General features: G+C 45.3%; 3 protein-coding genes across 3 annotated transcripts in view; 1 reads left to right on the top strand and 2 right to left on the bottom strand.

Annotated features, from left to right (window-relative positions):
- Nucleotides 1-15,135: 15,135 nt before the first annotated feature.
- On the bottom strand, nt 15,136-64,166 carry LOC113422248 (myosin-7). The gene is given in 40 exon segments (XM_087946367.1): nt 15,136-15,303; nt 16,313-16,408; nt 17,063-17,281; nt 17,283-17,339; nt 18,744-18,869; nt 19,758-19,961; nt 20,528-20,836; nt 21,847-21,971; nt 22,050-22,215; nt 23,529-23,712; nt 24,444-24,640; nt 24,741-24,859; nt 25,996-26,122; nt 27,223-27,612; nt 28,364-28,454; nt 28,554-28,699; nt 28,886-29,062; nt 30,301-30,543; nt 30,777-31,032; nt 32,049-32,185; nt 34,254-34,377; nt 35,800-35,917; nt 37,213-37,300; nt 38,545-38,618; nt 40,381-40,690; nt 42,116-42,286; nt 44,199-44,348; nt 45,953-46,071; nt 47,214-47,352; nt 48,636-48,739; nt 52,432-52,530; nt 52,646-52,709; nt 52,821-52,913; nt 55,310-55,424; nt 57,084-57,111; nt 57,990-58,146; nt 58,733-58,876; nt 61,323-61,528; nt 62,501-62,557; nt 63,994-64,166. Coding segments are annotated over 38 exon segments (5,817 nt in total). The 5' UTR covers nt 61,521-61,528; nt 62,501-62,557; nt 63,994-64,166; the 3' UTR covers nt 15,136-15,150.
- Nucleotides 64,167-81,015: 16,849 nt separating this feature from the next.
- On the top strand, nt 81,016-94,891 carry NGDN (neuroguidin). The gene is made up of 11 exons (XM_026683083.2): nt 81,016-81,141; nt 83,486-83,545; nt 83,928-83,999; nt 84,586-84,723; nt 85,636-85,720; nt 85,830-85,882; nt 86,700-86,826; nt 87,798-87,966; nt 88,895-89,051; nt 93,996-94,056; nt 94,759-94,891. The coding sequence occupies exons 1-11, from the start codon at nt 81,097-81,099 to the stop codon at nt 94,776-94,778; spliced, it is 987 nt and encodes a 328-aa protein (XP_026538868.1). The 5' UTR covers nt 81,016-81,096; the 3' UTR covers nt 94,779-94,891.
- A 20,214-nt stretch (nt 94,892-115,105) lies between these two features.
- Nucleotides 115,106-120,707, bottom strand: part of ZFHX2 (zinc finger homeobox 2) — a 38,888-nt gene continuing 33,286 nt past the window's right edge. The window contains 2 exon segments of the mRNA XM_026683062.2: nt 115,106-118,152; nt 118,731-120,707. The exon segment at nt 118,731-120,707 is cut by the window's right edge and continues 498 nt beyond it. Coding sequence (XP_026538847.2) covers nt 117,317-118,152; nt 118,731-120,707 — 2,813 coding nt within the window. The 3' untranslated portion in view covers nt 115,106-117,316.

The raw sequence follows: 120,707 nt of genomic DNA, 5'->3' as shown, positions 1-120,707 counted from the left end.
ATACACAAGAGGTGCGGACTTCAACTCCCAGAATTCCCCAGCCAGCCCCCCTCTTTCTGGAAGTTTGAAATCCACGTCTCTTAGTGTCGGCCTGTTAGAGAATCACTGATTTAGGTGGATTCAAAACTCCCAGGCTTGTTTGAGTATCTATTGAGTTGGTTAATGTGGTTTGAAGTGGGGTCGTTTTGACGGCTGCCACATCCTTAATATTTTGCTGTTTTTGAATCTTATGTACCACTTGAAGTATTTGAAGAAAGGCAGTGAGGTAAACAGTCAAAAAAATCCAATTATTAAACACAATTTAGGAACTTTAAGAAGGGTGGACTTCAACTCCCAGAATTCCCCAGACAGCTGGCTAGGGAATTCTGGGAGTTGAAGTCCAGCCCTCTTAAAGTTCCTAAATTTAAAAAAAAAATCAAATAAGAATGATATTCCTCCCTTCCCTCGTTTGTTAGAGGCTGGACTTTCAGAGAAAGAATAGAGTGGGTGGTAGATAATTATGGTTGTAATTGTCTTTTCATTCTCCTTGTGCCCCCAGAGTAGATCAGATATATTGTTGTCGGTAAACATGATCTTACAACCTGATGCTTGGATTTAGAATTCATTTATTTATTGCCTTGTTTGGAAAAATCTATTTTGAAAAGATCCAGCTCTGTCGGCAGAGGCAGAGATCCAGGGCTGTCCCAACAGGGTGGCGTGTGTCAAAAAAGTCAAAATGACAGCAAGAAGCATGCCATCTTGCAGCACCTTTTTAAAAAACATGCCTCTGAAGACATGCAGAGCAAATATAAATACTACTACTTATTATTAATAGTAACCACTTACTATTAGTAGTAACCACTTACTACTAGTAGTAACCACTTACTACTAGTAGTAACTACTACTACTTACTATACTCGTAGCTTTTCCAGTCAATTTCCTTAAGCAAATTTCTTTCTACTCAGTTACTCAGGAGTAGGAGTGGTTTGACCCTCATAAAAGAGGGTGTGTTGGATTGGGGTCTTAGGCAAGGCATTTATGTTACATTTTTCCACCTGCAAGTTTTTCACACACACATCTCCCCAAACAAGTGAGAAACTTGGGGCTGGCTATAGTCAACCAGATGACATCACCCTAATGTCCATCTTTTACCTTGAGGCTGGCTGTGCTCAACCAATTGCCCTTACCCTCTTCCCATCTCTGACGCTGGGGCTGGCTGTGGTCAACCAATTGCTCTCACTCTGCTCTCCATCTTTGACCTTGGGGATGGCTATGGTCAACCAGTTGGCCTCATTCTCTTTCCCATCTCTAATCTCAGGGCTGGCTGTGGCTTACCTGTTGGCCTCACTCTTCTGCATCTTCAACCTTGAGGTTGGCTGGGATCAACCACCCTCTTCTATCTTTGGCTTCTTCCCCATCTTTGACCTTGAAGCTGGCTATGGTCAATCTGTTGACTTCACTCTCTTCCCCACCTCTGACCTTGGGTCTGGCTGCGGTCAATCAGATGATATCTCCCTCTTTCCATCTTCGACCTTGGAACTGACTAGGATCAACCAGTTGGCCTCACTCTCTTCCCCATCTGCAACATTGAGTCTGGTTGTAGTCAACCAGATGTTACCTCCCCTTCTCTATCTTTGACCTTGGGACTGGCTGTGGTCAACCAACTGACTTCACCCTCTTCCTATCTTTGGGGGTGGCTGGGATCAACCAGTTGACCTCACTCCATTCCCCATCTCTAACATTGGGGTTGGCTGTGGTCAACCAGTTGGTCTCACTTTCATCTTTGATCTTGGGACCAGCTGTGATCAACCAGTTGGGTTCAACCTATTCTCCATCTTTGACCTTTTAGCTAGCTATAGTCAACTAGTTGACTTCACTTTCTTCCCCACCTCTTAACTTAGGTCTGAATGAGATGTCTCAATCAGATGACACCTCCCCTTCCCCATTTTTGACCTTGAGGTCGGCTGTGGTCAACCTGTTGGCTTGGCCTTCTTCCCCATCTCCAGATTTGCCGTTGGCTGCGGTCAACTGGTAGGCCTTACTCCTGACCTTGGGCAGCTCAGCAGGTTGCAAAGAAGTGACACTAAGCAGGTTGTTTGAGGGGAGAGGGTCTCGCGAGGGCAGACTGAGCTGGTAACGGGGAGCTGGAATTAACTCGGCCTTGAAACCCTGCACCTCACCTCCTGTGGTCTTTGGATCTCAGCTGCTCTTGTTGACCACTGAGAGAGGAATGGAGAATGAGACAGGTGTCGGGAGCTGGGATAAACCCAGGGGTGGAATTAACATGGCGGTTGGAAGGGCAGGACCGAAGTTTTGGCAACGTTGAGAGATTAACACCTCCTTTGTTTGTTACACTAAGCCAGTCTTTTCCTGAAACATTCTCCCTTTTGTGGTAGGGACAACTTGGAAAGAAAACACGTGCATCGGTGGAGAAAATGAGATGCTGTGGGTTTTTTAGGAGAAAATTCACACTGCAACAGTGTTTCACATGTTGTGAACCTGTGTCGCCGTGAGTACTGAGGATGCTGCTGTCCTTTGTACAAAAGGATAAGTTTCTAGCCCTCACTGTGGAGGAGATCCATGCAGGTGAGTAGGATTTGCATTCCATGGTTCAAATTTAAATTAGTTCAGTTAGAATTGTTGGGGTTAAAAAAAAAATTTTTTTGCATGTCTTGCATGGTTTTGCCCATCACGTCCTTCGCTAATCTGGTCAGTGGCAACGACCAGATATAAACCTATTGTAAATGCACAAAAAAGTGAATTGCACAGCGTGGTCAACAGGTGCATCCAGCTAATGTGTTAGCCAAGGAAGAAAGAGAAGAGCTGCGTTTGTGGTAATTGTATGTTCTTGTTTGTGGTTACCATCAAAACTAAGGGAAAAGAAATTGCAAATGTTTGCTACCCAGAATATGTTTTAAAAACATTCCCCATACTGGCTGGGGAATTCTGGGAATTCAAATCCACATAACTTAAGGTTGCCAAATACTTGTTGAAGTGACTGGAGCCCAAACTCTGGTCCATGAAAAAAGGAGGAAAAAGCTTGTTATCAGGCAGGGTAACATGGGCAATAGCTTTAGGTCAAGACCCATGATTGATGGCTCCAATGTTCTCCTGCCTCATGCACTCAAATGTGTTGGTAGATTGTGGTTCGTTGCCTGGGCCAATATGTGGCCCTTCTTAACCATCAGAAGCATCTTCTCACACAAGAAGATTACAGATTTAACAGAGTTGGAAGGTACCTTGTAGGTCATCTAGTCCAACCCTCTGCCCAAGCAGGAGACCCTACACCATTTCTGACAGATGGCAGTCCACTCTTTTCTTGAAAGCCTCCAGGGATGAAGCTCCCACAACTTCTGAAGGAAACCTCTGCTCCATCGGTTGATTGCTCTCGCTGTCAGAAAATGTCTCCTTATTTCCAGGCTGAATCTCTCCTTGTTCAGTTTCCATCCATTGTTCCTTGTCTGGCCTTCAGGTGCTTTGGAAAATAGCTTGATCCCTTCCTCCTCTCTGGGGCAGCCCCTCAAGTACTGGAGCACTGCTATCATGTCACCCTTATCCTTCTCTTCACTGGACTAGCAAGGCCCGGTTCCTAGAAGTCGAGATGTTCTTCAAACATGTTCCTAAATTCCTCACGCCAGAACTATCTTCTCAAACAAGAAGGACAGTTTAGATGTGCTCCAAAGATGTTTCTAAAATCCTCACACCAGTACTCTCTTCTCAAACAAGAAAGATGAAGACTAGATATTCTCCCAATAGGGTCCCAAATTCCTCACATGAGAACTATCTTCTCAAACAAGAAGGGGAAAAATTGGATGTTCTCCAAACATGCTCTTCAAACCCCCAACCAATGCCATGGATGATGGAAGTTTTCATGGAAGAGGTTGGTCCCCTAAAAAGAAGTTCAGGACAGGTATTCCATCTCACTTCTCATTTAGGGAATTCTCCTTGAGAAAAAATAAGAGAATATCAGAGGAATATTTGGAGGAAACCTCCTATACCCTTCCAGGCAAGTGGCTGTTCAATCTCTTCTTAAAAGCCTCCTGTGATGGGGCCCCCACAACGTCTGAAGGCAAGTTGTTCCATTGGTTGATTGTCCTCACTGTCAGGAAATTTCTCCTTCATTCCAGGTTGCTTCTCTTCTTGGTTAGTTTCCGTCCATTGCTTCTTGTTCTGCCTTCAGGACATTTGGAGAATAGGTGGACCTCTTCTTCTTTGTGGCAGCCCCTCAGATATTGGAAGATTGCTACCATGTCGCTTCATTAAACTAGACATACCCAATTCCTAAAACAGTTCTTCGTAGGTTTTATCCTCCACTCCCCTTACCATCTTTGTTGCTCTTCTCTACACTCTTTCTAGTGTCTCAACATCTTTTTTATAATACGGTGATCAAAAGTGGTTGTAGTCTTGCTACAGGAAAACAAGAGCATCCCTGAACATAGGCTAAATTTACTTCTACACCTTACAAGAGTATCCACAGAGCTTGGTTGAACAACTCAAGTTGGGAGCCCCTGTTGTAATGACGAGGCAGTCGAGTTGCTTGATCATGATCAACTGAATCATGATGAACTTTATTGGAGTCTAGTCTTGCATCTATACACATTTTTAGTAATCCTCCAACATTGGTTAACTTTGGTTATTGCTTAACTTTCGTTACTGTTTAGCATAGTAATTAATACAATTAATTATCTCTAGTTAAAGTCTAACGCATGTTTACTTCCTCTCTCTAATCCTCCTTTAGATTAGTGACTTTGTTTGCCTGAGTTGTATTTGCTTGTAAACATTCTTTATCTGAGGTTTGCCATCCAAGATAGGAATATTCCTGCAATTACAACTCTACAAGCCCCCAAATAATAATCAACCAATGGAAATAATCAAACAATCAAGCAAATAATCAAGTAATGGAACAGAAGTTGCCTTCTGAAGTTGTGGGAGCTTCATCTCTGGAAGCTTTCAAGAAGAGACTGGACGGCCATCTGTCAGAAATGGTGTAGGGTCTGCTGTTTGGGCAGGGGGGTTAGACTAGATCACCCTTTCCAACTCTGATTCTGTTATTCTTTCTCAAATAAGAGTTGAGAAGAAATAGCTGTCCTTAACTCCTTTTTTGGGGGGGACCAGTCTCTTCCATCACAACTTCCATCATCCACGGCCATTGGTTGAGGGTTTGAAGAGCATGTTTGGAGGACATCTAGACTCTGCCTTTCTTGTTTTAGAAGATACTTCTGAATTTGAAGGTTTTTGGAGCACTTTTGAAGAACATCAGTCTTTGTCTTTCTTGTTTGAGAAGAGAGTTCTGATGTGAGGAGTTTAGGAACGTGTTTGAAAAACATCTAAACTTTCTCCTTCTTGAGAAGATACTTCTCATGTGACAAATTTCAGAGAACATCTAGACTTCCTCCTTCTGTGAGGAATTTAGGAGCACATTTCGAGAATATCTAGACTTCATCTTTCTTGTTTGAGAAGAGAGTTCTGATGTGAGGGATTTAGGAGTGTGTTTCAAGAACATCTAGTCTTCGTCTTTCTTGTTTGTGAGGAGACTTCTGATGTTGTGGGAGCTTTGTCACTGGAAGCTTTCAAGAAGAGATCGGAGGGCCATCTGCCAGATATGGTATAGGGTCTCCTGCTCGAGCAGGGGGTTGGACTAGATGACCTACAAGGTCCCTTCCAACTCTTGTTATTATTCTTATTCTCAATTTATCCAACATGGGGAGGATAGCCGTATCTTTGCCGTGCTGTTAAATTCCTCAGGACAATGTCTGTGGTCCAGAGGATGAGTTTGAAGAACTGGTGAGGATGTGGGGGGGAATGGTGAGGAACCCCCTCAAACTTGGAATGTGAGAATGTGACATTCGGTCGCTCTGGGAAATATCTCAATAGACGCTCAGCTGCTGCTGACAGCTTTCCACTTTTGGCTGCCGTCCTGGAATCTCATCCTTTCTATATCGAGACAAAAGGAATTAAGGAATAGCTGGAGCAGGGTGGGGGTGGCTGTGTGTGTGTGTGTGTGTGTGTGTGTGTGTGTGTGTGTGTTGTCGTGGCAATTAAAGATCTGGCAGCTGGGTGTCTTTTGTTCGGGCTGAAACTGGCCGGGTAGAGATGCTGCGGGGGGGAATTGGCTCAGTTCCTTGAACATAAAGTCCACTTAGTCAGTATAAAGTGGATATTGAAACAACTGTTATCCTGAAAGAGGCGAGACATTCTGGTGGGTTTGGGGAAACGTGTGTGTGGACTCTGTGTGTGTGTGTGTGTGTGTGTGTGTGTGTGTGTGTGTGTAAATGAGCCTGCGCAACGTGACAGAGTAACAGAATCACAGAGTTGGAAGGGACCCTGGAGGTCTTCTAGTCCAACCCACTGCTCAAGCAGGAGACTCTATATCATTGTCCTGCTTGCTGATGTTTCTTCTTCAAGCTTCATCCCCTCTACAAACTTCTCTCTCTCTGTCTCTCTCCTTCTCTTTCTCTCCAGCTTCTGCTCAGCCACCCATCTGTGATTTTTTTTTACCTCAGCATCTACAACTGGTTGATATAGTTTCCAGGTCTGTCTGTCTGCCTGCCTGCCTGCCTGCCTGCCTGCCTGCCTGTCTGTCTGTCTGTCTGTCTGTCTGTCTCCTTCTCTTTCTCTCCAGCTTCTGCTCAGCCACCCATCTGTGATTTTTTTTTTTTAACCTCAGCATCTACAACTGGTTGATATAGTTTCCAGGTCTGTCTGTCTGCCTGCCTGCCTGCCTGTCTGTCTGTCTCTCTCTCTCCTTCTCCTTCTCTCCCTTTCTCCCTCCCTCTCTCCCGTATTCTCCCGTGTTCTCACTGTTAGGAAATTTCTCCTTAATTTTAGGTTGCTTCTCTCCCTGATGAGTTTCCCTTCATTGTTTCTTGTTTTGCTTTCATCTCAGTAGCTGATGTTCCTTCTTCAAATTTCATCCCCTCTACAAACCTTCTTCCCTCCCTCTCTCTCTCTCTCTCTCTCCCTCCCCCCCTTATTCTCCCTTGTCCTCCCTGTCAGGAAATTTCTCCTTAGTTCTAGATGGCTTCTCTCCTTGAGGAGTTTCCATCCTTTGGTTCTTGTCCTGCCTTCAGGTGCTCAGGGGAATAGATATGCAACAGAATCAGACTGGACTTGAATCAGTTTGACTTGAATTCCCTGTTTTTGGGTGGGTGGGGGCGGCTTGTGACCTATTCTGCATCAAATCAGGCAAAGTGTTAGAACCACTTTATAATATCTTGGCATATTTGGGGTATTGCGTCCAGTTTTGGTCGCCATGAAAGAAAAAAAGATATTGAGATTCTGCAAAGAGTGCAGAGAAGAACAACAAAGATGATTAAGGGGGCTGGAGGCTAAAACTTATGAAAAATGGTTGCAGGAATTGGATAAGTCTAGCTTAAGGAAAAGAAAGACTAGGGGTGACACGAGAGCAGTCTTCCAATATCTGAGGGGGTGCCATAAGGAAAAGGGGTTCAACTCTCTCCTCAAGCAGGAATCCCATTCCATTTTAGACAAGCGGTTGTCCAGTCTCTTCTTAAAAACCTCCAGTGATGGAGCATCCAGAGTGCCTGGAAGCAAGTCGTTCCACTGATAAATTGTCCTCACTCTTAGGAAGTTTCTCCTTAATTCCAGGTTGCTTTTCTCTTTGATTAGTTTCCATCTGTTGCTTCTTGTCCTGCCTTCAGGGGCTTCGTAGAATAGCTTGACTCCCACTTCTTTGGGGCAGGCCCTTAGATATTAGAACATTGCTATCCTGTCTCCCCTGGTCCTTCTCTTCTCTTCTCTTCTCTTCTCTTCTCTTCTCTTCTCTTCTCTTCTCTTCTCTTCTCTTCTCTTCTCTTCTCTTCACTAGACTAGCCAGGCCCAGTTCCTGCAACCGTTCATCGTATGTTTTAGTCTCTAGTCCCCTCATCATCCTGGTTCCTCTTCTCTGCACTTTTTCTAGAGTCTCAACATCTTTTTTTTATAGCGGGGTAACTAAAACTGGATGCAGTACTCTAGGTGTGGTCTTACTAAGGCTTTATAAAGTAGTGCGAACACTTCACTTCAGCTTTGCCCATCCATGCTGGGACTTCTGCAAGGAGGTTAAAAAAAGATCAAGACAGGGATGCAATCTTGAAGAGAATATAGAAATGGAATAATAAAATAGAATATAGAAATAAAAATAGAATAGAATAGAATAGAATAGAATAGAATAGAATAGAATAGAATAGAATAGAATAGAATAGAATAGAATAGAAATAGAATAGAATAGTAAAATGGAATAGAATAAAATAGAGTAGAATATAGAAATAGAAATAGAAATAGAAGAGAATAAGAATAATAGGATAGGATAGGTTAGGATAGAATAAAATAGAATATAATAGAATTTAGAATTAGAATAGAATAGAATATAGAAATAGAATAGAATATAGAAATAGAAATGTAGAATATAGAAATAGAAATAGAAATAGAAGAGAATAAGAATAGTAGGATAGGATAGGTTAGGATAGAATAAAATAGAATATAGAATTAGAATTAGAATAGAATATAGAAATATAGAATATAGAAATAGAACAGAATAAAAGAGAACAACTTTATTGTCACTTTGAATGTACATTGATCGGCATACACATTAAAGTAAAATTTCCTTGCCTACAGTTCTCAAAGGGTCACCCACCTGCAATGTACACTACGTGAACATGACAAAATAAATAAACAATTACAAAATTATGTGTATATACCCACATATATGACACCGAGAAACAACACAAACTACTGTAGTTTGGATGTATTCAATACACGTACATGGCGAGAAAAACGAACCTTGCAAGTTTAACTGGGTTATTTTCCTCTCCATCCCTCCACCCCCTTTAAAGTTTCCAAAGATTTGGTGCACCTGCTGGACCCAAAGCCTCTTGTCCCATCGTTAATTCAGTGCTTAGACAGGTGGGCGGATAGAACTGAGCTTCTGAAAGTGCCCTGTTGAGTCTCTGCCTCGTTGGAAACTTTGCTGGCATTGTCTTTTAACGGTTCCCACCTCTAGGTTGCACCCTCCCCACAATATTAAATAGGCAGAAGCTGCCCCATGGAGGGGCAGATTAACAAATGAACAGAGTTGGAAGGGACCTTGTAGGTCATCTAGTCCAACCCCCCGCCCAAGCAGGAGACCCTACACCATTTCTGACAGATGGCAGTCCAATCCCTTCTTGAAAGTCTCAAGTGATGAAGCTCCCACAACTTCTGAAGGAAATTTCTGTTCCATCAGTTGATTGTTCTCGCTATCAGAAAATTTCTCCTTATTTCCAGGGTAAATCTCTCCTTAATCAGTTTCCATCCATTGTTTCTTGTCTGGCCTTTGCGTGCTTTGGAAAATAGCTTGACCCCCCCCTCACTCCTCTCTGTGGCAGCCCTCAAATATTGGAAGACTGCTATCCTGTCTCCCCTGGTCCTTCGCTCCACTAGACTAGCCAGGCCCAGTTCTTGTAACCATTCATTGTATGTTTTATGCTCCGGTCCCCTCATCATCCTGGTTGCTCTTCTATGCACTTCTTTTTAGAGTCTCAACATCTCTTTTTATAAGTGTGGTGACCAAAACTGGATGCAGTACTCTAGGTGTGGTCTTACTAAGGCTTTACAGAATATTGATCTTGATTGTATCCCTCTATTAATGCAGTTTAGGATTGCATTAGCTTTTTTTGCTGCTGCCGCACACTGCTGGCTCATATTTTGCTGGTTGTCCACTAAGACTCCACGATCTGTTAAAATAGAGTAGAGTAGAGTAGAGAGTAGAATAAAATAACAGAGTTGAAAGGGACCTTGGAGATCTTCTAGTCGAACCCCCTGCTTAGGCAGGAAATCTCTCTCACAGATACTGCTATTAAGCCTGGTTTCACCCAGTCTGTATGTGTACTTTTGGTTTTTCTTGCCTAAGTGTAAATCTTGACTTTTCTCTACACTGAGGAGGTTGTGAGAACCAGGCCACAGGAAATGCATGGTATTGTCCGAAGCCCCCCCCTCAACAGCAGGAGAAATATTAAAAAGATGTAAAAAAAAGTTTTTTTTAAAAAGAGACAGACTTGGTTGTAGCATCATCAAAGTGGCCATTTTGAATTTTCTTTTGACAATGCTGCAGCACACGATCACCCTGTACGCTCAAAAACATCTCCTCCACACCACCCTTTCTCTCCCTGCCTCAGTTTCCCATTTGGATCAGCAGTATATAAAACTACCTGAAACATTTTAGCGCGGTTATTTTAGGATTTTCAGGAACAAAACTCCGCATTGGTGACAGGAAAGGCATCCCGCCCTTAAAACACTCTGCTAGCTCAATTCAATTGCCCAGACTCCACCCCGCAGTCATTAAAAGATGATGATTTTAGGTTTTTCAGGAAATTGTCTGTTCTCTCTTGGAAACTCGACTTGAGGGCTTTGAGATCAAGATATCAATGAGAAGATATATAAAACAAAAGAAAACATTACGTTTAATTTCCCATGTGGTGGAAGAGACATAGGAGGAAAAAGGGAGGAAGATGAGGCAAATCACTTTACATTTGCCTTCTCTCGCAGGCTGCGGCTTGACTCACTTACTCGAGCTGAGCATCTCTTGGCTCACTTTCTCCTAATGCAGGACCAGAAATGCCCAGCATTGTAGTAAAATTCAGAAAAGGACTTTTCTGTCATTTTTTTTTTCCAGCCCCAAATATCCCTGGCTGAATTTCTTGGCTTTGTCAGGGGGATTCAGTAGATCTGTTCGGAAAAAAGCCCGTTCAATATATTCTCCCCCACCTTCATTTAATTAATTAAAAAGATCTATCAATAGCCACGCACGACCCTGCCCCTCCTAAAGCCCGTTTTAATAGCGGCGACCTATTAAATCAGCTTAATTTAGAAATCCAGCCTCAGACAGTCTAATCTGGACCCTGGCGTGTGCTTTCATCTTTCCTAATCTCCTTGTGTATCGAGACTTTAATGCTTTGTGATCCCTAATCAGGTTTGGTCTTATCTCATTTGCACATATGCATATTTTAAGCAGCTTTCTGCTTAGCAGGCAACACACCCCTGTCTCCATCTGCAAATGCGGCCTGGCAGCCAATTTTCAGGGCCTTATTCCCCCAACCTGGCACCCAGCTAAAGATGGGCTAAAATGGACACATTTAAAAAGAAAGAAAAAGCAAATTCTGTTTCTCTCAGGGAAGGAATGGCTGCTGGGGAATTCTGGGAGTTGAAGTCCACACCTCATAAAAGTGCCCAGGGTTGAAAAATGTGGGTTTAATGTTGTCAAAAAAGGTTGCATCTTTCTTTCTTTCTTTCTTTCTTTCTTTCTTTCTTTCTTTCTTTCTTTCTTTCTTTCTTTCTTTCTTTCTTTCTTTCTTTCTTTCTTTTTGTCTGTTCAAAATTTGCTAGGAAGAAATTTGGGGTTAAGCCCACTTTAAAGTCGTCAAAAAAGATTGCAAGTTTCTTTTTTCGTGTCTGTTTGGAGTGTGCTAGGAAGAAATCCTGCCATGGTCAGCTTTTATCCAGGCAGTCCTCTCCTTATGACTGCGACCTACGACCAAAGTTTCTGTGGCTAACTCAACATGTTTGTTAAGGGAGCTCTGCACCATTTGACGGCTTTTCCTGCCGCCGTTGTTAAGTGAATCGCCGCGGTTGTTAGCTTAGTAACATGGTTGTGAAGTGAATCTGGTTCTACCCGGGCGTTTTACCCCATTGTGTGACCTTTCTTGCTGCCATTGCTTAGTGAATCTCTGCAGTTCTTAAGTCAGTAATCCGGTCGTTAAGTGAATCTGGCTTCCCTGTTGACTTTGCTTGTCAGAAGGTCGCAAAAGGGGATATCGCCTGACTCCAGGAGATGGTGAATTCTAGTTCCACCTTAGGCCTGAAAGCCAGCAGGAGACGGAGTTCTAGTCCTGTCTTAGTCCTGTCTTAGATATGAAAGCCAGCTGGGTGACTTTGGGCCAATCACCAGGAGACGGTGAGTTCTAGTCCTGTCTTAGATATGAAAGCCAGCTGGGTGACTTTGGGCCAATCACCAGGAGACGGAGAGTTCTAGTCCTGTCTTAGATATGAAAGCCAGCTGGGTGACTTTGGGCCAATCACCAGGAGATGGTGAGTTCTAGTCCTGTCTTAGATATGAAAGCCAGCTGGGTGACTTTGGGACAATCACCAGGAGACGGTGAGTTCTAGTCCTGTCTTAGATATGAAAGCCAGCTGGGTGACTTTGGGCCAATCACCAGGAGATGGTGAGTTCTAGTCCTGTCTTAGATATGAAGGCCAGCTGGGTGACTTTGGGCCAATCACTAGGAGATGGTGAGTTCTAGTCCTGTCTTAGATATGAAAGCCAGCTGGATGACTTTGGGCCAATCACTAGGAGACGGAGAGTTCTAGTCCTGTCTTAGATATGAAAGCCAGCTGGGTGACTTTGGGACAATCACCAGGAGACGGTGAGTTCTAGTCCTGTCTTAGATATGAAAGCCAGCTGGGTGACTTTGGGCCAATCACCAGGAGACGGTGAGTTCTAGTCCTGTCTTAGATATGAAAGCCAGCTGGGTGACTTTGGGCCAATCACTAGGAGATGGTGAGTTCTAGTCCTGTCTTAGATATGAAAGCCAGCTGGGTGACTTTGGGACAATCACTAGGAGACGGTGAGTTCTAGTCCTGTCTTAGATATGAAAGCCAGCTGGGTGACTTTGGGACAATCACTAGGAGACGGAGAGTTCTAGTCCTGTCTTAGATATGAAAGCCAGCTGGGTGACTTTGGGCCAATCACCAGGAGACGGAGAGTTCTAGTCCTGTCTTAGATATGAAAGCCAGCTGGATGACTTTGGGACAATCACCAGGAGACGGAGAGTTCTAGTCCTGTCTTAGATATGAAAGCCAGCTGGGTGACTTTGGGCCAATCACCAGGAGACGGTGAGTTCTAGTCCTGTCTTAGATATGAAAGCCAGCTGGGTGACTTTGGGCCAATCACCAGGAGACGGAGAGTTCTAGTCCTGTCTTAGATATGAAAGCCAGCTGGGTGACTTTGGGACAATCACTAGGAGACGGTGAGTTCTAGTCCTGTCTTAGATATGAAAGCCAGCTGGGTGACTTTGGGCCAATCACCAGGAGACGGTGAGTTCTAGTCCTGTCTTAGATATGAAAGCCAGCTGGGTGACTTTGGGACAATCACTAGGAGATGGTGAGTTCTAGTCCTGTCTTAGATATGAAAGCCAGCTGGGTGACTTTGGGCCAATCACCAGGAGACGGAGAGTTCTAGTCCTGTCTTAGATATGAAAGCCAGCTGGGTGACTTTGGGCCAATCACCAGGAGACGGAGAGTTCTAGTCCTGTCTTAGATATGAAGGCCAGCTGGGTGACTTTGGGCCAATCACCAGGAGACGGTGAGTTCTAGTCCTGTCTTAGATATGAAAGCCAGCTGGGTGACTTTGGGCCAATCACTAGGAGATGGTGAGTTCTAGTCCTGTCTTAGATATGAAGGCCAGCTGGGTGACTTTGGGACAATCACCAGGAGACGGTGAGTTCTAGTCCTGTCTTAGATATGAAAGCCAGCTGGGTGACTTTGGGCCAATCACCAGGAGACGGAGAGTTCTAGTCCTGTCTTAGATATGAAAGCCAGCTGGGTGACTTTGGGCCAATCACCAGGAGACGGAGAGTTCTAGTCCTGTCTTAGATATGAAAGCCAGCTGGATGACTTTGGGCCAATCACTAAGAGATCGTGAGTTCTAGTCTTGTCTTAGATATGAAAGCCAGCTGGGTGACTTTGGGACAATCACTAGGAGATGGTGAGTTCTAGTCCTGTCTTAGATATGAAAGCCAGCTGGGTGACTTTGGGCCAATCACTAGGAGACGGAGAGTTCTAGTCCTGTCTTAGATATGAAAGCCAGCTGGGTGACTTTGGGACAATCACCAGGAGACGGTGAGTTCTAGTCCTGTCTTAGATATGAAAGCCAGCTGGGTGACTTTGGGCCAATCACCAGGAGACGGTGAGTTCTAGTCCTGTCTTAGATATGAACGCCAGCTGGGTGACTTTGGGCCAATCACCAGGAGACGGTGAGTTCTAGTCCTGTCTTAGATATGAAAGCCAGCTGGGTGACTTTGGGCCAATCACTAGGAGATGGTGAGTTCTAGTCCTGTCTTAGATATGAAGGCCAGCTGGGTGACTTTGGGCCAATCACCAGGAGACGGAGAGTTCTAGTCCTGTCTTAGATATGAAGGCCAGCTGGGTGACTTTGGGCCAATCACCAGGAGACGGAGAGTTCTAGTCCTGTCTTAGATATGAAAGCCAGCTGGGTGACTTTGGGACAATCACTAGGAGATGGTGAGTTCTAGTCCTGTCTTAGATATGAAGGCCAGCTGGGTGACTTTGGGACAATCACTAGGAGACGGTGAGTTCTAGTCCTGTCTTAGATATGAAAGCCAGCTGGGTGACTTTGGGCCAATCACCAGGAGACGGTGAGTTCTAGTCCTTTCTTAGATGAAAGCTAATGCAGGTGATTCTCCTCTTGGGGCCAATCACCAGGAGATGGTGAGTTCTAGTCCCACGCCTCAGATACAAAATTAAATAAATAAACAAAACCATCTGTTTCATTCGTTTTATTTCTACTACCTTGGAGAAGGGGGCAATGCTGTCCTGTCTTAGATATGAAGGCAGAAGTAGGATTAAGGAAGGTGTAGAGTCAGGTGTAGGAGTAGAAGTAAAAGCAGGGTTAAGGTTAGGGGTAGGGTTAAAGTTAGAGGTAGGGGTAGGATTAAGGTAAGGGTAGGGGTAGAATTAGGGTAGGAGTACAAGTTGGGTTAAGTTTAGGGGTAGGGTAGGAGTAGAGTTAAGGTTAGAGGTAGTAGGGTTAAGGAAGGGGTAGGGACAGAGTTAGGGGTAGGAGTAGGAGTAGAGTTAAGGTTAGAGGTAGTAGGGTTAAGGAAGGGGTAGGGACAGAGTCAGGGGTAGGAGTAGGAGTAGAGTTAAGGTTAGAGGTAGTAGGGTTAAGGAAGAGGTAGGGACAGAGTTAGGGGTAGGAGTAGGAGTAAAAATAGAGTTAAGGTTAGGGGTAGGAGTAGGGGTAAGGTAGGGGTAAAGTTAGGGGTAGGAGTAAGAGTAGGATTAGGGGTAGGGTTAAAGGTAGGGATGGGGATAGGTTTAGGATTAGAGTTAGGAGTAGAGTTAAGCTAGGCTTAGGAATAGAAGTAGCGATAGAATTTGGGCTAGGGTTAGTCTTAATTAAGGGTAGGTCCTCACCTTCACCCCAATGTCACGACTTTTGGCCCTCAGCTTGTTGACCTGGGACTCTGCGATGTCCGCCCTCTCCTCGGCTTCATCCAACTCATGCTGGATCTTCCGGAATTTGCCCAAGTTGCTGTTGGCTTGCTCCTCCTGAGGAGAACCGAGAAGGGATGCGTTGAAAATTACGGAGAACTGTCGCCTCCGAGGAGCTCCCACTACTACGGGCTTCTCCAGACAAATCGGGATCCAATTCCCATTCAAAACGTTTGGCAGGTAGTCCTTAACCGTTTGCTTAAAAGCCATTTGAAGTCACAAAGGTGCCGGGGGAAAGCGATTTACAACCGGTAAATTCTCGCACTTACGACCAGTCCTCACACTTATGACCACCACATGATTTATTTATTTTTAATTCGGGTCCTTGGCTATTGACATACAGCATATTTACAGCTGTCTATATAAGCGCTTCCAATATGATTTTGGGTTACAACATTCCTCGAGGTACAAGCGTTTGTTTAACGACCGACGTTACAGCTGGGCTGAAAAAAAGTGACTTTTCTCGCATTTACAACTCTGCATGTTGTGGACGTGATTCTCGCACCCACAATATCTGAAAAAGCTTGCCTCCAAAAGTTGTGGGGGCTTCATCACTTGGAGGTTTTTAAGGAGAAATTGGACAGTCCCTTGTCCGAAATGTTAGAGGGTCTCCTGCTTGAGCAGGGGGCTGGACTAGAAGACCTCCAAGGTCCCTTCCAGCTCTGTTCTGATTCGTATTGCCTCGGTGTCCCCGTATCACATGATCACAATTTGGGTATTTGGCAAATAGGCAGGTATTTACAAATGTGACCATCATTTAATCAACAGGGAAAGCCAGACTCACTTAATGACCATGTGGTTTGCTTAAAAGGTAAAAAAACCCGGCGTGACTCACTTAATGACGTCGCAAAGAGATCGTAAGTCGAGGACAATGGACTAATGTTGAGGAGCTGAGAGAGAAGGTTTGGGTGAGGGTCCTGATAGGTCACCACGATTGAGGTAACCATTGATATTCAGAGATGGGAAAGGATGGTGAACTTCTCCATCCTGAGATGGGCTAAATAAACTAGGGTGAGTGATAAACCAGGATAGTCTGAAGAAGGACAGAAAGATGGATGCTACTTACCGCCTCCTCGGCTTGCCTCTTGTAAGCCTTCACCTTCAACTGGAGCTTGTCAACCAGGTCTTGCAGACGGATCAGATTCTTGCGATCCTCCTCAGTCTAGGAACCGGAAGAGAACAAGATGGAGAGATGATGGTTTGTTTGACTGCAGCAAAAAGTTGGTTTATATCACCGAATTTAAGCAAGATCACCTCTTAGGTCGCATCACGAGCTCTTAATTATTTGGGAAGCATTTGTGAAATTGAAATAAAATGGCATTTTTAAAAAAGGAAATCCTTCTCTAAACCATGGTTACATTCTAGCCTAGATGAGGTTCCGAATCGACAGCATTGTTTCTCACCGTTAGGTACTTTAAGGTGGGTGGACTTCAACTGATTGGCTGGGGAATTCTGGGAGTTGAAGTCCACCCATTGTAAAGTACCCAAGGTTGAGGAAACACTATTCTAGAGTATTCTGGAATTCTGGGAGTTGAAGTCCCCCCGTCTTAAAGTACCCAAAGTTGAGGAAACTCAATTCTAGAGTATTTTTTTTGCCTCATGGAATTTGTTTCGGATGTACAAAAGGGTTATGTTTTATAAGATTTTGGGAGGAAATGGGGTTCAATCCATCCAACCAACCCCAAATTCCTCATCCCACCCATTTTAGAAGAGTGCCTCAAAAGCTTTGTTGAAGTCACCACAATCGATCCATCCAGCCACACAAAACCTTCAGAATCAGGGTTGTCCTGGTCACGGTTAACCTGCATCTCCCCACCTGGTAGGTGAGCTCCTTGATGCGTCTCTCACACTTTCGCATCCCTTTGACGTTCTCCGCGCTGCGTTTCTGCTCCCCTTCCAGCTCGTTCTCCAGCTCTCGCACTCGGGCCTCCAGTTTCTGAAGCTGCTTCTTGCCGCCCTTGAGGGCCAGCTGCTCCGCCTCGTCCAGACGCATCTGGAGGTCCTTGATGGTCTGCTCCATGTTCTTCTTCTTCATCCTCCAGGTGGGCGCTGGTGTCCTGCTCCTTCTTCAGCTCCTCCGCCATCATGGCCGCCTGCCCCGTTCAAGAGGACGAGAGAAAAAAGATGTCCGCCAGGCTTCACTCTTTGCATTAATTGGGAAATCAGTCCTAAATACACATTCTAATTATTCATGTCAACATTACAGGTCCTCTTTTGATGCTCGTGGTGGACCAAAGCAAAGGACGACCTGGAGATGTGTCTCGTTTCAGTCTTATTACTCATTGGGGTTAAGTGAATCAAACTCCTCAGCCATCATGGACACCTGCCCCATTCAAGAGGACAACAGAGAAACATGTCCACCAGATAGAAGGAGGAGACTTTGGGTTGGGAAGACCGCTCATATCTTTTACTCCTTCCAAGAATTTATCCTAGCCTCCTTATTCACGTGAAGATTACGATTGGGGTCCTCCTTTTAACCCAGGATGCCTCTGTCCTCCAGTGGGATGGTGGACCCAAGCAAGGGAGAACCTGTTCATCTTCATTTAATGACCCCATAATCCCTTGCGGGGTGGAATCTGGGCAACTGAATGGAGCTGAGTGTTTACTGGCCGGATGCCCTTCCTGTCACCAATGCGGAGTTTTGTTCAGCAGATATATTCTCATTGTGCCCAGAGAGAGAGAAATCTGCCTCTACCTAGGATCGAACTCACAGCCTCCTGATTGTGAGACGAGAGTTCTACCTCTAGGCCACCGCACCACTCCAATGGAGAACCTGTTGATGTGTCTCAATTCATGGACTTTGGATCTTCTTATTAAAAACAGGAGAACGTGCAGGTATTTTGGCCCTACAGGGTTGTTACAGAGAAGAGGGGAGACCCTCCCTCATAAAACACTCCATGGTCAGCCTTGCTTTCTTTTTCACACATAACTTTTGTCCTGTTCCTTCCTCACAGAATCTTCTAAACCAGCTTTATGGTGTAAGGAAGAGAGGTGGGCTGGAGGGTATGTGTGGAGGAGGGGCAGCAGAGCCCCTTTCCTCAGGTGTAGAAGTGAATTCCATCTTTTTAGCTTTTGTTTTTCCACAAAGAAAGCAAAGATTTTATCTGAAGTTCATCTGTAACTCATAAACTATTCTTGGACATTAAAGGAATGGCTGGCCTTGGGAGTTGATCTCAAGACAGGACCGGCAATCCTTTCTGAATTAACAATAGCTATCAAAGAAAGCATGACATTAATTTAGTAATAATAAATCCCTGTGCACAATGAAGACATCTGTTCCAAATCAACCACTCCTGTTTCTGTTATCTGATACCAGGTTGGGTTTGCAAGCATTGAAGTGACCAGAAGATGGCAGTAAAGAGAGACAGAAATCTCCCTTTTGCTGCCATCTGCTGGTCACTTGGATAGTTTCAGCCCAGAAACAATGCTTTCTAAATAGCCCCTTGTTGGAATTAGTGCTTGCTTGGAAAGATAGATGTGCTGAAAATTTCACTTACATCTGTGATGGCTTTCTTAGCCTTCTCTTCAGCATTTCTGCATTCCTGAATGGCATCTTCCACCTCTGTTTGCAGCTGGGAAAGGTCAGACTCCATCTTCTTTTTCTGGTTGATAAGGCTGGTATTCTGCGGAGAGGAGGAAGGGAGAACGAAGGAAAGAGAGAAGAAGAGAAAGAAAGGAGGAAGAAGAAGGAAGGAAACAAGGAAGAAAGGAAGGAGGGGAGGGGAGGAGAGGAGGAGGAAGGAAGTAAAGAGAGAAAGAAAGGAGGGGGGAGGGAGGAGAGAAGGAAAGAAACAAAAGAAAGAAGGAGAGGTAGAGGTAGAAGTAGGAGAGTAGGGCAGAGGAGAGAAAAGAGAGAAAAAGAAAGGAAGAGAAGAAAAGAGAGAGGGGAGGGGAGGGAGAGAGAAAAAGAAAGGAAGAAGTTAAAAGGGAGGAGAAAGAGAGAAAGAAAGGGAGAAAAAGGGAGAGGAGAAGAGAAGAGAGAAAAAGAAAGGAAGAAGTTAAGAGAAGAAAAGGGAGAGGAGAGGAGAGGAGCAGAGAAAGAAGATAAAAAGAAAGGAAGAAGTTAAAAGGGAGGAGGAAGGGAGAAAAAGAAAGGGAGAAAAGGGGAGAGGAGAAGAGAAGAGAGAAAAAGAAAGGAAGAAGTTAAGAGAAGAAAAGGGAGAGGAGAGGAGAAGAGAGGAGCAGAGAAGAGAAGATAAAAAGAAAGGAAGAAGTTAAAAGGGAAAGGAGAAGAGAAAGAAAAAGAAAGGGAGAAGTTAAAAGGGAGAGAGGAGGAAAAGAAAAGAGAGAAAAAGGAAGGGAGAAGTTAAGAAGAAAGGAGAGGAGAAGAGAAGAGAGAAAAAGAAAGGAAGTTAAGAGAAGAAAAGGGAGAGAAGAGAAGAATTCAACAGATTTTTTTAAAAATTTCTGGAATATAAGATAGTGGAAATAATTTCATGAAAGCAGGACTCTCTTGGCTGCTCACAGCCCCTGAGGCTGAGTTTGTTTCTTGGCTTTGAGTTCCCCCTCACCTGGGTGTGAAGGAGCTGGACTCTTTCACTGATATCAATGAGTTCCTGTTCCGCCAGTTTGCGGGCCCGCTCCGTCTGCTCCACCATGGCCCGCAACTCCTCTAGCTCAGCCTGGAGCAGGTTGTTCCTTCGCTCTACGATGGCAATGTTTTCCTTCAGGTCCTCATTGGCCCGGACTGCGTCGTCCAGCTGTATGTGAGTGTCCTAGAAAAAGGAGGACAGGTGAAAGGAAAAGCTGAAATGGAGTCATGCTGGAGATGGACGAATGGATGGAAGGAAGGAAGGAAGGAAAAAAAAGAAGGGAGAGAGATGGGAGGAGGGGAGTGTAGAGTTGTAATTGCAGGAAGGTCGCTACCTTGATGGCAAACCTCAGATAAGGACAAAAGCAAATACAACCCAGACAAACAAAATCACTAATGCAAAGAAGGATTAGAGAGAGGAAGTAAACGTGTTAGACTTTAACTAGAGATAATTAAACTGTGTTAATTACTATGCTAGACAGTAACAAAGGCTGATCAACAACCAAAGTTAACCAATGTTAGAGGATTACTAGAAATGTGTATAAATACAAGACTAGACTCCAATAAAGTCATCATGATTCATTTGATCATGGTCAAACACCTCGACTGCCTCATCATTGCAACAGGGGAGGGTGGAAGGGAGGGAGGAAAGTAGAGAGGAAGGAAGGAAGGAAGGAAGGAAGGAAGGAAGGAAGGAAGGAAGGAAGGAAGGAAGGAAGGTGCTCCTCCAGACCAACGTCCAGGCTGTACCTTCAGGTAGCCTTGCAAAGATTTCACTTGCTTCTGGGCTTCGGCTGCTATGCGGTTGGCATGGCTGAGCTGGATCTCCATCTCGTTGAGGTCGCCCTCCATCTTCTTCTTGACCCTCAGGGCCTCGTTGCGGCTGCGGGTCTCGGCATCCAGAGAAGCTTGGAGCGAGTCCACCGTCCTCAGGTGATTCCGCTTGGCCTGCTCCATCTCCTCGTCCTTCTCGGCCAGCTTGCGCTCGATTTCGGCCTTGATCTGGTTGAACTCCAGTTGAGCTCGGAGGATCTTGCCTTCCTCGTGTTCCAGAGAGGCCTTAAAGTTTGAGGAAAGGTTGGACAGGAGAGAGAGAGAAGACAGCAGAGAGAATCCTTAGATCCTGGGTAGCCAACATGGTGACCATGATAGCAACAGGAACTCAGGATAGCAATGTGTTGCCTCCAGAAAGCTCCATCTCTTCTGGATCATCGTGGCTGCCATTTTGTGAGAAGGCAATTCTATCACAGTGGTCATTTTGTCTGCAAGTTCTCAAAGTTTCCAGTGCTCCCAAATATTGCCACCCCTATTTCCAATGAAGAAACTAAAATTCAAGTAGTCCTCCACTTACAACATTTCATTTAGTGACCATTCCAAATTACAACAGCAATGGAAAAAATGAAGCGTGACCGTTTTTCACACTGTTGCAGCGTCCCCATCTTCACGCGATCAAAATTCAGACACTCGGCAACTAATTTGTATTTATGACGATTGCAATATCCCAGGGTCACGTGATTGATCTCCCTTTAGCGACCTTCCACAAACCAAAGTCAATGGGGAAGCCAGATTTACTTAGTAATTTGTGGCTAACTTAACAACTTGTAGCGATTCACTTAACAACTGTGGCAAGAAAGATTGTAAAATGGGGTGAAACTCACTTAACAACGGGCTCACTTAGCAACATAAATTTTGGGCTCAATTTTGGCCATAACTTGAGGACTGCCTGTATCCTATGAATGGAACTCAGTCCCCACACAGATGGAGCTATCTATGGTATGGTAATTTTTTTAATAACATAAACACCATTGTTTAATCCTGGTTAAGTTTCCAGTCCTTGACTATCGATCAATCAGGATAGAGCTGGAAGGGACCTTGGAGGTCTCTTCCTATTTTTGAAGGCAAGAAGAAATGGCATCTAGAAAGCACCATGTTATTTTGGCCGCCATTTTGAGTTCTTTACCCACATTCTGAAGGTCCTCCTGAAGCCTGGGAGGAACTCAACAGAAAACAAAATGGTGGAGAACCTGAGTTGAGGGCTCTGGTTTTTCACAGCCAAGAGGACTTCTCACCTCAGCTTCTTCAAGGGCGGACTGCAGCTCCATCTTCTCAGCCTCCAGGCTCTTCCGTGCCTTCTCAAGTTCATGGATGGTTTTGCCGGTGCTTCCGAGCTGCTCGGTGAGATCTGAAATCTCCTCTGTATGAAAAGAGAAGAAAATGTTGGAAGCAGAACCTAGAAATAAGGGGGCTCTGAACGTGAAGGACGCCAACCCACCTTGCAAGTTCTTGTTCTCCCTCTTGATGGTCTCCAGATGTTCCAGAGATTCCTCATAGGCGTTCTTCAGCTTGAAGAGTTCCGTGCTGAGAGACCTGGCTTCTTTCTGAGATGACTCCAGCTCGGTTTGGGATTCCTCATACTTCTGCTTCCACTCCGACAAGATCTGGGGTGGAGAGAAGAGGAGGAGGAGGAAGAAAGGAAGGAAGAAGTAGAATCAGAAGAATGAAAAGGAGGAGGAGGAAGAAGAGGAAGAGGAGAAGGAGGAGGAAGGAGGAGCAGGAGAAGGAGGAGGAGGACAAGAAGAATAAAAAGAATGAGGAGGAGGAGAAAGGAGGAGGAAGGAAGAAAGAAGTAGAATCAGAAGAATGAAAAGGAAAAGGAGGAGGAAGAGGAGAAGGAGGGGGAGGAAGAGGAGGAGGAGGAGGAGGAGGACAAGAAGAATAAAAAGAATGAGGAGGAGGAGAAAGAAGAGGAGGAGGGAGGAAGGAAGGAAGGAAGAAGTAGAATCAGAAGAATGAAAAGAAGGAGGAGGATGAAATGGAGGAGGAGGAGGAGGAAGGAGAAGGATCAGAAGAATAAAAAGAATGAGGAGGAGGAGAAAGAGGAGGAGGGGAGGAGGGAGGAAGGAAGGAAGGAAGAAGTAGAATCAGAAGAATGAAAAGAAGGAGGAAGAGGAAGGAGGAGTAGGAGGAGGAAGAGGAGGACAAGAAGAAGTAAGTTAAGTCAATCGTTATGATACCTGGAAGAGTTGCTAGCCATGGTCCTAGATTTGTAGGTTCTAAACACCTTGGAGACACATGTGGTCACTTGGATGCAGTTAGAATGTGAAAAATTCCAGAGTGGACCATCCAAAGTCATGTGACAGTGGGGTTTGTGGAGTGATCATTGGAACATCAGATCTGGGTGGTAAGTCCTTTTTCTGGGGTTGGTTGTAACTTTGAATAGTTGTTAAATGGCCATTCATAAGTTGAGGACCATCTGTATACAGGTAGTCCTTGATTTGCAACAGTTCATTTAGTGACCATTTGAAGTAACAAGAGCTCTGAAAAAAGTGACTGATGAATGTTTTTCATGTTGTGGCATCCCTATAGTCACGTGATCAAAATTCAGATGCTTGGCAAGTGGTACATATTTATGACAGTCGCAGCGTCCCAGGGATCACATGACCCCCTTTTGCGACCTTCTGACAAGCAAACTCAAAAAGGAAACCAGATTCACTTAACAACCGTCTCACTCATGTAACAGCTGCAGTGATTCACTTAATGACTGGGGCAAGAAAGGTGGTAAAACGGGGCAAAAACTCACATCGCAAATGATATCTCACTTAGCAACAGACATTTGGGGCTCAATTGTGGTCGTACGTCGAGGACAACCTGTGGTCCCGTAACCTCCCCGAAGAGTTGGAGGATTGCCCACATCATAACATTCCCCCACCCAGAATGCTCTGCTCTTTTTCTCCCATGCTCCCCAACATACTTTGTCAAAGTTCCTTTGCTTCTTGTCCAGGGCAGCTGCGGCCGCGTTTGAGCGCTCCACATCCACCATCAGATCTTCAATCTCGTTCTGCAGGCGGTGTTTCGTCTTCTCCAGCGACGAACACTTGGCGTTCACCGCCTCCACGGCTTCCTCCGCCTCCTGCAGCCGCTGAGCCAGCTTCTTCCTGATTAGGTGAGAAGACGTCCCAATGAGTTGGCCCCACCCTCAAAGCTATGAAGACGTCATCCGGGATGGGACACCCACGCTAAATTGGGAGGTAAGTTCAGGGGTAGGATTCAGCTCGTTCGGGCTGGTTCGGACGAACCGGGTGTTAAATTTACATCTGGTTTGCTGAACTGGTAGTTGAACCGACTGGCTGGCCCCACCCACCCCGCCTCACCTCTCCCAGGAATCTCCATGCGGCCCGTTTTGGATAAAGGTAAGTGCAAGGTCTGCGTGGAGGCTCTGGGAGGGCGAAAAACAGCCGAACTGGAAGTTCTGGAAGTCCAGAAACGGGCTTGTTCCGGCGCCCATTTTCATCCTCCCAGAGGCCCGAGGGAAGCCTCCAGACTGAGGAAGGCGAAAAACAGCCCTCCTGGAAGTTCTGGTAGGCCACACCCACTATGGCCACGCCCACCCAGTAACTGGGGCGAGAACTGGTTGTTGGGATTTTTGAATCCCGCCCTTGGGATTCAAATTCCACCATTTTAGCATTTAGGGGTCAACTCAAAACTAACCAGCTTCTGAGGGAAAGTGAAAGTGAGGAAGGAAAGATGGGGTGGAAGGAAGCCATCTTGGATGTAGAGGGACAAAATGAGTTGGAGAGGGACGAGGAGGAAAATCAGGATGAGGAGAAGACCACTCAGGTGAGGGTTCTTCTCAGGGGACATGGATGAAGGTGATGAAGGCACTCACTTGGCCTCCTCCAGCTCCTCCGTTCTCTGGATAGCGTCGGTTTCATACTTGGTTCTCCACTGGGCCACCTCAGAGTTGGCCTTGGAGAGTGAACGCTGGAGCTCAGCTTTGGCCTCTGTTTCTTCCTCATACTGTTCCCTCAGAAGGTCACAGTCGTGGCGGGCGGACTGCAGCGCGTGGGCCAAAGCATTTTTGGCCTAGAGGTGGAGAAAAATGGAGATGCAACGTCAGTGTCCTGTTCTTGGCCTAGCTAGCTCCATCTCCCTCGTGACCCCTCAGCCTCCATGTGTCCCATGCCTTCGCTTCTTCTTCAAGTTGCCTCTTCAGATCTTCTAGCTGTTGGGTATATGTCAACTTCCCTCGAGTCAGCTGGCTGATCAAAGCTTCCTTCTCATCCAACTGGCGGGACAATTCACCTGGAATAAAAAAAACAAGAATGATCGAAGGTCTCACCAGAAGATTTGATCAGTGGTGGAAATTGGTTACAGGTAGGTAGTCCTCATGTTAGGCCCATAAGGGAGCCTGCCTATCATTGGTCACTGATCTATAAAAAGATGTTGAGACTCTGGAAAGAGTGCAAAGAAGAGCAACCAGGATGATGAGGGGACTGGAGACTAAAACATATGAAGAACGGTTGCAGGAACTGGGCCTGGCTAGTCTAGAGAAGAGAAGGACCAGGGGAGATAGGATAGCCGTCTTCCAATATTTGAGGGGCTGCCCCAGAGAGAAGGAAGGGGTCAAGCTATTTTCCAAAGCACCTGAAGGCCAGACAAGGAATAATGGATGGACACTGATCCAGGAGAGATTCAACCTGGAAATAAGGAGACATTTTCTGACAGTGAGAACAATCAACCCATGGAATAGAAGTTGCCTTTAAAAGTGGTGGGAGCTTCATCCTTGGAGGCTTTCAAGAAGAGACTGGGCTGCCATCTGTCAGAAATTCTGTAGGGTCTCCTGTTTGGGCAGGGGGTTGGATTAGATGACCTAACAAGGTCCCTTACAACTCTGATAATCTGTAATCTATAATCTATCATGGTGGAAACTCGTAATGATCATAAGACAGGTTGGTCTCATCGCTGACTTGATTTTATTTTATTTTTTGCAGTGGTTGTTAAGAGAAACACTGGTCGTTAAGTGAATCCGTGGCATTAAGCGAACGTCATGGTCATTAAGTGAACCAATGGCTTGGTATGAGACGGTTTTGCCAAAATCTGAAAGCAAATGCCAAGTTTGGGTGGAAATTGTTATAAAACATGGCCACAGGATTGTGGGGTGGTGAAAATGACCGCCAATGGATCATGGTTGTTGAGTGACCACCGTGGCGAGAGTGACCATTAGAACTTCAAACCCAGGTTGGTGGTGTCTTTCAAAACTTTGAATGGTTGCCGAACAACTGTACTAGCTGTATTCAGGTAAGTTATTCCTCAGGTTTAGTATCTTCAAAAAAGATCGTGAAAATGTGTTGGTCAAAGTAGATAATTTTGGAAAAAGAAGACCAAGAGAACAATTGGAGTTCTTAAGGAGAAGGGTGTAGAGTTCTCCCATTACTTACCATTCTCGGTTTGGAGCTTGGCTCGCTGCGTGGTGAGGTCATGGACCATACGCTGAGACTCTTCAGACTTGGCCCGGTGCTCGTTCATTTGGTCTTCAAAAGTCCGACACATCTTCTCCAGGTTGCCCTAGATTTCCAGAAGGAGAAGACATGGTGAAAAAAACTAGAGAAATAGCAATAGTCCTTAGACTTATACAACACTTCACAGCGCTTTACAGTCCTCTCTAAGCGGTTTACAGAGTCAGCCTCTTGCTCCCAATAACCTGGGTCCTCATTTTACCAACCTCGGAAGGATGGAAGGCTGAGTCAACCTGGAGCCTGGTGAGATTCGATCTGCCAAATTGCAGGCAGCGGCAGTCAACAGTAGCCTACAGTACTCCACTCTAACCACTGCGCCACCGCAGAAACAGATTTAAATAAGGGATGAATGGAAGGAAGGAAGGAAGGAAGGAAGGAAGGAAGGAAGGAAGGAAGGAAGGAAGGAAGGAAGGAAGGAAGGAAGGAAGGAAGGAGGGATGGGTAGATGATAGGTAGATTGATTGGATGGATGGGTGGATGGATGGATGGATGGAAAGATGGATGAGTGGGTTGATGGATGGATGGATGGATGGAAGGAAGGAAGGAAGGATGGGTGGGTGGGTGGGTGGATGGAAGGAAGGAAGGAAGGAAGGAAGGAAGGAAGAAAGGATGGGTGGATGGATGGATAGAAAGATATACGAGAGGATGGATGAATGGTTGGTTGGTTGGTTGGATGGATGGATGGATGGATGGATGGATGGATGGATGGATGGAAGGAAGGAAAGAAGGAAGGATGGATGGATGGACGGATGGATGGAAAAACAAGTCTTTTTGTCTTGACATATCCTATCATCCTTGCAATCATGTTGTGCTGGTTGAGGATGATGGAAGTTACCACCATGACATATCAAAAATAAATGAAGTACAATGGAATCACAAATTCAAGGAAAAAGAAAACAGAAGGAAGGCTGAATAAAGTTCAAATGGCTAAGAACCAAAAAATTGAGAAGAAGATCCCATTCAGATGTAGGAACAATTCATGTTCTCCTCATCTTTTGGGCCCTTCCCCCTTTCCAAATTAATTGTTACTGTGACTCCTGATCCATCCTCAGAGCCCAACCTTGTCCACAAATCTGGATTTCCCCCACCCACACACTTCTAAGGGGCGGCTCCAATGAGGGTCCCACCACCTCTTCATTAAGGTCGGACCTTGGCCTTCATGAGCTGCTCCATGTTGGAAGCCATGTCGTCTACTTCTAGCTTCAGCTCGCTCTTCTCCTTCTCCAGCTTCTGCTTCACCCGCTGCAGGTTGTCAATCTGCTCGCCCAGCTCCGCCACGGAATCCGCGTGCTTCTTGCGCAAGGAGGCCGCCGTGGCCTCATGCTGCAGCGTGGCCTCTTCCAGGTCGCGTCGCATCTTCTGGAACTCGGCCTCGCGCTTCTTGTTCATCTCGATCTGCACCGAGGTGGCCCCTCCGGCCTCCTCCAGGCGCTCGCTGATCTCTTCCAGTTCTCGTGAAAGGTCCGAGCGCTGTTTCTCCACCTTGGCGCGGGCTGTGCGCTCTGCTTCTAATTCTTCCTCCAGTTCCTCGATCCGTGCCTGTGTCAGGGAAAAGGAGGCCATGAATCAGAGGTGGCATTCAGCCAGTTTGTGCCGGTTCTGGAGAACCGGTAGCGGAAATTTTGAGTAGTTGGGGGAACTGGCAAATACCACCTCTAACTGGCCCTGCCCCCATCTATTCTCTGCTTCCTGAATCCAAGCTGATCGGCTCGGTCTTCTTTTGTTGCCCTACCCAGGAGAACGGAGCTGGAAAGCAGGTTAGTCGGGTGGAGAGGGATGGATTTTGCAGTATCTTTCCCCTGCCATGCCCACCAAGTCTCGCCCACTAAGCCACACCCACAGAACCAGTAGTAAAAAAAAATTGAATAGCACCACTGCCATGAATGGGTCGAAGAGTGGACTTAATCTGAACTAATTTAGACTCATAATTAATCTGACATCTGCAGATGGCCAAACAAAACCCTAAGATCCTAAGAGTTTCTAGAGAAAGACATTGGAAACGCAAAAAAAAAAAAAAATGTCTTGGAGAACCAATGATTTAGGTAGAACCCAACTAGATTCGATGTTCTCAACTATTTCAGTCCGTGAGAACATTATGGTTTTTGTATCATGGCTATTGATTAGTGAAACCAAGAGCGGTACCAGGGGAGAACGTTGGTACTTGTGGAAAGACACAATATGTTGGACATTCTAGACCTTGTCCAACAAATGCTGTTTTCTAGTTATGATCTAGATCCTTTTTTTGTTTGTTTTTTGAGAAACCACACCAACGTAGAATTGGACTTTGTACCTGTAACTCTTTGAGTTTCTTCTGTAACTGGGCAGCCAAGGATTGCTCATCTTCGATTCTAGCATTCAAGGCACTCAACTCAAAATCTTTCCTGTGGATCAGGAAGGAGAACCAGGTTGGATCCAGCGGTAAAGAGGTGGACAGCAGCGCGCACCTCCCTAACTAGGTATTAGAAGGATGAGGCACCTACTTTTTCAGCTTTTCGTCAAGTTGTTGCTTGTCGTTCTCCAAATCCATGATGCTTTCTTGGGCCAACTTCAAGTCTCCTTCCAGCTTCCTCTTGGCCCTCTCAAGGTCCATGCGGATCTTCTTCTCCTGTTCCAAGGACCCTTCCAGCTGTCAGGCCAAGAAAAACCAAATCAGCTAGGTCAATTCTGTAGGGATTGGACTAGAAGAACTTTGACGTGCCTTCCAGCCCCGTGGTTCTATGTTCTACGTTCTAGCATCTTCTCACCAGGAAATTTTCTCTAGGAAAACATGGAACGGGCAAAATTTCTGGCACCCCATGTTTGGTGTACTTACATCATCCACCTGTTGTTCCAGTTTGACCTTGGCTTTGGTCAACGTGTTGACCTTGTCTTCTTCAGCTTGAAGGTCATCCAGAGCTTGCTGGTGGGCCTCTTGGAGAGCCTTCTTCTCTTTGGTTAGCTTGGCGATGATCTCATCCAAACCAGCCATTTCTTCGGTGAGGTTCTTCACCTGCGGTCACATCATAATATAGGGTCAACTTGTAAAACATTCCTATGCAGGTTTCCAAGTTGACATAAGAAAGAAGGGGTGGCGGGGGGAGGAAAAACCCCGAAGGAGCATACGGGAAATGAACTCAGAAGCACATTCCAAGCTTATCTCACAAAGGTTGTAACTGAGGCTACCGGCTATTCTGGGCCCAAAAATCCTCTATTGGAGAGCGTGATTGATGACACCGAGCCATGAACGTTTCTGTTGGGCAATCTGAATTTTGATAAATCCAGAGGGGTGGGAGGAAACAGGGTCATGGGTGATTATAAATTACATATCTCAGAGTAGGCTTCATACAGGTCATGCCAGTATGTTATAATCCTTTGAAGTTTTTTGAAGTTTGGCTCGAGGTTCATGATTTAATTAGGGCGATCTCTGGAATCCTGACAGTAAGCCGACATCAGCTGCCTGGACCTATCAAAACTCAAACCTTGGCGGACCCCTGAAGATCTGGCGACTTAGTTACGCAAGTCACATCTAACAGTGGAGGTTTCAGATCAGTGGATTGTGTCTCTCACAATCCACAACTCTTTAAGGAAGAAGGAAACCTTGTTACTTTGCTGCTTAAATACAAGGCATTAAAGTTGGTTAAGTGTCTTTTGTTCATCAGCTGGAATAAATAATACTGTGTCAGGCAACTAATGGACGAAACATGATGTAGGGCAGCTATTTGTGCATGTGTGAGACTGTGTGTGCAAACTTGCAGATATTCCTAATTGTGGGATCTTTGGTGCTCTCTGAGCTTGGTTGTTTTCCCCACAGACATTTCATGACCCAACTAGGTAACATCATCAGCACTAGAAGGGAGGTGGGTTTGCTCTCTTTATAAAGAGAGCAAGCCACCTCCCTTCTACCACTGATGATGTTCTCTAATTGGGTCATGAAATGTCTGGAGGAAAATAACCAAGCTTAGAAAATATTAGGAAAATAACCAAGCTCTTCCTCCTCTCCACAAACCCATTCCCTTCTAGCACTGATGAAGTTGTCTAGTTGGGTAATGAAGCGTCTACAAGGAAAAGAACCAAGCTCAGAGAGCACCAAGGACCCCACATTCCTCCTCTTCCTCTCCTCCTTCTTCTTCCACATCTTCCCCACCCAGATCAATATTTCCATGAATGATGGCCCCAACCAATATTTCTGATATCCCTTTGGCTACCTAACAGATTTCAGATTCCATGCCACGTCAAATCCATTCTTACCTTGTTCTCCGTGGCATGCTTCTCCTTCTCCACCTTGGCCAAGGTCAACTCCAGGTCATCAATATCTTTCTTGAGTTCAGAACATTCATCTTCCAGCTTCCGCTTCTTGGCAGTCAGTTCGGCGTTCATCTCCTCTTCGTCTTCAAGACGTTCGGTCAACTCTTTCACCTTGGCTTCCAACTGGATCTTGTTCTTGATCAACTGGTCGCAACGTTCCTCAGCATCTGCAAGATTGTCTTGCTCCTAAAGAGGGAAGAAAGAGAGATGGACAATTGACTCACACCTGAGTATGGAATTTCTCGAACCTTGGCCACTTTAAGACGAGCGGAATTCTACGCTGGCTGGAGAATCCTGGGAGTTGAAGTCCACCAAAGTGGCTAAAGTTGAGAAACGTTGCCTTAGTGCTTTGATGGTCATGTGGAGTCAACATTGTTCTTAACTTAACATGACCAACCTAGGCATGAGGAGTTACTTACTGCCTGAACTTGCAATTGCAGGTCATTCTTCTCCTGCAGTAAGGACACCATCTTCTCCTCCAGCTCCTTCCGACGGGCTTCTGACTTCTCCAAGGCCTCTTTCAACTTGGCCAACTCGTCCTTCATAGCCACCAGCTCTTTCTCCGTCTCTGCGCTCTTCAGCAAAGGTTTGATCTTGAAGTACAACTTCATCCAGGGCCAGTTCTTCACCACCATGAAAGCCCGGATGTTGTACTGGATCACCAGCAGAGATTCCCTGCAAAATAAGTAGAGGAGAGAACCGTCAGGCTAAAGGATCACGGACCTCGGTTTCATAGGTTTTCCCACACTCTCATGATGTTACCTAGTGTGGTAACGAGACGTCTGCAAGAAAACAGCCAAGTTTGGAGAACCTCAAGAACCCAATCATTCAAGCTGAGCTGCAGATCTTCTCTGTTCCGTAAACATTACGGAAGTCTGATTTAGGCAGACAAGAATCTATTTCATACGTTCAAATCTGGGATATACCTCTTTCTTCTGATAAATCTGGAAGCTACTTCAAAATAAGGAGTAGCTTCCTTATCCTTGTGTCTCCTCAATTGGGAAGAGCCAGAAGTTGGTGGACCAAGCCCTCCCTTCATCCATTCACCTTCTCCAAATCATGACGAAGCCACCACATTTAGGAACTAAGGCAGGGCTGGGCTGCTATTGGTTCACTACCCGGTTCTAGTGAACCGGTAGCGAACCGGTAGCTAATTTTATGGCCAGTTCGGCGAACTGACAAATCCCACCCCTGGCTGGCCCTGCCCATGCCACCTCTCCAGCCCATTTTGGATCCCAGGTAAGTACAGGGCCTCTGGGGCCCGGGGAGGCCATTTTGCATCCTCCTGGAGGCTCAAGAAAATACTATGGAGCCAGGAAGGGTGAAAAACAGGCCTCTCAGATGTTCCAGAAGCCTCCGGAGTCTGGGGAGGCCGTTTTTGTCCTCCCAGAGGCTCGAGGAAAACATCCGGAGCTCGGGGAGAGCGAAAATGACCCCCTCATGGTGCAGGAGGCTGATTAGGCCACACCCACTACGGCCATGCCCACCCAGCAGCTGGGCGTGATTGCCAACATTTTTGAAGCGCACCCCTGAACCCAGCCCACAACAGCAGAAGTGGATCTGTGTTTGAACCAAGATGAGTGAGGGGACCCAGGGATAGTCACAGGAGGTCTTTGCGGAGAGTTAACCGCCAAAAAAGGACCTCCTTCAGAGGAAAGAGCCACACCAGGAAGGACCACCAATGGACTTACTTCCGTTCCATGATCTTCCTGAATTCTATCCTGGCCAGCACACCACGGGATTGAGCTTGGATGCGAGTGATGATCCGGGAGAGACGCTCATCTCTCATTTCCTCCAAGAGTCCCAGGAGACCAGCTTTGAAGAACACCTGGAGGGAAGCAGATTAGAAACACAGAACATTCAATTAGAACCTAAGGCTGGATTTTTGTTGTTGTTGGGAATAATAAAAGGTGAAATCGCACAAAGAAATCAAATATTTAATTTTACATATAATAACCACAGCAAGGATGTGGAATGTTGCTCAGTGTTGGAAGGGAGATCAGATGCCAACAGATAATTTCATAATCCAGAAGATCTACAACTGCGCGGAAATGGATAAACTCACCCAAAATTTAAAAGATAAGGAAGACTCAAAATATTTTACAGTTTGGGAAAACGGATATAATTGGATATAAGGATAGAAATCTGTCAGTAAACAGATAGGCAAGGGAAAATATGAAGAGGTCATGATAGGAATATATACCAGATATAGGAACTAAGTATTGGAAAACTGTTTGATTAAAAACACACCGTCTAAGCAATTAGAAATGCTTGTGTTTTTTACGTTTATTGGTTATGTATAACTTTTTGGTTTCGTATTTTATGAAATGTTTTGTATCATGTATATATTTTTAATGTTGAATAAAGTTTATTTTTAAAAAAAAGAACATACAACTTACAACATTGACTAGTAGGTCCCCAAGGTGCCTTTTTTTTTTTTCAAGGGCCAACTGGAAAGAACTGGACTTTCTGTTTTTTCTTTGAAGACGTTTCGCTTCGCATCCAAGAAGCTTCTTCGGCTCTGACTGGATCCTTCCATTCCCCGCCATCCAGTCAGAGCCTATGAAGCTTCTGGGCTAAGAAGCGAAACGTCTTCAAGGAAAAATCCAGAAAGTCCAGTTGCTTCTTGAAAAAAGCACCTTTGCAACAACCATGATTTGGATGATTAAGAATCTCCATAGATATTTAGCTATTGAATAACAGGGACCTTAGAGGGCTTCTGGTTCAACCTGCTACTCATGGCAAGGAGATCCTATATGATTCCGGACTTTCTTTTGGTGTGATGGGATGGCTGCATAAAAAGAATAACAGAACAACAGAACAGAATAATCAAGGGACGCTGGAGGTTCTCCGGTCCAACCTCCCACCCAAGCAGGAGAAATAACAGAATAATGGGGTTGGAAGGGATCTTGGAGATCATCTAGTCCAACCCCCTGTTCAAGCAGGAAGCCCTATACCATGTCAGACAAATGGCTGTCTAATCTCTTCTCAAAAACATCCAGTGATGGAGCACCCACAACCTCTGGTGGCAAGCAGTTCCATTGTCCTCACTGTTAGAGAGTTTCTTTTTAATTCCAGGTTGCTTCTCTCCTTGATGAGTTTCCATCCGTTGCTTCTTGTCCTTCCGTGGCTTCCGAGAACAGGTTGACCCCCCTCTTCTTTGGGGCAGCCCCTCAAATGTTGGAACTCTATCATGTCATCTTCCTTAAATGAGATGCACCCCAGGGGTGTCAAACTCAAGGAAACTTCAGGGCCAGCGTGGCTTCGGCCCAGTCTACCCAGTGCAAAGAGCAAACATGCCAGTAGTTTGGAGTGGGGTCAAGATGGCCACGCCCACCGCATTGGCCACACCTGCACGGTCAGCCAAGCCTGCCTGCCCCCACCCGAGGTCAAGCACAGCCCAGATGCAGCCCTCAATGAAATTGAGTGACATCCCTGACGTATCCAATTCCTGCAGCCATCTTCTTTCTTTTAATGACCCCATAAATCCCTTGCACGCTGGAATCTGGGTAACTGAATGGAGCTGAGTATTTACTGGCGGATGCCCTTCCTGTTGCAGGTGCGGAGGTTCCCCCCAGCAGATATATTCTCATTGTGCCCAGAGGGAGAAATGTCTGGGAAATATCTACCTAGGATCGAACTCACAGGCTCCTGATTGGGAGGTGAGAGCTCCACCTCGAGGACACCGCACCACTCACCCAATTCCTGCAGTTGTTCTTCGTACATTTTAGCCTCCAGCCCCTGAATTATCTTTGTTGCTCTTCTCGGCATTCTTCTTTTCTTCTTCAGATTCTTCTTAAGATGGCTGCCATTGTCTCCTAGCACCCAACGGGAGCTCATGGAATGAAGCCCATCATCCTTTTCCAAGCTGCAGAGTCTTTCAATTGTCCACTCACCTTGGTGTGTCCAAATTTGTACTGGCTATGGTCGATGTCCAGCGAGCTTAGAAGTTTCTCAGCCCCCTTCCGGCTGTCGATGAACTGACCCTCCGGAATGGCCGCTGGGTTTAGGATCCGGTACCTCAAAAGGAAAACAAGGAAGGGCCGTAAGTCCCTCTTCTCATCCAGTGCCCAACACAGGGAGTCCTCGACTTGCAAACATTTATTTAGTGACCATTCAAAGTTACGTCGGCCCTGAAAAAAAGTGACTTACTGCCGTTTTTCACACTTAACAACCGTTGTGGTATCCCCATGGTCATGTGATCAAAATTTGTGCACTTGGCCACCGATTCATATTTATGATGGTCATGTGATCACCGTTTGCGACCTTCCCCACAGGCTTCTGAAAAGTAAAGCCAACGGGGACAGCCGGATTCACTTAATGACCACATGATTCATTTAACAACGGTGGCAGAAAATATCGTGAAATGAAGCAAAACTGACTTACCAACTGTTTTGCTTAGCGATGGAAGTTTGGGACATAGTTTTGGTTCTATATGTAGAGGACTACTTGAGGATCTGATTGAATTTGACAGCTTAAGTCTTTTAAATAATTGGCAAACCAACATATTGAATTTTTCATTCAGAAAACACTTTTTTTTTTTTTTTAGAAATAAGCATTTCATCATCATCATCCTCTTTTAACAACCCCATTATCCCTTGCGGGATGGAGTCTGGGCTATTAAACGGTGCTGAGTGTTTACGGGCCGGGTGCCCTTCCTGTCACCAGGGCGGAGTTTTGTTCAGCAGATATATTCTCATTGCTTCCAGAGACAGAAATATCTGCCTCTACCTAGGATCGAACTCACAGCCTCCTGATTGTGAGGTGAGGGCTCCATCTCTACGCCAGCGCATCACTCTTTAGAAATAAGCACTTCTGCCAACGTAAATAAGAAATGTGGCCCTTTTCACTTTTACGTAGTACAGCCTAGTCCTCGACTTACAACAGTTCATTTAGTGACCATTCTAAGTTACAGCGGCACTGAAAAAAGTGACTTATGACCATTTTTCACACTTTGACCGTTGCGGCATCCCCACGGTCATGGGATCAAAATTCAAGTGACTCACTTTTATGACTGTTTCAGTGTCCCTGGGCCACCTGATCCCTTTTTGCGACCTTCGGACAAGCCAAGTCAATGGGGGAAAACCAGATTCGCTTAACGACTGTGTCCCTACTTTAACAACTACAGGGATTTGCTTAACAACTGTGGCACATGGAAGGTCGTAAAATGGGGCAAAATTCACTTGACAAATGTCTCACTTAGCAACATAAACGTTGGGCTCAATTGTGGTCGCACGTTGAGGACTACCTATAGCCATTTCTATAACAGCAAACCTGTCTAATCGGTAACCCCCAAAATCAAAGTTTCATTTTTTTCTCTACCTTGAGCACAAAATCCAGGAACGGTTTCCAAGTAGAAATGAAAGTCATGGTGTTTTTTTTCTTTTCTTCCTTTAATCCTTCTCCAAAGCCCCTCCCCGAACCCCTGAAGTCCAGTCTTACCTTTGCCGGAAATCCCCGTACAGGATCCGGTTAGGGAATCCTTTCCGGCAGATACGGATCCCTTCCAACACGCCGTTACAACGCAGTTGGTGCATGACCAAAGGATTGTCTATCATCCCTGGGGAAGAAGGAGAAAAAGCCGGTATGTGCAAAAGTAAGAAGCCAGTCCTCACTGAGGAAGTATCGGAAGACGATGAGGTGACCTTTCCTAACAGGATGTCATCCGTAAGGATTACCGGTTCAGTATAACCAGCATTTAATATATGTGGGGATGTGCATACTTCTGGATTTATTTATTTATTCTGTTATATTATGTAGTGTATATTGGAGGTGATGACACTTGAGAGCTGAGTGCAATGAAATTTCAATTTAATGTATGCCAATTAGTGTACATTCAAAGTTATTATTCTAGTCTAGTCTAGTCTTCTGTTCTATTCCATTCCATATTTTCTATTCTATTCTATTCTATTCTATTCTATTCTATTCTATTCTATTCTATTCTATTCAATTCAATTCTACTCTACTCTACTCTACTCTACTCTACTCTACTCTACTCTACTCTACTCTACTCTACTCTATTCTATTCTTCTGTTCTACATTCTATATTCTATTCTATTCCATTCCATGGGGCAAAACTCACTGAATAGTTGTCTCGCTGAGCGAAGGAAGTTTTGGGCTCAATTGAAGTCATAAACCGAGGACTACATGTAGTTATTATTACATCATCTTTTTTTTTAATGATCCCATAATCCCTTACGGGATAGAGTCATCCATGACTGCCTGCCCCCTCCCCTGAGATCAACCACAGCCCAGATGTGGCCCTCAATGAAATTGAGTGACCACCCCTGATGTATCCAATTCCTGCAACCAGCTTCTTTCTTTTAATGACCCCATAAATCACTTGCGGGGTGGAATCTGGGCCACTGAATGGAGCTGAGTGTTTACTGGCCTGATGCCCTTCCTGTCGCCAATGCAGAGTTTTATTCAGCAGATATATTATGACATATTTACTTCAAACTGGAAATTCAGATTCACATAGCATTTCTATAGATCACAGGATCTGCTACAAAATTAGAGTTATCCTTCTTACTAACCCACATGTGCAAAAACACACATGCAAAAACACACACACATAAGCACAAACACACACACATAAGCACAAACACACACACACACACACACACACACTACTTATTATCTGTGCATTTTCTCACTTAGCAACATACATTCTTAGGCTCAATTCTGGCCGAAAGCTGAGGACTCCCTTTATTGATAGTGTCTCGCTTTATATTTATGTATCATTAGCCACCCAGAGTTGCTAGGTGAAAATGGATGGCTGTGGATGGCTCGCCATGAAGACCTAGTAAATAAATGGGGTCCCCCTCCGGGGTGGGATGAGGGATGAGGTCTCACCTGGGGTTTTGGTCTCGTTGGGGATAATGCAACGGACAAAGTGAGGATGGGTGGAGCGCAGGTTGGTCATCAGTTTGTTGAGGTTCTCCTAGAGGACGGAAGGAAATCGGGAGTTTTAAGTTTGGCAGGAAAGGAGGATTAATGGGTTGGTGGGGAAAACTGTGGAAGGGGTGGGGGAAGGGAGAAAGAAGGGAAAGGGAGAAATGCAAAAATGGACCGATGGGATTCAGAGATTGGTGGGGAGGATTTCACTTAGGCAAGAGAGAAAGGAGATAAACAGAGAGGATGGATGGATAGATAAGGGAAGGGAAGGAGAGAGAAAGGAAGGAAGGAAGGAAGGAAGGAAGGAAGGAAGGAAGGAAGGAAGGAAGGAAGGAAGGAAGGAAGGAAGGAAGGAAGGAAGGAAGGGAGGGAGGGAGGGAGGGAGGGAGGGAGGGAGGGAGGAAAGTACAGGAAGGAAGGAGAAGAGGGAAGGAGGAGAAGAAAGGAGGGAGGGAGGAAGGAGAAGAGAGGAGAAGGAAGAAGGGAGAAGAGGAAAGGAGGGAGGGAGGGGGAAGACAGGAAGGAAGAAGAGGAGAGAGGAGTAAAGGAGGAGGGAGGGAGAAGAAGAGATGAGAGGAAGAAAGGAAGGAAGGAAGGAAGGAAGAGGGGGAGGAAGGAGAATAGATAGGAAGAAAGGAGAAAAGGGGAGAGTGGGATGGTGGAGGGAGAAGAGAAAGGAAGGAAGGAGGGAGGAGGAGAGGAAGAAAAGTAGACAGGAAGGAAGAAGAGGGGAGAGTAGGAGTGGGAGGGAGGGAGGAAAAAGGAGGGGAGAGAGGAAGGAAGGAAGGAGAGAGACAGGGAGGGAGGGAAGGAGGGAGGGAAGGAGGGAGGGAGGGAAGGAAAGAACCATGGAAGCAAGCAAGGAAAATGAAGAGAGGAAGACCAATGGATTTAAAAGAGAAAGAAAGAAAGAAAGAAAGAAAGAAAGAAAGAAAGAAAGAAAGAAAGAAAGAAAGAAAGAGAGCTGGGCATCACAAAGAATCCTTGCGTGAACCTTTCCAAGAATCTCCACTGAAGGCAAACTCAAGACTTAGGCTGAAACCGGCCTTGGCAAAGCCTTCAGGGAAACGGCCACCTAGACTTTGCTCCGCTCCAGGGGGAGACCTCCTTCTTCCAGCCCTTTTGGTTTTCTCCTCGGGCGCAAGGGGCTGGTGAAGGCACCTGAACTGGGGATCAGACGATGCCTCGGATGGAAGTGGATGGTCCAGAGCGCACAGGGAACAGTACAAGCGAGGTGGCCCTTCCAAAGAAAGCCCCTGAAAGTCCCACCGGTTTTTGGATTCCCCTTACCCTGTGCAAGGCCGACACGGTCTGGAAGGAAGACCCCTTCTTCTTATGCGTCCCCTTCCCCTTGGACTCCAGTGCTGCAGAGGAGAGGAAGACAGAAGAGGAACCAACGTGAAAAGCAATTCCGAGTCCAGTGGATTCCGGCTTCATCTTGCACTACAATTCCCATCCTATCCCAGCCGGCCCAAAGGCGGGCCGGCAGGGGAGGATGTGCGGCGGAATTACTCCACCCATCTGGAGAGAGGGAAGGCGGAGTTATATTTTTAGGGATAAATCAAATCAAAGCCATCGATTCATCAAGAAGACAGATACAGATGAACAGAGTTGGAAGGGACCTTGTAGGTCATCTAGTCCAACCCCCCCCCCCCAAGCAGGAGACCCTACACCATTTCTGACAGATGACAGTCCGGTCTCTTCTTGAAAGCCTCCAAGGATGAAGCTCCCACCACTTTTAAAGGCAACTTTTGTTCCATGGGTTGATGGTTCTCACTGTCAGAAAATGTCTCCTTATTTCCAGGTTGAATCTCTCCTTGTTCAGTTTCCATCCATTATTCCTTGTCTGGCCTTCAGGTGCTTTGGAAAATAACTTGACCCCTTCCTCCTCTCTGGGGCAACCCCTCAAATATTGGAAGACTGCTATCATGTCTCCCCTGGTCCTTCTCTTCACTGGACTAGCCAGGCCTGGTTCCCACAACCATCCGTCGTATGTTTTAGTCTCATAAACCATAAGCAACTATGTGATATTAGGCCAGATTAACTGCCTACTTATTTAAACATACAGATAGTCTTCAACATATGACCATTCATTTAGTGATGCTTCAAAGTTTTGAGGATGCTGAAAAGGATGATAGAAGAGAAGAGAAGAGAAGAGAAGAGAAGAGAAGAGAAGAGAAGAGAAGAGAAGAGAAGAGAATGAATAATAAAAGATAGAATTAGAATAGAATGAATAATAAAATGTAAAATTAGATTAGAATAGAATAGAAAATAAAATAAAATAGAGAGATGGAGAATAGAATAGAATAGAATAGAATAGAATAGAATAGAATAGAATAGAATAGAATAGAATAGAATAGAATTTGGAAGGGATCTTGGAGGTCTTCTAGTCCAACCCCCCTTCTTAGGCAGGAAACCCTATATACCACTTCAGACAATCTCTTCTTAAAAACTTCCAGTGTTGGAGCTGAGCACCCAAAACTTCTGGAGGCAAAAGCTGTTCTACTAATTAATTGTTCTAACTGTCAGGAAATTTCTCCTTGGTTCCGGGTTTCTTCTGTCCTTGATTAGTTTCCACCCGTTGCTTCTTGTTCTATAGCTTGACTCCCTCCTCTGTGTGGCAGCCCCCAAAGATACTGGGACACTGCTATCATGTCTCCCCTAGTCCTTCTTTTCATTTGACTAGACATACCCAGTTCCAGCAACCGTCCTTTATTATGTTTTAACCTCCAGTCCTCTAATCACCTCAGAAGACCTCTTCCAGCTCTGTTATTCTGTTCTGTCTTGGGTGGGGGGGAATCAAAGAAAGTCCAGCTGCCTTTTGGGGGAAACACTTTTGGAAGTCGCCTCTTCCCATAACCTTCATAAGAACCCTGTGAGGTAGGCCACGCCGCTATCCTAAGGGCACCGAGTGTGGTTTATGAAGAACATGAACCTATCTCTCTCTTCACTCTATGCCCGTCCCACGTTCCGTACTGGTCACACAACCTCCCTACTCTGAGGGCTGAGGAGCTATGGCTCCTTCTGCTCAAAGCCTTCCATCTCACAGACCAGGTTGTTTGAAGGCATCAGGGCCTCCTCTCTTATCTCCTCCTCCCCCTCCCCCCACGCGCCCATTTTCCTTACGTGCGTCCGCTCCGGCGTAGTTGGCAAACAGGTTGGCAAGGAGCTTCAACGCTGACTTCTGGTAGAGGCCGACCACCGTTTCATTGAGAGGGTCCTTGTTCTTCTGGAGCCACCCTATGATGTTGTAGTCCACGGTGCCCGCGTAGTGGTTCAGGGCAAAGTGGGCCTCGGGTTTGCCCTTGATGACCCGCGCTTTGCCGAAGTTGGCCGATTTGCCCAGGTGGTTGTCGTAGAGCTTGGCCTTGAAGGTCATGTCGGTGGCCTTGGGGAACATGCATTCTTCTTCCAGGATGGACATGATGCCCATGGGCTGAAGAAGAAGAAGAAGACCAAGGTATTGCAACCTGAGAAGCTCTGTCCTTCAGGATCTCGCCGAGGGTTAACACGAATGGCGTTAACAGAGGGATAGAATCAAGGCCACGTCAGTCGTAATAGAGCAGGAAGGGACACTGGAGGTCTTCTAGTCCAACCCCTGCTCAAGCAAGAGACTTTATCCAGGGGTCTTCAAACTTGACAGCTTTAAGACTTGAGGACTTCAACTCCCAGAATTCCTCTTCCAGTCATCTTAGCTCAGGAATTCTGGGAGCTGAAGTCCTCAAGTCTTAAACTTGCCAAGGTTGAAGACCCTTACGCTTACACCGTATCAGACAAATGGCTGCCCAATCTCTTCTTAAAAAGCCTCCAGTGATGAAGCATCCACAATTTCTAGAAGCAAACTGTTCCACTGGCGAATGGAATGCACTCCCTGACTCTGTAGTTACATCCTCAAACCCCCACTCCTTTAACCTCAAACCATCCACTATTGACCTCACCCCATTCCTAAAAGGTCTGTAAGGGGGCATGCATAAGTGCACCATCGTGCCTACCGTCTCTGTCCTATTGTCCCCATTTATTCGTACCTAATTCCTGTATTCTTACTCATGTTTATACTTATACCTATCATCCTGTAAGCGATTGACAAATCAAATCAAATCAAATCAATAAATAAATTGTTCTCACCATTAGGAAGTGTTAGCACCATTTTATAATGCTTTGATAAGACCACACTTGGAATGTGGCATCCAGCTTTGGTCACTACGCTACAAAAAAGATGTTGAGATTTTGGAAAGAGTGCAGAGAAGAGCAACAAAGATGATTAGGAGGCTGGAGGCCAAAACATTTGAAGAACGGCTGCAGGAATTGGGTATGCCTAGTTTAAGGAAAAGAAGGATTGGGGTGACATGAAAGCAGTCTTCCAATATTTGAGGGGCTGCCACAAAGAAGAGGGCGGGTCCGCCTAGTCTCCAAAGCACCTGACAAGAAGCAACAGATGGAAACTCGTCAAGGAGAGAACCGATCTAGAACTAAGGAGAAACTTCCTAACCGTGAGAACAATTAATCAGTAGAACAGCTTGTCTCCAGAAGATGTGGGTGGTTTTTAAGAAGAGATTGAACAACCTTTGGCTGAAATGGTCTGGGGTTTCCTGCTGGACTAGAAAGCCTCTGAAGTCCCTTCCAACTCTGCTAATTCTGTCAAGGGTGCTGATGTTGGCCCTAAAGGCATTTGAGGAGTTCCAAAAGTTGGGTGCTACTAGCCCAACCTCTGATCCATCTTATAAGTCCAATATGGAACCATTCATTCCTCATATAAGATTTCCTCCTGGGTCTAGAGGGGTCCACCCCCCTCTGGCTGGAATCAGGAAAGATGAGCATAGATAGTTGAAAGAAGAAGGTGGCATGGAGAAGAGCGAGGTACCTTCTCAATGAGGTCAATGCAGGCCTGGAGGTCCATGCCGAAGTCAATGAAGACCCACTCGATGCCCTCCTTCTTGTACTCCTCTTGTTCCAGCACAAACATGTGGTGGTTGAAGAACTGCTGCAGCTTCTCGTTGGTGAAGTTGATGCAGAGCTGCTCGAAGCTGTTGTACTGGGAGGGGAAGTGGGGGAGGGGGGTGGGGGAGAGAAATCAGCCTTCCTGGAGGTGAACCTATTTCTGGAAGATTAGACTCTTTCAGCACAGACCACGATCAGTTAAGTCAGAGCTCCAGAAAATTAGTTCGACCTTTATAGGGCGCAAGTGAGTGGATGGATGGATGGATGAGTGGATGTGGAAGGAAGGGAGGAGGGTGGGTGGGTGGGTGGAGAGGTAGATGGATGGAAAAATGGGTGTGTGTGTAGATAAGTGGGAGGGAGGAAGAGGGAGTGGCTGGTTGGGTGGATGGATAGGTGAATGGATGGGTGAAAGGGAGGGACGTTGAATTGAAAATGGATGGGTGGGTGGATGAATGGAAGGAAGGAAGATAGAAAAATTGATAGGTGGATAGGTGGGTGGAAGGAAGGAATGGTAGAAGGAAAGAAGGGAGGAAGGGAGGGAGGGAGGGAGGGAGGAAGAGTAGGTGGATGGATGGATGGATGGATGGATGGATAGAGGGGTGGATGGGTGGGTTGGTGGATGGATGGAAGGAAGGAAGATAGAAAAATGGATAGGTGTATAGGTAGGTGGAAGGAAGGAATGGTAGAAGGAAGAGGGGATGAAGAAAGGAAAGGAAAGGAAAGGAAGGAAGGAAGGAAGGAAGGAAGGAAGGAAGGAAGGAAGGAAGGAAGGAAGGAAGGAAGGAAGGAAGGAAGGAAGGAAGGAAGGAAGGGTGGATGGATGGATGGATGGGTAGATGGATAGAGGGGTAGATGGGTGGGTATGTGGACGGATGGATGGATTAAAGGGAGGAAGATAGAAAAATTGATAGGTGGATAGGTGGGTGGAAGGAAGGAATGGTAGAAGGAAAGAAGGGAGGGAGGAAGGGAAGGAAGGAAGTGTGGGTGGATGGGTGGATGGATGGATAGGTGAATGGATGGGTGAAAGGGAGGGACGTTGAATTGAAAATGGATGGGTGGATGGATGAATGGAAGGAAGGAAGATAGAAAAATTGATAGGTGGATAGGTGGGTGGAAGGAAGGAATGGTAGAAGGAAAGAAGGGAGGGAGGAAGGGAGGGAGGAAGGAAGGAAGGAAGAGTAGGTGGATGGATGGATGGATGGATGGGTGGGTGGGTTGGTGGGTGGGTGGAAGGAAGGAAGATAGAAAAATTGATAGGTGTATAGGTAGGTGGAAGGAAGGAATGGTAGAAGGAAGAGGGGATGAAGAAAGGAAAGGAAGGAAGGAAGGAAGGAAGGAAGGAAGGAAGGAAGGAAGGAAGGAAGGAAGGAAGGAAGGAAGGAAGGAAGGAAGGAAGGAAGGAAGGAAGAGTGGATGGATGGGTAGATGGATAGAGGGGTAGATGGGTGGGTATGTGGATGGAAGGATGGATGGATGGATTAAAGGGAGGAAGATAGAAAAATTGATAGGTGGATAGGTGGGTGGGAGGAAAGAATGGTAGAAGAAAAGAAGGGGGAAGGAAGGAAGTGTGGGTGGATGGATGGATGGATGGATGGATGGATGGATAGAGGGTGGGTGGATGGAAAATGGCTGGGTGGGTGGGTGGATGAAAGGAAGGAAGATAGGAAAATGGATTGATGGATAGGTGGGTGGAAGGAAGGAATAGAAGAAGGAAAGAAGAGAGGAAGGATGGAAAGGATGGAAGAAGGAAGGAAGGGTGTGGGGGGGAAGCCAGGGAGGGAGGGAGGGATGAATGTAGAGAGAGAGAGAGAGAGAGAGATGGGTGAGTAGGTGGGTGGGTGGTCCCTCCATCCATCCGTCCATCCATCCATCCATTTCAAGTGTACCCGGTTGTAGCCTTGTAAATTCTGAGAACTGCAGTCCCAAAACATTGGAGAAGCAACTTGGGGGAGATTGATCTATCCAATAAACAAACCAAGACCGTGACTCAAGAAGGAATTACTCACATCAAAGATCTCGAAGCCAGCAATATCCAACACCCCAATGAAATACTGTCGGGGCAGCTTGGTTTCCAGAGTGATGTTGATTCTCATGACCATCCAGGTAAACATCCTCTCATAGACAGCCTTGGCCAGTGCCCCAGTGGAATAGCACACCTGTTTAGGAAAAGGACATTATGGAGAGAGGAAGCTTCCTTCCTTCCTTCCTAAATTCTCTGATAAAGTTCAAGAGAACTAGACTAAACTGGACTGTAGACTAGAGAAGACTAGAAAAGAAAATATAGACTAGACTTGACAATATAAAACAGAATAGAAAACATAGAATAGAAAATGTAGAATAGAATAACTAGAATAGACTAGGAAATATAGACTAGAAAAGATTAGACCAGAGTAAAAAGTATAGAACAGAATTGAAAATATAGAATAGTATATAGAGTAGAATAGAATAGAAAATATAAAACAGAACAGAAAAGAAAATATAGAATAGAATAATTAGAATAGACTAGACCAGAATAAAAAATATAGAACAGAATGGAATAGAAAATATAGCTTAGAATAGAATAGAATAGAATAGAATAGAATAGAATAGAATAGAATAGAATAGAATAGAATAGAATAGGGGGAATACAGTAAATGGTGGAAAAAAGAAAATATGGAAGGGAAAAGAGGACAGTGAATGGAATGGAATAGAAAATAGAATAGAATAGAATAGAATAGAATAGAATAGAATAGAATAGAATAGAATAGAATAGAATAAAGGGAAGACAGTAAATGGTGGAAAAAAGAAAATATGGAAGGGAAAAGAGGACAGTAAATGGAATGGAATAGAAAATAGAATAGAATAGAATAGAATAGAATAGAATAGAATAGAATAGAATAGAATAGAATAGAATAGAATAGAATAGAATAGAGGGAATACAGTAAATGGTGGAAAAAGAAAATATGGAAGGGAAAAGAGGACAGTGAATGGAATGGAATAGAAAATAGAATAGAATAGAATAGAATAGAATAGAATAGAATAGAATAGAATAGAATAGAATAGAATAGAATAAAGGGAAGACAGTAAATGGTGGAAAAAAGAAAATATGGAAGGGAAAAGAGGACAGTGAATGGAATGGAATAGAAAATAGAATAGAATAGAATAGAATAGAATAGAATAGAATAGAATAGAATAGAATAGAATAGAATAGAATAGAATAGAGGGAATACAGTAAATGGTGGAAAAAAGAAAATATGGAAGGGAAAAGAGGACAGTGAATGGAATGGAATAGAAAATAGAATAGAATAGAATAGAATAGAATAGAATAGAATAGAATAGAATAGAATAGAATAGAATAAAGGGAAGACAGTAAATGGGGGAGAAAATATGGAAGGGAAAAGAGGACAGTAAATGGAATGGAATAGAAAATAGAATAGAATAGAATAGAATAGAATAGAATAGAATAGAATAGAATAGGAATAGAATAGAATAGAATAGAATAGAATAGAATAGAATAGAATAGAATAGAATAGAATAGAATAGAATAGAATACTTTATTGGCCGAGTGTGATTAGACACCCAAGGAATTTGAATTAGACCCACAAGGAGACAATCTTGAGTTCTGCTTGGGTACATGGCCATAAAAACATCTCACCCCATTAAAAAAGAAATAAAAAGAAATTAAATGTGCACCTTGAGTTTGAATGTGAAAACTGGGTCCTCCTCATTTCTTTTTTCTTTTGTGGGTTGGTTTTTCTCTCTAGGCAGGTGGGATTCTTACCTGTTGGACATTTTGCCCTTTGGTGACGTACTCGTTCCCCACTTTGACCCTCGGGTGGCAAAGCCCCTTGAGCAGGTCTGCAGAGTTCAGGGCCATCAGATATGCCGACTTGTCAGCTTCTGCAAGAGCCATAGAAGGGTTTCAGCACAAGCCCCGTCCCTTGGGTTAGGAGATGGGGTGGACAAGTTGGAAAGAACTCAAGTGGTTGACGCCAACTTGATGTAGTTCAAGGCCCAATCCATAAAACATGCTTTTAAGCAGAAAGTGGGCAGGCTGCTGAATTATTATTATTATTATTACCATGTTTCCCCAAAAATAAGACCCTGTATTATATATTTCTTTGCTACCAAAAAAAAGGCACTAGGTCTTATTTTCAGGGGATGTCATCCACTGATTAATTTCACTGGCGCGCATCGCCCCAGCCTCCTTTTTGCTGTCAGCTTTTTCTTCTGCGGCCGGCAAGGCTTTCCTGAAGGCCTCTGCAGCCAATAACAGAGCTCCAGAAGAAACGGGCCAGCCAGGCAGGTGTCGGGGTGTGCGAGGCCAGGCTACAACCGTCCAAAGGCAAGTAGTAGGGCAGCTCCATCCTCCCATCCTCACCCTAGCTTAATTTTTACCCGTCTACTCTGGAGTGGGCGGGATCTTAATTAGGGCTTATTTTGGGGGGGTAGGGCTTATATTGGGTGCACATGTAAAAATCAAGCTAGGACTTACTTTCAAGGTAGGTCGTATTTTGGGGGGAAACAGGGTATTGTTTTTTATACATGTTTTGGAGAACCGAAACATTAAGCTGCATGCCTTAATGTCTATGGAGATTCTCACCATCCAGGTCATCCTTTGCCTTTTAAATGCAGATGGACGGATGAATCTAGTCCTGATGGTTTTGTTCTCCTAGGTCCATGATGGCGCCTATGGCATACGTGCCACAAGTGGCACACAGAGCCATTTGTGCCGGCACGCAAACTGCGGGCAAACTTACCTCACCTCACATGCGTGCGCCTCACAGCTGATTTTTTTTTTTTTTTTTTTTGGCTGGTTTGAGGCCTTTTTTGGCTTCCCAGAGGTTTGAAAAAAGCCTCTGCAAGGCTTTCAGGTCGAATATCGCCCTTTCATCACTACCTGTAATACCGGAAGTGACGAAACTGGCATATTATTCGACCAAATTTCAGGATTACCCATATCCTTTCAATAATTTTATCAAAATTGATAAATTATTTCTCATCGTTGTAATTTTGGGGCCGTGATGATGTCTTCCCCTCACCTTCAGTGCCGTCTGGCTCAGCCTGTTCTTCTCGCTGCTTCTGCTTGAATTTCATGTTCCCGTAGTGCATGATGGCCCCTGTCAGTTTGTAGATGGAATTTTTCTCCTCTTGGGTGAACCCTAAGATGTCAAAGGCACTCTGGGTTTGGAGGGGGGGAAACGGGATGAGTTTTTTTCTCCAAGCTCAACCAAAGGAGCTCACTGTAACTACATAGACAAAAAGGCATTAACCTAATCCTGCGTAGCTTTTTCTCCGGTAATATTGCACTGCTAACTAGAGCATACAAAACATACAGCTCATCTGTCTGGAACCCGCGCTACATATCAGATATTAATACAGTCGAGAAAGTCCAGAAATATTTCACGAGAAGAGTTCTCCACTCCTCTATTCGTAGCAGAATACCTTATGCCACCAGACTTGAAATTTTAGGCTGAGACAACCTAGAACTATGCCACCTTCGGTCCGATCTAAGTATAGTACAGAAAATTATCTATTGCAATGTCCTACCCGTCAATGACTACTTCAGCTTCAACCACAACAATGCAAGAGCACACAATAGATACAAACTGAAGGTAAACCACACCAAACTCGATTGCAGGAAATACAACTTCAGCAACAGAGTGGTCAATGTCCGGAAAACACTACCTGACTCTGTTGTTACATCCTCAAACCCCAAAAACTTTAACCTCAGACTGTCTACTGTTGACCTCACCCCATTCCTAAGAGGTCTGTAAGGGGCGTGCATAAGCACACCAACGTGCCTACCATCCCTGTTCTAATGTTCCTTTTTATTAGTATCCATTTCATGTATTCATAATCATGTTTATACTTATACCTGTTATTTAATACTTGCTTGACAAATAAAATAAATATAAATAAAAAAAATAAAAAAAAAAACCACCAGCTATTCAAATTCCAACAAATAGATCTCTAAACTTGGATTTCTCGGATATAGGTTGGACTACAAGTCCCATGAGCTTGGGGAAAGTTCAGGGTGCAATACCGTAGTTTAAACATCTTGAACTACCTACCTGGACAACATGAAGACCTGTGAACTTCAACTCCCAGAATTCCCCAGCTAGCCACACTGGATGGAGAATTCTGGGAGTTGAAATCCACAAATCTTAAGTCTTCAAGTTGTTGAGGTTCAAAGTTCAATAGTCCGAAACTTCTTGAACAAGGAGTATCCAACCTGAGCAACCTGAAGTCCAGTGTTCTTCAACTCCCAGAATTCCCCAGCTAGCCACACTGGATGGAGAATTCTGGGAGCTGAAGTCCACAAATCTTAAGTGCGGTTCAAGATTCAAACCCATGCTGACTGGGGAATTCTGGGAGTTGAAGTCCATAGGTCTTCAAGTTGTCTAGGTAGGACACCTCTGACTTAGAAGCCAAGTTGGAGAAACACTTAGAATATTACTCACGTCAGTTGCTAACAGTTCCTCAGCATCATCGATGGAAGGTACCGTAGTCTCTCCTTGGGAGATGAAGGCGTAGTCATAAGGATTGTTGGTGACCAACAGCATATCTGGAAAGAGAAGGATGGAAGAAGTCGGGCGGTTACACAACGTGGCCAACCTTCTCTTCCTAAATGGTTATTCCATCAACAGAAGAGGACAAGGGCCGTTCTGAAATGGAAAGGAGGTGTTAGGAATATAAGTCACCTAACAGGTATTTGGGTTAGAAATATATCAACCAGGATAGACATTTTAATACTGTCTCTTTAAGAGCATGCTAAAAACTGCAATTGGGTGTGGTTACTCAAACGGCCATAAGATGGAGCCAGAAACCTGGGTTGTTTTAGTCTTAGTCTGAGTCTCAGAAGAGAGTGTGTCTGAGTGAGTATCTCTGTTTCCTTCTGTTGGAAAGTATTGCCGTTGCTCCATTTTTCCTAATTGACTGATATTACTGGATTTGATGTAAGTCTGATACTGAACTGTTTTTGACACTGGGATTTGATATTTCGATTATCCCTGGATTGAAAAACTGACTGATTTACCTGGGAATGACTTTTGGACTGCTTATTTTGGACTTTGCTTAAACCTTTCTGGAAGTAAAAACCTACATTTACTCTACAGTGTATCTGTGTGCTCTGTGTGTATTATTCCAACACTACTCTCTATACGTCTCCCTGTATGCGCTCATTCTCCTAACGGGGAATTACCTCAACAGGAGGCTTCACCACTGCTGTAAATCTCAAAACAGGTCCCAACCAAACAATGAAAAAAACCTGTCGTGCAAACAATACACTTCAAGGATGCAGAAAGGAGGATGGAAACTAAGAAGTCAACCAAGCTGCCCTTCATTCTTAAGAGAGAAGGTCTGGGTGAGGAGCGTGATCTTCGACCATCACAGCCACCCCCTGCATTTCACAGGCGACACCATTCTAGAGGACAAGTGTCCCCAAAGAGAAGACAAAGTATTGATAGAAGAGGAGGAGGAGGAAGAGGAGGAGGAAGAGGGAGGAGGAAAGCGGGGGACAGTGGGGTCCTTGATGCTCTCTGAGCTTGGTTGTTTTCTTGCAGACGTTTCATGACCCAACTAAGTGACACCATCAGTGCTAGAAAGCAGTGGGATTTGTGGAGTAGAGAAAAAGAGAGGAGTGGGAGGAAGAGAAGGACAAGTAAGAGAAGTGGGGTGGAGGAGGAGGAGGACTGTGGAATCCTCTGAACTTGGTTGTTTTCTTGCAGATGTTTCATGACCCAACTAGGTGACATCATCAGTGCTAGAAGAGAGTGGGGTTTGTGGAGTGAAGGAGAAAAAGAGAGGAGTGGGAGGAAGAGAAGGAGGAGGAGGAGGAGGTGGTAGTGGTGCTGGAGGAGGAGATGATTGTGGAGTCCTCTGAGCTTGGTTGTTTCCTTGCAGATGTTTCGTGACCCAACTGGGTAACATCATCAGTGCTAGAAGGGAGCGGGGCTTGCTCTCCAACAATCAAGCTCAGAGAGCATCCAAGACTCCACAAGATCAGGCACCCTGCAATTCATGTGATATAGAGGATAATCTCCCTTATCAACCAGGTCTATAATGATGGAGACAGATGAACTTCAGACTAAGGGGAGGAGAGTTTATCAAGGCACCAAACAGCCCAGGCAAGTCTTGTTCTTAATGAAGTTGGAAGTGTTCCACCATAATAATGGAATGTGCAGAAATGAATAGATTGACAATGGCAATTAGAGAACAGGAAGAAAAAGATTACTATAAAATTTGGAATTTATTTTATGAATGGCTGGATAGAAGAGTAAGAAATTGAAATATGTAAGTATAGTATAATATATCATAACTGATAAATGACTGAGTTAGACAGAGTAAGAAAATGAATGTGAAATAAACCCTTGAAAGACAATAACTACAATGTTAATGATAATATAATAATTGACAAATGTGATATAAAATACTGATTAGAATGATTATAAGCATAAACAAGTAAGATATGTATGATGATGTTATTATGTGCACAAAATATATGTACCTAACTGACACACTGTTGAACAGAAAGATGGTTTATTTTTTGTTTTTGTTTTTGTTATAAAAATAAAAAACTTTATTATTAAAAAAGGAAGTGTTCCACCACAACTAATTTGAATGAGTGAAGAGAGACTCAATTCAACTCCTACTAGGTCAAGAAGAAGTCACCAGAAGAGAGTAATCCCAAAGGTGCTTTTTCAAGAAAGAACTGGACTTTCTGCTTTTTCTTTTGAAGACATTTTGCTTCTCCTCCAAGAAGCTTCTTCAGCTCTGACTGGATGGTGGGGAATGATTCAATCAGAGCTGAAGAAGCTTCTTGGAGAAGAAGTGAAGCATCTTCGAAAGAAAAAAACCAGAAAGTCCAGTTGCCTCTTGAATAAAAGCACCTTTGGGACAACCTTGACCTGGATGACTGAAGATCTCCATGGACATTTAGAAGAGAGTGTTCAACTCAACGAGACGAAGGCTCATCAACCTAGCCTCAAGGAAGCCTTCCTGACTTCAAAAATACGTGAACTCATCAGATCCGTACAAGGTCAAGATGGAAGAGATGGAGTTTATCGAACTAGTTTGGACGGAATCATCTGATCCTCAAAAACAACGGACCAAAATCTGGGATTACCTGAAAGGAAATTTCAGTGAAATAATAGAAGAATAGAATGGGAATGGAATAGAATATAGAAATAGAAATTAGAATAGAATAGAATAGAATAGAATAGAATAGAATAGAATAGAATAGAATAGAATAGAATAGAATAGAAATTAGAATAGAATAGAATAGAATAGAATAGAATAGAATAGAATAGAATAGAATAGAATAGAAATTAGAATAGAATAGAATAGAAATTAGAATGGAATAGAGTAGAAATTAGAATAGAATAGAATAGAATAGAATAGAAATTAGAATAGAATAGAGTAGAAATTAGAATAGAATAGAATAGAATAGAAATTAGAATAGAATAGAATAGAAATTAGAATAGAATAGAATAGAATAGAAATTAGAATAGAATAGAATAGAATAGAAATTAGAATAGAATAGAATAGAATAGAATAGAATAGAATAGAATAGAGCTAAACCACATCATTTGAAGATAAGTGACTGTCTAGTCTCTTCTTAAAAACGTCCAGTGACGGAGCACCCACAACTTCTGGTGGCAAGTAGTTCCACTGGTTAATGGTCCTCACTATTAGGAAGTTTCTCCTTAATTTGATTAGTTTCCAACCGTTGTTTCTTGTCCTGCCTTCAGGTGCTTTTGGAGAATAGCTTGGCTCTCTCTTCATTGTGGCAGTCCCTCAAGTACTGGAATACTGCTATTATCATCTTCTTTTAAGGATCCTTGCGGGGTGGGGTCTGAACGTGTTTATTGGCCGGATGCCCTTCCTGCCACCAATACGGAGTTTTGCTCAGCAGTTAAATTCTCATTGCTTCCAAAGAGAGAAAAATATCTTCTGCTACCTAGGATGAACTCACAGCCTCCTGATTGTGAAGAGAAAGCTCCACCTCTAGGCCACTATGCCACTCTTGGAATTTGGCCATCATGTCACCCCCTAATTCTTCTTTTCTTTAGACTACTAGCCAAACCCAAATCCTACAGCCGTTCTTCATACGTTTTTGATCATCTCAGTTGCTCTTCTCTGAACATTTTCTACAGCCTCAACATCTTTTTTGTAGCATGGTGACCAAAATTGGCTGCAGCATTCCAAGGTGTGGCCTTCACTAGGGTTTTATAAATTCGGAGAGAATGAAGGACTCACCCAACAGCTCTGGCTTCTTGTTGGACAAGATTTGGTAATAGATGTGGTAATTCCTCTCAGCCTTCAGCTGGAAGATTACTCTGGATTTTTCCAGGAGATCTAAGGAGAAGATGGAAAAGTGGAGAACGACAAAAGATACCGAGATGGTGAACATGCCGAAGAACTTTCAAAGAATCAATCCAACGTTTGAGAATTCTGGAACGCCAACACTCACAGGTTTCTATGTCGGCTGATGCCAGCTTTCCGGTTGCTCCAAAATGAATTCGAATGAATTTACCCTGAAGAAGAAAGGAAAAATGGATTGAGAGCATATAGAAGTTTGCAAAAATTAAGCATGATGGTCTTGGTAACCCAAAGAGGTCAAACCTTCTCCTTTCAGCCCAACTTACAAATCGAGAGGAGTTGTCATTCCTCAAGGTCTTGGCATTGCCGAAGGCCTCCAGAGCTGGATTGGCCTGGATGACTTGATCTTCCAAGGTGCCCTATAGATGGGGGTGGGTGAAGGTTGGAACAGGATTTATCAAAGAGTTAAATCAGGGAAACTGGACCCAAGTTTATTACATGGAGATGTTTTGCATTGGGGGGGAGGGAATTAATACATCCCAACGACTTTCTGAGTCTATTCACACAATGCAGGGAGACCCAGCAAGGCAACTAAACATGTTCCAGCATGCTTTCCCTTCTTTGAACAGTTTAAATAGCCAGCGCTGGTGCAGCCCATCATCTAGATACTCAGAGTTGGAAGGGACCTTGTAGGTCATCTAGTCCAACCCCAAGCGAGAGACCCCACACCATTTCTGACAAATGGCAGTCCAATCTCTTCTTGAAAGTCTCAAGTGATGGCGCTCCCACAACTTCCGAGGGCAACCTCTGTTCCATGGGTTGATGGTTCTCACTGTCAGAAATTTTCTCCTTATTTCCAGGTTAAATCTCTCCTTGTTCAGTTTCCGTCCATTGTTCCTAGTCTGGCCTACAGACACTTTAGAAAATAGCTTGACCCCTTCCTTCTCTCTGTGGCAGCCCCTCAAATATTGGAACACTGCTATCATGTCTCCCCTGGTCCTTCTCTTTACGACTAGCCAAGCCCAGTTCCTGCAACCGTTCATTGTATGTTTTAGCCTCCAATCCCCTAATCATCCTGGTTGCTCTTCTCTGTACTTTTTCTAGAGTCTCAACATCTTTTTGATAATGTGGTAAACAAAACTGAAGGCAGTACTCTAGATGTGGTCTTACTAAGACTTTATAGAGTGGTATTAGTACCCCCTTTGATCTCGATTGTATCCCTGTGTTAACGCAATTTAGGATTGCATTGGCTTTTTTGGCTGCCGCTGCACACTGCTGGCTCATATTTAGCTGGTTGTCCACTAAGACTCCAAGATCCCTCTCCCAGTTACTGCTATTGAGCCTGGTTCCCACCCAGTCTATATGTGTACTTTTGGTTTTTCTTGCCTAAGTGTAGGACTTTACTTTTCTCTACATTAAATTTCATTTTGTTAAATATGGCCCAGTGTTCTCGTCTGTCAAGATCCATCTGGATCTTGAGCCTATCTTCTTGGGTGTTAGCTATTCCTGCCAGCTTAGTATCATCTGCAGATTTGGTAAGTTCCCCTTCTATTCCCTCATCTAAGTCGTTAATGAAGATATTGAAGAGTCCTGGGCCTAAGACGGAACCTTGTGGCACCCCATTGCTTACTTCCCTCCATGTAGACTTAGACTCATTAAGAACTACTATGCCTAACGGGGAAAAAATTCATTTTGAATTTTGTCCAAATGGCTGTCCAATCTCTTCTTAAAATCTTCCAGTGTTGGAGCATTTATAACTTCTGGAGGCAAGATGTTCCGTTGATTAATTGTTCTAACTGTCAGGAAATATCTTAGCTTCCCCCTTAGCTTCTTCATAGCCTCCAGTCCCCTAACCATCTTGTTGTTCTTCTCTTCTGGGGAATTCTGGGAGTTGAAGTCCACCCCTCTTAAAGTTCTACATGAAATTCAACGTAGAGAAAAGTAAAGTACACATACATATAGACTGGGGTGAAACCAGGCTCAACAGCAGTAGCTGTGAGAGGGATCTTGGAGTCTTAGTGGACAACCAGTTAAATATGAGCCAGCAGCGTGAAGCGGCAGCCAAACAAGCCAATGCAATCCTAAATTGTATTAATGGAGGGATACAAACCAGATCAAGGGAGGTATTAATACCAATCTATAAAGCCTTAGTAAGGCCACACCTAGAGTACTGCATCCAATTTTGATCACCACACTATAAAAAAGTTGCTGAAACTTAGAAAGAGTGCAGAGAAGAAGAGCAACCAGGATGATTAGGGAACTGGAGACTAAAACATACAGTGAACATTTGCAGGAACTGGGCCTGGCTAGTCTAGTGAAGAGAAGGACCAGGGGAGACAGGATAGCCGTCTTCCAATATTTGAGGGGCTGCCCCAGAGAGGAGGAAGGGGTCAAGCTATTTTCCAAGGCACCTGAAGGACAGACAAGGAATAATGGATGGAAACTGATCCAGGAGAGATTCAACCTGGAAATAAGGAGAAACTTTCTGACAGTGAGAACCATCAACCGACGGAACAGAAGTTGCCTTTGGAAGTTGTGGGAGCTTCATCCCTGGAGAATTTCAAGAAAAGACTGGACTGCCATTTGTCAGAAATGGTGTAGGGTCTCCTGCTTGGGCGGTGGGGGTAGGCGTTTGGACTAGATGACCTACAAGGTCCCTTCCAACTCTGTTAATTTATCTACCTAAAGTTCCCGAGGTTGAGAAACATCGAACGGGAGTATAGGTAGGCCTCAAGCACAGGGAATTCTGGGAATTGAAGTACCCTCTGTCTTAAAGTTCCCAAGGTGAAGAAACGCCACCCGATTGGACCCTCACCTTCCCTGTTGCAGCCGCTTGGTCTTTCTTGCTACGGTCCCCAATGGCAGCAATGACCGCAAAATATTGGATGACCCGCTTGGTGTTCACTGTTTTCCCAGCACCGGATTCTCCCCTACAGATAGGAAAAACAACACTCATTTCATTAAGGCCCAATTCACGGGACAGTGTTTATGTGAGCGGTAAGTAAGATCCCCAGACAGGGCCGGCTTCCGACAAGCAAGCTCAATGGGGGAAGGCCGGGATTCGCTTAACGACCGTGTGACCCACTTAACAACCACAGCTTTTCGCTTAGCAACCGTGGCAAACAAGTTGCAAAACAAGAGTTGGCTCAGGAAACCACTGTCTCGCTCAGGTACGGAAAGTACCCACTGCGGTCGTAAGTCGAGGACCATCTGTACATAAGCAATATTGAACTCAACCCAGGAGATATCAGAAAGCTAGGCTAGGTCAAATCTGATCGGTACAGGTAGTTCTTGACTTATAACAGTTCATTTAGTGACCATTCGAAGTTGCAACACCTCTGGAAAAAAAATGACATGAACATTTTTCGGATTTATGACCGTCGCAGTGTCCCCAGGGTCACGTGATTTACATTCGGATGTTTGGCAACTGACTCATATTTATGATGGTCGCAGTTTCCCGGGGTCACATGATCCTCTTTTACGACCTTCTGAAAAGTACAGTCCATGGGGAAGTCAGATTTGCTTAACGACTGTGCTCCTAACTTAACGACCGCAGTGATTCTCTTAACAAACGTGGCAAGAAAGGTTGCAAAATGAGGCAAAATTCTCTTTAATAACGGTCTCACTTAGCAACAGAAATTTTGGGCTCAATTGTGGATCTAAGTTGAGGACTACCGGTAATTGGATGGGAGACCATTCTAACCGTATCAATTATTGTCTTTTATATTGCATATTAATATTATATTGTATTATATTCTATGATTTATGATGAATGTATTTTTATGATGACTATGATCATGATTTATCACTTATAGCTTTTATGTACAATGTGAGCTTACGCACCGAAGACTTGTGTGTCCAATCACACTTGGCCAATAAAGAATTCTATTCTATTCTATTCTATTCTATTCTATTCTATTCTATTCTATTCTATTCTACTCTACTCTACTCTATTCTACTCTATTCTTATTCTATTCCATTCCATTCCATATATTCTATATTCTATTCTATTCCATTCCATTCCATATATTCTATATTCTTTTCTATTCCACTCCATTCCATATTTTCTATTCTATTCCATTCCATTTCATATATTCTATATTCTATTCTATTCCATTCCATTCCAAATTCTATTCCATTCCATTCCATTCCAAATTCTATTCTATTCTATTCTATTCTATTCTATTCTATTCTATTCTATTCTATTCTATTCTATTCTATTCTATTTCATTCCAAATTCCATTCCATTCCAAATTCTATTCTATTCTATTCTATTCTATTCTATTCTATTCTATTCTATTCTATTCTATTCTATTCTATTCTATATTCTATTCCATTCCATTCCATTCCATCTTAATCCTAAATAATCCAGCACCATTTTCCAACCCAGCCCTTGCAAAATGTCTAGGGATCCCAATGAGAAAACAAATGTTATGTCCACATAGCTTCATGCTTGGTCAAGGACTGAAGAAAACCACTTTAATTTCATTGTGAGGAGACCCACCATCAAAATGGAAACCAAATTCCATGGGATGGTAAGACAACCAAAGAGCATTGTGAAAGATCTCAAGGCAGGAGATGGGACTTACGTGATAAGAATGGACTGGTTCTCCCGATCTAGGGAAGAGAAGAAAAAGGTTAAAAAGAAAGGGAGGAACACGAAAGCAAGGAAGGAAGAGCAGAAGGAGATAGACAAGAAGGAAGAGAAGGAGAAAATAGATGAGGAAGGGAGGAAGAAGATTGACAAGGAGGAAGGGAAGGTAGAGAAGGAGAGACAAGGAGGAAGAGGAGGAGGAGGAGAAAATAGACAAGGGGGAAGGGAAGAAGGAGGACATAGAAGAAGAGGAGGAAAAGAAGAAGGAAAAGGTAGATAAAGAGGAAGAAGAGGAAAAGGAGAAGATTGACAAGGAGAAAGAACAAGGAGAGGAAGAGATAGACAAGGAAGGGAAGGAGAAGGAGAGGAAAGACAAAGAGGAAGAGGAGGAAGAGAAGACGATAAGAAGGAAGAGGAGAAAGAGGACAAGGAGGAAGAACAAGAAGAGAAGGAGTAGAGAGGAGGAAGAGGAGGATAAGAGGAAGAGGAAGGAGAGAAGATAGACAAGAAGGAAGAGGTGGAAGAGGAGGACGAGAAGGAGAAGATAGGCAAGGAAGTGGAGGAAAGGAATTAAAAGATAAAAGGAGGGGGAAAAGGAAAAAAATAGACAAGGAGGAAGAAGAGGAGTAGGAAGAGGAGAAGAAAAGGAGAAGGTAAACAAGGAGGAAGAGAGACAGAGAAGAAGGAGGAGAAGATAGACGAGGAAAAGAAGAAGGAGAAGATAGTCAGGAAGAGGAGGAAGAGAAGGAGAAGATAAAGAGGAAGGGGAGGAAGAGAGGAAGAGATAGGCAAGGAGAAAAAGGAAGAAGGAAAAGGAGGAGCAACATTTGACTTCCTGAAACCTTCGTTCTTCTCGGATGACAAACAAGTTGTCCCTTGTGGCCCCCTTGCCCTCCTTTACCTGTCAACATGTACTGATAGGCATTGTCGGAGATGGAGAAGATGTGGGGAGGAGCTTCACTCCGCTTCTTCCCTCGATAAGCAGCCACCACTTCTGCGTTGTAGACGGGCAACCACTTATAGGGGTTGACCGTCACACAGAAGAGCCCCGAGTAGGTCTGGAGAAAAAGAGGAGGAAGAGAAGTGAAGTTCTGGACTTCAACTCCCAGAATTCCCCAACCGAGCATAGTTGGAAGTTGAGGGCTACCTGCATTGTTGATGTAACTGGGATCACTTCTAAACACACAACCCACCTGGGTGTTAGGGTTCCGACGGACGCCCTAATTAATTCATGAGCTTCGAGCCAAGTTTCAACAGAAATCCAATTATTTATTAGGAGCAACATGTTGGTACTTTCCCAAGTGCAGTTGGCTCTGCCCCACGTAATTTACTGCCCACCTATGACCCTGTTTCCTCCCTCCTCCCAGGATGTGTCATAAATCACATTCTCCAACGGAACACTTTCTCTGGCTGTAGAAAACATGGCTCTGTAGTAACCTGGGATACAACCTGGAGAAAGGTATGCGTGGAATGTGCTTCTGGTCATAGCAACCGAGCTCCTCCCCCGCTCTGCCTATGGCAACTCAACAGCAGGCCAGGAATGCTTTACGAGTTGACACTGAGTTTTGCTCACCATCCCTAGATCCCTTCGGGGTAGAAGAAGGACCACCACGCAAAGTCACCCCTCCCCGTTCCTTGGCTTACGTAGATCATCCAGGCGGCATAGCGATCCTTCAGATTGTAGAGCACGGCTGGTTCATGCAGAAAGGTCAGCATGGCCATGTCCTCGATCTTGTCGAATTTGGGTGGGTTCTGCTGCATGATTTGGTCTTCTTTGACCGTCACCGTCTGCCAATGAGAAGGAATGGGACCTTGAGGTTTTGGGTTATCTTGGGCCAATCACCAGGAGAGGGGAGTTCTAGTCTCGCCTTAGACTAGAACTCCTGGCTGGTGACTTTTGGCCAATCATTTGGAGATGGGGAGTTCTAGTCCCACCCTAGACATGAAAGCTGGCTTCTGCGACTCTGGGCCAATTACCCGGAGATGGGGAGTTCTAGTCCCACCTTAGACATGAAAGCTGGCTTCTGCGACTCTGGGCCAATTACCCGGAGATGGGGAGTTCTAGTCCCACCCTAGACATGAAAGCTGGCTTCTGCGACTCTGGGCCAATTACCCGGAGATGGGGAGTTCTAGTCCCACCTTAGACATGAAAGCTGGCTTCTGCGACTCTGGGCCAATTACCCGGAGATGGGGAGTTCTAGTCCTGCCTTAGACATGAAAGCTGGCTGTGCGACTCTGGGCCAATTACCCGGAGATGGGGAGTTCTAGTCCTGTCTTAGGCATGAAAGTTGATTGGGTGACTTTGGGCCAATCACCAGGAGATGTGGGAGTTCTAGTCCTGCTTCAGGCGTGAAAGCCAGCTAGGTGATTTTGGGCCAGTCCTACTCTCCCAGCCCTAGGAAGAAGCAATGCTACATCCCTTCGAAAATCTTTGCAAGAAGCTGCCAGGAATCCACGCCGGCTCAAAAGCGCACACACACAAACAAGCACACAACACACACAAAAGGGTGTGTTGCTTGATCCACTGGAAGATTTATTACTGTCAGCTCAATAGATCAGATTAAGAAGACGACACCCTGTCGGCATTACAATATTATAATAGAAATGTAATATTGTAATAGCTATAGTGATGGTCCCACAAGCTTTAAAACATGTCCCCTTCCCCGCCTTTCTCTCCATACAAATTGGGGAGGGGCTTCTCTGAAATAGTTTCTTATATTGTTTTCTTGGTCAGGGTTGAAGCCCCTCTTATCTAACCATTGTTTTGGTAGCAACTGTTCCTGCTGTCCATAAAGCCGTTTTGTGTTTCTCAACCACGGCCATTTTAAGAGGCGTGGACTTCAACTCCCAGAATTCCCCAGCCGCTCTGTGCCCTCTACTATTATTTCTTCTTGGTTTAGCTACGCTTCTCCGAGGGGTACCGTCCAGATAGCTTGGATGTTAAGCCCCATCATCCTCAGCCAGCACTACGAAGACCTGTTTTACAGCACACCCGGATCAGTGGTGGCATGTGACTGGTTTGGACCGGTTCAGCCAAACCGGTAGTAAAAACGATCAGCTGAGGGGAGAAAGAAGAGAAAACCGCAAGAACGGCCCTGCCACTTGCCCCTTGCGCTTTTCTCTTCTTTCTCCTCCTGGTGGCGCTGCAGGCCTCAGCTGGTGTGTGGGAAGCTGCGCATGTGAGTTAGGTGTGTGTGCATTAGGTACGCACGCAATCACCAAACCAGTAGTGGTCCTGGTAGGATCCCACTGCTGACCTGGATGGAAGATTGCCAATAATTAAGGAGAATCCATTCAACTCCTTCAGGTTCAAAGGAATGGCTAAGAGGCTCACAGTCATTTGTCTAAAATAGTATAGGAGATTGGACTAGAACAGGGATCACTAACCTTTTGGACCTCAGGGACCACCAAACTCATAATTTTAAAATCCCATGGACCACTAATATGAATTTTGACTGACGGTGGCTTGCTGATGTTTTCCCAGGGTCTCTGCAGAAAGTAGCAGAGACCCTGGGAAAAACCCCCAAAAAAGTCTGCAGGAAAATTCTCCATCCTGTTTTCCTACCGATCGATCATTCTTTATTTGGGATTGTCTCCAGCTCTGTTCTCAGGTGGAGAGAGAGAGAGAGAGAGAGAGAGAGAGAGACTTTTGGCTTCATGCAAGAAAAGCAGCAGGAGCAGCAGAAGTCTTTCTCTCTCTCCCCCAAATGAGAGAAATGAGTCTTTGCCGGCACAGCCTCTTGGAGCAGGAGGCCTTGCAGGGTCCCAAAGACTCATTTCTGGCAGAGTTTGGGGGGAGAGAAAGAAAGACTTTTGCTGCTTTCCTTGCGTGCAGCCAAAAGCAGAAGAAGAAAGAAGCGGAAAGAAGCAGCCCAGTGGCCAGGCCAGGCACGCGGAGTGAGTGGGGCAAGTCCTCCCCTCCATTCTTTCCCCCCTCCCTTCACTACCTCGTCTTGTTTGCAATGCAAGCGACACAAGCCTTGTGTTCCCGTGGGCCATGTGGGCAGTGCAGCCTTGTGTTCCCGTGCAGCCTGGATTAATTGCTTTGGGGATGACATTTCTCTGCGGGACCACCAACATTTTCTCGCAGACTACCAGTGATCCCCGGCCCACTGGTTGGCGACCACTACACTAGACTAGAGGACCTCAAAGGCCCCTTCCCACTCTGTTATTCTAAAGATTTGGAATGATCACACTTGGTCCAGAAAGTAATCGAGCAGGATGAGATTACTACCTTGCCGCTTTCTGTTTCCGCAGTGACTTTGCCACCTTCTTTGGAAATGATCTTGGCCTTCACAAATTCCTCTTTGATGTCCGGCACGAAGACGTCCTTCTTCAAGTCGAACGGCCGAGTCTGAGTTTCGATGCGAAGCTTTTCTGACAAGCGCAGGAACGGGGCGGCGGCCCCGAAATCAGACGTCTCGACATCCATGGTGGGAGCTGCGAAAGAAACCAGGTAGAACATGGGATCTGCAGGCCGTGATGCTCTCGTGGTGGGCAGGTGGTAGGATCCGCACCTGCCAGCCTTGGGGATAAGTTTGAATGAGCGGCCTTTGGTGCCTCCCTGAGCTGGGTGGCTTTCTTGCAGACATTTCATGGCCCAACTAGGGAACGTCATCAGTGCTCGTAGGAGGAGGAAGGAGGAAGGAAGAGGAGGAGGAGGAGGAGGAGGAGGGAGGAGGAGGAGGAGGAGGAGGAGGAGGAGGAGGAAGAGGAGGAGGAGGAGGAGGAGGAGGAGGAGGAGGAGGAGGAGGAATGAAGGGTCCTTGGTGCTCTCTGAGCTTGGTGGTTTCCTTGCGGATGTTTAATGACCAAACTAACATCTTCAGTACTCGAAGGAGGAAGAGGAGCGGGGAGGAGGGGGAGGAAGAGGAGGAAGAAGAGGAGGAGGACTGAAGGGTCCTTGGTGTTCTCTGAGCTTGGTAGTTTTCTTGCAGATGTTTCATGACCCAATTAGGTAACATCATCAGTGCTCAGAGGGGGAGAGGGAGGAAGAGGAGGAGGGGGAGGGGGAGGAAGACTGAATGGTGCTCTCTTAGCTTGATGGTTTTCTTGCAGACGTTTCATGACCCAACTAGGTAACATCATCAGGACTAGGAACGCTTAAGAGATGCAATCTGCAATATGTCATTCACAAGAGAACCACTAGAGGGCACTCTGAGCTAGGCCAAGATTTGAATAGTTCTGCTTCCCCCCCCCTCAGGTGTACAACACTGGAACTGCACCTCATTTAATCCCTCTCCTTCCACTGCAAATATGCTGTCCCCTGCTGGCTGTTAGCAGAATTGCACTGTTTTAGAAATCAGCTTTAGGTAGGGCTGCAGCCTGAACAGCTGGGACTGGAGTGTGAATAGATATACTACTAGGAATAGATCGCTCTCTGGGTCAGAAATAGCTACTCATGATAGTTACCCTTTGATTTTAGAGGATTTCACAAGAGAAGAACCGGGGACACCTCAGGCCAGACACCTGTTGTGGAAAAGAGACTTGTTAGTACAATATACACTGCAATCCTTTCCTCCAGCCACCCAGGTATCCGTTCTGCCAGAATTATTCAGATATATATTTAAGGAGGAAAAAAAGTATTGGGAGGAGAGAACCTGCAATATATAGATTTTTATATATTTTGTGAAAGTTTGGATTCTGAGGTATATTTCCGCAGTGTATGATTAAGGAAAGAACTAAACCTCAAAAAGTTGGTTTTTATTTTGCTTTCAGTCGGACGCGCTGAGAATGGCAACCATGTGTTCTCAAGGCAGCGAGGATTACAAAATCCATGTTTCTCAGCCAGCGATGGGAGTTGTAGTCCCAATTACTTTGAAAGCAAAAGAAGGGGTCTCGGAGTGCCTTTTCTGATGATTTTATTAAAGGGATGAGGGAGGGAGGAAGGAAAGAAGGAAGGAAAAGGAAAGGAGGGATGGAAGATAGAGAAGGAAGGAAGGAAGGAAGGAAGGAAGGAAGGAAGGAAGGAAGGAGAGGGAAGGAGGGAGGAGGAAAGAAAGGAAAGAAAAGGAAAGAAGGTGGGGGGGAGGGAAAGAAAGAAAAGAAAAGAAAAGAAAAGAAAAGAAAAGAAAAGAAAAGAAAAGAAAAGAAAGAAAGAAAGAAAGAAAGAAAGAAAGAAAGAAAGAAAGAAAGAAAGAAAGAAAGAAAGAAAGAAAGAAAGAAAGAAAGAAAGAAAGAAAGAAAGAAAGAAGGGGAAGCTAGAGGTCTCAGAGTGCCTTTTCTGATGATTTTATTAAAGAAATGAGGAGGGAAGGAGGGAGGGAGTAAGGAAAGAAAGGAGGAAGGAAGGAAGGAGATTGCAATAAGAAAAAGGAAAGGAAAGATAAGGACATTTCTGAATTAAAAGATAGACTAGGGCGTGAAAATGTAGAATATTCTTGGCCAAAAATGAGACTGTTTCAAGGGAAGAATTTTCCTCTTTACAGAAGGTGTGATGCCAGCTCATCCTTCCCTTGCCTGGCTCCTCCAGCTGAGCTGGACTACATCTCCCATGTTCCCCAACTGGGGGAAAGATTCAGCTGGAGCAAGGAAGGATGCCACTGGCTTATAGATGGCAATATCCCCACCACCACTAGCAGGTGCCAGAGATGCCCAGTGGACATGGCTACTACCAGCTCACCCCCTACAATCCCTTTTTCCTTCTCCTACCCCCATCCCCCGAAAAAAATTCAAGAGGGGGCGATGCACGTAAACCTCGCATCGCCCCCTCCCCTCCTGCAACTTGGCCTCCACGACACGCGTCCCATTCCCACAACCCCAGCAAGATCCGTGTTGATCATTTCTGAACGCCAAAGAAAACCTCACCGTTCCCACCTGAAGCACGCATTCGCTATGGGGAACTCCCTCACCCCACATTTTGGGGGGGCTGGAAGGCTACAACAGGAGGGGGGGGGAGGTCTTACCTGAAACCAGCACGGAAGGGGTGGGGTTCTAAGCAGGGTGCCTGGCCGGGACCCTGGTTATAAACCCCCAATCCCCCCGCCCCCTCCTCTTGGCCGGCCTCATATGGACAGGCAGACCCATCTCATCTCCCCCACCTCCCTCCCCACATCTCCAGCCTGGCCCCGAACAATTGGAAGTGTCATCATTGTTGTGGCATGAAGAATAGGAACAGGTTCAGGGAGGAGGAGGGGGAAAGAGAGACTTCAAAATATCTTGGAACAACAGGGCTGAGATTCCAGAGGGAGGGGGAGAAGGAGAGAGGGGGGGGTCCCAAGAAGGAGATATAGGGGGAGAGAATTTGCGCAGTGGCTACTCCCAATGGCTCATTGGCTTCGCTACAGAATCCTCTCCTTGCATGCAACCTCGATGCAAAATTGTAGTTGCAACCTATCTAAAATTAATAGTTAAATTACATTGCAGGTATGAAATCTGGACTGCAATGCTCCAAATGCCCACTAGAGGGCTGCAGATGGTGCTTTATACTGCTCTCTCCTGGACACGTGGAGTATTGCAGCCTAGTTGTACATCATATAAATTTGGCGTCAGATGGCTCATTGGGTTCGCTACACAATCCTTTCCTCACTGCACAATCCTTTCCTTGCTACACAATCCTTTCCTACCTACACTGCAAGGTTGTTGTTGCAATCCATCTAAAAATAAAATAGTTATATTGTGAGTACCAAAACTGCAAAACTCCAGGTGCCCACTAGAGGCCTGCAGATCGGGCTTTATACCACTCTCTGGTGGACACAAGAAGCACTGCAGCCTAGTGTCTATGGAGATTCTCAGTTAATCCTGTTGGGATTGCAGCCTAATGCGTTGTAGTGCCCTCTCATGAACATGAACAGTATTGCAACCTAGTTATTCATCATCCCCTTTAAATTTATATTATTCTAACTATATACATTTGGAGCGCTGATGGCTCATCCAGAATCCTATCCTTGTGTACAACCTCACAGCAAGATTGTGGTTGCAGTCCCATCTAAAACTAAAAGGGTTAATTACATTGCGAGTAGCGATTCCAAACTGCACAGCTCCAGATGCCCACTAGGGGGCTGCAGATGGTGCTATATACGCCCTCTCGTGGTCATGAGGAGCCTAGTTGCACATCTTCCTCTCTATATTTATATTATTCCAGTTATATAAATTTGGAGCACTGATGACTCACAGGCTTTGCTACAGAACCTTCCCCTTGTACGCGACCTCGTGGAAAAATTATAATTGCAATTTATCTAAAGCAAAAATAATTAGTTACCTTCACCATCATCATCTTCTTCATTTAATGACCCCCACAATCTCTTGCGGAGTGGAGTCTGGGCAGCTGAATGCAGCAAGCAAGTATTTGAATGTCCGGATGCCCTTCCTGTCACCAATGAGAAGCTTTGTTCATCAAATATATCCTCATTGTGCCCAGAGAGAGAGAGAAATATCAGCCTCTACCCAGGATCAAACTCACAACCTTCTGATTGTGAGGCAAGAGGCCATTGCACCACTCCAAAAATAATAAATTACCTTGCAGGTATCAAATCTGGGCTACAATGCTCCAGATGCCCACCAGAAGGCGGCCGAGGGTACTTTATACCCCCTCTCATGGACATGGGGTACACTGCAGCCCCGTGCTTTATACCGCCCTCTCATGAACCCGTGGAGCAACTGCAGCCTAGTTATACATCACCGTCTCTATGCAGGTAGTCCTCAACATACGACCACAATTGAGCCCAAAATTTATGTTGCTAAATGAGACTTGTGTAAAGTGAGTTTTGTCCCATTTTACGACCTTTTTGGCCATTGTTGTTCAGTGAATCACTGCAGCTGTTAAATTAGTAACTTGGTTGTTCAGTGAATCTGGCTTCCCCGTTGGGTTTGCTCGTCAGAAGGTCGTAAAAGGGGATCGTGTGACACACACACCCCCCCCGGGACAATGTGACCGTCACAAATATGAGCCAGTTGCCAACAGCCTGAATTTTGACCACATGACATCGGGATGTTGCAATAGTTATAAATGTGAAAAACAATCGTAAGTCCCTTTTTTCAGCGATATTGTAACTTTGAAAGGTCACTAAATGAACCGTTGTAAGTTGAAAACTAACTGTATGTAAGGCAAGTTCAGCTCAGCTCAGGCTTGGTTTGGATGGGAGACCACTAAGAGACCATCCAAGAGTAGCTATACAGACATACATACAAACATACAAATCAGAAGCAATCTTCCTTTTGTCTCCAAATGATTTTTTTTAAAAAAAAATATTCTAGTTATATAAATTTGGAGCACTGATATCACTTGGGTGGAGAAATTAATACTAGGCTTTTTACCAAGTGGTTTTAAATGACAGAATTGGAGAACACGAAGAGTCTCAGTTTAGGGAGAATTATTTTCCCATTAAAATTGAAACTAACCTCCAGTTCTTCTTCAGAATGCAGAAAAAGAACAAACCAGGATACCTAGAGAAAATATTTCTCCTAATTTTTAACAATCCCACTCTATTATATTAGATTTAAAGCCAGAAATATTTTTGTTAGATACATTTCCAGAAAAACATGACAAAGGGAATGTATATTTAATATTACATATTTTGACTGCAGCGAGAATTGTATTTGTACAAGACTGGAAAAATGAGGAAATCCCTACAGATGAAAACATAATTTTAAAAAAATATTCGTTTGTGCGGAAATGGATAGGTTAACATTAAAGATAAAAAACAAAGAAGATACAGAATATTTTTTTTAACTTCGGATTGCTTTTACCAATGGTTAGATAAGGGGGCAATTAGAAGTTGGAAGAATACCACTATACACAAGTAAAGAATATTATTATTACTGCCATATTATTATGTATGTGTAAATCAACCCAGACAATACACTGTTTATTAAATACTCATTTATGTTAAAGAAAAATGTATAAATAATTTTTAAATGCCATTACATTATAATTATATTCTTCCCATTCTCCCCGTTAATGAAGAAAGATTTGCACAACCTACAACTTTCTTAGATATAATTTCAGGGTGAATTCCACTCCCAACCATCAGCGGAGTTACAAATCTTAATTATTTCAGATTTCCATTTTGCATTCCCGGCTTAAATCCCTGCTGGGGGGGGGGTGGGAATGGTCTGTTAGAAATGCCTCCCCCTCCCACCTATACCCCACACCCAGGAACCAATAATAGCAACCTGGGAGGGCTTCTAAAATAGGAAGTGGTATGTGATGACAGTTTGAACAATATCTCTTGTAATCCCACATCTCTGAGCCAAAGGACGTCCCTCTGGCTTAAAAGCGAATCATCGCCGTAATAATTCATGGAGGAAAGTAAGCAATGGCGTACCACAAGGTTCTGTCTTAGGCTCAGCACTCTTCATTATCTTCATAAATGACTTAGATGAGGGAATTGAAAGGCAACTTACCAAATTTGCAAATGATACTAAGCTGGAAGGAATAGCCAACACCCTAGAAGATAGGGTCAAGATTTATTTATTTTATTTATTTATTTGATTTGTCAATTGTTTACAAGATAATAAGTATAAGTGTATACATAGTTGTGAATACATGAGATGGGTACATATAAGGAAAATAAAAGAATAGAGAAACAATAGGACAGGGACGGTAGGCACGTTGGTGCGCTTATGCACGCCCAGATCCAGAAGGATATCGACAGACTCAAACCCTGGGCCCTCTCTAACAAAATGAAATTCAACGTAGAGAAAAGTAAAGTACACATATAGACTGGGGTGAAACCAGGCTCAATAGCAGTAACTGGGAGAGGGATCTTGGAGTCTTAGTGGACAACCAGTTAAATAGGAGCCAGCAGTGTGCAGCAGCAGCCAAAAAAGCCAATGCAATCCTAAATTGCGTTAACAGAGGGATACAATCAAGGGAGGTAGTAATACCACTCTGTAAGGCCTTATTAAGGCCACACCAAGAGTACTGCATCCAGTTTTGGTCACCACACTATAAAAAAGATGTTGAGACTCTAGGAAAAATCCAGAGAAGAGCAACCAGGATGATGAGGAGACTGGAGGCTAAAACATATGATGAACGATTGCAGGAACTAGGCCTGGCTAGTCTAGGGAAGAGAAGGACCAGGGGAGACAGATAAACAGATAAACAGATAACCAGAGTTGGAAGGGACCTTATAGGTCATCTAGTCCAACCATCTAGTCCAAGCTCCCACAACTTCTGAAGGCAACTTTTGTTCCATGGGTTGATTGTTCTCACTGTCAGAAAATTCCTCCTTATTTCCAGGTTGAATCTCTCCTGGATCAGTTTCCATCCATTATTCCTTGTCTGGCCTTTGGATGCTTTGGAAAATAGCTTGATTCCTCCCTCCTCTCTGTGGCAGCCCCTCAAATATTGGAAGACTGCTATCATGTCTCCCCTGGTCCTTCTCTTCACAGGATAGCAGTCTTCCAATATTTGAGGAGCTGCCACAGAGAGGAGGGGGTCAAGCTATTTTCCAAAGCACCTGAAGGCCAGACGAGGAATAATGGATGGAAACTGATTCAACCTGGAAATCAGGAGAAATTTTCTGACAGTGAGAACAACCATCAACCCATGAAACAGAAGTTGCCTTTGGAAGTTGTGGGAGCTTCATTACTGGAGGCTTTCAAGAAGAGATTGGACTGCCATTTGTGAGAAATGGTATAGGGTCTCCCGCTTGGGTGGTGGGTTGGGCTAGATGACCTATAAGGTCCCTTCCAACTCTGTTAAATCTGTAAATCTGTTCTTATCGCAGGTAGTCTTCAACTTACAACCGTTGGTTTAGTGACCAAAATTACAACAGCCTGGGGAAAAAAGTGATCTGCTTAGTGGCAAGAAAGTTCATCAAATGGGACAAAACTCACTTAACAACCACCTCACTTAGCAGCTGAAAATTGGGGGCTCAATTGTGGTCGTACATCAAGGACTATTTGTAGTTTTAAGGAAGAGACTTCCTGTGGGAAATTAAAGCTGAGAAATGACTTGCCAGAGGCCGGGAAAAGAAACAATAATCTGGACTAATAAATTTATTGGGCTTTTTCTTTTCCTGAAAAATGCAGTTTTTTTTTTTAAAAAAAAAATCATCTTCCTACATCTACATTTAATTCAGTCAATCTTTTTGCACCCAGGCAAAATTCAGAATACATTATGACACAAAGCAGGATAATCTCTGCAACATGACAAAAACATATTCCTGGCATTACACACAGACATACACACAATGCCCCATCTGGCATTTTGGAGTTGGTAGGAAGGGTTGGGGGGAGAAACTCGTTTTGTGCGGTGCCAAAGATTGCAAAACAACACTGTGTCTATAATGAGTGTTGTCATTTTGCCGATAAGGAAACAGGCATGCTTGTTCTCCCTTTAGCAAGCGATTGTCTGGATTTCAAAAGAGGGCGCTTGCTGACGATTGCAGAGACTAGCTGGGATCATGGATGGATGGATGGATGGATGGATGGATGGATGGATGGATGGATGGATGGATGGATGGATGGATGGATAGATAGATAGATAGATAGATAGATAGATAGATAGATAGATGGATAGATAGATAGATGTGAGTGTAGTGTGTGTGTGTGTGTGAGAGAGAGAGAGAGAGAGAGAGAGAGAGAGATTCTCAGTAGACTGTGAGTTTGATCCTAGGTAAAAGCAAGATATATATCTCCTGAACAAAACTCCGCATTGATGACAGGAAGGGCATCCGGCCAGTAAACACCTCCACATTCAGTTGCCCAGACTCCACCCCGCAAGGGATTATGGGGTTATTAAAAGGAGATGTCGATGATAATGATGATGACGACGACAATGACACACACATCCGCGCGCACACCCACAGGGAATCCTCAACTAACAACCATTCGTTTCCCGATCAAAGTTACACCAGCACTGAAAAAAGTGACTCACCCTTGTGACTTTTACAGCATCCTTCAGAAGTTGTGGGTGCTCCATCAGTGGAGGTTTTTAAGAAGAGACTGGACAGCCATTTGTACTGAATTCGTACAGAGTCTCCTGTTTGAGCAGGGGGTTGGACTAGAGGACCTCTGTGGTCCCCTCCAGCTATGTTCTTCTGTTATTATTCCCACAGTCAGAGGATTAAAATGTGGATGCACCCCAGGGTTATGTGATCGCCACGTGTGACTTTCCCAGCGGGCTTCCGACAAACAAAGCCCATGGGGGAAAGCTGGATGCTCTTAATAACAGTGAGATTCATTTAACAACTTCAGTGATTGGCTTAACAGGTAACAAGGTCGTAAAAAATCAGGTTTGAGGCATTTGACAGTCAATTTGTGGAGCTACAGAAGTTTCTGCTCTCAATTGTGGTTGTGAGTGGGGAGGAATACCCTGGAGTTCTTCTCTTCCGGGCTGGGCTAAGCAAACTGAGATTTCGTTTGGATGGGAGACCACGAGGCGATCTGAGAGGTATGAGGTGAACTGGGAAATTTAAAAGAAGACTCGATCGGGCAACAAATCAGCCATTAACGGAAGTGAACAACCTGAAGTGGCTTTTATTTTCCCTTGTTTATTTATTTTTTTATTTTTGCAAAATGAGTAAAGCTTGGACAAAATTGCTTCCTCTCAGTTTAGATGAGGTCAGCATTAGCATAGGTAGTCCTTGACTTGCAACAGTTCATTTAGTTCGAGGTTACAATGGCTCTGAAAAAAAAGTGACTTAGGACCATTTTTCACCTTTACGACCGTTGCAGCATCCCCGTGGTCACGTGATCAAAATTTAGATGCTTGGTTAACTGATTCATAGTTACGACTGTTGACGCATCCTTCGGTCACCTTTTGCAACCTTCTGTCAAGTGAAGTCAACGGGGAAGCCAGATTTCGCTTACCACACGTGTGCCTAACTTAACAACTGCACTGATTCACTTAACAATGGGGGGAAAGAAAGGCCGTAAAATGGGGCAATGCTCCCTTAACAACTTTTTGCCTTAGCAACAGAAATGTTGGGCTCGATTGTGGTTATAAGTCAAGGCCTACCTGTATTTTCTCTCATCTTAAGTTTTTGCAAAAGGAGTAAAGCAGGGGCAAAATTGTCTCCTCTCAGTGTTTGCATGGAATTCATAAGGCTAAAATTAATAGATTTTTTAAAATTATTTATAATAAATTTTAAATTAAATGTAAATTAAATAAATTAAATTAAAATTAATAATAATAAAAATAATTATTATTAATTATTTAGAATTAATAGCCAGGGGAGGGGGGGAATCCCTCTTCTGCATTGAGCTTTGCATGTTCTGGATCAAGATTTTGTTCTGACAAAATGTCCTATGGCTCCTTTAGATTAACAGAGTTGGAAGGGACCTTGTAGGTCATCTAGTCCAACCCTCCGCCCAAGCAGGAGACCCTACACCATTTCTGACAGATAACATTGTGATCCTCTCGAATTTCCTCCTCAGGGTGAGCACATAGGACATTGAAAAACTATTCTTACCTGAGAAATTCTTGAACCCCAAAACACTTCTCGGTGGGTCCCCAAAGGAGAATACCCTCTGTTTTTCCCCTTTCAAAAGCTTTATTTAACCCCCAAAAGTCAAGTGTCTATGGAGATTCTTAATCATCTAGGTCATGGTTGTCCCAAAGGTGCTTTTTTTCAAGAGGCAACTTTCTGGTTTTTCTTTTAAAGACATTTCGCTTCTCATCCAAGAAGCTTCTTCAACTCTGAATTGTTTTTAGTTAGGTATGATATCAGAAAAAAAAATCAATAAGAAAAGTATGTATTTAATATTACACGTCTTAACAGCAGCGAGGATTATATTCACACAATACTGGAAAAATGAAGATATTACCACGAGATAAAGAGATGGTCAGAAAGATAGTAAATTGTGCAGAAATGGATAGATTTGACCTTGAAAATTAAACAGAAAGAAGATGTAGAATACTATCAAATGTGGAATCTATTTTACGAATGGTTGGGAGAAAAAAATAGACTGAAATACAACTTCCATCCCAGGGCAGTAACTCTCTTGAATTCTACTGTATAGTGCAATATTAATGCGATATCAGGAGGTTTCAATTCAATGTGTGGAGCGTGAGGGATGTGTGTTTGTGTTTATTTTCATAGCCATAAATTGTACACTGAATATGATATTTAATTTCGTTGTAGAAGGTGCAATGACAATAAAGTAAAGTAAAGCAAAGTAAAAGAGGTGGAAATTAAGAATGTAAATTTGTATAGTTAAGCAAATGAAATAGACAACCCAATGTTCAATAAGCACTAAATTTTCTATTTAATAGAAAATCATTTTTTTTTTTTTAAAAAAAGAAGCTTTTTCAGCTTTGACTGAAGGCGAAGAATGGAAGGATTTAGTTCTGCAAGGAGTATTAAATCCTTCCATTCCCCTCCATCCAAATCAGAACCAAAGAAGCTTCTTGGAGGAGGAGCGAAGCGCCTTCAAAAGAAAAAACCAAAAATCCAGTTTTCTCTTGGGGAAAAGCACCTTTGGGACCCCCAAAAATCAATTATTATTTTTTTTCCCCTTTGCAAAGCTGAATTTGCTGCTTGACCGACGTCAGGAGGCATCCAGACACCAGGGGTCTATTCCAGGCCCTCCACAAGAGCCGGTCAGCTCATTGTGGCTAAAATAAGACGTCTTTGTGTAGAGGCACTGTTGCTATATAAGGACTGGAGTCGACAGACAAGGTCGCCTGTTCTTCTTCTGCATTTTTGCCTTTTGTTCAGGCCAGGATGACAAACACGTCAAGGCCGGATCAGATGGCACGGGCCAGGCGGGTGGCTGGGGGGTTGACTGGGGGAGGGCAGGGTGAAGGGAGAAGCTGACATTTGGGGTGGGAAATGCCACAGGGGACAAGAGCCCAGTCATGACAGGCGAGGAAGGGCGAGGCTCCCAAAGAAGGGATGAAGAAAGACAAAGAGAAGGAGAATGGAAAGACGAAAGGGGGATGCAGCTTGTCCTTGACTTACAACCACAAGTGAGCCCAGGATTTTGAGAAATTTGTTAAGGGAGTTTTCGTCCCATTTTGGGACTTTTCCGTGGCCATGGCTGTGAAGCGGTTGTTAAATGAGGAGCGCTATTCATTTGTTCTATGATTCTCTCTTATTTTCGCGCCATTGGGGTTTTTTTTATATATGAGGTTTTTATAGTCTTGTAAGCTGCCTTGAATCGCCATGTGCAAACCGGTGGCAATATCCATGTCCTCAATAAAAGAAAGAAAAATAATAAACACAGTTGATCGGTGAATCAAAAAAAAAACAATCCTTTTTCAAAGAACTGGGAAACCACGAGCCAAACGATGTCATAGACTAGATAGCTGTATACCCATGCTTCACTACGAAACTATGGGATGGGGCTTAGTTTGGGGGAGGAAAATAAAGGGGGGAATTCTGCCTCTACCCACCAGGATCCATCGGTATTCATCTGGCTAGCGTTCTGTCCTAGTGTGTGAGAGAGTTGAGGGCTGTTTGGAAACTGAAGCAGTATTTGCTGTGACAGCAAGGAGCCTGGGCGTGCCTTAGCTCAACTGTTCTGTACTAAAGCTGCTTGCTGCTGTGATACTGAAACTCCTCTGCTTGTGTTTTGCATTTGGAAGAGATTTCTTTTCAGTTGGGGCGGGGGAATAGAACTCCTTAGCATCAGAGCGTGTTAATAGTAATAATAATATAGGAAATACTCTAAATGCTCTGATGGTCATTTGGAAAAATCCTTCCTTAGTGAGCACCTAGAAGCCAAGAGGAACAGACGTGGCAAATATAGATTTAAGGCTGCAAAACCACAGTTATGTTGCAGGGGGCAGTGTGGAGAGACGGAAATCGATCCGTTGTTCTCTGTTGGAATTTGAGACCTTTCAGGGACTGAGGCGGGGAGGGTTGTCGAAAAGTGCCTACCAGTGACCCCCGAAGCCAACTGACCCAGATCATGAGTCGTGCAAAACAGGAAATAAAAGTAGTCCTCAACATACATTTCATTTAGTGACCGTTCAAAGTTACAACAACATTGAAAAAAGTGATTGATGTTATGACCGTTTTTCACAGTTACAACCCTGGCAGTATTCACCCAAGGTCACGTGATCAAAATTCAGATGTTGGCAATTGGTTCATACTTACAACCGTTGTGGCGTCCTGGGGTCACGTGATCCTCTTTTGCGACCTTCTGACAAGCCAAGTCAATGGGGGAAGCCAGATTCCTTTAAGAACCACGTTACTAACTTTATCAGCTGCAGCGATTCGCTTAACAACTACGGCAAGGAAGGTCGTAAAATGGGGCAAAATCGACCAATTCTCTCTTAACAATATAAACGTTGGGCTCAGTTGTGGTTGTAAGTCGAGGACGTCCTGTATACTGGAAAAGCAAGGATGTTTGAGTGGTTGGTTGATTCCATGCAGCAACATAAGGAGACAGGTGTGAACTGCAAGGTCATTTGAAGGAGGAAAAAATAATCGTTTTAAACATGGGGTTGTTTCTTTGCTATTGTAGCTACTCGCTCCTGTTAATTGACTGACATACCCCACCTCCAAGGCTGTGCTAGATGTCAGGAATTGCCCACTGCTCACATTCCTACAACCATAGAGACAGGAGGGATCTTAGAGGTCCTCTAATCCAACCCTCTTCCCAAGGCAGGAAGTGCCCACTCTTCACATTTCCACAACCATACAGTTGGGGTAAGAAGTGCCCACTGCTCACATTCCTACAGCCATAGAGTTGAGAGGGACCTTAGAGGTCCTCTAGTCCAACCTTCTTCCCAGTGAAGGAAGTGCCACATTCCTGGAACCATAGAATCAGGAGGGACATTGGGGGTCCTATAATCCAACTCTCTGCTCAAGGCAGGAAGTTCGCACTACTCACATTTCCAGAACTATAGAGTTGGAGTGGGAAGTGTCCATTGCTCCTATTACTAGAACCATAGAGTTGAGAGGGACCTTAGAGGGACTCTAGTCCAACCCTCTTCCCAAGGCAGGAAGTGCCCACTGCCACATTCCTAGAACCATAGAGTGTCCTTAGAGGTGCTCTAGTCCAAACTTCTTCTCAAGGTAGGAGGCGCCCACTGCTTGCACTCCTAAAGCCATAGAGTTGAAAAGGATCATGGAGGCCTTAGAGGTCCAACCCTCTTCCCAAGGCAGGAAGTGCCCACTGCTCACGTTCCTAGAACCATAGAATCGGGAGGGACCTTAGAGATCCAATCCTCTTCCCAAAACAGGAAGTGCCCCATATCACATTCCTGGAACCATAGAGTTGGGAGGGACCTTAGAGGTGCTCCAGTCCAACTCTCTTCCCAATAATCCTCCGAGCATCCAGATATTCCAAAATTGGTTCAAAAGCTGCCATAACATAGCCCCATGGTTACTGGGGAAAGACTGCTCTCCGATTTAACAGCTTTCTGAGACAGGAAAATCCTCATTTTTTGAGTTTGGATCTCTGCAACCCTCCTCTCTTGGTCCAGTCCTCTTCCCTGGAATATTCCTCATTTGGTTGCGCTTCTGTCAGTACTATTGTAGGAACAGAGGAATTATTGAGTCTGTCATCTGCACCTCTATAACTGTCTGGTTTCGTTCTGCAACCCAACAAGACAGACACAGACTTCAGAGGATAATTAGGACTGCAGAAAAAACAATTGCTACCAACCTGCCTTCCATTGAGGACCTGTCTACTGCACGAGTCAAAAAGAGGGCTGTGAAAATATCTACAGACCCCTCACATCCCGGACATAAACTGTTTCAACTCCTTTCCTCAAAATGACACTATAAAGTACTGCATACCAGCACAACTGGACACAAGGAGAATTTTTTCCTGAACGCCATCCCTCTGCTAAACAAATAATTCCCTCAACACTGTCCAACTATTTACAAAGTCTGCACTACTACTACTATCAATGTTCTCATCACTTCTTATCACCCACCCCTTCCCACTTGTGACTGTATAACTGTAACTTTGTCACTTGTATCCTTACGATTTTTATTGACTGTTTTCTAGTATGATTTGATTGCTTCTTATACCCTATGACTATCATTAAGTGTTGTACCTTATAATTCTTGACCCTTGAGTACACTGAGAGCATATGCACCAAGACAAATTCCTTCTGTGTCTAATAACACTTGGCCAATAAAGAATTCATTCATTCATTCATTCATTGTAACTTTGGTCACTAAGTGAATCATTGTAAGTCGAGGATTATCTGCAATAAGATGCGTAGCATCGAAGTCGAATTGGGTACATTATTGGCACAGACTCTATTAAAAAGAAGAGGAAAAGACAAAAAGAAAGAAAAAGGGAAAGAAAGAACGAGTCCCAGCTTGAAGGAGAAGGAATCTGCTGGCCAGCTGGCCTGGATTTTTTATAACAATAGGCAGGTGAAAATTGGAGTTCTCGGACTAGAAAGAGGAAACTTTGAATAAGACAAAGGGATGCCAGGCGCTTTCTGGCTGCCTCATCTGGCATGCTCCAGCTATTGTTACCGAGTCCAAGTACCCGGACTAAGCATTGTTGGTAAACAGCCGAGTTTGGAAACGACCCCCTGATTTATGGCTACAGGTTTCCAGGAGGTAGATGCGACATTTCTCTGCAAATACATCGCCCCAGGCGCTGAGCGGCCATCACAAAGCCCATCTGCACGAGAAGCAGCCCAAATATTAATAGCGCGGATGAAATACGGGTGGCCCTTGATGGTAAACAGGGACTGGGAAATTCATTGTAAGAGAAGTAACGGAATAATAGGGATTGGAAGGGATCTTGGAGATCTTTTAATTCAATCCCCTACCCTACGCCATTTTAGGCAAATGGCTGTCCAAACTCTTCTTTTAAAAAAAATCATGAAGCGGTGGAGTTGTTTGGAAGGGAAGGGAACAGAACAGAACAGAATAGGGAGAGAAAAGAGAAGAGAAGAGATGAGAAAAGGGAAAGAAGAGGGAAAAAAGAGAAGAAGAGAAAAGAGTGAAAGAATAGAGAAAGATAGAATAGTGATAGAATAGAATGGAATGGAACGGAATGGAACAGAAGAGAATAGGGAAAGAAGAGAATAGGGAAAGAAGAGAATAGGGAAAGATATAATAGGGAGAGAATGGAAGAATGGAACAGAACAGAATAGAATAGGGAAAGAAGAGAAGAGAAGAGAAGAGAAGAGAAGAGAAGAGAAGAGAAGAGAAGAGAAGAGAAGAGAAGAGAAGAGAAGAGAAGAAAATAGGGGGAAAATAGAATAAGGAAAGAATGGAATGGAATAGAATAGAATAGAATGTAGAATGGAATGGAATGGAATAGAACAGAATAGAATATAGAATATAACAGAATATAGAATACAAAGAATATAGAACAAAATAGAATATAGAACAGAACAGAACAGAAAATATGGAATGGAATTGAACGCAAAGGTTGTAAGATGGTCGCTAAACAAATGGTTGTAAGTCTAGAACTACCTGTGGTCACATTACTATGGGAGTGACGGTGGCAGAGAGTGGGACTTTGAATTCAGAGGGTAAGTCCCTTTTTTGGGAGGGGGGTCTGTCATAACATCTAACGGACGCTAAGTGATCACTTATAAATTGAGGGCTGCCCATAGTCACAATTATGCAGGTAATCTTCAACGTATGACCACTGGGCCCCAAATCTGCTAAACAGGACAGTGGAGCAAGTTTTGCCCCGTTTTACGAACTTTCTCGCCACTGCTGTTAAGCGAATAACTGCAGTTCTTTGGTTAGTCACACGGTTGTTAAGTGAAACTGGCTTCCCCATGGCCTTTGCTTTGTCAGTAGGTCGCAAAAGGGGATGATGTGACACACATACCCCTTCCCAGGCTATGCAACCATCATAAATACGAGCCAGTTGCCAAATTCTGATCAGGTGACAGTGGTGATGCTAAAACAGTCGGTAAGTGTGAAAAAACAGTCTTAAGTCCCTTTTTACAATGCCGCTGTCATTTCGGATGGTCACTAAATGAATGGTTGTAAGTCGAGGACTCCCCGTAATAGGTGATGACGCTGAGTCAGCCAGAAATGAGCTGCAGGGGGATTGCTCACACAGCGGCCAGGAAGATCAACAATAGAGTAAAATTCTTGTTTGCAAAGCTAACCTTTGGAACAATAGAGAGCCAGATTCCTAGGGAAGGTGGGAGCCAAGAAGAAGCACTCTAGGAATCCCATTGTCTCTCTATTCTACTCATCTGCCTTCTGAGAGGGGTGACCTCACTTGCCTATTGTTCCAAAGAAGACAATTGCCAGATCCTGGGGAATCCAGCTGGCCACCCACTCATCCCCCCACCCCCAAGGAATCCCTGCTGCCCAATACATTCTCAGCTGGACTCCTGCCTTTACCTGCTTCTAAGTTTTTATTTTTGATGATGTGCTTCAGGGGGTTGGCTCAAAACAGAACAGAATAAAAAAGTTGGAAGGGGCTTTGTAGGTCATCTAGTCCAACCCAGCCGACCAAGCGGGAGACCCTACACCATTTCTGACAAGATGGCAGTCCAGTCTCTTCTTGAAAGCTTCCAGTGATGAAGCTCCCACAACTTCTGAAGGCAACTTCTGTTGCATGGGTTGATTGTTCTCATTGTCAGAAAATTTCTCCTTATTTCCAGGTTGAATCTTTCCTTGTTCAGTTTCCATCCATTATTCCTTGTCTGGCCTTCGGGTACTTTGGAAAATAGCTTGACCCCTTCCTCTCTGGGGCAGCGCCTCAAACATTGGAAGACTGCTATCACGTCTTCCCTGATCCTTCTTTTCGCTAGACTAGCCATGCCCGGTTCCTGTAACCGTTCTTCATATGTTTTAGCCTCCAGGTTGCTTCTGTCCTTGGTTAATTTCCATCCACTGTTTCTCATCTTTTGTTGCTTTGACCCTCTCAACCTTGTAGGAGTTTCTCAAATATTGGAACAGTGCTATCATGTCTCCCCCTAGTCCTTGTTTTCATTAAACTAAACATACCCCATTCCTGCAAACGTTCTTCATACGTTGTAGCCTCCAATCCCCTAATCCAGGAGTCCCCAACCACCGGTCCCTGGACCGGTACCGGTCCGTGGATCATTTTTTACTGGGCCGCAAAGCTTGGTCGCCGCCATCTTGTTTCGACGGCGCTCCCGGGTTTTTGGTTGCTTCCGGGTTTTCGGTTGGAAAGTGCTTGCGGGTTTTCAGTTGGAAAACGGCGTTTGGGTGCTCGCGCCTTAGTTTCGTCGAGGCGGCTTGAATGAAGAGCTGTCCCGATGGCGGTGGAGTCTCGTGTTACTCAGGTACCGGTCCGTGGAAGAATAAATAATCGTGAAACCGGTCCCTGGTTCAAAAAGGTTGGGGGCCACTGCCCTAATCATCCTGGTTGTTCTTCTCTGCACTCTTTCCAGAGTCTCAACATCTTTTTAGAGTGTGGTAACCAAAACTGGATGCAGTACTCTAGGTGTGGCCTTACTAAGGCTTTCTAGAGTGGTATTAGTACCTCACATGATCCTGATTGTATCCCTCTGTTCACTTGGCTCCTGGATTAAAAACTGGGCATCATTTGTGTCGGTTGCAATTGCACTAAAGTTTCAGGTGATTTTTGATTTGCAATCCCAAGGCGATCTTTGGATGCTTCGTTTAATTAAAGCAATGTTTCTCAAACTTGGCCCCTTTAAGAAGTGTAGACTTCAACTCCCAGAATTCCCCATCCAGTTACAAAACAGTAAAGCACCCAACTATAAATCATGTGACCATAGGGATGCGGCAATTGCCATCAGTGTCAAAAATGGACATAAATCACATTGGAAGTGCCAGGGTAACTTTGAACTGTGGTAAGTGCAGGACTATCTGCCCCTGCAGAGAGATCCTAGATGAGGACATTGCTGAGTGACAATTATTATTATGAAAAAAGCTTCTTTGTGCTTCTTCCTGTTGAAGGATGAACCTCCAGTTTCATAATTTTCTGACTGTAGAACAGTTTGTCACTCTTGACCACTCTAAGACGAGTGGACTTCAATTCCCAGAATTCCCCATCTGGTATAGCTGGGAGTTGAAGTCCACACATCTTAAAGGGGCCACATTTGAGAAATGCTGATCTAACACAATATGAGCTATCTTCGTATAGCCAATTTTGTAGTCTTATGATTAAATTATGTAGAGTAAGGTAAGAACAGCCACCTTGAGTCCCTTCTAGCATACAGCTAATCCTTGACTTGCCACCTTCCCTTTAACGAATGTTCAAAATGACATCAGCACTGAAAAAGTGATTTCTGACCAGTCTTCGCACTTCTGACCGCCGGGTCACGTGATCAAAATTTGGGTGCTTGGCCCTTCGTCATGCATTACAGCATTGTGCTGTAATCCTCACAGCAGAATGTTACCCACTATCAGATGCCTGGACTTCAACTCCCAGAATTCTCCAGCCAGTATTTGTGGACTTCAACTCCCAGAATTCCCCAGATCCTTTGTGTGAATCTCCACTCACGCTTTCCAGTCACGCTAAAGTTGCTAAGGTTAAAAAAGAAATAGATTTAAATAATATTTTCCAAAACTCTTTAGTTTCTAGAACCTCCAGATCGCTGGATTACAATGCCTGTCATCCTGTGTGGGGATAATGGGAGGTATAGACCAGAACAAGCCTTTGGATGGCTTCTGATCTACCAATCAGAAATGGGGGGGGGGGGGAACAAGCTCTCTATAAATATAGGCATCATAAAGGATGCCGTGCTGAAAAAAATTATCAATGAACATTGGATGAGTAAAAGAAATTCATTGATTGGTCCAAAAGTTTCTCGGACAGCCAGGTTCAAGTTCTGACAGGTTGTTGGATTCGACGAGGCGGGATTCATCAAGAACCTGTTTATAACCCTTTTGATGTTTCTGATTGGTCAACATTCCAAACGGGAGGCCCCGCCGCCTTCCCTTCATTGGCCACATCTATTCCGCAAGAGGTGGGCTCTTAAGCCCTATTGGCTATTTACCTTCGTCAAAGAAGTTTTTATAAACTTCCATCTGCTCCTTTAAAAAAAAAAAAAAAACCTAGCTAGACTTCGGCATGATTGGCTGCGAGGCTTCCTGTCGCTCAACAATTGGCTAGAGGTCTGTTCCGGAGAGGCGGACGTGCCCTCGGATTGGACAAGTCACGTGAAGAAGGCGGGATTTCTCCCAAGCAAGGAACTAAAGCGTCTTTACCACGTGGGAGTCGGAGGGATGGCGGACCGGTTGCCTCTGTCGTCTGAATTGATGGACTCGCGGGTGAGCTGGGGTGTTGAACACGGGTCGACAATGCCTTTTGTCTGAGCAGATGCTTTTTGCCCTGAGCGTGTGATCTGGGCTGAATTGAGTTTCTTTAATATATTATATTCAATATAATTATTAATTCTAATGTATATTGTGATGTAATTATTAATTATAGTATAATGTAATTAATATAATTAATGTGATTATTAATCTTAATGTGTGTATTTTAATGTGTATATGCATGTGCTATGAGCCATATGTGTGCACATGTGTATACTTCCATTCCTCTCCTCTTTTTCTTTATTATTTTTTCCACTCCATTCCTTTCTTCCGTTCCTCTTTTTCCTATTTATTCCTTTCCTCCACTCTCCTCTTTTATTCTTTTCTTCCATTCCTCTCTGCTTTTTCTCTATTCTTTTTTCCACACCTTTCCTTTTTCCTCTATTCTTTTCTTCCACTCCTCCTTTTCCTCTATTTATTATTTTCCACTCCTCTTTTTCCTCTACTTATTCTTTTCTTCCACTCCTCCTTTTCCTCCATAATTGATGGACCTGTTGCTGATTCAACTGGTTTAAATTAACTTGCACAGATTTCAGTTCCTGCTGTATCTCCCTCTGAAGCAAACTTTGTGAAAAGACTGTGGATTGAAGGACTCTAAATAGGGATGTGACATAGAAGACTTTAAGTTGAACACGGGGATTAGTTTACTCAAAAAAATAGCATGGATTTAAAAATGAGCCCTCCTTTTATGAATTTGCCATCCAGTTCTGTGCATGCTTATTTGGAAAGGAGATACATTGAGGTCAAGGGCTGTTTACAAACTGGAGGGTTTTAGGATGATAAAGTAACTGCTGAGAAAGAAATTTGCTTGGAGATTGGGTGGGTATGTATTTTGTCTTGACAAAACAAAACAAGACCACACTTGCACTATTACACCCTGTTTTGGTTGCCACATATATAAAAAAAGATGTTGAGACTCTCTAAAAAGAGTGCAGAGAAGAGCAACAAAGATGATTAGGGGACTGGGGGCTAAAACATACAAAGAATGGTTGCATGAATTGTGGCTGTTAGTGAAAAGAAGAACTATATCATATGTATGATAACAGTATTCAAATATTTAGTTTAGTTTATTGTCATTGCACCTCGTACAACGAAATCAAACACCATCTTCAATGCACATCATGACCATGACCATGAAAATAAAACACAAACACACATCCTTCACCCTCCATACATTGAACCACCCCCCCCACACACACACACCACACCAATATTGCACTATACAGCAGAATTCAAAAGAGCTACTGCCCTGGGATATAAGCTGTTTTTCAGCCTATTTGTCCTTGTTTTTATTGTCCTGTACCGTCTGCCAGATGGTAATAGTTCAAAAACGGGTTCCCAGGATGAGATGGATCTTTGAGAATGTTTTGACCTTTCTTAAGGCAGCGGGAGCTATAAAGCTCTTCCAAAGAGGGGAGAGGGCAACCAATGATCTTCTGGGCAATGACATTAACCCTCTGGAGTGCTTTCCTATCTGCCCCTGTGCAATTGGCAAACCATTTGAGGGGTTGCCCCAAAGAAGAGGGGGTCCACTTATTCTCCAAAGCATCAGAAGGCAGAACAAGAAGTAACAGATGGAAACTAATCCAAGAGAAAACCAACCAGAAGTAAGGAGAACTTTTCTAATAGTGAGAACAATTAGCCAGTGGTACAGTTTGCTTTGAGAAACTGTGAGTGTTCCAACACAGGAGGTTTTCAAGAAGAGATTGTATAGCCGTTTGTCTGAAAGGGTATGTAGAGTTTCATTTCTGAGCAGTGGGTTCGACTAGAAGGCCTCCAAGGTTTCTTGAAACCATGTCTGTTATTTTGTTATCTGGGCGGGGGGGGGGGAGATGCAGAGAAAGGATAGGAGGAGGAGGAAGATGGAGAGAAAAAACAAAAATGGTTGGAGAGGTCTGGGAAGAGGAGAAATCAGAATGGCAAATGGGCAAACAAGTACAAAAGTCACATTTGGTTCACTTAGCTGTAGCGATGAATTTAGGCCAATCACTAGGAGACTAGTAAGTTCTTGCCTTAGCCATGAAAGTCAGCTGGGTGACCTTGGGCCGGCCACTTTCTCTTGACCCTAAGAAAGAGACAATGGCAAACCAAGTCTGAAAAATTTTGCAGGGACCTGTCAAGGCTACCTCCTATAATTGGACATGATTGAACAGAGGGGGAAAAAACACACTTTCTCACAGCAGGCAGGAGTTGTACATTACCTGGAATCTATTCACCCGGAAGATGGGAATAAGATGGAATAATTCTGAAACACAGGAATTGATTTTTCCCCCTGCCTGTATTTTCTTCTCTGTTTCAGGATATTGTGGAAGCTGACTTACCTGCAGCCCTAACCCTATTCAAATCTCTCCAAGAACAGGTGAGTTAAATAATTCAAATTTTCCTTTGACCTAAAAGTTCAGCCCCGTTCCAGCGTTTGCAGCTTGGCAGTATTTGTTCTTCTCTCTTTCAAAAATGTGATTTTGCTTCCTTCCTTCCTTTGTGCGGGTTACAGGGGGTTCTTGGTCCTTTCTGACCCTTGTTTCATTACCCAACTAGGTAACTTCATCAGTGCTCGTAAGGACTGTAGTTTGCTGTCAGTTTATATTCAGTTTGTGTTAAAACAGCACTCCTTATTAGCACTGATGATGTTACCTAGTTGGGTCATGAAACGTCTGCAAGAAAACAAGCAAGCTCAGAGATAGCACCAAGGAACCTTCATTTCAACCCTGAGCTATAAATATTCTTCTTTATTGATACAGGTTATTGCGGTTACTCATCATATACAACATTTAATGCAGAAGATACGAGCAGGTGATTATTCCACCGAAAAGGTAAGCAGTTGAACGAATGGAAAAACGGATGTGGGCCGATACAGGTAGTCCTCGACTTACAACCACAATGTAGCCCAACGTTTCTGTTGCTGAGCGAGACATTTTTGCAGTGAGCTTTGCCCCATTTTACGACCTTTCTTGCCACACTTGTTAAGCGAATCACTGCAGCTGTTAAGTGAGTAACACGGTTGTTAAGTGAATCTGGCTTCCCCATGGGCTTTGCTTGTCAAAAGGTCACAAAAGGATCACATGAACCTGCGATGCTGCAACCGTCATAAATATGAGTCAGTTGCCAAACATCTGGATTTTGATCCTGTGACTACAGAGATGCTGCAATGGTCATAAGTGTGAAAACTGGTCATGTCACTATTTTTCAGGGCCATTGTAACAGTCATTAAATTAAATGTTATAAGTCAAGGACTCTCTGTATTCTCCTTCTCCTGTGAACTTTTAATTATCTGCAAGATCTTCGCAGCCAATCTCCATGCCAGATACCTTTCTCCTTCTATGGTGGCATCTCATACCTTAGTCTCCACTCAAGGTTGTAAATTTATGGTTCACCAGCCTCCTTTTCTCCTCCCATCAGGGCCTCAGTTTCCTGGACGTGAAGGACCACCTCCTTCTCCTCTACATTCAAGACCTCTCCCACTTGATGCTGGAGAAGACTTTGGGACGTTCTGTGGCCAACCACCCAGCCTTACTGCGGCTGGTGGAGACGCGGACGGTAGGAGCCATGCTGGACTTCTGCAGGGAGATCTGGTTCGTTAGCTTTACGATGGGTGGACTTCAACTCCCAGACTTCCCCAGCCAATATGACTGCTAGGGACCTTAGTAACGTGAAGATGAATGGACTTCATCTCCCAGAACACCTCATCCAATATGGCTGCTAGGAACCTTAGTAACATGAAGATGAATGGACTTCATCTCCCAGAACACCTCATCCAATATGGCTGCTAGGAACCTTAGTAACGTGAAGATGAATGGACCATCTCCCAGAACACCTCATCCAATATGACTGCTAGGGACCTTAGTAACATGAAGATGAATGGACTTCATCTCCCAGAACACCTCATCCAATATGGCTGCTAGGAACCTTAGTAACGTGAAGATGAATGGACTTCCAACTCCTAGAATTCCCCAGCCAGTATGGCTGTTAGGGACCTTAGTAAATTGAAGATGAATGGGTTTCATGTCCCAGAATACCTCATCCAATATGGCTATTAGGAACCTTAGTAAATTGAAGATGGGTGGACTTCAACTCCCAGAATTCCCGAGCCAGTATGGCTCTTAGGAACCTTAATAAATTGACAGTGGGTGGACTTCATCTCCCAGAATTCCAATATGGCTGTTAGCAACCTTAGTAATGTTAAGATGATGGGCTTCAACTCCCAGAATTCCTCAGCTGACTGCTGGCTGTGGAATCCTGGGAGTTGAAGTCCACCCACCTTAAAGCCACTAAGATTGAAAAACCTTAATGTATTTAAGGAAAATAACTTGGGAGGACATAGAAAAATGTCCTTTTCTTGATAATGGTTCATATCTCTGACGAAGCCCATTGGGATCCAGTGACTTTTGTGATTGAATTAAAGAAAGCCGGTTTATTTTTCAATAAGCTTCTTTTTCGGGGGGGGCACAGGTGTTGGAGAAGATGCGTCCAATTGAGCAGAAATTGAAATACCAAGTGGACAAACTGGTGAAGGCAGTTGTAACTGGGGGGCTGGGTAAGTCATGAGGGATTTGGAGGGGTGGGGTGGAAAAACGGTGCAAAGTGGACCCCTCAGAAAAGCAGTCTTAATCGGTTTCCCATGGTTTCTGTTCTTATCTTTCCAGCTGAAGATGATCCCTTGAAGTACAAACCAAATCCGGATAATTTGGTCAGCAAGGTAGGAGAAAAGAAAAAGATTTGAATACAGAGGTCATCCTCTACTTACAATGGCTCATTTAGAGAGAACGGCGCTGAAAAATGCCACTTACGACTGTTGCAGCATCCCAACGATCACTTGATCCAATTTCAGACGCTTGACAACCGACTCATATTGATGACAGTTTCAGTATCCCAGGGTCATGTGATCACATTTTCTAACGTTCACACCAGTAAAGTCAAAGGGGAAGCCAGATTCACTTAATGACCATGTTACTAACATAACAACTGCAGTGATTCGCCATCACGTGTGGCAAGAAAGGTTGTAAAATCAGGCAAAACTCTCTTAACAAATGTCTCACTTAACAACAGAAATTGTGGGGCTCAAAAGTCAAGGAATTCCTGTATAGTCTTACCTGGGGCATGACTAAAGCGGGACTAGAACTCCCCGTCTCCTGGTGATTGGCCCAAAGTCACCCAGTCGGCTTTCATGTCTAAGGCGGGACTAGAACTCACTGTCTCCTGGTGATTGGCCAGTCATCTTTCATGCCTAAGGTGGGAATAGAACTCACCCTCTCCTGGTGATTGGCCCAATGTAACCCAGTCAGCTTTCATGTCTAAGGTGGGACTAGAATTCACCGTCTTCTGTGATTGGCTCAGAGTGTGGGAGTTTTAAGTCCACAAACGCTGGATAGAATTCTGGGGGTTTCCTTTCACCCACTGCCTGGGGATTTCTGGGAGTTGAAGTCCCCACCTCTTAAAGTCGCCCAGGTTAAGAAACACTGATCTAGTCTTTTAAATTCAAATACATTCTTGCAATTCCCTCGTCCCATTCCCAGCTCAGTGACTCGGAAGACGGAGAAGAGGAGGAAGATGTTGGTGGTACTACCAAGAAACCTGGGAAAGAGGCTTCCAAAGGAGGCATCCGGAAATACATCCCGCCTCGCCTGGTCCCCGTGCATTACAGTAAGAATGAAACCTTAGAGGTGAAGGCTCTGGTGGACGCGCGCAATAAAAGTAATCTAAAACTAAAAGTAATGTCGATAAAACGAAGGAGATCATTGTAGATTTTAGGAAGAGCCAACGTAGTCATACTCCACTCGGTATCAGCCATAGAAGTGGTCAACAGTATTAAGTATATGCGGGTGCAGATAACTAACATTCTGAATTGGTCTTTCCACGTGTCATCCTTAATGAAGGGTGCAAACTGGGGTCTGCATTTCCTGCGTCAGATGTGGAGAGTACATCTTTCTCCTGTCCTGGCCATTTTTTCAGAGGCACAATTGAGAGCGTTTTTAAGAAACGGCATCTCTGCTTGGTTTGGTGGCCACAGCGCCTCAGATAGAAAGTCCCTACAGAGAGTGGTGAGGGCAGTGGAGATTATAGGAAGCTCGCTTCCTATTATTCAGGATGCTGCTTATTAGCGCTATGCGCTTAGAGCCCGAAGCATTGTTGGAGACCCCACATGCCCACTTTATGACCTGTTTCTGTTGCTCCACTCTGGGAATGGGTTTCGAAGTATTTCTTTCAGGACTTCCACAATTCTGTAACAGCTTTGTTCCCTGTGCCATCCGTCTGGTAAATTCACAAGATTAGTTTCTCTCACCATGTACACAGGTATACATCTGAACTAGACTGTGTAGTTTCTCTGTGGTATATAATACATTTGGGTATATGCATAGTTCTGCACTTATCTGTATTTATTCATTTATTCTGTTATGTATATTGGAGGTGGTGAACCTTTGAGAGCTGGGTGCAACGAAATTTCACTTTAATGTATGCCAATTAGTATACATTCAAAGGGACAGTAAACGTATTGTTCTATTCTAAACCTGGTTTCCCAAAGGGAGGGACAGAGTTTGGCGTCGTGACATAGGAAAGAACAAACCAGGTTGCTTGATCCGGCATGAACATCTCTCTCTGCCTGTCTCTCGCAGATGAAACCGAGATGGAGAAAGAGAAGAAAATGGCGGAACAAGCCAAAAAGCGAGCACTTAGCAGCTCCATCATCCGCGAGCTGAAGGAACAGTATTCTGACGCTCCGGAAGAGATCCGGGAAGGGCGTCACGCTCACACGGCCCGACAGAACCGGGAGGATGAGCATCGGTGAGTGAGGAAGGAGGGAAGGGTCGGACAAGGCGTGAGGAGGGCGAGGGCATCGGCCCATTTGCTCAGAAGGACTGAGATAGTGGGTGGGGGCTTTATTTATTTGGGTCCTTATAAATAATTCAGGGTGATGAACACACAAAATTCTTCTAGTTTCCTCACAACGACAACCCTGCGAGGTGGGCTGGACTGAGAGAGAGAGAGAGGGATTGACCCAGTCAGTTTTCATGCCGGAAACAGGACTAGAACTCACAGTCTCCTGGTTATTGGCCCAAAGACACTCAGCTCGTTTTTCATGTCTAAGGCGGGACTAGAACTCAGATGTCTTTTGGTGATTGGCCCAAAGACACTCAGTGGATTTTGTCCCTAAGGCGGGACTAGAAGTCACCATCTCCCAGTGATTGGCACAAAGTCATCCAGCTGGCTTTCATCCCTAAGGTGGAACTAGAACTCACCATCTCCCAGTGATTGGCCCATTGTCACCCAGCGGCTTTCATCCCTAAGGCAGGACTAGAATTCACCCTCTCCTGGTGATTTACCCAAGATTCACCATCCAGTTTTTAATGCCCAAGGTGGAACTAGATTTCACTGTCTCCTGGTGATTGGCTCAAAGTCACCCAGTAGCTTTCATCCCTAAGGCGGGACTAAAACTCACCATCTCCCAGTGATTGGCCCATAGTCACCTAGTGGCTTTTGCGCCTAAGGCAGGACTAGAACTCCCCCTCTCCTGGTGATTTACCCAAAATTCACTACCCAGCACCATAGAAGGGCCTAATGGAGAGGCATCACGGGTTTTGAAGCAGGAGTCTCATTTGTACTGGTGGAGCCTCCAGAGGCAGACGCAGTCTACCTTGGAACGCCGCCGGCCTCGCTGCCTTCCTTGGCCTCTGCAGTCCAAACATGTTCCTGTCTTCTTGTCTTATCGCAGGACCAACTACGAGGAGAGCATGATGGTCCGTCTCAATGTGACCCGGAAGGAGAAAGCCCGTCGTAGACAAGGAGGGGTCTTCAGTTCCCAGCTCAGCTCCCTCACTCACTTCGGGGACATCAGCGCCCTCACGGGGGCTACCCCGTCTCTGGGAGAAGTGAGTTTATTGGGTCTGCCTTATCGTTGAGGCGGGAAGGGGGTCGGTAGGGGTTCTCTGGTTGGGTTGGTGATGGGCAGGGAAAGGCGGCTCGACACAAGTGAGCCATGTTGGGCAGGGAGGGGGAAAGGGGGCAGCTTTTCGTGAATATTATTGGGGTGCATGAATGCCGTGTGCCGGAAGCTCCTTGGCGGCCTGGGTTCCTCTTTGTTATTGGATACATTTTCATTTCTTTGAGATGATTTTACAAGTAGCTTCAGGTGAGGAAAATAGCCGACACACCTTTCTCCCCTTCTTTTCCCCCCCACATCAACAACAACCCTGCTAGGTGGGTTGGGCTGAGAGGGAGGGATTGGCCCAAAGTAACCCGGCTGGCTTTCTGTCCTGGCGTCGGCTTCCCAAGATCACGAAGCAGACTCCCTATCCCGATAAAAAAAACCTTTTATTTAGAGTAAAGTGAATTCCTTTCCAGCAAAGTCACGGCAAACAGTCTTTCGTGAGATTTCACAACTTTTATCAGGCTTGGACAGTTGCCAAGCTGATATCTTTCAGACATCTTGCAATACTTGGGCAAGCATGCTCGAATGAACTACCGTATATACTCGAGTATAAGTCGACCCGAATATAAGCCGAGGCACCTAATTTTACCACAAAAAACTGGGGAAACTTATTGACTCGAGTATAAGCCTAGGGTGGGAAATGCAGCAGCTGCTGGTAAATTTCAAAAATAAAAATAGATACCAATAAAAACTTTCACTAGGACAGTTGAGAATAAGTTTGATGTTCACAATTTCCTCTTTGAAAGAGACCAGTAAATAGGGAACAAGAAGATGAAGAAAAAGAAGTGTGTTTTTTCACACTTTTCACACTGCAGTGAACAAAAATGGTATCATAGGAACAGGCTTATTCTCAGTCCAAAGGTTTGTTTCTGATTTCTTCCCTGATTTAAGGGAAATTTGGGAAACGATCTCATTATCATGAAAGGTTTAATTGATTCACTAACCCAAAAGAAGAAGATGATGATGACAGTGGGAGGCAGGAGTCACTCTCTCCCTTGCAAGAAAAAAGCAAGAGCCGTTCTTATGATCTCTCTCTCTCTCTCTCTCTCTCTCTCTCTCTCTCTCTCTCTCTCTCTCTCTCTCTCTCTCTCTCTCCCTCCCTCCCTCCCTCCCTCCCTCCCTCCCTCCCTCTCTCTCTCTCTCTCTCCCCATAATACAGTCAAGCCCTTTCCAGCACACGCGATCCGCCACTTTGCACCTTGCAAATGCAAAATCCGGGGTTTTGCATTTGCAAGGTGCAAAGCTTGGGGGGTGGATCAGCGTGCTGGAAAGGGCTTGACTGTATTCGAGAGAGAGAGAGAGAGAGATCATAAGAACGGCTCTTGCTTTTTCGCCAGCCCCGGGCACTGGGGGCTTGCAAGGGAGAGAGTGACTCCTGCCTCCCACTGTCATCATCTTCTTCTTCTTTTGGGTTAGTGAATCAATTAATTTGGGAAACGATCTCACTATCATGAAAGTCAGTGTTCTCTGCCCATGGGCGTTTGGAAGAAAACGCCCGCGCATATCCATGCGCGTGTAAGGGGAATCAGAAATCCCGCTTTCAGCGCCTAGCATGGCAGAAGAGAAGACGCAGCTGTGAGCAAATACTGGGAAAACCTGATTGATCAGAAGGAAGGAGGCAAAAGAGGGAGGGGTGGTGGTGGACGGAGGTCCCACTGGTATTTGTGAAACACTCGGTCGGCAGCGCTTAAAGTCAACGTCCTCGCTCCCACCCACCCAAAGCCACGAAGTCCCCCAATCGCAGCAGCCCAGAATCGCCCTCCCTCAGGGGGCAGCAAACGCCCAGCGTTTCCCGAGACAAGAAGCTCCGCCGTGCAATGAAAGCGCCCTGGCTCTAGGCTCGCGGGCTCAGAAAACAACGTGAGCCGAGATGGCTTCGGCTCCGCTTGGCTTCGTTCCTCAGCCCCAGCTGCTTTCAGTCCGCTCGGGAGGAGGAGGTGATGGCGGCGGCTCGCGTTTCTGAGCTCTAGCTCGCGGGCTCAGAAACAATGCGAGCCGAGGTGGCTTCGGCTCCGCTGGCTTCGTTCCTCAGCCCCAGCTGCTTTCAGTCCGCTCGGGAGGAGGAGGAGGAGGTGGTGGCAGCTCGTGTTGTTTTCTGAGCCCGCGAGCCTAGAACCTAGAGCTCAGAAAACAACGTGAGCCGCCGCCACCACCTCCTCCCCTCCTCCCAAGCGGACTGAAAGCAGCTGGGGCTGAGAAACGCTGAGCGGAGCGAGCCGAAGCCACCTCGGCTCGCGTTGTTTTCTGAGCCTGCGAGCCTAGAGCCAGGGCTCTTTCATTGCACGGCGGAGCTTCTCGTCTCGGGAAGCGGCAGGCGTCTTTGCTGCCCCTGAGGGGAGGGCGATTCTGGGCGATTGGGGGACTTTGTGGTTTTGGGTGGGTGGGTGGGTGGGAGCGAGACGGACGGAGTCTGCGAAGTGGGGCTTGCCTGCCTTTGCTGGCTGCCTCTGCTTCCTTAGGGGCGGGAAGGGGTCTCATCTGGACCAAGGGTGAGTCTCCCCCTCAGTTTCCCCTGAAGGATCTTCCGTCGCTTTTGCCTTCTCCCTCGTCTTCCCTCTGTTAAAATCCCCACACACACACACACACACACACTTATTTTCGGGCGGATAGATTTCGTGTCTGAGCATTCTCACATGGCGGTGGGTCTTTTTCCCCCTAAAAACAGTTAAAAAAGAAAAAACAATATATCCTCATGCAAGAACTTTTCTGCTTCGATTACCCCCATGCTTACAAGTTGCAAAGGAAACACGGAAGCAGGGAAGCGGCTGCCCAGCTCCAGAGCTCCACACCATATTTTTTTCCAGAGGGGAATCTCACTTGAGTATAAGCCGAGGGGTTTTTTTTTCAGCACAAAAAATGTGCTGAAAAACTCGGCTTATACTCGAGTATATACGGTAATTGTCTCCTGCAAAGCCCCTCTCCCCTTTCGCTCCTCTTTTATACTCTAAGGGAGGGGCCATTCACCATCCAACTGTAGCTTTACTTCTGAGTCAACCCTTGTTCCTTAACTGTTCCCTTCTCCTGGCAGCTCTGTGCATGCGCACACTGGGAACAGGCTCCAGCTGTTCTTCTTCCCCACTGATCTCCACCTCCAAAGGCAGCTGGTAACTATCAGATAGCCCTGGCCCCATCTCTGCCTCCGACACAGAGCCCTCCTCAGAGCCTTCCCCAGATTCCAAGGCTGGCCCATGTTCCTCCCCAACCTCTGAATCTCCCGCCAGCTCTGCTGGCCGGGCCACAACACTTTCATTCCTAAGGTGGGACTAAAACTTAATGTCCCCCTGGTGATTGACCCGAAGTCACCTAAGCAGCTTTCATGAGCCTAAGGCGGGACTAGAACTCACCATGTCCTGGTGATTGACCTGAAGTCAGCCAGCTGGCTTTTGTTCCTACTGGCTCAAAGTCACCCAACCAGCTTTCATGCCTAAGGCAGGATTAGAACCCATCGTCTTCTGATGATTGACCCAAAGTCACCCAGCTGGCTTCCATGCCTAAGGCAGGACTAGAACTCCCTGTCTCCTGGTGACTGGCTCAAAGTCACTTAGCTGGCTTTCAAGCTTAAGACGGGACTACAACTCGGGATCTACCGCTTTCTAGCCTGGTGGTTGGAATAGCTGATCTATGCCCATAAACCTTCCTACTGTGAGATACAAGATGCCGCCACCACTCCCAGTAAATGTATACTCAAATACAAAGTGGTGCACAATTTCAAAGGTTTATTGAAGGGAAGAAAAAGTGGTTGAAAGCGCCGCCTGCTTCCCAAGTGGATTGAGTACAAGGAGAGCAAAATTCCATATTCAAACAATACATTTATACCCCTTCACAAAGCATGCCACGCCTAAGAGGCCCTCCCCACACACCCTTATTTTCTTATATTCTAAGATGAGCTAAACTGTAGGTTTAAGGGCTAACGTGACATTGTTTTCTGGGCCTCTATGTCTTGTTTCATTCTAAGATGAGCTAAACTGTAGGTTTAAGGGTTAACATGACATTGTTTTCTGTGTCTCTGTGTCTTATCTTGTTTCACTGTTTGGCTTTACCTTGAGAGGATGTCCCTTATTTACTTGTTGCAGTTCTTCCTGTTTTCCAAGAAGATTGGAGCAATGCATCATGTACTTGTAACTGAACACCTTTTGGGTTTTAGGGTGGGGGTTTTATACATAACAGAAAGAGCAAAGAGGAAGCTAACTGAAAGGGTAAAGAGGAATCTTCTAGCTTAACCATATTTAAACTGTGCAAAACCCTATTATAAAAGAGTAACTTATAAATACTTTTCTCTCGTTGCTACCATGCTTTGCAGGCTGGGAGTAGATCCCTTTGGCCATGGAAGGGGTCATCAGAACTTTTCGTATCTGCGGCTTCTTTATTATGAGAGAGTCTGGGGCGGTGTTTTTCAACCTCAACCTAAGATGGTGGACTTCAATTCCCAGACTCGCCCAGCCAGACATCGCTGGGTTGTTGTTGTTTTTTCCTCTAGTCTCCTAGAGGGGAGAGATTGCAGAGAAAGGGGTTAGAAGAGAGTATGCAGCCTACAATGGGCGTACATATCAAAAGAAATGCATTAGCATCAGGGAACGTTGAGAGTCGAAGTCCATCTAATTTAAACTTCCTTCGGTTGCTAACCCCCATTTTGGCTAGAGAATTGCGCGAGTGACTCGCTAAACAGTTCCAAAATTGAATCAGGCCACACAACAACCTGCTGAACGATTGCAATGATTTATGACCAAAATTCCACGCTCCGTTGCTGTCGTTAATTGGGGACTATTTGCTAACCACCTCGAATTCAGGAATTCCCTTCTCCGTCTTTATACGTTTCTCTCTTTCTTATGATTTTCTTTCCTCTGATCTCTCTTTTTTTTTTTTCCGTATCGCTTCCTCCTTACAGGATTTGAATCCACCCCAAAAAAGAAGGAAGAAGATCGGCGCGAAAGGAGGAAAGAGAAAAGGTAAACATTTGTGAAAAGGGAGTGATCTCTCCCCACCCCCGCCCTCCCCGCCTTTCAATCGGGGAAGATTAGGAAGTTTAGCAAACTTTCTTCTTGCACCCCAGATTCCCTCTGTTTCTCCTGGGGGTTTAGGAAGCGAAGGGAAGCTCAAATTCGAATTCCTCCTAGTGAAAAGATTAAAATCTGGAATCGTGCGAAGCGAGGAAGTCTCAAAATCTGCCAGGCCTTCCTTTTTTTTTTCCCTTAAATTGATCTTGATTGGCAGTTGCAGCTGGTGTATATTAATGACGGTCGAAGCATCACGGGGGTCACCATTTGCGATCCTTCCCAGCCGGCTTCCGGCCGGCAAAGTCAGTGAGGAAAAAGGTGGATTCGCTTAATGACTGCACGGTTCGTTTTAACAACTGCAGTGGCTCACTTAACAATCATGGCGGGGGAGGGGGGAAAGGTTGTAAAAATCGGACGTGATTCAATTTACAACCCATCTTACTTAGCAATGAGGATTCTGGTTATAAGGCGAGGATTACCTGCATTTCCTTTGCTTCTTGTGAATATCCATTCCTCACTGAGGTCTAGCCTCTTGATAGAAACCCAGCCTCTTCCTGTCTAAAGCTGTATATATATTTTTCCGTGCTAAATTCACTCCCTTCCTGTCTTTCTTTCTTCCTTTCTCTCCCCTCTTTTCCCTCCCTCATCCTCCAGGTTTCCGCAAGAGACGTTAAACTTCCCTGCTCAGGACTGAGGTCCGCGGACCCACCCCAATAACTCAGAATGACACCCCAATTAAGCCCGTTCGGGATACTGTTAATAATAAAGGCCATCTTTTCTGGTTTAATCTCTTGTCGTGGTTTATGCTTTTCCTGGGAGAAAAACCCATGATACAGTCAGTTGGGGGGGGGCAAAAATACACATTTGGGGCTTGCTCTTAATTCTAATCGCCTCGGTGGGAAGAAAAGCAAACTTTTTTTTTCCAAAAGAAAGTTTAACCTAGTTAACCAGATCCATGATGAGCGATCGTGTTCTGACCCAGGCTTCCCAAGATCATGAAGTCCCGATAAAACCTCTTTTATTTAGGTTAGGGAATTCCTCTCCAGCAAAGTCCCAGCAAACAGTCTTTCAAGAGATTTCACAACTATAGACCTTTATCAGTCTTAGAGAGTTGCCAGGCCGATAGCTTCCAAACGCCATGCTGTAGCAGCAATTACTTGGCAAGAAGTCAGAAACATCTTCACCCTAATGAATTGAATGGATTGTCTCCTGCAAACACCACTCCCCTTTCGCTCCTCTTTTATTCCTTCTGGGAGGGGCCATTCACCATCCACCTGAGCCTTTACTCCCGAGTCGACCCTTGTTCCTTAACTGTTCCCTTCTCCTGGCAGCTCTGTGCATGCGCACACTGGAAACAGGCTCCAGCTGTTCTTCTGCCCCACTGATGTCCGACTCCACTGATAACTGTCAAACGGCCCTGGCCCCATCTCTGCCTCCGATGCAGAGCCCTCATCAGAGCCTTCCCTAGACTCCAGGACTGGCCCATGTTCCTCCCCAGCCTCCTCACTGTCCAAGTCTGCCGCCAGCAGGGCCACAACATCTGTCGTGGTTTATGCTTTTCCTGGGAGAAAAACCATGATATAGTCAGTTGGTGGTGGGGAAAGAAAGACACATTTGGGGCTTCTAATAGCCCTCGGTGTGAAGAAAAGCAAACTGTTTTTCTCAAAAGAGTTCAAAGTTTAACCTAGTTAACCAGGTCCATGATGGGCGATCAGGGCTAGTTCCGTTCTCAATTTTTCTCTCCTGTTTCTGCAATTCACCTCCAAACACACCTCGTGTTCTGAAAGTAGTCCTCTCCTTATGACCGCTTGCTTAGTGACTTCAAAGTTCAGATGAATCTACTTTCCGGTGGGCCTCGAGTTACAACAGTTCATTTAGTGAACGATCAAGGTTACCACAGCACCGGAAATAAAGGTACTCAGGATCATTTTTCACACTTACGGCCGTTGCAGTGTCCCCCAGGGCCGTGTGATCCAAATTCAGATGATTGGCAACTGATTCGTATTTACGACAGTCGCAGCGTCTGCAGCGATTCCTTTTTGCGGCCTTCTGACGAGCAAAGTCAACGGAGTTAACAGCTGTGTGACTCACTTAACAACTGCAGGGAAGCACTCAACGACAGTGCCAAGAAAGGTCGTAAAATAGGGCAAAACTCACTTAAACGTCTCGCTTAGCAACAGAAAGGTTGGGTTCAGTTTTCGTAAGTCGAGGACTACCCGTAATTGCAACCTGGATTTGAAGTTCAAATGCTTTCACCCTCATCCCCACGCCGTGGTCATGTGACCAAACTTTGGGCACCCAGCCACCTGGCTACATTTATGACTGGTTTACCTCATCCCATAGTGGCATGATATCCTTTTACGACAGTTTTGCTAAAAAAGAAAAAAAAAATTGACTTTGGCTTCCGATTTCAGCAAACACTTGTTCTGCTTAGCAATGCTGGCATTCACTTAACGACCGACCCCCCTCCCCAAATCAGATTGTTAAATTGGGTCGGCCGCCTGACCGACTCGCTTTAACACCTGTGCCGACTGACGGCCGTGATGGGGCAGGCTCTCTGTTGGTCGTAACTCAAGGATTGACGCGCGTCCGCAAGGGAAACACACGACGCGTTTGTGTGACTTCAGGCTTTTGTGTTTTTCTTTCTTTTTTTTTTGTTTGAACGATCAAAGTCTTTAATATGGGAATCCCCCACATTTCTCTCTCTCTCTCTCTTTTCCCCCCTCCTCAAATTCCTCGCCTGCGTTAAAGTGACTGGCAAAATCAATGGCATTGATCCAGCTGGGGCCGGGGAGAGGAGGGGGAGACAGCAATCCTCTCTCGCCTGTTTTAAACTCTGATCGGGCTAAGTGGAATCCGATAAACACAAGGAGGGAATCGATGTGCCGACATGCTCAAGGAACCGGAGGGAGGGATCGGCGGTGAAAACCTGGGGGAGGGGAAAAAACAGAGGAAAATAGAAATGGAAGAAATCGCACCCGATTCCAGGGAATTGTGAGGGTGTGGTTTTTTTAAAAAAAAAAAAAAGTTCGGATGGGGTGGAAAAATGCCCCAAGCACAGGGTTTCTCCGCTCTTTCTCCCCACCCGCTGAGATGGTTCATTTTTATTTATATATTATTTATTTGTGTCCTGTGTCTTTTATTATTTTTTGTAAATAAGGGGTGGGGGGGGAACACATCCAACACTTTTCTTCTTTTTTTTCTCCACGACAAACAACCCTGTGGAGTGGATTGGGCTGAGAGAGGGAATGGCCCGAAGATACCTTGCCAACTTTTTGCCTGACGTGGGACTAGAATTCACCGTCTCCTGGTGATTGGCCCAAAGTCACCCACCTGGCTTTAATGCCTAAGGGGGGACTAGAACTCACCGTCTCCTGGTGATTGGCCCAAATCTCCCAGCCATCTTTCATGCCTAAAGCAGAACTAGAACTCACTCTCTCCTAGTGGTTGGCCTAATCACCCAGCCAGCTTTCATGTCTAAGGTGGGACTAGAACTCACCATCTCCTGGCGATTGGCCCAAATCTCCCAGCTTGTTTCAGGCCTAAGGCAGAACTAGAACTCACTGTCTCCTGGTGATTGGCCCCAAATCCCCCAGCCGGCTTTCTGGCCTAAGATGAGACCAGAGTGCCAGCTGGGTGATTTTTGGTCCTCTCATCAGGAGACAGTGAGTTCTAGTTCCGCTTTAGGCATGAAAGCCAGCTGGATGATTTTGGGCCAATCCCTCCCTCACAGGTTTGTTGTTGTGTGGAAAAAAGAAGGAGGAGGAAAGAGCTTGAGGTATATTTGCCGCCTTGAGTTGTGTATGGGAAAAAAAAATGGGATAAAAATTAACACCAACCCCCACCCACCCAGTTTCCCTGTCAGTTGCTGTGGCCGAGGCAGGATCTGAACTCAGCTCCTGGTCAATAAATATGGGTAGTTTCCTGTAATTGGCAGCCAAAGCAAAGAAGGCCTCTTCAACCAACCCAGCAGCAGAGAAATGGATGATGGGATTGGTAGGGAATGGATGATGGGGTTGGTAGTGTCGCAGCCCAGGTGTCACGACATAGATCCTAGTTTGATGAGGTCCCCGGGCGGGGGTCTGAAGTAAAGTAGTGCCACCTCACCTGGGGAAAAGGAAGGGGGTCTTATGATGGAGAGCACACATCCACCTAACCACCCAACTCCATCTTGTATTTTGGGGTGTCTTTTTTTGCATTGATCTGTCTCGGCCTGCAGGGGGCTCCCTCCACCCCCGATTCCTCCCCCTCTCCCCCTCCTCATTTTTATTCCGGCCACGCAGCCTCCCACTCCCATCGTCAAATTAATTTGGTGCCTCGGTTCGGCATTGCAGTGTGTGTCTCTTTCACTGCAGCCCCTAACCCATCCCTCTCCCCCCCCCTTTTTTTTTTCTTTCTTTCTCTCTCTCTCTCCTTCCTCCCTTTATTCCTCCTCTCCCTCTTTTCGCCTGCACCATTTTGTCACACATTTGCTTCTCTCTTCCCCTTTCCGTCTTTTTTCTATACAGGAATTTCCTCTGGGGATTCGGCAGAGCGGGAGGGAGTGGAGGGGGGTGGTGAAGAAATTGGGGAGGGGGCACTTGGACGGCTAAGGAAAAGAATGGGGTGAAAATCCAGGGTTTTTTCTTCTTCTTCTTTCCGTCGGCTATTCCTAAATGCTATTCTTTGCTAGGATGAGCGGCTGGCTAACAGGCCAAAAATAATTATTTTCTTTTTTTTTAATGGCTGTGTTTGTTAACCTTGGCCACTTGAAGAGGTCTGGACTTCAGCTCCCAGAATTCCCTTGTGATGGCTAGGGAATTCTGGGAGTTGAAGTCCAGACCGCTTTCAAGCGGGCGGGGTTGAGAAACATTGCTTTATGGGCCTGCTTGAAGTTGGGGCCTGAAGGATAGCCTGCCTTTTGAATCCGAAAGCCAGCTGTCAAGTTGTCCCATCCTTCCCTTATTATTTATAATTTTTTTCTGGGGAGAGCGGGGAGATCCTGCCAGGTAGGCCATGCTGGGAAAGGCCGTTTTGATGGGCCATCTGCTAAAATGAAACCAGGTCATGGCACACACTTCAAAGTAAATCCAGGAATCCTGTAATTGCGGACTGTGCCTGGCAAGAACAAAGAATCTTTGTCCACAGAAGATATGCAGATGTAAATCTTGTAACAATCCTAGCTAATTGGAAAGCTGATAAAAGTAATAGTTAGCCAACTTGCATACCTTAGATAAAAGTTAGAAAGAGAGAATGCCCTGCCACAAATCAAATGTATATTAAAGAACTCCTAGGGATTTCATTAGCCAAGACCTAGGAATAGGGACAGTTAGAGACCAATAGAACAAATTGTAAAATTATTACTAAAATGTTTATTAGATGATATTTCTTATTATCTCACTTTGTCCCATCTTTTCCTCTAGTGAAAATGTATAAAACTTACTCAGTCCTTTGTTCTTGGCTCTTGGCATTTTGACTAGGAGCCCTTTTCCTTGGAGTAGTCCAATAAAAGGCAGAAAACCCGCACCTCTTGTCTGGCGTCTATCATTGGCTTTGGCACTAGGCTCAGACCCGAATTAGGGACAACCGTTTGTAAGATCAACCAACCAAGATTCGTGGCTAAGAGGTTATCTGAACCCTGGTTTGCTGTGGCAAGGTCTGAAAGCGGCTCTCCCTGGGTTAGTGGACTCCAGATCCCAGTATCTACAGTCTCGGGGCCAGGTGAGCTGGGACACATGGGGATGAGAGTCCCAGGATGCTGTCTATCTATCTAACTATCTATTTATACACACACACCAGATTGCAATGGTTGAAGCTCTGATGTGGGGGGGGGTGTATCAGAGTTTCAACCATTGCAATCTAGTTTGGTTACAACCATGGTTTGTTGAATATAAGCTACAGCGGCTTAATCTGCTCAGCTTGATACAAGGAGCTTGCATTGAATGCATTGTAAATACAGTACCATCTTTGTAGTCATACATAATACTACTTCCTATATAATACATGAAAGCCAGCTAGGTTATTTTGGGCCAATCCCCAGGAGACAGTGAGTTCTAGTCTGGCCTTAAGAATGAAAGCCGGCTGGGTTACTTTGGGCCAATCACCAGGGGACGGTGAGTTCTAGTCCCGCCTTAGACATGAAAGCCAGCTGGGTGACTGTGTCAATCACCAGGAGATGGTGAGTTCTAGTCCTGCCTTAGGCATGAAAGCCTACTGGGTGACTTTGGGCCAATCACCAGGAGACAGTGAGTTCTAGTTCTGCTATAGGCATGAAAGCCTACTGGGTGACTTTGGGCCAGTCACTAGGAGACAGTTCTAGTCCTGCCTTAAGTATTAAAGCCAGCTGGGTGAGTTTGAGCCAATCACCAGGAGACAGCGAGTTCTAGTCCTGCCATAGGCCTGAAAGCCAGCTGGGTGACTTTGAACCAGTCTCTCTCTCAGCCCAGCCCACCTAACAAGGTTGTTGTGTGGAAAAAGAGAGAGAAGGAGCGTTATATACATTACTTAAAAAGTACTAATGGCAAGATAAATATCTAATAAATATCCAAGATCGGCGTGTTCCCATGCCACGTTTGGCCCAATCTCCAATTCGCCCAGCTGTTTAATGGACCTTTCTTTATACTATAATCACGATTCATTTTCAGCAAAGGTTGCCTGAACATTTGATACCGCCTCGCTCAACGCGACCATTTCGTGGTGTAAACTACAGTTCCAATCAAGCTGAACTGGTGAGACCAATGGGAATTGTAGTACAGGCGGTTCTCGATTTACAGCAGTTCATTTAGTGGCCAAAGTTACCACAGCGCTGAAAAAAAAGTGACTTACGGCCATTTTTCTCATGGCCACTACAACATCCCCGTGGTCACGTGATCCAAATTCAAATGCTTGGCACCTGACTCACATTTATGACAGTCGTAGAGCTCCAGAGATGTCACGCAATCCCCTTTGGGGACCTCCTGACGAGCAAAGGAAGTTGAGGGGCAAGTCAGATTCATTTAATGACTGTGTTGTGGCTAATTTAACAACCGCAGGGATTCACTCTCAACACGTGTGCAAGTAAAATGGGGCCAAACTCACTTAACAAATGTCTCCCTTAGCAATGGAAATGTTAGGCTCAATTCATAAGTTAAGGACTACCGTGGCCCTGTTTGAACGAAAGAGAGCCAGATGTCAAGTTTTTGCACAAAAGTTAAGACTTAAAAGGAACGGCGAGTGGGTTTTCTCAGTTTTTGTGGTGTGTTTGTGCCTTCCTGCTGCAAAAGAGAATAGACGAAGCTTGTTATAAGCTTCCAGATTGTCTGAGCGGTTGGGGTCAGTTCAATGAGACCATGTCCCCCAAATTTCCCAGGGGAATGGACTACAGTTCCCATCACCTGCCCTCAAGACTAGAATGGGAACCATATACAAGCAGTCCTCAACTTACGACCGCAACCAAGCCCAACATGTCCGTTGCTGAGCGAGATGGTCGTTAAGTGAGTTTTTGGGGGAAACCCTGTTACGACTTTTCTCATCACAATTGTGAAGTGAAGTGTTGAAGTTGTTAAGTTAGCAACACGGTTGTTAAGTGAATCTGGCTTCCCCCCCCCCCCCACATTGGCTTTGGTGGTCAAAAAAGCTACTTGTGACCGTTTTTCACACTTAGCGACCGTTGTGGCATTACCCCCGCAGTCATGTGATCAAAATTGCAATCTCCTGACGAACAAAGTCAATGGGGAAATCTGGATTCAATTAATGACCGGGTGACTCATTTAACCACCATGGCAAGAAAGGGCATAAAATAGCGCAAAACTCATTTAACTGTCTCGCTTAGCAGCGGAAATGTTGGGCTCAACAGCGGTCGTAAGTGGAGGACTCTCTGTATTGAGTCTCCAACTTCGAGACCTTGGCTCTGTGTTCGGTTTCAACCTTCAACACAAACTGTGCCGCTTTATTCGTAACTTTTTTTCTGTCACACAGGCAGTCCTCAACGTACGACCGCCACCAAGGCCAAAATCTCTGTTGTTCAGCGAGGCTTTGTTCCGTTTTATTACGGTTGTTCGGTGACACCCTCGGTTGTTAAACGAATCCCTTGGCTTGCCGGATGGCCGCAAAAAGGGTATCGCCTGACCCACCGGCCCGCGGCAATCGTCGTAACTACGAATGGCTTGCGCCAATCACTTGACCTTCGGGAGGCTGCGTAACTGGAAAAACAGTCTTAAATCACGGGTTTCAGTGCCATCGTAATTTTGAACGGTCCCTCAGCGAACAGTTGTAAGTTGAGGACTACCTGTTATTGATCTTTTTTTAAAAAAAAAAAATTAAAATTATTATTTTTTTAAAATTTCTCCCACTTTTGGGGGGGTCCATGCGCTGGCAAGAAATGAAGCCGCCGTGCGCCAACTCACCTCCATCCGTGCCTTCTCGTTCCCGGCTTTTGCTAGTAAGTTTCCCCTTGCATACACGCCACCGTAGGAATGTTAATTAGCAACCCGGCCTTAATTAATTCAGCTGCCAATTAGTGCGGCGCTGGGGGAGGAGGAGGAGGGGGCTGCAGACTGGGGCACAGATGGCTGTTTATGGGCTGGCAGAGTGCCACTTTTTCCCTGGCGGGTGGGGTGGGCGAGATGGAAAGCCGAAGGACTGTGATGTTCGTATATGGTTTTGTGTGTGTGTGTGTGTGTGTGTATAAGGGGGGGAAACAGTGTCGCTTCCCGAGAAAGACGCTTAGACGTGGCCGTGCACGCGCACACACCCGGACACACACACACACACTCACAGACCCACAAAACCCTTGCCCGTGGTTGGCATGAGGAGCAGGGCACCTGGACCAGACCTGGTACTTGGGGAATGGGGTGCCGTTTTGAAGGTTGGCACCGGGGAAAGGGGGTTGGTGGGAGACAGAGTGAGAGAGAGAGAGAAAGGATGGGGTGATGGGGAAAGAGGGAAAAGGAGGTGTGGAGGCAGGGGAACGTTGCCCAGAGGTCTCAGGGAAAGAAGGAAGGGAGAGAGAGAGAGAGAGAGAGACAATGTTGGCAGAGAAGCCGAAGATGGCTTGAGCGAGGAAGGAAAGAGGGGAAGATGGCAGGGGAGGTGGCGTATGCCAGCCGGATACCAGGAGAGATTCTGCACAGGGGAGGGGTGATGACAGCTGGCATGGAACAGCCGCCCGCCCTGCCACCCTCCCCTCCTCCCCTCCCTCCCTCCTTTCTGCGGCATTCGTTCTGCTCACCATCGCTGATGCCAACTGGGCGGGTGGGGGTTTGGGGGAAGAGCGTGCGAGAGAGATGCCAGGTTGGTTCACAAATTGCAGCCAAGGGAGGGGGGATGGAACCCGGCACGGAGGGGAGGGAAGAGAGCAGCTGGCACGGCGGTGCCCGCCAGGCGGATGGGAGGCAGAGAAGGCCAGGGCAAGGGATTGGCATGCGGGCGGAGGCTGGCAGGTCTTTGGGGATGTTTGGGGAGCCTTGGCATCGTGCCCCCCCCTTTCCGGCCTCTACAAAGGGACTTGGGCACCAGCCGGCAGATGGCGAGAACCAGGCAGGGTGTGGAAGAGGGCGTCCATACAACGGTGGAGGGATCGAAGCGCCAACGGGCATCGGAAGAGGCGCCCCTGGCAGCAGCACAGGGACTCGGATTGAGGGGTGGCACAAGGCAGGGAGGGGGGTGAGATTTAGGCATCGATCGCGCCCGGGAAAGCAACCCCGGGCACAGGCACACAAGACGGGCATCGCTGGAGCCGTGGGTTGGCAAAAGCTGCTTGGCTGGGCCCCCGAGAATAGGGCCTTGGCATCCCCAATCTATTCTGCCTGCACCGTCTTCCCCCTCCATGTCCCTTCCCTTTGGCACCCCTGTGCCCGCCTGAACTTGGCACCGAGTCAAAGCTGGTGGGGGCTGGCATCGCCCCGACTGGCACGTGAGTAGAATCCCTGAGGTTGGCACTGCAAAGAAGAGGACAGAGGCGAGGCATTGTTGCCAACACTGCCGGCCAGCCACCACCTTGGCATCCCTGTGGGCACAGGAAAAGAAGTTCCTTGGAGTTCTTCCTTCCTTCCTTCCTTCCTTCCTTCCTTCCTTCCTTCCTTCCTTCCTTCCTTCCTTCCTTCTCACTATCATCCCTCCATTTTCCTTCCTTCCTTTTGTGCCTTCTTCACTCTCGTTCTTCCTTCCTTCCTTCTCATGATCATCCCTCTCTTTTCCGTCCTTCCTTCTCTGCCTTCTTCACTCACATTCTTCCTTCCTTCCTTCCTTCCTTCCTTCCTTCCTTCCTTCCTTCCTTCCTTCCTTCCTTCCTTCCCTCCCTCACATTCTTCCTCCCTCCCTCCCTCCCCTCCTCCAGCCGTTATCTCTCTTTTCCCTTTTTTTCCACCTGGGACTACCGATACCTACGGATCTGGTCCAGGAGCTCAAAGCCATCTGCCAGCTTTCTCCTTCGCGGATTATGGAGGTGAGATTTCAGCCTTTTTTTCTTTCAGGCCTATCGGAAGGGCATGAGTGGGTTTGGGGCAGTGCTCAGCTGACTGGCTGAGACCAGGAGATACCCTGGTATGGATTGGGCATCTCCTTCTGCCCAGAAGGAGCAAGAGAACCTTTTGCATGGACCCACCGGTGGACTACAAGCTCAGTGATGCTTGGCGGTGGGTTGGTTCAGAGGCTGCTACTAAATGTACCAGATTCTTTGCACAAAAGACGCAGAAGAGAGGCAGTGTGCATAGGAATATTTAAAATTTGTGCCGGAAACTTTTTCCCTCCTATTTTATGAATTTGGAGATTCATTATATTCACCTTTAAAATACATATATCTTCCCCCCCCCCCTTATTTGGATTGGAGCAAGCTTTTTAAATTCCCTTTTAAATGGCCTTTTTTGTTGGAAGTTAATCTCGGTTTAAATCCATAGGGTCTTCGTATAGGCGTGTGCCTATATTAACAGAACTGCAATTATTCTAGGCACCTTAACCATCTTCTAATCCTACATTCTTTTTCCCGGAGTTCAAAGAGATTTTCTTCGAGTTCGGGGAGGATAGGATTACCGGCTTAGAAGGGGAGAGGGGAGGAGAAAAAAAAAATACTTAACTAATTACAAACAGTTCGATAGGGATAATCGTTTATGTCATACACACCAATCATTTGGAGCGAACGATTCGGGCCAGGCGAAATTAGCCTGGAGCTAAGAAATTGAAGAACTAATTCAAATCAACAAGTGAAATACAATATTATTGGCTTTCTGTGTTATTTAGCTGTTGGTTTTTTTTTTTTTTAGTTTTTTTTTCCTTTCTTTTCTCCGACAGCTTTTTTCTGTTTCTTCTGCCGTTTGTGGTTTCGTTTTTGGCCTTATTGAGTTTTTAATTTGCTTTTTTTTAAAAAAAAAATGGTTTCGGTTTTAAGTAAGACCTGCAGATTTAAATGCTGGCGGGTTTCTCTCTCTACCCCGCCCGCTCCCCCAGTCTTAAAACCTAGGTTGCAAATATAGGTAGTCCTTACCTTGCGACCGTCAATGAGACCAAACTTCTTGTTGTTGAGTGAGACGGTTAGGTGAGTTTTAACGGTTTTTCTTGCCTCGGTTGCTAAGTGAATCACTGCACCATAAGTTAGTAACCCGGTTGTTAAGTGAATCTGGCTTCCTCATCGGGAGGTCGCAAAAGGAGATTACATGGGACACGACAAAGTCATAAGTATGAATCAGCTGCCAAGCATGTGAATATTGATCACGTGATTGTGAGAATGCTGCAAAGGTCATAACTGTGAAAACGGTCATAAGTCTCTCTTTTTAGTGCTGTTGTAACTTTGAACGGTCACTAAATGAAACTCTTGTAAGTCAAGCATTACTTGTTTGATTTTTGTCATAAGCAAGCACAGGAAATTTAAATACCAGCCACTTAATTCCTCCCTTGTTTTAAAACCTAGGTAGTCCTCAGTTTACGACTGCAATTTGAGCCCAAAATTTATGTTGCCAAGCGAGAAATTTGTGAGATGTCCCTTGCCCCATTTTACGACCTTTTCTTGCCACTGTTGTTAAGTGAATCGCTGCGGTTATTCAGTGAGTCTCCCGGTCATGAAGCGAATCCAGTTTCCCCCATCAACTTTGCTCATCGGGAGATCACCAAAAGGGATCAAGTGACACCCCCCCTGCCTTTACAACCGTCGTAAGTGTGAGACAATGACCAGGCGTCCAAATATAAAGCATGTGACTGCAGGGAAGCTGCCACGGTTGTAAGGGCAAAAAACGGTCATAAGGTTTTTTTCAATGCCGTTTGAACTTTGAACAGTCACTAAGTGAAGCGTCATAAGGCGAGGACGACCCATGTAGCAACTGGTTTGTGGCTTCCAAAGCTTGCAAACCTTTTGTGACATCCGCGTTCCAGGGATGCTGGGAAGCTTCTACACATCCTGTGACATCACGGAAGTTCAGCCAATCGGTGGCAGTGATTTTAACATCACGGGCGTAATAGGATACAGGCACTCCTCGTTTTGCAACTGCTCCGTTTGTGGATCGTTCGGAGTTACGGTGACACTGTAAAAAGGGACTTACAGCCGCTTTCTCATCTTTAAGACCCTTGAGCTGGATTCGCTGAACGACGGCATGGTTCACTTAACAGCAAGTAAGAGTTTGTTTAACAAAGGCCGTTAGATCGGCAGTGACTTTGTTAACAGCGGAAATTCTGGTGCCAATTGTGGTCGTAAGTCGAGGACTATCTGTACGGATGTGCTTAATTAGGGATCCTTAATTGCCAGGAGCTAGGGGTGTCAGTAAAATGTGTGGCCCTGAGTTGTAGCATTCGCAAACGCCTAATCCTCAACTTACGACCGAGCCTTAATTTTCTATTAACTCATTTTCTATTAATTACATTTCTTAGTGCTTAATAAACATTGTGTTGTCAGGGTATTTAATTTGGTTAACAATACAGATTCCATAACTGAGCCTAAAAATTATGTGGCTAAGCGAGACGGTGGTTAAGTGAACTTTGTCCCATTTTACGACCGTTCTTGCCACAACCGTTGAGTGGTTAAATTAGTAATACGATTGTTAAGTGAATCTGGCATCCTCACTGATGTCACTTGTCATGGGAGGTCGCAAAAGGAGATCAGATGACTCCAGGAAGCTCCCCCCGTCATAAATACGAGTCAGGTGCCAAGCATCTGAATTTTGATTACATGACCAAGGAGAATGCTCCAATGGTGTGTGAAACATTGGCAAAAACTCCTTTTTTTCATTGCTGTTGTGACTTTGGACGGTCACTAAACAAATAGCTGTAAGTCAAGGACGATCTGTGGTTGGATGCCAATAGTATTCTTCCTGTCTAAAATATTGCTGTTGTGTTGAAATTCGGTTGGGTGGCAGTAATATTCTTACAGTGTAAAATATTGCTGTTGCGTTGAAATTCGGTTGGGTGGCAGTAATATTCTTACAGTGTAAAATATTGCTGTTGTGTTGAAATTCGGTTGGGTGGCAGTAATATTCTTACAGTGTAAAATATTGCTGTTGCGTTGAAATTCGGTTGGATGGCAGTAATATTCTTACAGTGTAAAATATTGCTGTTGCGTTGAAAATCTTAGCGACCTTGGTCAAATGGCCTCCAGATTGGACAAGACGGTTCTCCAAGCAGGGTTGGCACACTCATTAAAATTTTGCTTTTAAATGTGATTAATTGATGGCTTGATTGATCGTGTGTCTTTGTTATGGGGCTATTAAATTTGGCAAAGCTCATTTTCGCCAGAGAATTCATTATTTTCCTGTTCAGAAAGGTTTAAAAGCGGAGCTGGTGGCAAGCAGAGTGTCATAACTTAAGACACCTAGAAACCTTTCCATAAATCCCTAATTTTTCAGGCAGTTCTAGTAGGCAGTTTTCCGTAGCTTCCCGTTTCTTTAGGTTTAAAGTTGAAATCATGAGATGGAAGCATTTAATGTTTCTTTTTTTAAAAAGAAATAGCTCCTCTGGCTTTGTAAGAAGGAATTACTTCATAGTCTAAAGTTTGTGGCAACCACAACCAATCCCTGTATTTCTTCTGCAATTGCTTTTTCTTTCTAGCTGCAAACTTAATGGGTTAATCTTTCTTTCATTTGTTGGTTTCTTTGCTTGTATCCCACCTACATTACTTTTACAACTAATTCAAGGCAGCGAACATATTCAGTACATCTTCCTACTACTAGTTTTCGCACAACAACAACTCTGTGAGGTGGGGAGAGGCAGACAGACAAAGACAGAGAGAGAGAGACAGAGACAGAGACAGAGACAGAGACAGAGAGAGACAGAGAAGGGGAGAGGAAGAGAGACTGGACCAAAGCCATCCATCCAGATTTCATGCCTAAAGCGGGACTAGAACTCACTGTTTTCTGGTGATTGGAGAAAGTTAGCCAGCTGGCATTGATGCCTGAGGCGGGACTACAACTCTCCCATCTCCTGGTGATTGGCCCATAGTACTTAGCTGGCATTCCTGCCTAAGGCAAGACTCTCTTATCTCCTGGTGATTGGCACAAAGTCGCCCAGTCAGCTTTCATGCCTTAAGGCGGAACTAGAAATCACTGCTTCCTGGGGATTGGTCCAGTCACTCCATCAGCCTTCATGCCAGGACGAACTCACCATCTCCTGGTGATTGGCCCATAGTCACCTAGCTGATATTCACACCTCAGGCCAGACTAGAACACTCCATCTCCGGGTGATTGGCCCAAAGTCATCGCATCAGCCTTCATGTCTAAACTGGGACTAGCTTCTTCAGTTCTGGTTGAATGCTGGAGGATTTATAGTCTTTGCAGTCATCTGGTCGTTAGTACTCTCTTTGAGAGCCATTGAAGCGACTTGGAGGTTTATCTGAGCCCTTAGGGTCCCCTGAATGGTGCGAATGGGTTGTAAATGTTTACAAACACAGTTCCCTCAGCCCTTCCAAGAAAGTTCCACACCCACTGGCTTGTCCTCGACTTATGACCACAATGGACCCCAGAATTCATGTTGTGAAGTGAGCTTTGCCCCCATTTCACGACGTTTCTCGCCACATTTGTTAAGCGAATCGCTGCAGTTCTTAAAATGAGTAACCTGGTTGTTAAGTGAATCTGGTTTCCCCATTGACATAGAATGGTGGTGCGGGTTCGAAATGACGAATTTCTGAGCGTGAAACACCTTTATTGAGGTTTTAGGGTGTTTCCATGATGCTCCCAAACGGTCGTTTCGCCTGTTTCAGGGAATGTTTTCTGAAATTGCACACTTGGTGCCGTGAAACCCAAGTGTGAGGTTTCAGTAAACACCCTTCTGTGCCAGGAGCGTGAGCATATTTAACAGATGGCAGCCGAAATCAGATTTTCAAATTTGAGGAAATTTTCAAATTTGCGGAAGCTACAGATAGTTCTCGTCTTGTGACTGGTCGCTTAGTGATTGCTCAAAGATATGACTTTTCTTAGTTCTGAAATTCTGATGGGCAGTGGGCCCCCCTCCCGTCCCCCAAGAGGTCATTCTCCAGCAACCGTTCCAGATTTAGGACTCTTTGCAGCATCCTGGGGAGGGAGGGGTGTGACTCCATTTTATATCTCCCCCGCAAAACACAGGAATTTACTTCTGGTTTTCAGCAAAACTGGCCTGCAGCAAACCATCGGTTCACTTAATGACGGCAGCGTTCGCTTAAGGACTGCTGCAAAAAAAAAAAAAAAAGGTTGTTAAAATCATGCCGGTATTCTGACGCAACCTGGTTCCAAGAGAGCAAACACAAGACAAAGGCAGCAGCCCCCACCTTTTAAGGTTTAATCCACAAATTCTTCACAGATAAAAGGCTGCCTCCAACTAATTAGCTCAGACAAGAAAGAGCCTTGCCGAGTTGTTTGTCAAGGCTGCCAAAAACCCAGAGATAAGAGCTAGTTTACAAGAGTTTTCAAATACGAACTATGATGTCCACGAGGCTTCAAACCTGGCTTTTATCTTCTTGAAGGAGGGGCCATTACCTTGCAGCCTTACTCCCGAGTCGCCCGTGCTGTTGCAGCTGCTCTTTCCTATGAGCAATCCTGCACGCACGCACACTTGGCACAGGCTCCTCGGGAACCTCCTCACCGCTGCTGCCAGCCCCCACAATCTCTGAAGGCAGCAGTCCACTCCCTGGTGGTCCTGGCCCCTCATCTGAGTCCTCGCTCTCCTCAGCCGTCCATACCTGCTGCCAGCTAACCACAACAGCTGGTCATGTTTTACAACAGTAGGGATTTAGGGCTGTAATAAGAAGGCTCCATTAAGGTCGCAAATTCGAGGACTACATTTTTCAGAAATCTTTGGAGAAATTCCACTTTGGGAATGGTGTGGCAATAGTTCAAGATTAAAAAGAGATTGGACAACCATGTGTCTGAAATGGAATAGAGTTTCCTGCCTGAGCAGGGGGTTGGACTAGAAGACCTCCAAGGTCCCTTCCAAGGTGATTCTGTTATTCCTCCTCCTCCCCTTCCTCTTCCTCCACCCCCTCCTGCTCTCCCCCCCTCCTTTTTTGAAAGAAGAGGTTGGTTTCCAGCCTGAGTGGGGGGTTGGACCTTCAAGGTCTCTCCAACTCTTATTATTCTCTTCTTTTCTATTTCTATTTCTATTCTAATTCATTCTGTCCTGTCCTATCCTATCCTATCCTATCCTGTTCTTTTCTTTTCTATTCTATTCTATTCTATTCTATTCTATTCTATTCTATTCTATTCTAATTCATTCTATTCTATTCTATTCTATTCTATTCTATTCTATTCTATTCTAATTCATTCTATTCTAATTCACTCTCCTCTCCTTTATTCTAATCTAATCTAATCTAATCTAATCTAATCTAATCTAATCTAACCTAACCTAACCTAATCTAATCTAATCCAATGTAATCTAATTCTATTCTATTCTAATTCATTCTATTCTATTTCTATTTTAATTCTAATTCATTTTATTTTGTTCTATTTTATTCTAATTCATTCTATTCTATTCTAATTCTATTCTAATTCTATTCTAATTCTAATTCACTCTACTCTACTCTACTCTACTCTACTCTACTCTACTCTACTCTACTCTACTCTTTCTAATTGTAATAATAGTTTTGTCCCAAAGGTGTTATGTTTAAAACAACGGAGCAATTTCCTATCCTATCTTAGCTGGGTTTGCCAAACACTTTAAATAAATTTTGCTGCTAAATTGAACCATCCAGGGGGTGCGCTACCCCACGCATTTAATCATAAACGGATTAAACTGGCAGAATCCCATGAAAATAAACCAAGCTAAACATTAGTTGAGCTTAGTGGTTGAGAGAAGCCAGAGTTAAAGTCTTAACAGGGTTAAAACAGTTCGCCAAATGCTAGCCAAATTGGTTGCAGATTTGCAATTTTTCTGTTGATTTTCTAAAGCAGAATTGAGAAGGTTTTATATTTTATGTTCGACGCCAAATATTTTTGCCGATCAGCATTGAGCCCACCTTGGCAATACAGGTAGCATTTAAAACCTTTCATTTAGTGACCGTTCCAAGTAACAACAGCACTGAAAAACACTACTTACGACCGTTGTTCACACTTAACGACCGTTGTAGCATCCCTGTGGTTACCGGATCAAAATTCAGACACTGGGCAACTGATTCATATTTATGACGGTTGCAGGGTCTTGGGTTTAAAAAACGCTCGGATATCTTGGGAAGGCATCCCAATTGGAACATCACTTTTAACTCCATGTTGCTGCAAGACAACCCATGATGGCACATTAATTGTACTACGATTTTGTGTGTGTTTCTTTGAAGCAAAGTTGAACCAAAGTTCCAGTTTTATTTTGGCTACCTGATGAGGGCTAGAAACTCCTTTTTAAAAAAATGGAGTTCTCCGGCGCCTAAATATCTTGCCTCGCTCATTCCCTGCTGCTTTGCACTGATTTTGTATGTATTTTGTATTATTTCAAGAGCAAATCTTCTGGTTGGCTTTTGTCAGTTTCTTATTTTGTTGGCCTGTTGGAGAGTTGAGGTAAAATTTTGTGAGGTGTTGAATCTAGCACTGTATTTCTCACTGGTAGCAACTTCAAGATATCTGGACTTCAATTCCCAGAATTCCCTAGCCAGCTTTGCTGGCTGGGGAATTCTGGGAGTTGAAGTCCAACTTGAGATATATCAACATGACATTATGGGTGACAGTCACACTGACAAGACTAAAGGCAGGCAGGGAGGCCCAGATTTGTTGAATGGGGTGACATCCCAAACCTGGTTAGCAGTATTCTTGATTGGTTTTCTTCTGCGACTTACCTTGTCAGGTTAATCCAAAAAGTTGATTTACTGACCCACAATTAAATCAAATAAAGCCTGGTGGAATTAATGAACCAGGAGTTGGCAGAACTAAGGTGAGCCATTAGGTCCAATACAGGTAGTCTTCGACTTACGACCACAAATTTTTGCTGCTAAGTGAGATAGTTGCAAAGGGAGATTCGCCCCCGTTTTATCTTGCCACAGTTGTTAAGTGAAGCGCCACCGTGGTTATATTGGTCACACAGCTGTTATGTGATTCTGGCTTTCACCATTGACTTTGCTTGTTAGAATGTCGCAAAAGGGGATCACACCACAATACCACAATCATAAATATGAGTCAGTTGCCAAGTGGCTACATTTTAGTCACATTATTATGGGGGACATAAGTGGCATGGTGCGGTGGCCTAGAGGTGGAGTTCTCACCTCACAATCAGGAGGCTGTGAGTTCGATCCTAGGGAGAGGCAGATATTTCTCTCTCTGGGTAAGAGTATATTTGTTGGGAAAAAAAACTGCATCAGCGACAGGAATGGCATCCGGCCATTAAAACTCCATTTTAGCTAGCTCCATTCAGTTGCCCAGATTCTACCCTGCAAGGGATTTTGTGGTCGTTAAAAGAAAATGATGATTAAGGGGACGTAAGTGTGAAGACAGTTGTCTTTTTTTTTTCCCAGCGCTGTTGCAATTTGAAACAGTCACTAACCAGAATGGTCGTAAATTGAGAATGATCTGCATTTGGCTATTCTGTATTTTTTAAATATGGGAATTCCTCTATTTATGACCACAACTGAGCCCAAATTGTCTGTTGCTAAGTGACACATATGTGAAGGGAGTTTTGCCCTGTTTTATGACCTTTTTCGCCTCAGTTGTTAAGTGAATCGTGGCAGTTGATCAGTCAGTCATCCAGTTGTTAAATGAATCTGGCTTCTCCATTGACTTGGCTTGTGAGAAGGTCGTAAAAGGGGGGATCACATGTCCCTGGGACCCTGCAATCATCATAAATATGAACCAGTTGCCCAGCATTTGAATTTTGATCACGTGATTCTGGGGATGCTGCAAATGTTGTAACTCTGAAAAACGGTCATAACTCAACATTTTTCAGTGCCATTGTAACTTTGAATGGTCACTAAATGAACTGTTGTAAGTCAAGGACTAACTGTAGAGTTTCAGGGTTGTTCTTCTCCCTTTCTGTCTCTATAGAAGGTGAAAACGGAGGCATTTCTAATTTGCCCCTATTTCAGGCGTCTCCAAACATGGCGACTTTAAAACGCATGGACTTCAACTCCCAGAATTCCCCAGCCAACTTCAAGCCAATCTCCCAACTCCACGCTGATCTTTGGATGCTTCATTTAAGGCCATGTTTCTCAAATGTGGCCCCTTTAAGATGTGTGGACTTCGACTCCCCGAATTCCTCATCCAGTATGGCTGGTTGGGGAATTCTGGGAGTTGAAGTCCACAAATCTTAAAGTTGCCAAGATTAAAATTCCCTGCCCTATTCATTCATCTCTATGATGTATTACAACAACAAACCAGAGACCGGTTTTTCCTAAAAATGAACATTTCTGGACAGTTTCATTGGAAACGAGATTAGGAATGCGCAAGAAAAACAGGCCACACCTGAAATCCAACACACACAAAATTTCATTCTTTGAACATCCTAATTTTGGAAAAACGGCTGTGGCTGAAATATCCCAGATAGTCCTCAACTTACGACAACAAGGACCGAAACGTTCATCATTAAGCATTGTTAAGTAGCGCATCAGCTGACCGCACCTGAATTTATGGCCCTTTTGTCATGATCATTAAGCGAATTCACACAGTTGTCAAAGCGAGACATAATCGTGGCTTACGACCTTCCCCGCCAACTTGTCAGAAGCTGGCTGAGGTAGTCACAAATTCCAAACATGTGAATTTGGGATCCTGCAATGATCATAAATGCGTTGAATGAAGGCAAGAGCTGTGGTGGTGCAGTAGTTAGAATGCAGCATTGCAGGCAAACTCTGCCCACGGTCAGGAGTTCGATCCTGATCGGCTCTAGGTCTTCCATCCTTCCAGGGTCAATAAAACAAGGACCTGGATTGTTGGGGGCAAGATGCTGACTCTGTAAACCAATTCGAGAGGGCTGTAAAGCACTCCATAATGCTTAATCATGGTCACGTGGCTGCAGGGCCACTACAACGGTCATAAAACGTGGGACCGGTTGGCACTATTTTCAGCACCATCCTAGTGTCAACTCGTAAAGCATTCCTGGCCTACTCTTGAGTTGCCATAGGCAGGAAGGGGGGTAGAGCTGATGGAGCAGCTCGGTTGCTGTGACCAGAAGCACATTCCACACATAACTTTCTCCAGATTGTATCCCAGGTTACCAGAGCCAGCCGCAGAGGCGTGTTTTCTACAGCCCGCTAAAGTGCTCCGTTGGAGAATGTGATTTATGACACGCCCTGGGAGGAGGGGGGGTGGAAACAGGGTCATAGGCAGGCAGTAAATTACGTGAGGCAGAGCCACCTGCACTTGGGAAAGTGCGGACATGTTGCTCCTAATAAATAATTGGATTTCTTTTGAAACCCTAACCCTGACGCTTAGCTTTCGCTAAACGAATGGTTATAATGCGAGGACTACCTGTATATCTGGAAATATTTCACAGGCCCCTCTTTTCGGAACAAAAACCAGGTGCACATTTAGATACTTAGAAGAAGAACTTAGAAACTTGGAAATTTGCAGACTGATCCGCCCAGCATCTTAAATGACGAAGTAAAACTAAAAGTCCCCAAATGTCTATTCGCCCCCTTATTTTTTGTATCTCAGTCACCTCGCATTTGATCTTTTCGTTTCCTACGAGATGTTTTTCTTTAATATAATTTTTATTTTCTTTTTTTAAGTCATTCCCCAACCTTCCCACCCCCTCACTTTAAATACACAACAGAAAGACAATTTTTCCCCCCAAGTCTAGGGTGAGATGAAGGAGAGTTGAGAATGGGGTGATGGATCAGCTGTTCTTCCATTCAGCTTTCCTTACCACCCCCTAGTTTGTTTGGTATCTGTGTAAGGGTGGCGGGTTTTAATTTTTGCGTCTCCTTCTTTAACCCACACGTTTACCATCTTCATCCAGTTCTCAAAATTCACGTCCATCTTTGTCAGCTGGAAGGGGAGTAGAAAATACGCCGTGATGGGAGGGAATCAAAAGATCGTCCCCTTCCAAAATAAGTGTTACAAAGGCAGGAAAGAACGTGGAGGGTTAATTTTTTTGTTTTTTTGTTTTGACTCCTTCATCTTATGTCTTTTTAAAACAAAACAAAAAATTATTTCCAGTTTGCTTTTTATGACTTTTTTTTTTTTGTTGGTGGATGTTCTCTCTCTCTTTCTCTCTCTCTCTCTCTCTCTCTCTCTTTTTTTTTTTTTTGGTTATTGTATAGAAGTTTTTTTAAGAGCTTTGGATTCCTAAAGAGGGTTTTTGTGTATTTTTTTCTTTTTTCATTTTTTGCAAGGTTTGTCAGCACACGGCACCTGGGACGGCATCTGCGTGTTTGACGAGAGTCAGTCAGTTGTTCAGTGTTCTTTCTCTCTCTCTCATTTTTTTTAAAATTATTTTCTTTTAAAGCCATCGGAGTTAGGTTTTTCGCGTCATTTCCCCGCGCTGAGACAGAACTCACGTCTATCAAGAGGAAAAAGACAGTTGAGGTTGTTGGGTTTTATTTGGTTCCCCAGGGCAGGAAAAGACCCAGCTGGGGGGTGGGAAAAAGAAAGAGGAGAGAGACGAGAGAAAAATAAAATAAAATAAAATTACGGGAAAGAGAAAACTCTCACCCTGTTTGGTTGCTGATCAAATCCATCAACAGTTCAGGAAGTTGTCCATCCGTCCTTGATGGTTTTAATATACAAAAATGGGCAGCGCATGCTTTTTTGAGGGTTGATGTTGGTTGGTGTGGGGAGACTGAATTTCTCACTTTGAATCCTTCCCCTGTCTTAAACTGCATGTCCTTGAGTTTATCTTTTGTTTTTTTATTTATTTTCCTTGTCCATTCTTTCTTTGCTTTTCGTTTTTGGCCTTTTTTTTTTTCTTTTTCAGTCGGTAACACAGTAAAAAGAGCGGAAGGTTAAGTGTTAAGAGAAGAAGGGGTGGAGGATGCGAGGTGTGTAAGTGTGTGTGTGTGTGTGTATGGGAGAGAGAGAGAGGAGACTTGTGAGTGTAGGATGGACGTCAAGATTGGCCAGAAACTGTCTTCAACGGGGGTGGGTGGAAGAGATCAGATAGATGGTAGCGCAGGTGGGTTGAAGGAGGGTTTGGGGCCACCTGCAATCAGGGGAACAGGAGTTATGGGACATGTGGGTGAAGAACTTTGGTACCCCAATATGAAGAGGGGTGACATAGTTTTGATATTATAAAGGGGGAGGGAAACTTCTCAGCATCATCAGAAGACATTAAAATTTAGGAGGCATCTTCTTGAGATGTTCCTGGCAGGTAGGAATGTGGTTGAAGATGCAGAGGGACCTGTCAGTAGCACAGGAGGCGGAAGACTCAGGACTACAGAAATAGTTGGGTAGGGGTTCTGGAGGAGGTCATGAGCTGCCAATCTCATTGGATCTGGCCACAGGATCTCGTGATCCGGGAGAGGGGTGGGGGGTGGGGAGGGAAAGGTAGGGCATTAGAATCAATGGGTTCTTAGGGAGATGCCTGAATGGGAGGAAGGGCAGAACCGCTCAGTGTGAAGAAAAGCTAGTAGAACATCTGCAACAGCCAGTGTTGAGTTGGGTACCCTCTAGAGAAGATGAAACTTGGTAAGGACCACCAAGGCTTCCACCAGTGGGACGGGGTTGCCGTTTGGCTCGACCTCTGGTTATTCTGTGGAAGCAGGGTAAAAATTGGGGTGGGGACTTGGGCCCTTGAAGTCAGCTGGCTGGCAGTGAGAAATGGGGGGAACCTGGGTCTGAAATGGACCTTGAAGCAGGACTGTTGGGTGGAAGCAGAGGGGTGGCCCTTGTGGGCGTCCACCCACCCACAGGTCTGTTCGCTAGTCAATCTCTCTCCATTGATGGCAGTACAGCATCCATCTCTATAAAGCTAGTAGTGTCGTAGAGGTAGCGTTACTTTTTGGATTGGAGTCCGAGTGAGGTAATTTGGATTCCTCTTTGGCAAACACCGATGCGGTTGCTGTGGTGGAGCTGGCCTTACGCCGGTGAGCGCTGGAGCGCAGGTGGGCTCCCAGCGCCTCCCGGCCATTCACGAGCACCTCGCAAGCCAGGCAGTGGTAGGTACACACGGGCACGCGCAGTGGAGGCGGCGGTGCCTGGCGCCCGAAGTAGCAGAGTGCGGCTTGATGGGCGACGGCTGGCCCCTCGCTCTCGAAGGCGGCCTTGCACTGGCGACAAAGGTACTGATGGGTCACGTCGACTGTAGAGATGCCGGGGGCCTCGGACACCTCAACGGGGGGCTCAGGTGTGGGTGTTGGGAGCAAAGGGGTGGGCAGCAGCCCCATAAGTGTCTGAGGTATGACGGGGTTCATGGGGAACAGCCCCTTCTTCATGCCGTAGAGCTGCTGAAAATAAGCCCCGGGCAGTTGCGCTCCGAAAAGAGAGGGGGCGGCTGCTGCTGCAGTAGCCGCTGCTGGCAACGGGAAGGGCAGGAACTGGCCTCCGAGCAGGGTCGGCACCGCAGCCTTCAACGTCTTGAGGTTCTTCAGCGTGGCAGTGGAGGACAAGGAGGATTCCTGGGCTGGATTTGAATTCGGTTCAGCCTGACTGTCACTGGGAGAGGTCTCGGGAGCGGGAGCAGGCTCAGTTAAGGGGCCAACCTGGCCAGATTCTGGTGGCAGATGCTGAGGTAAGGAGAGGCCTGGCTGGGAGGTGGCCAAAGGGGAGCTCAGGATCCCCGCAGAGGAAGCAGCCGTGCCTGTTCGGGTGGGAGAAAAAAAGAGAAATGAATCGAGGGGGGCTTCTGTCTCTTTGGGAAAGTGTATCCTTGCCAAACGCCTTCACCCTTTTCCCCCTGATTGAAATTGCAGAACCATTTTCCTGCCCTCCTCCAACCTTACCACTGTCTCCTCTGAAACGGGAGTCCATGTGCAGCCCTCGGTGCCGAAACGGAGAGGAGAGAATGGGAAATTCCTCGGTTCTCTGCATATCCTCCCCCCTCACAAAAAAAGAGCGAGGAGGTAAAGGAAGGAAGGAAGGTATGAAAATGAGGAGTCAGGAACCACAGAAGAAACTAGGAAGTAAGAATGCAGTTGACCAACCTTCCAGGTCAAACATGGACCTGAATTTAGAATGGATTTGGGAAATATCGGAGGACACTGTGGAACATCAGTGGTGTTCCTGGAAAAATCAAATGGGGCGTTCCTACGGCAGGGAGAATGTTATACAGTAAGCGTACAGTACAGTACGTTGTACTGCAAAGCATCCCATCGTGCAACTCAACCCCGAGGCTCCACAACTATCCCTGGATGGCCACCATTCTATAATCCCACTCACCTGGCACAAAAGGGGGCTTGGTCCCAAGAGAAGATGGCATGGCTGTAGGAGTCACCGGCACTCCCAGCCTGGTTGGGGAGGGTGCTCCTTTGTCCGACACCAGCTCGTAGCACTTGCTCTCGCTCTTGAGCTGGGATCTGATGGCCTCCTTTAGCCGAGCTAGGTGGCCGCGAGAAAAGAGGTGCCCACGGCAAGAGACGTAGAAATCGTACTTGACTTCACAGTAGCGGCATTCAGATTGAGCCTGAGCAGCGGAGGGGGCCTCATCACCGCCACTGGTCCCGCCGGAGGCAGCCTTGGCCTTTTTCTCTTTCGCCCGTGCATTCTGAAACCACACCTGAATCACTCTTTTGGGGAGTCCTATCTCCTCCCCCAGCACCTCGCACTCCTGCATGGTCGGAGTACGGTAGACCTCATAACATGCCTTCATGATCTTCAGCTGGACGCTGGACATCTGGGTACGATACCGTCTCTGCCCCAGAGAATCGTGATACTCTCCGCAACCTCCATCCATCATTCGATTCCTCTGGCCGCCAGAGAAGTCCAGGTCAGCCGAGGAGGAAGAGGAGGAAGAATCACTCAGCTCTCCTCCAGACAAGCTTCGGTCTTCGTGCTCCTTAGATAATTCTTCTTCGGTCATTTCTTCCTGGATTTGTGGTTCCATGACAACGTCTGGCTTATTTAGAAGGGGTTGGAGGTTAATCACAGAGAGGTTGGGTGTGAAGGATCCACCATAATGAACAGGGGTGTCCCGTGGTGGAGGGTTGAACTTTGGGAAAGTGTTAAGTTGTGCTGGTGGGGGCTTACTGGTTGGGGTGGTAGCACTGGTATTACACCGAAACTGGCCCTTTCGCTCACGGGCTCTTGTATTCTGGAACCACACCTGGACAACTCTCTTTTTCAGCCCAACTTCTTCGGAGATGCAGTCGAGCATTTTCCGGGTGGGGTTTGAGTCTTGCATGTACCAGCGGTAGAGAATCTCCAGTTGCTCGGGCAAAATGGTGGTACGCAGACGCTTGTCCCTGGGGGGTTCGTTATCTCCCCCAGCAACACTGGCTGTTTCACTTCCGGTGGGAGACAAGGTCCCATCTTCGTGTTTTCGCTTCTGTGCACGGGAAGGATCCGGTTGGACCAGGCGGTCGCCAAATGCCAAGGAAGTCATGTCAATGGGAGGTTGGGGACCTGCCGAAGGCAAAGGAGGACCAGCTGGCGGCTGATGACTAATGCGGTGGATATTGAGGAGGTCGCTGCTTGAGAATACAGCGGTGCACTGATCACAGGGATGGTTCTTGGAGGTATCTGGGGGTACAGAGGGGGTGGGCTGCTCTTCTTCCACGGGTTTGTCTCCAGCAGCATCCGTCTTCACATCCACACCAGGTCTCAAGATTTCTCGTTTCTCGTCCCCTTCCTCTTCCTCCTCCTGCTCCTCCTCCTCAGGCCCTTCATTCTCTTCCTCATCTCCTTCCACTTCATCCAGTTGATCATTGTAACACTTCTTTAGGTGGCGCACCAGCTCAAAGATGCAGCGGAAGGCCATCCGGCATTTTTTACAAGATGGCTGCACTGCGGCATTTCCGCTATTGCCCATGCTCGCTTCATTCCCGCCACTCTTTCGGGCTTTCTGGCGTGCGTTTTGGAACCAGACCACGATGACCCGGTTGGGCAGCCCCAAAAGGGCAGACAGACGCTCCACCTCGCCATCTTTGGGATAAGCGCTCGATTCAAAGAAGGACTGCAGAGCCTGAGATTGGAACTCGGTGAATTTGGTACGAGAGAAACGTCGGGTTGAAGGAAACCCCACGGGAAGATCCGGGACTCCCGACAATGTGCTCTTGCCTTCCTCTTCCTCCCCTCGAAACCAGAGAGACTTCAGACATTCGGGAGGTACACAAGAAGTCTCATTTTCTGGTGGGGGCACGACCACTGGCAAGGGTTGCATCAAAAATGGAGGACAGAGAGAGGGAATCTCCAGCGGCA

The sequence above is a fragment of the Notechis scutatus genome, chromosome Z (assembly GCF_049901735.1).
Source record: "Notechis scutatus isolate UNSWTSFEM ecotype Mainland chromosome Z, rNotScu1.2, whole genome shotgun sequence".
Lineage (NCBI taxonomy): Eukaryota > Metazoa > Chordata > Lepidosauria > Squamata > Elapidae > Notechis > Notechis scutatus.
The sequence above is the reverse complement of the archived record's forward strand: the minus strand, read 5'-3'. Positions and strand labels throughout refer to the sequence as shown.

Coding starts and splice junctions, on each gene's coding strand:
- NGDN (XM_026683083.2), top strand. CDS start 81,097: ATGGCGGACCGGTTGCCTCTGTCGTCTGAATTGATGGACTCGCGG. Junction 84,724..85,635: donor GGCTGGTGGAGACGCGGACG/GTAGGAGCCATG, acceptor GGGGGGGCACAG/GTGTTGGAGAAGATGCGTCC. Junction 85,883..86,699: donor CGGATAATTTGGTCAGCAAG/GTAGGAGAAAAG, acceptor TCCCATTCCCAG/CTCAGTGACTCGGAAGACGG.